This window comes from Castor canadensis, chromosome 1, assembly GCF_047511655.1.
Source record: "Castor canadensis chromosome 1, mCasCan1.hap1v2, whole genome shotgun sequence".
Classification (NCBI taxonomy): Eukaryota; Metazoa; Chordata; class Mammalia; order Rodentia; family Castoridae; genus Castor; species Castor canadensis.
In genome coordinates this window covers 54,413,576-54,549,801 of record NC_133386.1, presented here as the reverse complement: position 1 = coordinate 54,549,801, position 136,226 = coordinate 54,413,576, and the positions used below count along the sequence as shown (strand labels likewise).

The 136,226-nt window shown below is 39.7% G+C and overlaps 1 protein-coding gene, 1 long non-coding RNA gene and 3 other non-coding genes across 15 annotated transcripts; 1 reads left to right on the top strand and 4 right to left on the bottom strand.

Moving 5' to 3' along the window:
• Window positions 1-48,253: 48,253 nt before the first annotated feature.
• Window positions 48,254-85,712, bottom strand: Ostm1 (osteoclastogenesis associated transmembrane protein 1). Of its 2 annotated transcripts, XM_020170102.2 has the most exons (6): window positions 85,223-85,711; window positions 76,250-76,364; window positions 61,100-61,197; window positions 54,051-54,218; window positions 52,725-52,890; window positions 49,936-50,236 (listed from the first exon to the last, which is right to left on the bottom strand). In XM_020170102.2, exons 1-6 carry the CDS (start codon window positions 85,622-85,624, stop codon window positions 50,181-50,183), a joined length of 1,005 nt encoding a protein of 334 aa, XP_020025691.1. In that variant the 5' UTR covers window positions 85,625-85,711; the 3' UTR covers window positions 49,936-50,180. The 2 variants fall into 2 exon arrangements, with proteins under 2 accessions (XP_020025692.1, XP_020025691.1); XM_020170103.2 differs by lacking the exon at window positions 52,725-52,890 and having other exon boundaries at window positions 48,254-50,236; window positions 85,223-85,712.
• LOC141416621 (small Cajal body-specific RNA 24) lies at window positions 72,849-72,973 on the bottom strand. The gene has a single exon (XR_012441252.1).
• On the bottom strand, window positions 79,150-79,348 carry LOC141416405 (small nucleolar RNA SNORA73 family). Its single transcript, XR_012441134.1, has one exon. It is a non-coding gene; the product is annotated as a small nucleolar RNA SNORA73 family (small nucleolar RNA).
• On the bottom strand, window positions 82,631-82,738 carry LOC141416145 (U6 spliceosomal RNA). Its single transcript, XR_012441006.1, has one exon. It is a non-coding gene; the product is annotated as a U6 spliceosomal RNA (small nuclear RNA).
• A 73-nt stretch (window positions 85,713-85,785) lies between the features above and the next one.
• LOC109686967 (uncharacterized) lies at window positions 85,786-133,865 on the top strand. 10 transcript variants are annotated; one of them, XR_012449149.1, is made up of 7 exons: window positions 85,786-86,070; window positions 89,813-89,910; window positions 91,017-91,772; window positions 111,942-112,177; window positions 112,725-112,895; window positions 120,540-120,751; window positions 132,901-133,865. It is a non-coding gene; the product is annotated as an uncharacterized lncRNA (long non-coding RNA). The 10 variants fall into 10 exon arrangements; XR_012449152.1 differs by lacking the exon at window positions 89,813-89,910 and having other exon boundaries at window positions 112,118-112,216; XR_012449146.1 differs by lacking the exon at window positions 89,813-89,910.
• The last annotated feature ends 2,361 nt before the right edge of the window (window positions 133,866-136,226 follow it).

The window sequence follows — 136,226 nt, the reverse complement described above, 5'->3', positions numbered from 1 at the left end:
ACTTAGTATTGTGATGACCCGACAATGAAATGCCCAAAGGAACGATTTGCTCTGCTACAGATACAAATTAGTCACAAATTTGGTTAAAATGAAGCAGGTAGAGCCCTGAAATTTCTTTGTGTTGAATCTGTTACATCTTCCCAGGTTTTAATAATGTTGGGGTTTTTTTATTACTCCAATTATGCTTTACTCAGCATTTGTGTAAAGATAATACATGAATTTTATAATCTTGTGGCAAAATAAATAATTGATCATAAAATACTTCCTCTTCTGACTTTCTTTCTACAGGAGTAATCTAGTGCAGCTTTTGGGTCATGAAATAACAATCTGAACAAATTATATTAATTTGACAAACACAAGACCAATCTAAAATATGAATTTTTAACCAAAGCATATTAAATATTTCAAAATATATCCTCTATTTTCAAAAGTATAAATGTATTTTATCTTAGAACTTAATATCACTGAACATAGATGACCCAAATACTCACTAAAGCAAATTTTAATCATACTTTCAATTAAGTTCATCACAATTTCTGATTCATAGTGATGTTTTTAACCTATACAACTTTTTTTAACAACTGTTTGAGAGATTATTTTAGTGAAATATTTAGTAATAATAAATGAATATAGAAAAAGCAGAGCTACAAACACATCTTGTCCTAGTCCAACAGTGTATATATAAAATATTTTATTATTATCTCTAAATGTAGCTGTAAGGGAATATGTTAATCAATTTTGTTTTAGTTGCTAGGTAGATCATTTCCTCTCAGATATATAAAGCCTATTTTTAGGTTCCTTTTAATAATTTGCTTTTTCCTTAGAGTGAATCTTTTTTTTATTATAAGTCATTCTGGAATCTTGGGTGTTTTTTATCATTGTATTGGGGTACTCTGTGACATTTACAAAAGTTCTTATAATGTATCATAGTCAAACTGACCCCCTTATAATTCTCCCCCCACCCTCCATTCCTGGAATAGTTTCAACTGTTCAATTTTTCCATTTTCTCTTACATCTTGTTGACTTACATTTACACATAGCAAGGTGCATCTGTGAAGCTATAATCAACATTATTCAGTTTTCTGCATATGGAGTTAGCTGCAGAGACAGGAAGGACATTCAATTATTTCTAGTCTTCTTCCTTTTCCCCCACACCTCAATGGAGTAGTCCCCTCTCCTCTGCAACCATATGTTCCAAGCCCCCTAGTGGATGCCTGACACTACAGAGAGTATCAAGCCCTATAGATACTGTTTCTCCTATGCATATATACACAAATGTAATGCCTTTTGCATCTTAGCTGGGGTTTAAATTCAGGGCCTACACTTTGAGGTACTCCACCAACCCTTTTATGTGTTTAGTATTTCTAAGATAGGGGTTTGCGAACTATTTGCCCGGGCTGACTTCGAAGTACCATCCTCCTGATCTCTGCCTCCTGAGCAGCTAGGATTATAGGTGTGAGCCACTGGTGCCTGACTAAGTCCATACATTTCAAACAATGTCTCTCCTCCACTAACCTTCATACCTCTTGAGATATATTCATTGTGTATCACCCTTTCATGTAACAAGGCTGGGTAAGTTTGACTCGGGTAAAGGAACATTCCTGGAAGTGGTTAACTACTAGCCACAGAAATAACTATAAACCACATAAATGTATCTCCCTAACTCCAAAGGGCTCCCAGCTGTCATGGCTAACATCAGATTAGCAAGGACTTCTGTTTGTTAAACAGCCAAGAAGTTTTGGCATAAGCAGTCATTTTCAGTCCACCAAAAGCATATTGGAATGAGCCATCCCTGCCAAAATTAACTAAATGGATAAGTCGAGGAATGTTGACCTACAGACTAACTAAGTTCAGCCCTCGCCTTAATTTCTGATTTATTGAATAACTTGGCAAGAGACCTCACGTGTTAAATAAATGAATAAGCTTACCCTACAAATTAAGTCCTTGCCTTGCTTTGATAGGTAGAGAGACAATGGCCAGACCTATATAATAATAGATCTCTGACCCACAACCCTTCCAGCAAGCAGTCCAGGAAGCCAAACCACAACCTCTGTGGCAATCGACCTGGAACATCAAGACTTGGTCAATGACTAGCAGCTTCCCAGTTTTTTGCTCCCATTTCTAAATCAGGATCAACCAGTCAAATATGCTCCCTAAACTAATTACAAAGCATGTCCCACTTTTAGCTAGCCTGCCTGGAGTTTCTCTTCCCTTTCTTCTCTCTCCACTTTCCTGTTTGGTTTTGAGTTTCTATCAAATACAATACATCTCTTGGCACAGCAAGCTCTGAATCAAAAACATTTGTTTGCTCTTATTTGGGTGGTCATCAGTTATTTCTTGAGTAGGAAGATGATAAAGGAATTACCTTTTTGTTTTTGTTTTTTTGAGACAGGGTCTCACTATGTAGCCCAGGCTGGCCTTGAACTCACAATCCTCCTGTCTCTCAGGCTCCTGAGTGCTGACTGGGATTATAGACATGCACCATCACATCCATCCCTATGAATTACTCTTAACAGTTGCTAAGTACTAGATGGTGTATAGTATATTCATAATGTAGCATAGTCTCTAAGTGTATGCCAAGTGCTACATATCCTCTGAGCAAAACCTAGACACTCAGGGGGACAGAAACTGACAATACCCAACCTGAGACTGGACCACAGAAATAAAAAACGTTTTCAGAATCTAAGGAATGTTCCAATTTGACCCTTATAATTATATTTTCTATATGTCTACTCTTATGGCATTCCCTGTTCACATGGATAAGGGACAACTACCAAATCGAGTAGCTATAGCTGTCTTTTCAAACTTTTTTGATCATAATTCAGAACAAACTTATTTTACATTTGGCTCAGTATGTTACTGAAAATAAGTGTCAAAAGAATACTTAACCCTCACCATGTGTAATACATGATGATATTTTTCCAGTTTATTCTATATATTTATATTAAATATAAATAAATTATACATATCAATATATAAAATATTGAAGAAATGCTCAACTAGAGTCTGGAAGTTTTCTGAAGGTACATGTCATTATAAAATGCAGGTAAGTTCATCCTGATACTGGATTGTTGATCCCGAGTCTGTGTTCTGCAAAGTTGATGGTTGAAGTTGCTGAACCAGGAGTAAAGAGTAAAGCAAGCATAAAGTTTACTGAAAGGACAGCAAAAGCTCCCTGCATGGGAGGGGTTTAGTGAAAAAAGCTAAGTCAAGGAATGGCTGAGGTCTAGGAGATGACATAGGGCTCTGCCTGACTTGGGTCCACCTATTCTACTTTGAAAGTACATTTGTGACTAGATGTCATCTAGTTGACTTTCAGTTGAACCTGACCACCTGGGTACCTCCATCCTTATCTAACTGGACTGAACATTCCAGGAGGATCTGGTCAGCTCGTCCGGGCCTTGAGGCCCACCATTTACATTTTATAGCTAATTTTGCTATCTTGGTGAGCATCTGCTCTTTTACTCTTCTGAGGAGTCTGCTTTTCATGTCTCTTTAGATGTCTACTTTCAAGGATGCCTTCCTGTTTCTGTTACCTAAGACAAAGTCACTTCTGTTATTTACTCTCCTTACAGTCTTAGACAGTAAGGGTGTTCTTGAACATTTTTTGTATTATCAGATAGGGAGCATCTGGCACCATTTCTCAACCACTAGTTACATGAAAATCAGCTGAAGACTTGTCAAAACACAGTTTGCAGCCAGGTGTGGTGGTGCATACCTGTAATCCCAGCACTCAGGAGGTAGAAGCAGGAGGATCATGAGTTCAAGTTCAGTATGGGCTACATAGTGAGAACCTGTCTCAAAAACAAACACAGATTGCCAGACCCCATCCTCAGAGTTTCTGATTCAGACCCACCAGGTCAAATTTTGCATTTCTAACAGGTTTCTGGGTGATACTGCTGCTGCCAATCTGGGAACCAGACTGCCCTAACAAATCATTTTCAGAAATCAAAATAATCTTTTCTTATAGAGAACAGTCACCTCCTAATTTATCTGTTTGTCATATGTCAAGTTCACTGAAACTAAGTATATTGTGCTGGTTGAGTATGTCTGAAGGTAATTTTGTGTGCCCAGGAGGTCAAGAGTAAGGACTTTGGGGAGATAGCATGCTTGTTCATTCCTTCCAGCCACTCTGATGCTCCATTTTTTTTTTCTTTTTTGTGGTACTGAGACTTGAAGTAAGGGCCTACACTTTGAGCCACTCCATCAGCTCTTTTTTGTGATAGGTTTTTTTTTTTTTCAAGATAGGATCTCTCAAACTGTTTGCCCAGGCTGGCTTCAAACCACGATCCTCCTGATTGCTGCATTCTGAGTAGCTACAATTATAGGCATGAGCCACCAGTGCCTGGCTTGGTGCTCCTTTTCAGAGTGACTTAACAATCCTTTCATTTACTAAAATATTGAGTCAATGTACCAAGAGCCATGCTACGCTCTAGACTATAGCCAGCCTGAACATTTGATTAAAAATTTCCTTTCCAAAAGCTATAAAACAATCCTGTGATCATCTGTCCTTTTAAAACCACTTAGCTCCCTATGGATAAGGATCAGGTACCCTTCCAACAATAGAAAGATGACAAAACAGGCCACTGCTGTAGGTTTTAGACCTACTATTCTACTGATCTCTGAAAGCAGTGTTTCACTGACTCACCCATGAAATGGAGCAGAGCACAGGGGTGCTAATGGAAATAGCAGCTCCCAAATCCTTGACAAATGTGAAGTAATGCGTCAAAGGATAGGCCAGGTAGTTGTGTGTTCAGCAAGTATCCCAGAGGTGAGTGCTAAAATCAACTCAAGGGCTGGCAGAGTGGCCCAAAATAGTAACAGTGCCTGCCTACCAAGTAAGAGGCTCTGAGTTGAAACACCAGTACTACCAAAAAAAAAAAAAAAATCAACTCAAGGTATAGGAAATACCATTTAAACTCTTTCATCCCCCAAATTAGCAAGTTTTCTCAACAGTCAGTGCTCCTCAAACTTTGTTGCATGTAAGAATCACATGGGAAACTTAAAATTTTTCCAGTGCCTCAGTTACCACCTATCCAATTATGTCAGAATCTCCCCTAGTTGAGTCCAGTCAATAGCCAAGTTTTAGAACAAGTATAATCATTTATATAAGGTAAGCCCCTCTTTTTTTATTCATTTATTTATATGTGCATACATTGTTTGGGCCATTTCTCCCCCCTACCTCCCTCCGCCTCCATCTGTTCCCCATTCCCCTTGCTTCCAGGCAGAACCTGTTCTGCCCTTATCTCTAATTTTGTTGAAGAGAAAACATAAGCAATAATAAGAAAGACAAAGCATTTTTGCTGGTTGAGATAAGGATAGTTACACAGAGAAATTCCTAGCATTGCTTCCATGCACATGTATATTATAATCCGAACTGATTCATCTCTACCAGACCTCTTCACTACTTCCCAATCGCCTTCCCATAGTGACCTCTGACAATTTAAGATTACTATATTAGCTCCTCTACAGTGGGCACATCAAACACTTTCAAGTTTTGGGTTTCCTACCTTTCCCTATGCCTCCTGTATGCATTCTCCCCTTAGCGTGTGACCCATGTCCAATAATATTCCTGCATTTGTTTCAGGTCTAAAGTCTGCATATGAAGGAAAACATATGATTTTGGCTTTCTGAGCCTGGCTAACTCTGCTTAAGATGATGTTCTCCAGTTCCATTCATTTACTTGCGAATGACAAAATTTCATTCTTCTTCATGGCTGAGTAAAATTCCATTGTGTATAAATATCACATTTTCTTAATCCATTCGTCAGTAGTGGGGCATCTTAGCTGTTTCCATAACTTGGCTACTGTGAATAGTGCTGCAATAAACATGGGTGTGTAGGTGGCTATGGAGTAACCTGAGTCACATTCCTTTGGGTATATTCCTAGGCGTGGGATTGCTGGATCATATGGCAGATCTGTTTAGTTTTTTAAGAAGCCTCCATATTGTTTTCCAGAGTGGTTGCACCAGCTCGCATTCCCACCAGCAGTGTACAAGGGCTCCTTTTTCCCCACATCCTCGTCAACATTTATTGTTGGTGGTGTTTTTGATGATAGCTATTCTAACAGGGGTGAGGTGGAATCTTAGAAAGGTTTGGATTTGCATTTCCCTTATGGCCAGGGATGGCGAACATTTTTTCATGTGTTTTTTGGCCATTTGGATTTCTTCTTTTGAAAAAGTTCTGTTTAGTTCAGTTGCCCTAGTTCTGTTTCTTTATTGGTTCATTGATTTTGGGGTGATTTTAGTTTTTTGAGCTCCCTGTATATTCTGGTTATCAGTCCTTTGTCTGATGTATAGCTAGAAAATATTTTCTCCCATTCTGAGGGTGGTCTTTTCAGTTTAGAGACCATTTCTTTTGTTGTGTAGAAGCTTTTTAATTTTATGAAGTCCCATTTGTGCATCCTTTCTCTTAGTTGCTGAGCTTCTGGGGCTCTATTGAGGAAGTCCTTGCTTATATCTCTTGCTTCCAGAGTATTCCTGGAAGTAATATTTCCTGTAGTAACTTCAGAGTTTCAGGTCTGATATTAAGGTCCTTGATCCATTTTGAGTTGATACTAGTACAGGGTGATAAACATGGATCTAGTTTCAGTTTTCTGCAGGCAGATAACCAGTTTTCCCAGCAACATTTTTTTTTAATTTTTATTTTTTTATTATTCATATGTGCATACAATGCTTGCGTCATTTCTCCCCCCTGCCCCCACCCCCTCCTTTACCACCCACTCCTCCCCCTCCCTCTCCCCTGCAACCCATCAATACCCAGCAGAAAGTATTTTGCCCTTATCTCTAATTTTGTTGAAGGGAGAGTATAAGCAATAATAGGAAGGAACAAGGGTTTTTGCTAGTTGAGATAAGGACAGCTATACAGAGAGTTGACTCACATTAATTTCCTGTGCATGTGTGTTACCTTCTAGGTTAATTCTTTTTGATCTAACCTTTTCTCTAGTTCCTGGTCCTCTTCTCCTATTGGCCTCAGTTGCTTTTAAGTTATCTGCTTTAGTTTCTCTGCGTTGAGGGCAACAAATGCTAGCTAATTTTTTAGGTGTCTTACCTATCCTCATACCTCCCTTGTGTGCACTCACTTTTATCATGTGCTCAAAGTCCAATCCCCTTGTTGTGTTTGCCCTTGATCTAATGTCCGCATATGAGGGAGAACATACGATGTTTGGTCTTTTGGGCCAGGCTAACCTCACTCAGAATGATGTTCTCCAGTTCCATCCATTTACCAGCAAATGATAACATTTCATTCTTCCTCATGGCTGCATAAAATTCCATTGTGTATAGATACCATATTTTCTTAATCCATTCGTCAGTGGTGGGGCATCTTGGCTGTTTCCATAACTTGGCTATTGTGACTAGTGCTGCAATAAACATGGGTGTGCAGGTGCCTCTGGAGTAACCTGTGTCACAGTCTTTTGGCCCAGCAACATTTGTTGAAGAGACTATCTTTTCTCCATCATATGTTTTTGGCGCCTTTGTCAAAAATAAGGTGGGCATAGCTGTGTGGATTCATATCCGGGTCCTCTATTCTGTTCCACTAGTCTTCATATCTGTTTTTGTGCCAGTACCATGCTGTCTTTATTGCTATTGCTTTGTAATATAGTTCAAAGTCAGGTATTGTGATGCCTGCAGCATTGCTCTTTTCGTTGAGTACTGCTTTGGCTATTCGTGGTCTCTTGTGTTTCCAAATGAATTTTAGGGTATATTTTTCAATCTCTGTGATGAATGTCATTGGGATTTTGATGGGAATTGCATTGAACATGTAGATTGCTTTTGGTAATATAGCCATTTTTACTATGTTGACTCTACCAATCCATGAGCGCAGGAGAACTTTCCACCTTCTGTAGTCTTCCTCAATCGCTTTCTTCAGGGGTTTGTAGTTCTCCTTGTAGAGGTCATTCACATCCTCTGTTAAGTTTAGTCCTAGGTATTTGATTTTTTTTTTGAGGCTATTGTAAATGGAATTGTTTTCATATATTCTTTCTCAATTTGTTCATTGTTGGTGTATAGAAAACCTAGTGGTTTTTCTAAGTTGATTTTGTATCCTGCCATATTGCTGAAGTCTAGGAGTTTTTGGATACAGTTTTTTGGGGCTTTGAGGCCCAAAATAGGCCTCAAATAGGGATATTTGCAAATAGGGATATTTTGACAGTTTCTTTACCTCCTTGTGTTCCTTTTATTTCTTCTTCTTGCCTTATTGCTCTGAAGGTAAGCCCCTCTTAATGTTGAAAAACCTTTCAGTTTCTTTCCCTTGGAACTGCCTCCCATTACCAGGGCAACCTGTATCCTGCATAAGTGCTGAGGGCTTACCTGTTGGGAAGGCAGAGGAGGTCCCATCAGGTGATCTCAAGGGCTCTGAATCTACACAGGCCAGTGGCCTATGGGCTTTTGAAAGCTCTGTAAGAGATCAGGAACTATGGGTGATGACTTGAAGTCTATGGCATCAGGCATTCTGCTCAAAGCTGTAGATCACCACCTCTCAAATTTTAATGTGTACACATGAATCCTTGGAGGAACTTACTAAAATGAAGATTTTGATTCACATCTGGAATGGGATCTGTGATTTTTGCATTTCTTACAAGCTCCAAGTGATACTTACGCTGCTGGACCAAGAACTCCACTTTCAGCAGCAAAGTTGTGCCCCCAGTGTCAATAGGTTAAAATGAAAGGAATTGTGACTGTCATATACACTGACTGCTCTAGATACTATTGAACAGCAGGGCCAAGTACAGTGTGTCAGCATGTAATCTCAGCTAATCTGGAGGTGGAAATCAGGAGGACTGTGGTTTAAAAATTAACCCAGGCAAAAACTTAGTGATACTCCATTTCAATCAACATGCTGGGAATGGTGGCACATGCCTGTGATCCCAGCTACAGGGAAAACATAGGTAGGAGAATAGTGATCCTAGGCTGGTCCTGAGCAAAAACACAGGACTCTATTTGAAAAATAAAGCATAAAAGGTCTGGGGGCATGGCTCAAGAGCAAGCATCAGGGCCTGAGTTTAAACCTCACTACTACCAAAAAAAAAAAAAAAAAGACAAAAAGAAAAATTAAAAAAGGAAAGAAAAACTATTGAATAGCATAAAAGTCAGTTTTTAGAAAAACGAATGTGGAAAGAACTATAGATCAAATTGATGGGCTAGGTTTGAAACAAAGTTAAACTACAGAGTGCGTACAACAATAGTGAAAAATACACCTGATGGGTAGAAGGAGGCAAATGGAAGCACAGAGGCAAGAGCAGGGTGTCCAAGCCAGATTAAAATTCAAAACCTGGCTCTACTTATTATCTGTGTGACTTGAGGCAAATGACTTAATTTCATCTGTAAAATGAAAATAACCTTTCTTACTTTATAAAGTGTTGTATCTTGGTAAATGAGTTAACATATCTAAGGTAGCAGGCCAGGATTGGGCAATGATAAGTCCTCAATAAATGATTGCTACTGTAATATAAATGTAGCCCAGAAGTCAGGCACCAGTGGCTCACACCTGTAATCTTAGCTACTCAGGAGACAAAGATCAAGAGGATCTTGGTTTGAAACCAAATCAGACAAATAGTTCATAAGACTCTATCTCGAAGAAACCCACCATAAGAAAGAGTGGCATGGCTCAAGTGTTAGAGTGCCTTCCTAGCAAGCCTGAGCCCCTGAGTTCAAACCCTGCCTCCCCCAAAAAAACAAATTGTAGCCCAGATATCTAGGGTTTCACCAGATGTGAGTTCACCCATTCAATTTTTTTTTCCAGTACTGGGGTTTGAGCTCAGGGCTTTGTGCTTGCTAGGCAGGCACTCTACTGCATGAGCCATACCCACAACCCTCATTCATCCAATCTTTTTTTATTATTATTATTCATCCAATCTTGATGGTTTTCCATCCCTGCTTGACAGAGTGCAGGAAATGCAACCTCATGCAGAAGTTGTATAACTGAGGGAGCTCTCTATGTATCCATATTGGGCTTGCTCATTGCTTTCTGCATGCTGGATCTGTCTTGGGTTGAAGGCTTTGTCTCCAGCAGCACTGTTCAGAGGTGGGGCTTTTTGGAAGTGAATGAATCATGAGGGCGCTGATCTCACCTATGGATTAGTTCATTGATGAGTTCATAATTGAATGGACTATTGGGAGGTGGTGGAGTTTGTCTGGGTGGGACCCAGTTGGAGGCAGTAGAACACTGGGGACATGCCCTTGAAGGAGACATCTTGTCCCCAGCCCTATTCCCTCCCTCCTGTTTGCTCCACCACATGTTCCTCACCATGATGTTCTTCCCTCACCACAGCTCAGAACAATGGGGCCAAGGAATATGGACTTTGAAACTGTGAGCCAAAATAAATCTTTTCTCCTTTAAGTTGTTTTTCTCAGCTATTTTGTCACAGCCATAGAAAGCTACAAACACAGACTTATTCTGTTATAACTCTACAGGGTCAGACTACAAAAGAACCTAGAGGGGCCATTTCCCTTACCCTCACACCACTGTTGCCACTACCTAAATGCTGGGGCCTTTGCATCTTGGGGTGTGTCTGTGTGTATGTGTGGTACTGGGATTTGAACTCAGGGCCTCACACTTGCTAGGCAGTCACTCTACCACTTGAGCCACTCTGCCAGCCCAAGCCTTTGCATCTTGATTATTGAAATCCATGTTCTTGCTCATATGAAAACAATATACCTGGGTAGTATCTATGCTACTAGTCTAGAATTTGGTGATGATGATAGAGTATTCTTAGAAGTTGGGGTGGGACAGAGAGACAATAGAGAGGTCTATAGAAAGGACTCTTGGCTAGGGGTGACTCAGTAGTAGAGTGCTTGTCTAGTATACACAAGGCCCTAGGTTTGATCTCTTGTACTATAGGAAAGAAAGGAAAGGAGGGAGGGAGGGAGAGAAAGAGAAAGAGAGAGAGAGAGAAGAGGAGGAGGAGAAAGGGAGGGGAAGGAAGGAAGGATGTATTCTTGAGCACCATTGGTGGCAGAACCTTCAGCTTACACACACAGTGTATGTGTGCATTTTCTCCCCCAAAGCACACAAAGGAAATAGAAGCTCCAGGGTCAACTTTCTCTCTACCTAGAACTGCTCACCACCTACTTCTGATACTAATAATACAAACACTTGCTGTACTGTAAATACATCAGCCCAACTCATTTCATTCTCAAACGGCCCTATGAGGTATGGACTATAACTACACCGAATTTCCACATGAGGAAAGAAGGCTTAGAGAAATGAAGAAACAGGCCCAGGGATACATAGGCAGATAGCAGAAAAGGCAGGTCTTAAGTCTGGACAATCTGGCTCTAGGACAGAGATACATGCCTTTAGATCTACTCTCCATCCTGCTCCTTCCACAAGATAGATTCCTCTTACTTACCTATGTGCTCACGCAGAAACCTGACTTCCACCAGGAGCCATGGTTAGTCAGACATGTCTATATATGTCTTTATCCCAACTGTGGACAGGGTTTAGGTATTTTGTTCAGACTATGCCTCAGTACTGATGCAAACTAATGAATGCCAGGCCCCATGCTCTAGGAGTATCTGAGTCTCAGCTCCAGCTCAGCAAAGTCACCCACTTAACAGCACTAGGATGGTACTGATGGATAACGATAAGACTGTGAAGAGACACAAGGTGAAGATAGCCATGCAGAAGCCATGGAGAGAGGCCTGGAAGATTCTCCCTCACAGCTCTCAGAAGGAACCAACCCTGCTTGTCACTTGGATCATGGGGTTTTAGCCTCAAGAGCTGTGAGACAATACATTTCTGTGTTTAAGCCATCCAGTCTGTGGTCCCTTGTTACAATGGCTTTAACTAATACGATAATAACCCAGCCCTCAGAGTTGGGGAGAATATGAAGCCCGACATTCAGCTTCTCAGAGGGTTGAAATGCAGCACACGAGACTAGATGTAATAATGTCCCTAGAAAGAACCTAGCTGACGAATTTATAGCCTTAAATCCAAACCAGCCAGTCAAGGAGGTGGCTGATGATTTGAAATTCTACTTTGATACACCAGTGTTCTGAAGGACAAGAATAGGCCTCAGTGAAAAACTTGAATTTGTTTTCAGTTCAATTTGAATTTGAGTTATTCAAAGTTCCTTTCTGTAAAATAAACAATTTCCCTCTACATTTAGAGGAAAAGTTTTATTTAAAAAAAAAAGCCTGGCACCAGTGGCTCACACCTATAATCCTAGCTACTCAGGAAGCAGAGATCTGGAGGATCCCGGTTCAAAGTCAGCCTGGGCAAATAGTTCACAAGAGCCTATCTCAAAAACATCCATCACAAAAAGGCCTAGTGGAGTGGCTCAAGGTGAAGGCCCTGAGTTCAAGCTCCAGTACCAAAAACAATAAAAAGATGATTGAGCCAATTTGTAAAGGGCTTTGAACGCCGGGCTAAGTTATCTGGACTTCATAGGAAATTTTTATGATTATATCATTAACATAATGACAGGGATAAAGAGAAGAAAAAAGGAAGAACAAAATTTTGAATTCAGGTTCCTTTGCTCAGACTGTCAGTATCTGTAGAACCTAAATTACAACACTAGAGGTGAGGGCAGTCCCTGGAGTCCCACCTTCGATAAATGAATGTGACAAGTAAGAACCTTCAAGATTGTACCTTACAGTGCTGAAACTGCTGTGACCCAGCCCTCACCTGTAGGTGTGGCCTGAAGGATCCTAACTGGAATCAGGCAGGAAGAAAGAAGGAAAAGGAGAGGGGACTGGGCTATGCCCACAAATCCTTCATTGTGAACAGGCATGCAAATCTTTAAACTGAGATATAGGATGTGACGTTTCCCAAATTATTTGAGCATTGCCCCCTTTCTCAAAAAAGGAGAATAACCAGGGTCTGGTGTTCTGCCAAAATGCACTTTGGGAAATTCTGGTCTAATAATTTTGGCAAAATGAATGCCACTGATGTGTGACTTTATCAAGAAGAGTAGTTGTAGTGGAGCAGTTGGGATGGGGAAAATGGGGAAAACAGGGAGAAGTGGTAGCAGTCAGCATCTGCACCATTCTGTTGGGGAAGGGAGGAACAGGAAGGAAGGAGAGCTGGAAGAAAGCATGGGAAGGGGACTTTTTCTTTGTAATTATGGATGACTTCACCATGTTTATATAATATGCTCTCATCTCTCAGTTTTCTGGATGATTCTAGTTGCTCTCCTGGATAGAACATTACAGAAATCACCCTTTCTGCTCCATTCTGGGGCTGGGCCCCTTTTGCTCAGTTTTGAGGTTCTCATGCCCATTGCTAAGGGGTTGGGGTCTTTTTTATTTTTAGGTACAATCTTAGCTCCAATCCTCAGAAGACTTAAGCAGTAACGTATTCAAAGGTTCAGGAAAGAAAGTTCAGGGGCTGGAGATGTAGCTCAATGATTACCTAGCATGCTTGAGGCTCTGGGCTCAATCCTTAGGAAGGAAGGAAGGGAAGAGGGAGGGAGGAGGGAGGGAGGAAGGGAGGAAGGGAGGAAGGGAGAAAGGGAGGAAGGGAGAAAGGGAGGAAGGGAGAAAGGGAGGAAGGAAGAAAGGAAGGAAAAAGAGAGAGGAGGGAGGGAAGGAGGGAAGGAAGGAAGGAAAGAGAGAGAGGAGGGAGGGAAGGAGGGAAGGAAGGAAGGAAGGAAAGAGAGAGAGGAGGGAGGGAAGAGGGAAGGAAGGAAGGAAAGAAGGAAGGAAAGAGAGAGGAGGGAGGGAAGGAAGGAAGGAAAGAAGGAAGGAAAGAGAGAGGAGGGAGGGAAGGAGGGAAGGAAGGAAGGAAGGAAGGAAGGAAGGAAGGAAGGAAGGAAGAAAAGATAGAGAAAAGGAGGGAGGGAGGGAGAGAGTTAAAACCAAGCTTTACTGAGGATGAGAGTTGGTAGGATGGAGGTGGCTAGGGGAAGGCTGGGAGGTATTTAGTGTATCTTCAAGCCCTTAGCCAGCCACTTTGCCACAAGGGTGCCATTCACACGAAATGCCCCATGGAGTTTTCTGAAATCTTACAGTCTCACAGCCTCTGGCATTGGCCCTCAATGGCCAGCGAGGGAACAGGCTCCAGTCACATGGATGGAGGGAAGAATAAATGCTACCATTTGTTCTTAATGGGTCTTATATTTGAGACTGTTTCTTGGTCCCCTTACGTGTAGGGTCTAAAATCAATCACATTCAATTCCTGAAGGTTTATTCATAAACATTAAACTGTGTTTAATGATTAATGTTGCTATACACAAGCTTGGCAAAAAAAAATTTAGTATAATTTATCATCTCAAGAGATACAAGTACAAAACTTTTAAAGTAATGGTCCTTAAAAGCTTAGTTCTTGTTCTGAGTATGACATTAACAATCTTTGTAACCTTAAGTTACTTCATTGTGCCCTTCAGCAATGTGTGTTTGGTTTTTTCCTACAGAATAATATAATATTACACACCTTGTTTCTCTTACAAGGATGCCATGAAGGTCAAATCAGATTACATTAAAATAGTTGTCATTTTAATTACTTGCATTTGCATAGTACTTTTATCATCCACAAAGCATTTCTGCATATATTATTCCATTTGCACCAAAGAGCTTTGAAAAGTTCTAGAGTGGTCTGTAAGACAACGCCTCAGTTTGGATACCATCTATTGCTCTCTGCTTCAGTGTGCTCACTAGTAAACTGGGGGTACTAGCAGCTTCTACTGCACAGGTGCTGAAAAGACCACACACTATGCTGCCTGAGAAGCTATTGGCTCAGTGCTTGCATGGAGAAATGCTTTAAAAAATTCGCTTTGTTCAAGCCTATATGCAAATGTCATCCCCAAAAGGTCTGTCCAGGCCTCTCAAAACTAGTGCGCTCCCTCTGCCATTGCTTCCTAGTCCCCTGCCTGCTTTATTTTGCTGGGTATTGCTTAGCACTTCCTGATATATTGACTTATTTGCTTACTGTCTACTGCATTCAAATCAATTCTCTGTGAAGATAGATTTTGGCTGACCTAGTTATCTCTGCATTCCCAGCATCTAGGCTATAGCAGGTCCTCAACAAATACTTGTTGGGGAATTTAGTTACTTGTTATAATATCATTTCTTAAGGTTGCTGCATACTCACACACCTTGCCTCTGACTCTCTCACTTCACTGTGAGATTAAAAATATTCTCAGCCAGGTATAGTAAAACACACCTCTAGTATCAGCTGGTAGGGAGGCTAAGGCAAAAGGATCTCTTGAGCTCAGGAGTTTGAGGCTAGCCTGGGCAACATAGTAAAACCTTACCTCAAAGAAAAAAAGGAAAAAAAAATCTCTAGGACTGAAAAAAAACCAGCACTTTCTTTCTTTTTCTTTTTCTTTTCTTTTCTTTTCAGTACTAGGGCTTGAACTCAGGGCCTACACATTGAGCCACTCCACCAGCTCTTTTTTGTGATAGATTTTTTTCGAGATAGGGTCTTGCAAACTATTTGCCAGAGCTGCTTCAATGTTCCTCCTCATCTCTGCCTCCTGGATTACAGGTGTGAGCCACCAGTGCCCAGCACAAAAAGTACTTATATGAAACAACAACCAGGTGGTTCCAATCTTCAGGGAAATTTCTTGGTTTCTAGTACAGAGGCCTACCAGCAGATGGCAATCAAGGAATACAAAACCGGAGCTGACCCTATTCAAGATTTGATATGTTTACAAATAAAGTGGTAAATTTAAGGTAGGCAGGCCAATGTATTGCACTTCTTGAACACTAGTTCACAATTTCTTAAGCTCCAAACAAACACGTGTTCTTCTACCAGTGGCTGAAATAAATGCCTAACCTCAAAGAAAAAAAGAAAAAAATCGCCTGAGATAAATTCTTAGGTTCTTTAGGTAGTCATGTGGACACTTTGTTTAGTCTCTATGAAAATAAATTAGTACCTGTTTTTATTTAGACATAGTATTTCCTTTACATTTCCTGCTTACATTGTAATCAGAAATGTTCAAAGATACACAAAAATGAACAATTGTATAAATGCTTTTCCAATGGTAGAAAACATAGCTATGGCAAAATACAGCTGCAAAGTCACCAGAAGGGAGGAATTTGCTCAAACCAGTCCAGTTTGTGTGCGCAGAGGAGGGGAAAAAGAGTTCGTACCAAACATAAGATTTTACAACTGGTTTTGCAAAAATAAGAATTTCCTCTTCTTCCTCTTCTTGTGGTATAAGGTTTAAACTCAAGACCTCAAATTTGCTAGGTAGGCACTCTACCACTTGAGACATGCTCCCCCTTCCCCCAGTATCTTTTTTGTTATTTGCTTCTGTAGATATAATAGTGAGAAGATTCTTAATGAAATCAAGTGTTCAATAATGTGACTATCAAGCATATAGGGTATTGGAAGACTTACCCTTCTAAGAACCATTCTGTTACCATTGGAATGGCAATGCTGGTATTTGTGTTTTCCATTTGCTAAAATTGCTGAGTCCACAGAGAAGGGTTGCAGTGTGGTGTGTCAGAGCTTGCAGAATGCTAATATCGCTAATTTTTCTATTAGGTTGAGACAAAGAGAATTTCAGTTTACAGTTTACAGTTCAAATATGCTGGATGGCATAACAAAACCTCTTTATACATGGCTGATGAAAAGTTATTAATCTATTTTTCTGGGGGACTTTTTTCTTTTTTGGACAAAATCTTTATGAAAAAAGCCTCATAAAGCACTTTAAAATAAATATTTGGTTTGGAGAATTAAAAATTCAGTGTTTAAGAGAAGCTATTGTGTATCCACATTGTGAAAAAAGGAAAGAGAAAAGGAAGGAAGGAAGGAAGGAGAGAGAGAGAAAGGAAGGAAGGAAGGAAAGAAGGAGGAAAAAAGAAAGGAGGAAGAAAGAATGGAGGAAGAAAAGAAGGAAAGGGAAGCTATGAACAGTAAACAAAATTTCTTTGACTCCTACCTTGTATTAGGCATTATTATCTGAAGACGGATAAATTATGTGGCTTCGCATTTATAGCTGAGGGAATTTAGCAAGATTCATAATTTACCAAGGTTATATGACTAGGAAGCGGCTGAGCTGGTATTTTTAACTAAGCTCTATTGGGGTAATGTTAGTTTTCCCTACATTGTAATTGCTAATCTTATTCTAACAGATGATGTTAGATGGTAATTGATGTTAGACCCTTCTAGCTAATTCAGGAATTTCACTAAATCACTTGGAGAAGTTATTAAAAATATGGAGTCCTTGGTCACACTCCTCCTAGACATATAACTCAAAAGATCTTATGTGGGGCCCAGGAATCTGAGAGTGAGAGTTTGGGGGCCAGTTCCCCCCACACACACACCTGTAGCCACTTTGAGAAAACATAGGTCCAGCACAGTGGACCTTAATCTTTTACAAGAACCTGATGAAAGGTCTAGATCATTTTCTCAGAAAAAAAAATTACAACCTCAAATTTTGCTTACTTTAGGCAGTTCACAGACATATAAACTATGGATGCTTGGTGTTTTCTGCCCCAATTAAAACTGACCCCTTCCAGCTCTCCACCAAGAGATGTCACTCTTCAGCCTCACACACCCTTCCAAAAGACCAGGTTTTCCTTTCTCCTTAGCCACAAAGAGAATTTCCTGGAAAATGTGTTTGAAAAAGGAGCTTCACCTTTTAAATAACACAGACCTTACTCCGGTGTTTCAAAAAAAAATTAAGCTGGAACAGAATAACAGTCTTATCTACAATCACTGTGAATGCTGATCTGGAAATGAAAGTGTGATTGAAACCAAAAGGAGGGATCAAAGACACAACCAGCAGAAATGACCATTGCATTTACTTGCTCAAAAGTTACTTTTCTAACCTCTCTTTTCAATGCCTAGGTTTTTTCTTAGGTCTCATGTCAGGCTTTGCATCTTCAACTCAAGACTTATCCAGCCCATCATCTGAAACATGCATATAAATAATACTGACATAGAGTTCTCAAAAATTTACTTGTAATAAGTTCTGGATCCTATGAAACAGGAAAGATGTAAGGAGAACATGCTGTCCTCTCTAAGCCAGGGTCTCTAGTCCTGGGGTTTAGAGACACCTGTAATAGAAACAAAGGTCCAAGTGCCTAAAAATCCCAACAATATGTGCAAATTTCGTATTTTATGAACTTTTCTGGGAGAGATTCCAAGGATTTCATCAAATTTTTAAAGAAATCCTCAAATAACAATTTTAAAGTGATCATTTCCAGGAAATATCTTGTCTCACTAAGGCTAGATCAGCAAATTGGGTCAGCGGGGCCAGGTGGCAGGGGCCTGGTGACCATGGCCTTCAGACTTCATAGGGTAGTCACACCACCCTCACAGTGTATGTCCTGGTTTTGGCTTAGATTCAGGCACTCTGCCAGAAGGTCTGCTTATTCAGAAACATCTTCCATGGTGTAAGAACAGAAACATGTTTTTAGAACCAGAAAGACCTGTATCAGTAACGAGGACAAATTACACAACTTCTCTAGGATTGCTAATGTACTTGGAAGTCAGGAATAATTTCTAATTTGTCAGATGGTTTGGAGGCATCACTAAAATACTATATGTGAAGCCCAGTGTCTGGCACAGGATGGGTGCCCAGAAGGGTATTGCTTGTTTATTGTTATTGGGTTTTTTTTTTCTTTTTTGGTTTTGTGGATTATTCCAGGGCATCACACATGCTGAACACACATGGTACCACTGAGCTACACTCCCAGCTCACACATGTTCGTTTTGTCCCTTTTCCTCACCATCACACTGAGGTTACTCCACAATATCTACTGCTCAGCTTGGGGCTGCTCCTGGTCAGCCTAACCCAGGGTCTGGGCTGGGAAACCTGAAGGAAAAGGGGTTTCTTTTAGAAATTCTCCTTTCATTCCCCCTCCATCTTTGTTGCAAACGTAAGGACAGAGCATGCCTGAAAACCAATCATAAGCAATGAAAAGACATCATGACAGGCGCAGGTGGATCAGGCCTGTAATCCTAGCTACTCAGGAGGCAGAGATCAGGAGGATCACAGTTCAAAGCCAACCTGGGCAAGCAGTTCTTGAAACCCTATCTTGAAAAAGCCCATCACAAAAAAGGACTGGTGGAGTGGCTCAAGGTGTAGGCCCTGAGTTTAAACCCCAGTACCACAAAAAAAAAAAAAGACATCATGCCTTTGGAGTTACTGGAACCCATTAGGGAAGATAGTACCAAAAATAAGTTAGCAGAAGCCACAGGTTATGCGACACTAAGAACACAAAAATAAGCACACCTATCTTAGATACTTGAAAGCAGGTTATGGTAGAAAGGACAAAGATAAATGGGGTTGATTTAGGAAGTTTTCACTAAGGAAATGGTTATTGAGTGATATTTTTTAAATAGGAGAAAGGATATGATTTGGGAGAAAGACGTGGGGAGAAGCTGTAAAAGGAGAGTGTAGGCTTAGGAGGGAGGAGGACATGAAGCAAATGTGCAGGACAGCAGGGAAGCCACGCTTGAGGGCCTGTGAAAAGAGGACAGCAGTTAGTTGTGGGGGTAGGGAGGCAGCTAATTGGTAGAGACCCTTGAAGTCCATGATTAGAGTTTTAATTTAATTCAAGAGGCAATTGGAGCTATTGTAGACTTCTAAGAAGGGGAATGATATGATCAAAATGGTGCTTGAGGACAAAGGTTCTTGCTGCTAGGAGCAGGGTGGATTAGATAAAGGAGACCCTCAGGCAGGGAAGCTGAACTGAGAGTGTTTCACAATTCAGGTGTGAGAAGGACACTGCCCAGGACTCGACTCTGATTCGGTTTTAGAAAAATCTCTCTTGTTATGTTTATTAGAAACAGATCAGAAATGGTGTTGGTTAGAATGGGAATCTGGGAGACTGGTTTCCATAGTCTAGGGGAAAGATGGAAGAGAAATGGAGATGGAGCTCTATGTATCCAAGAGCTATTTAGAATATAGTACTTAACAGGATGAGAAAGAGACTGAAGAAGAGAAGAAAATAGCCAGGTACAGTGGTTCGTACCTGTAATCCTAGCTACTTGGGAGGTAGAGATTGGGAAGATTGTGGTTCTAGGCTGGCTAGCCCAAGCAAAAATGTTCACAAGACCCCATCTCAACTAACAAAAGCTGGATGGTGGTGCACACCTGTCATCCCAGTTACACCAGAAACTGGACCAGAAGCATGGCCCAGGGTGGCTTGGGCATAAATACACAATCCTATTCAAAAAAATACCTAAAAGCAAAAAGGGCTGGGGTCTGTCTAGAAAGAATAAGGTCCTGAGTTCAAACTCCAGTACCACAAAAAGAGAAGGGGGGAAGGAAGGAGAGAATCTAAAAGAGGATATCATTAGCCCAGGGAGGGGAGAGGTATTGCCTAGCATCATACACCCAAACCTGTGGAAACATCAATGTAGAATCCAAGTTTCTAGGTCTTTTAAAATTATATCTTTTTAAGCCTTTACTCCCATTTCCTGCATGGGAAGCAGGAAATATTTCTCCCCTTTTCCTCATTTCTCCCCACTTTTATTCTGTTGTATTAAAATTCCCTTCCTAATAAACTTTACTATTACTTTCACTGCATGGCTTTCTGGCTGGTGACATGGTTCAAGTGGTAGATTACTTGTCTAGCAAGCATGAGGCTTGAGTCCAAACCCCAGTATCATCAAAAAAAAAAAAGTATCTCATTTCTTTTTCCATCATGCTCTATTTCCCTTTATATCCACTATAGTTTGGACCTGGAATGTCCCCCAAAGACTCATTTGTTAAAGGCCTGGTCACCAGCCTGTGGCACTGTTGGGAGGTAGAAGAAAACTTTAAGAAGTAGGGGCCTACTTGGAGGAAGTTATTGGGTGATGCCTTTGAAAGGGATATTTGGCCAGGAGTGGTAGAGTACATCTATAATCCCATCATGCAGAAGGTAGAGGCAGGAGGATTGTGAGTTTGAAGCCAGTCTGAGCTATATAGTGAGTTCAAGGTCATCTTGAGCTACTAGTAAAGGGATTAGGGATATTGGGACTCTGGCCTTTCCTCTCTCTCTTTGCATATGGCCGCCATGAGGTAAGCAGGCCTCATTGCTATGTGCTCCATCATGATGTATTATACTGCCACAGGCCCAAAGCAATGGGGTCAAGCAACCATGGACTAAAACCCTGAGTCAAATAAACCTTTCCTTTTTAAAATTTGTTTATCTCGGGTATCTGTCACAATGCAGGCAAGCTGACTAACACAGTATCCTTGAAAATATAAGAGTTATAATTTGTGTTTTAAATTCCTTGCCTACTAATTCCCTCTGCTGTTTCTGGATCTGTTTCTCTTGGTTGATCTTTCTGTTAGGTATGAGTGGTATTTTTGTGCTACTTTGCGTACCTTATAACTCTTAATAGATGCCAGAATTGCAATTTTTATATTGTTGGATGTTAGATTTTGTTGTAATCTTAAAGAGTTTTTTATACTGTTTTGATATGCTGTTATTTGGAGATGAATTTGATCCTTTCAACATTTTCTTTGTCAGGGTAAGTCTACAGGAGGCTTTAGGACATGATGGAGGAACAAGGATTGAATTTGCACTCCCACCTGAAGCAACAACTTGTGCCAGAATAATTGTATGAAACATTTGCTTTCAAGATACCAGCTAGATATCAGTCAATGAAGGACAGTGACCCCTGAGAGATCAATAACAAATAAGGTGAGTCCTGTAATTGCCTCAGCTTACTGCCTTGAGACAGTTCCCAGCCTCAGCAAAGACAGGTTATCAACCAGGTGGACCCTTTGGACTCCCTGAGTTGAGGAGATAGAGTTGAGAGTCTGGGAAGACCAAGGTAGCTAGAGTTTGCATGTCAAAGTGCCAGAGAAGAAAGAATTGCCCGTGGAGAGAAACGCAAGAGAAAGTACTTTTCAGTGACAGCTTATGAAAAAAAAAAAAAAAAAGGCCCAAGGCTGAAGTAGGAGCAGTCTGAAAAGATCAGAGAATAGTACCTTCACTTGACAGGTCTGAGAATGGTGTCTATTCCCACCAGCCAGAGAAATTCTCATAGATTTAGGAGCATAGGGAGTGTCCTCTTGGATTCTTAGAAGAGTCTTTCCCCACTAGTGGGTAATAATTATTACTCCGGACTCAACACTACCCTAATTCATTTTCAAATATCTTTAAAGTGAGAAACAAATAAACCATGAAGTGAAAAAGTTCACCCTACTTAAGGGACACTGATCTTTAGGTGAAACAGGAGAGCACCTGTTAGGGTCAAAGTAGGCTTTGGGTACCAAGGAGATTAAAGTAGCATTTTAACAGCTACCTTTAATGTCTAATCCCCAGGAGAGATGAATCATGGGTGGGTGAGGAGGGCCCAAAAGGATGAAGTAATTTCCAAATATAGATGGAACTGGGATTTGAAATCAGGGCTTCACACTTGAAAAGCAAGAGCTCTACCATTTGAGCCACACCTCCAGCTCATTTTGCTCTGGTTAATTTGGAGATGGGGGAGTCTCATGAACTATTTGCCCAGGCTGGCCTCAAACTTCAATCCTCCTGATCTCAGCCTCCCAAGTAGCTAAGATTATAAGTGTGAGTCACTGGTACCTGGCTAATTTCCAATAATTTAATCACATTTATTTCAAAACAATTCTCAAGAGTATTTACAGAAATTAAAAAACAGCTATCACCCAACAAGTTAAAATTTACAATGTCTACCATCTTATCAAGTATTACAGGTGTGCAAAGAACATATGACTCACCATGAGAAGAAAAATCGGTTAACTGAAATCAGCCCAGCACTGACACAGATGTTAGAATTAGCAGATGTTAAAAACAATTCTTAAAACTATTATTTACTGGGTCCTGGTGGCTCATGCCTGTAATTCTACCTACACGGGAGGCAGATCAGGAGGCTTATGATTCAAGGCCAGCCCAGGCAAATAACTTGCAAGCCCCCATCTCAAAAATACCCAGTAGGGAAGCAACTAAGATGGCGAATAGCTGACGGACCTGGGATCTTGACCTTCATGATTTCAGAAAAATGCTCTACATTATTATGACAGCAAGGATCGGGTAACCCTGCTTTTTCCGCCAACTAAGATACCTCCGCTATAAGATGAATATAATATTCAACTACTACACCTAAAATTAGCTTTTTATAGCATGTAACAGCCGGGTGCTGGAACAGGCAGCCATTGGTCTGTTGGTCTCCTGGCTGGGAATCTGCTTTTTTCCCCTTTCTCTTTTTTCCTTCTTGTCTTGGTTGGTAAAGCAAAAATACAACACAGAGAACTGAAGAAAGATCTATAAGCATCTGGGATGACCTGAACCTGCCATAATACACATGGACACAGAACCTCTGACTCCTGCCTGCCTGCACCACCCTGGAGGTGACCCGTTTCCACCTGGGTGAGTCTGCAACCCTGCCAGGTGCGTGGGAGGGAACTACATAGTCTAGAGCAGCTGGGGGGCAGATTCACCCCCCTCCCAAAAAAAAACTGGTGGCCAAATGCACGGAGGGAACATTTTCCTTTCGCCTGGAGGGGGAGGGGCAGAACCCTGAGCTGAACTAGCCTGTGTGGGGTGGGAGACCCCGCAGTACTCTGGGGAAAACTACACATTGCATTGCCTGAGAGAAACTGCGAGGGAGCTGAAACTGACGGACTCCCAAGACAAAAGCCCAGTTCTAGCTCCCAGCACTGCCCTGTGGGTGGAAGGGACTGACGACTGTTCACATACCAGCTCCTTGTAGGACCATTTCTGAGAACCCGCGTGTACTAGAAGGTCCGTCCCACCAGGGAAAACCTGGGCTCAAACACCCTGAGCCAATCCCCTGCAAAGCTGTTCGGGTATGGAAGGGCAACATCTATTGCCGCACAGTCCAGCATACCAACTTTAAGAAGGACAGTAACACAGTGAAAGCCCCTTTAAAAAGTGTCAGCACCTAGGTTTTTAATCACAGGAAAGAGTTCAGAACATTCACTGAACTGATTTTTCTAATAAATATATTTTTTAAGTTTTTAATTTAAATTTATTTTTGTCCATTTCATTGTTATCTATCTCCCTCTTCCATTATGTCCAAACACCAATTCACTTAACCCTCTATTGCTTCATTTTCGTTTCTCTCCCCTAATTTTTTTCTCTTCTCTTTTCTTCTTCTCTCTCTACCTTTCTTCTGCTTACCTTCCTCTCCTCCCTCTCCTTTTCCCCCACTGCTCCAACCTCCTCACCACTCACCACTCACTGAATAGTCTATTATACCAACTTTACATGTGACCTCCATCCTTCCTATCCCTGTGCAATTCTGGATAATAGCACTCTCCCTCACAATGATTGAGCTACACCTTAACACACATGAGGACCTTACCCTATAGCCCTTACACTTACACCCCTTCCCACCCACCTTATCCCCCTTTACTGCCCCCTCCTCTAGCACCATCTTTTTAATTACCTATGGATCTATCACTATCCAAACAACTGCTATCCCCCCATACCCACTGTTTATAGATAACATATTATGTAAATAACTTCTATAGATTATGTAAATAACTTGTCTGGCATTGAATTTATGAATTTGTTACTGCTAAATTATACATCTGGGTCAGGGAGCAGAAATAGTGCAACAACCTAGCTAACAACTAAGCAAGTCACAGCACAGAAATTAAGTCAAGCCCTGCTGCCAATGCTGCTGCAGCCGGGGATACTCACTTCCCTGAAGTTGCTCTTCAGGCTGAGTGGGGCCATGTCCAGGCTGGTTTGGGCAGACAGGGAGCAACACCAGTGTTTGTGTGCTGGGTGCAGGAGTGGTGAAAAAAAAAAAAGAAATTAAGTAATTAAGTGAAGGGAAAGCTAACAAGTGATTAAAACCCCCAAGTAGCTAATGAGCAACACAGGAGCAAAGCACAAAATAGAAACACGGGGAGAAGAAGAAGGCAGGGAAATACAACTTCTTAAAAGACCAACAATAACTCAATAATGGATTTGGTGAAAAGTGAAGGAAATGAATCTCCAGTTGCTGACCCCAGTAGAGTGATGATAGGAATGTTCAGTTTGTTTAAAGAGGAGTTTAAAGAGAACTTACAAAAACAATTCAAAGGAATATCAGGCACCCATGGCCCATGCCTGTGATCCTAGCTACTTGGGAGGCAGAGATCAGAAGGATCGAGGTTCGAAGCCAGCCTGGGCAAATAGTTCGAGAGACCCTAACTCGAACACACTATATGTGATGAGAAACACAAATTGCAGAGTGTAAATATCTCTCTAGACATGGCACCAGAACACAGACACACGTCACCTGGCATTATAGAATCTCCCTTTTCCAGCCTCTATTGTTTGCTGTGCTAAGATGTAATTGTACTATCGAAGAAAAAATAATATGTGAGATGGATAAAACTCATTGACTTAGCTCAGGATGCTAAAACAAAATACCATGGACTGGAAGCTTAGACATTTATTTCTCACAGTTCTGTAGACTAAGAAGTTGTAGATAAAGTGCTGAAAGATTTGGTTCCTGGTAAGGGCTCTCCCTTTGGCTTGCAGATGGCTGCCTTGTTGTTGTTTCCTTATGGTGGAGAGAGCTATCTGGCCTGTCATCCTCTTCTTATAAGGGCACTAATCCTACCATGGGGACTCACCCTTATGACCTAATCTCACCTAATTACTGCACAAAGGTCCCACCTCCAAATACCATCATTTTGGAGGTTAGGGCTTTACCATGTGAATGGGGTGGGAGTGTCCATAACACTCATAAACAATGATAAACTTGGATAAAAGTGAATGACTGGCTTTTCAGAGATAAAATTCATAGAATATAGTAAGTATAGATATGGACTGAACAAATAGCTTATGAAACACAGAATTCATGGCATATGTTAAATACAGGAAATAAACTGATGACCATGAAACATGTTGTCCTATATGTTAGAAAGAGTGGCAAGAGACTATTACTTGAAGACAGAAAGGGATGGAAAGATCAGGTCATGGGCTATGCTACCTCCAGGCTGACAGTTACATCATCCACTAAGTCAGCCACCTTTCAGTGATCTCAGTATTGACCTATATGGCCTTCCACTCACTCTGCCTCTGAAATGAAGATAAAACCCATGACTGTTCAGCAGACTAATTGGCATGCTTTAGCTCCAGGAAGGCATACTCACTCTGTGTCTTTCCAATAAAGCAAGCATAAGGTGGGTCCATGCCCTTTCTGCTGATCCCTCCCCATGTAGTCTGGTCCTAACCACGCCATAGGCACAGAGAGAGACAATGCTGCTTTCACTCTGCTTGCTCCCTAAGCCAGGGGTTTGCCTAGACTATCTATGTCCCCCTGCTTTCTGTTGTGTGTTTTAAATGGATTCGATAAATCAGGAGATTGAGTCCACGAGCCTTTCGTGTTCCATGACCTCTGAGAAAGGTTTCCTTCTATTCCTCACAACACAGTTTGATTTGAGAAAAAAGCAACTTTAAAATCCATTTGATTTTCTTTTTTTTTGGCCAGGAGTGGTGTGGGGGGGGCGGGGGCAGTACTGGGTCTTGAACTCAGGGCCTCTTGCTTTTGAGGCATGCACTCTACTGTGTGAGCCACTCCACCAGCCCTTTTTTGTGTTGGGTATATTTTGATATAAAGTCTCAAGAACTATTCGCCTGGGCTGGCTTCAAACTGCAATCCTCCTGATCTCTGCCTCCTGAGTAGCTAGGATTACAGGTATGAGCCACTAGCACCCAGCCATTTGATATAGGCTCTATACCCCACAAAATAAAATAAAATTTTAAAAAGAAGGTGAGAGATAGAGGAAAACCGAAGAGTTAGAATAATCTACCACTTGAATAATTTGGTCCAGAACAAATGAACCATGCCAGTAAGACTTTAAGAAAACATAGGTAAAACTCACTTCCTTGCTCAGAAGTGTCACAAAGGGAACAACAACAAAAGTCCTCCAATCAAGTAACTCTCTGACTCCTGGACTATGACCTGTGATCTGTGAGAGCAATTTTCTGCCAGAGCAATATTGTTTTATAGGTGAGTTAAGAGCCTTGATAAGCAGGATTTCTACACAAAGGTTGACAGTCGAGCTGGCTTGCGGAGCTTGCATACATTTTTAATAAAACTGTGAGATTAAGCCATGCTTGACTGCAGAATATTATTAACACAAATTCTTAACTGTCAATTAGTTAACAGGCTAATAAAAAGAACCTGGATTATAAGATTGTTGCTAATGAATACAATGCTTTGTGCTCTGGCAAAACATATGCTTAGGTTATGTAATTAGAAGAATGGCCCCCTCCTTCCCTCCCCATAGGGAGAACATGTGCAGCTGGATAAAGGAGCTTATTATACCTGTGTGGGGTCAAAGTCTGTGAATTTGTGGCTTATGGTATTATGACAGATTACAAAATCACTCTATTATGTTAGTCAATCTATTTCCAAGCACCTAGCAGGGAGCTGGCTGGGCACTAGAAGCTTCGAAACAAGATTCCCATTGGTTTTCTTCCTAAGGTCTCATGATGGATCGGCTGTTGTTGACATCACTGGGCAGCTCATGTGTCAGTCATGGCTTTTCTGTCTGACTTCTTCCTCTCTTACTGCCAAGCTCTGCTCTAAGTCAGCCATGCCTCAGGCTACAACCAGTTCCCAAGAAGAATGCAAATTAATTTGAAATCCATCACTTATGCTAGTGAAAGGGGAACAATGCAGAACACTTAAATCCCTTTGTGTCCCTTGTTCCTTACTCTCCCTCTCTCTTGGCTTTCCTTATCTCCCAGGTTCCTTGTCCCTCTCTATCCCACCATGGGCACATGCCTTCTTCTCAAATGTGAGAAACACACTCACCTGTCCAGATTCAAAGAATGGACTCAGAAGCCAGGCACCGGTGGCTCATACCTGTAATCCTAGCTACTCAGGAGGCAGACATCAGGAGGATCATGATTCGAAGCTAGCCCGAACAAATAGTTCTGCAAGACCCTATCTTGAAAAAACCCTTCACAAAAAAGGGCTAGTGGAGTGGCTCAAGGTATAGGCCCTGAGTTCAAACCCCATTACCACAAAATAAAAACGCAACAGAATAGACTCAGAGCCACGTGGAGTACAGTGAAAGCAAGACTTCAGTGATGGTCTTGCAAGATGGGGTGTCTGTCTGGCAGGCATACCCAAAGCGTTTTACAACAAGCATTATGTTCTCTGGTGTGCAGGTCCCTCCCTTGGCTCCTCATTGGCTGAGTACTATGGGGTATACAATCATTCCCAGACATCATCTAAGTTTTATTATTTCCTATTGGGTTATTTTAAAATATGTCTTTCTTGGGATTGGTCAAATTTTAGAAGCAGGGCTTTTAGTTGTCTTCACCTCTCTTTGTGGTGGGAAGGCTTCCCTGTGATATGTGCTCTCTGTCAGGTACATAGTTTTTACCCATTTCCTCATTTTACCATGGCCCCTCCCCAATACCTTGTTTACGACTTTTCCAGGCGCATGCAAGCAAGTTACCAGTAATTCTCCATTCAGGGTTAAATTCTTTGCCTTGAAAATGGACAACCACTGACTTATCCCCAACATCAAACACCTTTAGAGAGGAGAGCAGGTAGTGGAGGCTGTCTACTCCAAAAGTCTACTTTATTTTGATGTCAATGGTCAGAAGCCGGGATAGAGAGGACCAGGTGACAGGGAAATCAGAAGACATCTAGAAATAAGCCAGAGTCAGTACCTAAGACTAAAAGAAATCACTAAAAGATTTAAATATTTCATATATAAATAAAATGTCCATTATATAACAGTGGCCACTCTGTTGGGATTTGGCAGGGTGACTTTGCTTCCCTCCCTATTATCCAGCATTCTAAAGAAAAGTCATACCTAAGTGATGAAGATGTTGACTGTTAAATAAACTTTCTTTTAGAATGGCAAAAGTCAAATCAATCCTTTTAAGAAAATACATACATCCATCACACCCCTTTCTTCTAGATGTTAAGCATTTATTGGTTCTTTTAAAAAAATTTTATTGGCGGGACTGAGGTTTGAACTCAGGGCTTCAGCCCAAGCATTTCTTTGGATGAGTCCTGGTTCAGCAATACTTTGACCAGCAAGGAGTGCTTAAGATCATAAGAAGCAGACACCAAGTAGCTAGGACTATAGATAGGTGTGTTCTCGTCTGATCTCAGAAGCTAAGCAGGGTTGGCCTGGTTAGTACTTAGATGGGACATAGGTGTAAGCCACCAGTGCTGCCTTCCTACAACTTTTTTGTTAATCCATATAGTCAATGAGTACTTATCAATACTCTCCAACATGCCAGGTGCTATCTAAGATGCTGAGCATACATCTGATGAACAAGACAAGCAAATTCTTATGGAACTTACCTTCTTAAGGGAGAGGCACAAACAGGAAAACATAAACTCGGTGATTTCATTCAGGTGCTATAAGGGAAACACTGAGGTGACAGGCTGGAGACCAAATGGCTTGAGGTGGCATCTCCTTCAAGTAAAAAGCCTCAGAAAGTCTTTCCTTGAGAGAAGGAGCCAGTCCCAAGACAGAAGGATACCCAGTTCAAGGCACAGGTGAGGACAGGGGAAGGGCCCACTAGAAGCAAGGAGCAGCAGGTGGAATTTCAGGAGCAGAATGGAAAACAGCTGAGCTGCAGCTTGGTGCACAGGGGAGAACATTGATGTGGGTGGGGAGAGACATGCCAGTGTGAAGGTCAGTTCACAAGTGACAGCTCAGGCTGACCCTCACAGAATGTTGGTGGATACTTTCATTGGTGTACACTCTGCCCCTCTGCAGGTTGCAAAGGGGCAGTCTAGACCAGGAGAAATTAAACCTATTCCTCACCATCCAAATGATGGAGAACCACCAGAAAACTGCACAAATGAAGTCTTTTGCCCTACAAACCACACTGTAATGTAAGTTACTAGTCTTTGTCCCTGCCAACGAGCCACAAGCCTTATGTTCTCAACTCATATTTAAAGACTAACTTGGATCTCTAGAAATATTTCATTTTTGTTTCAGCTTCAATTTTTATTTTATTTTATTTTTTGCATGCTGGGGATCAAACCCAGGACTTTGTGCATGCTAGGTAAGTGCTCTACCATTGGGGTAAACTCACTAACCCTTCAACTCTAATACTTTTTTTTTTGTGTGGTATGGGTCTTGAACTCAGGGCCTACACCTTGAGCCACTCCACCAATTCAACTTTAATTTTTATTAAACAGATATTTGGATAGATGCCTTTCAAGTATCTGAGAGCACAGAAGAAAAATAGTCAACCAAATCTATGAAAAGAAAAGGAAAAAACTAGCAGAGTACATAAGAGAGTCCAAGCCTCTTGAATTTACCCAGGACTGAGGATCCCTGCCACTCAGGGTAATCTGGTTAGGACACTGTCAGAGATTTATACTTAAGAAACACTGGGAAGCTGACAAGTTAACTGGAGAAACAAATCAGAAATCCAAGGACTAAGCTGATATTGACAGCATTTTTATTTTCTGATTTAATTGGGAATACTTTTTAATTCTATTACATGCATTTAGTTCTTTATCTCTGGAAACATTCTGAAAGCACATTTGCATATATATTTTTCCAATTTTTTAAATATTTTTTGTTTTATTTATTTTTTGCAGTACTGGGGTTTGAACTCAGGGACTCACACTTGCTAGGCAGGCACTCTACCAATTGAGCCACTCCACCAGCCCTGTGATGGCTGTGAGATAGGGTCTCACAAACTATTTGCCTGGGCTGGCTTTGAACCATGATCCTCCTGATCTCTGTCTCCTGAGAGCTAGGATTACAGGCGTGAGCCACTGGTGCCTGGCTTCCAATAAAACTTTTTCTACAATAAGTGGAGTTCTCTTTATTATTATCTTAGAGAAGCAAGGCAGCATTACATAGTGAAAGAATATGGGTCCATGAGCCAACAGACTTGACTTTTTACTGTCAGGGATAATCATTTCACATTTCTGAGCCTTGGTTCCCCCCTCAGGATATATCATTCCAGATATTGGTGTCTCTTGGAGAGTGAGTCTCATTCGAAGAGCGAGTCTAGCAAGCAAGGTGATGTTTTATTTTTTTTTATTTTTTTTTTTTTGTTCTTAACTGGGTCATATCCATTTATTTTGAAGTCAGAGATTGTTTATTTTAAACGTAAAAGTCCCCTACCCCGCCTTTTTTGTGCACTACTAGGGATCAAACCCAGGTCCTGTGCATGCTAGGCAACCACTCTACCACTTGAGTTACACCCCCAGCTCTTTGGTTTTTATTTTGTTTATGTGACAGGGTCACTGCTATGTTTTCTCAGGCTGGCTCCCAAGTAGCTGGGATTACAGGCTTGCACCACATCCCGGGCTAAGCAAGGTGATGTTTTAAAGGAAGGATAAAGGAAATGCGGATGAAAAATGAGGAAGGCAAGAAGAAACAGAATCTAAGAAAAATAAAGGTTCAAATGAGTTCTCAGCATTGTACTATATAGTAACTTGCTCCTTGTTAAACTTTAACTGCAATGATGGACTGATAGTGTGGTTCAAGTGGTGGAGCACCTGCCTAGCAAGTGCAAGGCCCTGAGTTCAAACCTAGTACCATCAAAAAAAATTTTTTTTTAGTAATGATAAATGATTTCTCCTGAGCTTTTTCTCTTTATCCCTGTGCACCTGCTGGCAGAAGTGCAAATGGACTAAGTTGGAGAAAGGCAGATGTATGACTAAGGAGGAGAAATAAAATGGTTGGTCATTAGGCACTGTGTAGTCAGCCAAGTCATCCAGATGTGCAGGTGGCTGTCCTTCAACCCCTGACAGTTTGGCCCTGAAGTCCAAAAAGTTAAAAGAGATCTTTTCTCTGTGTGGGTTGTTCCCAATAATCGTAGTTCTAAACAACCCTTTAGTTTACTTTCTCCCTAATCTCTTCTGGCTGGCCTTGGACCAACTATGCACATTTAAATTTAAATTTATAAATAAAATTGCCTACAAACAATTAAGATCTACTTTCACAAATCATTAATGATTGGTAATCCCTGATTTTTAGCCTGGGTCCTGTCCTAGGTTGGAGAACCACTGCCCGCTTGACACTGGCATTGGATGCCAAGGTCTGTGAGGTCAGGTCTCCTTCCGTCTGGTCACTGCTGCAGCCCCAGGGCCCGGCACACTGGCTGCCTCATCTCGGGACTAGTGACATGTCTTCAATAAATGAATGAGTGGACACAATCCAGCACTGGGGTTCAGGGATAAGCTGAATTTGGTCGGATTATTTCTGGAGTGGCTGAAAGGAGATCGAATTTAAGGGGTAAGTGTGAATCAAAGCAGAGTACAGGGCCAACACCAGAGGAGTATCAAATGTGCTTTTCCCCCTGAGGGATTTTTATGAAGCCAAAATTAGAGATAAGGGGATAGTTTGGGCTGAGGAGGTCACGAACTTCTCAGGAACTTCTTGGGAGCTTGGGGCGTGAGCAGGGCAAGGGAAATGATTCATAGGCTCAGAATGAAGTGAGGGTCCCAGGGCCCCAGGTATCCTTCTCAGTGGCCACGGTCATATGACACACGGGCAGTTCATCTGCCTTAAAGATTAGACTTGGGCCCCATAGGACCTTTCTTAATATTAGATTCAAAACAACATGACCACAAAAAAATCTTTACAATGAATTATGCTGTCATTAAAGGACCTTCCATTCAAAGTCACATTCTCTGTAGCATGCTTTTAATTCCCTCTTCATAATTTACAAGAGGGTTGATAAGGTTTGTGGAAATGGTGAGCATAGCAAATGTTAAGCACATTTATTTACTGTTATAATTCCCAAGGTCTTTAATGTTAACATTCTATGTGCATTTTGACTCGTTAAGAAAATGTGTGTGTTGGCGGTGGGTGTCATCTCTTAAGACTAGAGTTCTACAGAACCCTTTATGGGGTGGCCTTATCTGCATATAAAAACCTCCATTTGGACCACATAGGCTGCTGAGATTTTTTTTTTCAGACTTTTTCACTTTTTCTCATTAACGTAAGATTGAATGCTAAGTCACAGTGTCACTTGTGCTTCCACAGGCTTCAATGATCAGAATTTATCGTTTGTTTTCCTTCCAATAGTGTGGGTTTTTTCCTAGTTAATGAGTCTAAAGCATTCTTTGAGAAGAACCTAAAATTTTGGATTTTCTTCTTAAGATGTCAAAAGACAGCAGATAATTGGTTTGTGTGTTCTTTATCTCACTCAAAACATCTAATAAATTCCCTGCGTCTCTCTTCCTTTAAAAAGATTTGTGAATACTTTGAGACATATACAGTTAATAAGTTTTGTGGGCCTTGGCTCATCTCATTATTTAAGAGGTGTCCAGCAAGTGACCGTAATCACCAGGCTCCACTACCAATGGCTCCCTCATCCCTTCTACTCAAGGGGAAATAATGTCTTCCAGCTGATGCCAGACTCTGAGCATTTCAAAACCCCTTCTTCATTTCCTTAACCCTGCCCATACCTGTGTAGACAGTCCCTATTAATGTCTCTTCACCTGTCTGCAGTGAATTCTGTTTCCTCCGGGGAACCTCAGTGCTACACCAACTAACACGCCTTTTCAGAATGAAGCTATCCAATGAAAGCTTGAGTTGATAGAATGTATTTTCTTTTCAACTTCAATCCAAGAATGGTTTAGGAATGTGGCATGCAGGATTTCTTAATCTTGTTATCCTAGCTGTGTTTAACCTAAGTATCAGTTTTCTCACCCAGAAAAATTGTATTTAAGTCATTTAATGGTTGTTTCGAGATTAAATGAGATATAATGTTGGTGAAGCACTTTGGACAACATAGTGCTTAAAACATAGAAAACTCTAAGTTGGCACTCTTTTTCTTATTAGTCATCTTTAAGTACATTTCCATTTGAAACTGAGAATGCCTGTCTCTATATTAATTGTTCAGTGTCTCTTATTTGTGAAACTAAAAGCCAGATACATACCAATATGTACACTGAGTGCTCAAAAGATTTGTGTCATGCCCACCATTTTGGCCAACAGTGTCCAAAGTGGGTCTGGTGGAAAACTGAAAGAAAAGCACATGGAGCCATAGCACGTAGCACCTTTATTCCAGGCAACAACGCAGCAGACTTCAGGAGGGAAGGAGAGACAGGGGAACCTGCTGTCCCTGCCTCTTAAAGCCTCCAAAAGCCAGTTACACAGCAGCCTGGGCTCATAAACACATACACTGTTACATAAGTGTATTTTGGCATCCAGCCAGGGTATGATGGCCCCAGGTTAGGTTCTCTCAAGGTTGCATTCCTAAGACAGCATTGCCTTTCTAGGCTGTGCTGTTCCCAAGACAGTGTTCCCAAGAGCTGCACCCCACTCCCCAAGGCTGCACCTGCATGACTGAGAATATGGTCTCCACAATTTGCACTTGTGGGTTAATGACCAAAGCAGAGAAAGAGTGTAAAGGTTTAGGTTGGCTTGGGTTACTTATAGGAAATACCACTGTCTCAACCAGCCCCCTATAAAATAATGTCTAGTTTTCTACCATTCTCATAGCAGGCTATCATACACTCACCCATCCCGGGCCATACAACACATTTACTTGTCCCTTACATGAAACAAATTCCTTCACTTATCACTCACCTGAGTTGTATTGAATCTGTTGGTATTAGGTTTCATTGTGAATGACCAAAACCCCAAAACAATAGTAGCATAAGACAACTTCATCCATTTTTATCACATAAAATCTGGGTGACCAGTCCAGGCTTGGTAGGGAGCTCAGTGGTGTCTTGGGCCCAGGCTCCTTCTGTCTTGTTGCTCTGTGCCACAGCCCTCATCATTTCTTTTGGGGCGGGGCTGGGGCTGGGGGGCTCCAGCCATTAACACCTAATTCTCAGCAGCAGAATAGACAGAAGAAAGGCAAAGGATCTACACTAGTTCTCTCTTAAAACAAGGATCCTGGAAGTTGCCATTCAATACTTCTGCTCATGAGCCCTCAAGTCATAATCAACCAAATGCCATCATAGATGTGCAGGTTGCAATTTTTTTCTTTTTGCTGTACTGGGGTTTGAACTCAGGGGCTACACCTTGAGCCACTCCACCAGCCCTTTTTTGTGATGAGTTTTATCGAGATGAGTCTTGTGAACTGTTTGCCTGAGCTGGCTTTGAACCATAATCCTCCTGAGTAGCTAGGACTACAGGCAAAAGCCACCAATGCCTGGCTGCTCTGGTTATTTTGGAGATGAAGTCTAGCAAACTATGTGCACTGGCTGGCCTCAAACCATGATCCATCCTCCTGATCTCAGCCTCCTAAGTAGCTAGGATTACAGGTGTGAGCCACCAGGGCCTAGTTTAAAAAAGGACATTTTAAACTGATTTTTAGCCTTTCAGAAGTAGTTTGGTGTCAAATTAAAAAAAAAAAAACAAAACTGGAAATCTGTGCTGTCTTATTCTGTCCCACCACAAACACTGCTCAGAGCACAATGTCCAAACATGAGCAATCAGCAGCCCTTGTCTTAGAAGGTTGTCACACCCTCAGCCTACCAAGCAGTCAAAGCACAAATCTGGTAAATATAACAGCCATACTGGAATTGCAAAATACATTTTACACCTGAGAGAGAGGAACAGCTTGGTTTAATAGTCTGACATTTATCTTACACCACTGGGACATGGATTCACTAGTAGTCATGGCAGTTAGTTGCCTGGCAAGTCCATTCTGTTGCTTTGTGACCACCTCCACAATCCTTTGGACTGGAACATTATTAAAGAGTTTTGAGTAGATGTGCAAATAAGATCAGAGTTGTGAGCCCAGCACTGGTGACTCGTGCCTGTAATCCTAGTTACTCAGGATGCAGAGATCAGGAGGATCGCCGTTCAAAGCCAGCCTGGGCAAATAGTTCACAAGACCCTACCTCAAATACCCAACACAAAAACAGGGTTGGTGGAGTGGCTCAAGTGGTAGAGCACCTGTCTAGCAAGTGTGAGGCCCACTTAAAAAAAAAAAAAAGATCAGAGTTGTGGTCTAACAATATTATCCTAAGAGGGTGAATGGGAAAAGGAGAGGATGGAGATGCACGTGGAGCAGATACGCCACGGTCCCTGTCAGTGGTAATGACAGTGAGGCACACAACTGGAATGCAAGGTTTACAGGTAGAGGCCCACTCCAGGCAGTTTAAGTCAAGAGGTAACGAATGAGTAGGTAGTGGGATCTCTCTGTGTGAGGAGCTAGCCTTTTCTCTGCCTTGTTAGAACTTCAGCAAAATTTGAAATGGCCAGTGGTAAGGCTGGGAAGGACTCCAGAAAGGCCAAGACAAAGGCAGTTTCCCACTTGCACAGAACTGGCTTGTGGTTCCCAGTGGGCCATATTCATCAACACCCGAAGTCTAAGACAATCAGCCCTAGATGTGTAGGTGACACTGCCATGCTGGAAAACCTCACCACACAGATATTTGAACTGGCAGGAAGCCCATGGAAAGACGTAAAGGAAAAGCATATTACTCCTTGCAGCTTACTATTGGAGGTGGTAAAGAATTTTACTCTCTCACCAAGGCTATAATTGATGATGCTGGTGCAACCCACACATCCTCAAATCTCTGATTGGGAAGAAAGGACAACAGAAGACTGTGTAAAGGATGCCTAGGTTCCTTATTGTCCCAAGAGTCAAAACAGTCTTAACAGCTGTCCAGTGTTGGTGATTCCAGTGGATCATATCTCTGTGGGAAAATACAGTGTGCCTTTTCGTAGCTCTATTTGTGCAGGCTGGAAGTTTAATTAGCTTTCCAACCAATCAAATTTCTGCATTCAAATCTTAACCACATTGAAATGCTACTGTGACTTCAAAGAAACTATTGATTCTGAAGTAGTGGTTTTGATTAAATTGGCCATTTTTAAAAAAACTGTGCGAGCCAGGCACTGGTGGCTCACGCCTATAATTTTAGCTACTTAGGAGGCTGAGATCATCGTTTGCGGCCTGCCTGGACAAATAGTTCACAAGACCACATCTTCAAAATAATCAGAGCAAAATGGACTGAAGTGTGGTTCAAGCATAACACCTGCTTTACGAGCATGAAGTCCTGAGTTCAAATCTCAGTCCCACCAAAAACAAAACAAAAAAAGCTGTTTGGGTTTTAATTGTGATGCAGAAACTATAGTAACAAACATTTGGTTTTTGTGCAGACATTTCCACTCTGGTGCTTAAGCTCAAAAAGGTCATATTCCTCCCCATCTCCAAAAAAAAAAAAAAAAAGAGATCTATTCCAAAGGATACAGAAGTAGATTGTTTTCAGGCGGAGACAGAATACTTTTCAGAATTTCTTTGTTTCTTCTTGGAGAACTGGGGTTTGAATTCAGGACTTCATGCTTGCTAAACAGATGTTCTACTGCTTGAGCCACACCTCCAGCCCAGATTTCAGGCATTTTTTTTGTGAGGAACTGCTCCTATGCCACTCTGTGATTTTGATGAGGCTACCAACTGCAGGACTCTTTCTTCTGACCACAAGAGGTATGTATGTATTGCATACATAGGGTTGGAGCAGCCAGTCACAGTTCCTCATTCTCTTGGGCACAGTAATTGATCCAGGGAGGAGGATGTGCCCAGATTTAGGCCAATCAGTGCCCCTTTCTGGATTGTTCCATTCAGAGCTGGAAGATGAGAGGCCTTGCTTTTGGAATTATGTGAATGAGGACTACCAGCAGCCATTTTTCTTACATCATCTGCCTGCAGTAGGAAATAATGAAGCCAACATGGTCAGGTGGGTGGAAGGTACAGATGGTGAGCTCCTTTGAGTTCCTGAGTCTGGTCAAACTGGAAGCTAGATCAATTCCTGGACTTCCCAGTGATGTGATCTCCTTTTACATTTAAGGTAATTTGAGTTGAGCGTCTGTCATTTGTAATCAAAATGAGTCTGAATTTTAAGAAGAAAAAGAGCAATATACTCTTCCTATTTGAAACAGGCATAATGAACTACAAGCCCATAAGTCAGTTCAATGGAATGAATGCTTTAGCAGATTGGTATCTAAGAAGTATTTGTTAGCAAGAACTATGGACAAATCAAAGGTGTTTAGGAGGTGAATTTGGAGTAACTAGTTTTGCTCATTTTGTACTTTGTTTTCCTTCTTTTACTGGTAGGTTTTGCTTTTGAATTTTTAAGAGGATGATAAACAGTAAGGTAAGTCAGTCAATAGATCAACAGAGACTGAGACAGATATATCTCAATCAATAGATTGATAGGCAGTGAAAGATTTGGGAACGGAGTAATGAAGAAGGGAATAGTGAGCGAGATCATGGTGAATTAGAGAGGCCCAGCCTGGGAGTCCTAGTCCTGGCTCTGCCATTAACACTTCACAAGCTTAGGTAAGCCATATTGACTAAGTCAAAACTTCTTTCCCTGAGAAATAAGGTCTGGAAACAGGGTGCTTAACGTCTCTGTTGACTTTGACAGTCTGTTATTCTGTATGTCCCCTGACCCCAGCAGCAACAAGGGAGGAGGGAGCATCACTACTGGATTCACAGCTATCAAGAGCAGGACTTAGGTTTCCAAGAGGTCAAGGTCAGAGGGCAGCTGCTCCAACCCCCAAACCAGCCTCAGATCATCTCATGGGCAATGAAGGTTCTGGCTTTTCCCAGAAATCAAGACATAGTCAAGAACTAGAAGCCCGTATTGCAGTAGAGAGAGAGTTGGGTAGGAAGCTAGGGCAGTTCTCCTTATTTTGCTAATAATTCAATTCCCTAGGCAGAAAGGACAGAACCAACCTCCCTCCTCCCCTCTTCACTCTACCCCAACCCCCACTGAAGGAATCCTGACTCACACTAAATCCCATCCAGATGAGTATACCTGGCACCCATCCAGCGTGGCAAGTGCAGCTTGCTTACAGAGACCTGAACAGAACTCAATGGCCTGCTATTGTCACAGCCAGGAAGAAGAGAAAGCAAGCACTACAAAGTTTGCTCCTGCTCCACAGAGGGGCTCCAAGGGTAGTGTGTGAGGAGTTTTCCTCTGGTCCTTTTAAACTTCCCGTGTCTCTGCCAAAATGATCAGCAAGGAGTTCGTTGGTTCTGAGTCTTGAGAAGTAAGACTTAGCACACAGCAGGTGCTTAATAAATTCATATTAGATAAATCAATGAATAAGCCAGGTGCTGGTGGTTCACACTTGTAATCCTAGCTATTTAGAAGGCAGACATCAGGATTGTGGTTCGAAGTCAGCCTGGGCAAATAGTTGGAGATGGTTTTCTATCTCGAAAAAACCCATCACAAATAAGGGCTGGTGTGGTGACTCTCTCTCAGCCTGTGCAAGCTGGTCCTAGGAACATGACTGAGAGCAATGGGAGATTGAGAAAGGACAAAAGACAAACATTCAAAAAAGCTGGGATCAGGTGGGCTGGGTGCTCTGGTGGAAACAAACAACGGCCATGGCCACTTCCAGCAAATTTATTCTATACAGCGGCAAACAAGGAAGTTGAATATCGAAGTCGGCAGAGCAACAGTTCCCAGGGTGGTGCAATCTTGCAGTTTTTGGAATGGGGAAACTGGGTCGCTACTTTCTGCATGTACTGTTCTTGTCTGAAGGTCATGGTGTAATCATCCTTGTTCTCACGCTAAGCAGCTGTGCTGCATTTTGCTCTCACTCCCTTCTGCAGCTGGGGGCTGTGCCCATCCCGGCCTGCAGATTATTTGACATGGCTGTGCACATGTTCAGTTCTCACAGGCTTCTCATACTCTGCTCCCCACATGGCTCAAGGTGCAGGCCCTGAGTTCAAACCCCAGTACTGCCAAATAAGTGAATGAATAAGTAAATAGATGGATGAACAAATCTGTTAGTCATGTTGATGCTCACTGCTCCACATGACGTCATGAACCACAAAAACGGAATGTGCTTCCAGATGACAAGGACAGAGGCTCTGCTGCATACTCAGTTCGAGCTGCTCCACCCACTCCAGGCCATTCCGGCCAGAGTCATAACAGGTCACAGTACACAGGCTAGTTCCTTCAGTTGGGGAGCACAGGACCTTGAAGTTACTTGTCCCTGACTTCTGAGAGCTTGTGGTTTAACTGAAGAAGCAGTGTTAGCTAATGTGGAACAATGAGATAAATCATATAAATCAATAAATAATCAGCCTGAGGGATGGAGGGGGAGAAGTATGGTTATAATTACAGTTCAAAGAAAAGAGATGAGTGCGAATGCAGCAATCCAGATGGCACCACTGAAGAAGTGGGATTTGACCTTGAGAGAGAACAGAATGTTCATTCACGTGAGGGAACTTGGGTTAATTTTCTGGTCCCTGCTCCCATCTGGGAATGCATGCTCAAGTCCCCTTTCAATTTTCCTTCTATGTCTGCATGGCAGGCAAGATTCTATCAGCATTAGAGTGGGGGTGGGGAGGGTGTCACAAAGAGCAGTGCAATCCTAGTGCTGATGAGGCCAACAGGTTTGATTCCGAGGTTGTTAGTGCTGCCAGGCTGTAACCTAGGCATAGAAATTTGCTGCTTCAAATGATCCATCAGGAGAATCGGCTGGGGAGCTCTAATCCTAAGTGAAACCGTCTTGATTACAAAAGAAGAAAAGACAACACCGTATCATTTAACTGCTGAACCTTCCAATGAAACACAAAGCGGCGTTGAGGTTCTGCGCCTGTAATGCCATGGTATAAGCAGTTAATCTTATTTTAGCTGAATGGCATGTTCATTACAGCAAATAAGGAGGTAATGTGTGGGATTACCGAAGAGGAAAGATAAATTAAGCCAGTTATGGGCACCACGTCCATGTTTTTAACTGACCGCTTTTCACTTGGTATTTTTCAACAGTCAGATCTAATAAACACTCATTTAGCAGACATTAAGGAGATGGGACTCTTGCCCAGAAAAGGTATTAATGCGTGACTTAAGATGCTCGTTTTAATGCAGTCTTCCGTGACATCCAACACCCACTCCAGCTTGGACTCTGTAAGGGAAGGGTCCTGAAAGCAAGGTAGCACCCCACTCCCATTAAATAGGATGCTCTACCATCTACACCTTCCATGGGCAGCTGAGAAACTTTTCTTTAAGGACTCAAGCATCCCTTTACATGGTCCTGCTACAAAGACACCTCATGACATAACACAAGTGTTCTACCACTTGAGCTGCACCCCCAGCCCTTGTTGCTTTAGTTTGTTTTTCAGATACACTCTCATGGTTTTGCCTGGAGCCAACCTTGAGATCCTCCAATCTCCATCTCTCCAGTAACTAGGATTACAGGTGTGAGCCCAGCCTGAGCCTGGTCCTCAGCAATGTATTCTGTCATCCTCCTTCAAACAAGTTTACTCTGATTCCAAAACCATCCATGTAAAAGACAAAGGAGACAAAGTCCTTGCACTGGAAAAGAGTACGATACAGTAAGGAGGAAAGACAATGACCACAAACTTAGAGAACGCAGGAAACAATGTGATGGAGTAAACATCAAATGCAAGATTGCACAGTGCAGTTTGCACAGTGTGGTCTCCAAGAGAAAAGATGGGCTAGTGTTTTTGAGCAGTTATCTCCGGTTTCACTTGTGTAGAAACTGGGCTCAACAGAATTAAGCTGCTTGTCCAAGTAAGAGGGAGAGCAGGAGTCTACACCCAGTTTGATTTCAAAGTTCTTACTTTTTCCTTTATGGCAAGTTACTTCTTTAAGAAATACAAAGGAGGGCTAGAGCTGAGGTTCAGCAGTAGAGTGCTCACCTAGCATTTGGCAGGACCTAAGTTTGATCCCGAGGAAGGGAAGGAGAAAAGGAGGGAAGGAAGGAGAAAAAGAAGGAAGGAAGGAAGGACAGAAGGACAAAAAGGGATGGGGAAGGGAATATGATTTTATCTTGTAGCTGTAATTTGTGGAGTTTTGTGTTTTCTTTTGTTTTGTTTTTTTCTCACAATGCTGGGAAACCAATCCCAAGCCCTCCCACATTCTAGACACTCTAACCACTGAGCTACAACCTGAGGTCAATTTGTGGGTTTTTGTTTTGTTTTTTTTTTATGGTACTGGGTTAGAACTTAGTTCCTTGTGCTTGTTGAGCAAGCACTCTAACACTTGAGCCACATCCCCAGTCTTTTTTTTTCCTGTACTGGGATTTGAACTCAGGGCTTACACTTTGAGCCACTCCACCAGCCCTTTTTTGTGATGGGTTTTTTCCAAGATAGGGTCTAGCAAACTATTTGCCCAGGCTGCCTTCAAATCCTCCTGAGTAGCTGGGATTACAGGTGTGAGTCACGGGTACCCAGCTACCCCTAGCCCTTTTTGCATTAGTTTACTTTTCAAGTGGGGTCTTGAGATTTTGCTCAGGGTCAGCCTCAGACCTCAATCCTCCTTACCTCTTCCTCCTGTTTTGCCAGGATTACAAGCGTGGACTGCCATGACTGGCAACCTTTGCCTAGGCTGGCCTCAAAACATGATCTTTCCATCTCCACCTCTCACATAGCTGCAATTACAGCTACAGTTCCTTTAACGCTGAAACTGAACACCAATTCACATCTCCACTGACTAACTTTATATATATAAATATATATATTATATATTTTATATTATTATATATAATATATTATATATATTATATTATATACATATATAATTCTCTAGCTTTTCCTTTGCTGTCTTCCTGAGATATTTACCTCCAATTTTTACTCTAAATTTTATAAATTAAAATTACCTCATTAATTCATAAGAATACTTTATATATTAAGGTAACTAACTCATTGTTATGTATGTCGTATATTACCTCTTCCATTTTTTAAAATGATGAAAGTATTTTGTTTTTATACAGACAGATCTATGAGTTTTTTCTTTATGACTTCTGTAGCATCATCCTGGAAATATGGCTATAATGAAAAGTAACCTTCAGTAAACAGCTTTCTAGAAATGATAGCTCGGGTGACAAAGGACAGCCAGGGCAGATCTGTACAACTTCCAAGTACCCTTAAGGCCCAAACAATCCTGCAGTTGTGCAGGGTCAGGCCTCCAAAGAGGGACAGGTAACACTTGATAGCTATATAACTAAAGAATACCTCAGGTACATGGGTTTTTTTTCTTTTTTGAGAAACAGGGTCTAGTAGCTCAAGAACTCTCTATGTAGCCCCAGCTGGCCTCAAACTTAGTATCCTCCTGCTTACCCTTCCATGTGCTGGGATTACAGACATGTAGCACCATTCGTGCACACACTGATTTCTTGGTCCCTTGAACTCCTAGAATAAACTAACTTGTTCAAGGTGTACTATTCTTTTAGCACTCTCATTAAATGAATCCATAAATGCTGTTTTGTTTGTTTGTTTGTTTTTGTCTTTTTGGCAGAACTGGGATTTGATATATCGGAATTTCTACCTTTGTGTTTTTTTAGTTAGATACATTCAGTTTCCTTTTTGTGCTATGTTCATTGAGCAGATGCTGACTTCGACGCCCTCCTTCTCTCTCCCCTTCCTTTCCTGTTATGTTTAATCTACTTACTGATATTTGGTTTAAATCTTCTGGCTCACTATTTATCCTCTAGGTTCTAGGTTCTCATTTCCTTCTTTTCTTGATTTTGTTATATTGATATTTCCGTCTTCTATTAATTTGGTAATGACAACCTTTTACTTTTCTTTTACAAGTGACCTTAAAGATTTCACCATTGCTCTTAATCCCCTGTGTTATTTGGAATCCTTTCCTTCTTTACAAATAACCCAACAACCTTAAAACATTTTAACTCCAAGAATTCTGTGGTGTTTAATTTTGTGCCAACCTGACTGAGACAACCATTTCATGCTGCTGCTAACTGAGATACTGAGTGGGAACAGAGTAGTCATGAACGGATGGTGGGTGAGATGTGCTAGGCAGCGCAAAATCAAACAAAGCTTTGACCTTTTCAGAACCTCTATCGCTTCCCAGAAGCTTTCCCAGTGTAAACACAGTCTAAGTACAACACAGTGTACTTGTTACACACTCAGCTTCAAGACAAAGACCTCCCACTCCCCTTTTCCCATAGTTGCCACTCCTAGGTCCTTCCTATCTATGTTCAGGAGTCTCAAGAATGGGGGATGTGATTGAGGAAGCAGATACTCAATATGGAGTTCTACTTGCTAATCTACCCTTTAGATGTTATCTGCTATTTTGCTTACAGTGGCTATTAATTTTCTGACCGCACAGGAGAAAAGCAGTGAGAGAATGCATGTGTATGGTACGAGATTTTGATTGGTAGGGCCACTGGGTTGTACAAATAAACACTGTGCCTTATTTAGGGGAGAATAACCAAACTATAAAGAGGATTTAAAAAAAAAAACCCAATGTCAAGTCCTTTGCATCTTAGATCCTATTACATAAAATTATCAAAGAAATTACTATTGAAATTTTTACTTCCAATGCTATTGGGCAAATCTTTTGGATATAATTCTGAGTATTTAAGTAGGACAATGAAGAAATTACTACAATTCCTAGTTAAAATGGCCTAGCATTCCTTTTAAAGTTTGAAATTTGTTTTATTGTATTTGGGTAATGAGATGGATTTTTTTTTTTTTTTGGTGGTGGTACTGGGATTTGAATGAAGGACTTGACACTTACAAAGCAGGTGCTCTACTGTCTGAACCACACCTCCAGTCCATTTTGCTCTGGTTAATTTTTGGAGATGAGGTCTCTTGAATTATTTGTCTGGGTTGACCTCAAACTGTGATCCTCCTGATCTCAGCCTCCCAAGTAGCTAGGATTATAGGCATAAGCCACCAGTGCCTGGCTTGGGCTGGATTTTTTAATACCTCTGTTTAACATTAAAAAAAGAAAAGAAAGAAAACCAGATTTTAGGGCTGGGAGCATGGCTAAAGTGGTAGAGCCCCTCCTACCAAGTTTGAGGCCTGAGTTCAAAACCCCAGTACTTCAGGTTGGGGGAGGAAGGGGGAGTCCTCTTTAATTCAAGGAGACAAAGTTACCAGTCATTAAAGGTATATATTAATCATACTCAATGTAATAGTTTAGAATAAGTAATCTTGGTAGAGTTGTAACTTTTTAAAATGCTATATGTATAATTCAGTAGAGCCAAAGCCTTTTTTAAAATAATTAATATGATCATTTTATGGAATTTTTTGGCAGTACTGGGTTTTTTTAAATTTTTATTTTTTTATTATTCATATGTGCATATAATACTTGGGTAATTTCTCCCCCCACCCCCACCCCCTCCCTTACCACCCACTCTGCCCCCTCCCTCTCCCATCCACCCCCTCAATACCCAGCAGAAACTATTTTGCCCTTATCTCTAATTTTGTTGAAGAGAGAGTATAAGCAATAATAGGAAGGAACAAGGGTTTTTGCTAGTTGAGATAAGGATAGCTATAGAGGGAGTTGACTCACATTAACTTCCTGTGCGTGTGTTACCTTCTAGGTTAATTCTTTTTGATCTAACCTTTTCTCTAGTTCCTGGTCCCCTTCTCCTATTGGCCTCAGTTGCTTTTAAGGTATCTGCTTTAGTTTCTCTGCGTTGAGGGCAACAAAAAGCTAGCTAATTTTTTAGGTGTCTTACCTATCCTCACCCCTCCCTTGTGTGCTCTCGCTTTTATCTTGTGATCAAAGTTCAGTCCCCTTGTTGTGTTTGCCCTCCATCTAATATCCGCATATGAGGGAGAACATACAATTTTTGGTCTTTTGGGCTAGGCTAACCTCACTCAGAATGATGTTCTCCAATTCCATCCATTTACCAGCTAATGATAACATTTCGTTCTTCTTCATGGCTGCATAAAATTCCATTGTTATAGATACCACATTTTCTTGACCCATTCGTTGGTAGTGGGGCATCTTGGCTGTTTCCATAACTTGGCTATTGTGAATAGTGCCGCAATAAACATGGGTGTGCAGGTGCCTCTGGAGTAACCTGTGTCACAGTCTTTTGGGTATATCCCCAAGAGTGGTATTGCTGGATCATATGGTAGATCAATGTATAGCTATTTAAGTAGCCTCCAAATTTTTTTCCAGAGTGGTTGTACTAGTTTATATTCCCACCAACAGTGTAAGAGGGTTCCTTTTTCCCCACAACCTCGCCAACACCTGTTGGTGGTAGTGTTGCTAATGACTGCTTTTCTAACAGGGGTGAGGTGGAATCTTAGTGTGGTTTTAATTTGCATTTCCTTTATTGCTAGAGATGGTGAGCATTTTTTCATGTGTTTTTTGGCCATTTGAATTTCTTCTTTTGAGAAAGTTCTGTTTAGTTCACTTGCCCATTTCTTTATTCGTTCATTAGTTTTGGGAGCATTTAGTTTTTTAAGTTCCCTATATATTCTGGTTATCAGTCCTTTGTCTGATGTGTAGCTGGCAAATATTTTCTCCCACTCTGTGGGTGTTCTCTTCAGTTTAGAGACCATTTCCTTTGATGAACAGAAGCTTTTCAGTTTTATGAGGTCCCATTTATCTATGCTATCTCTTAGTTGCTGAGCTGCTGGAGTCCCATTGAGAAAGTTCTTACCTATACCTACTAACAACAGAGTATTTCCTACGCTTTCCTGTATCAACTTTAGAGGTTGAGGTCTGATATTAAGATCCTTGATCCATTTTGAGTTAATATTGGTATAGGGTAATACACATGGATCTAGTTTCAGTTTTTTGAAGACTGCTAACAGTTTTCCCAGCAGTTTTTGTTGAAGAGGCTGTTTTTTCTCCATCGTATATTTTTAGCACCTTTGTCAAAGACAAGTTGGGTATAGTTGTGTGGCTTCATATCTGGGTCCTCTATTCTGTTCCACTGGTCTTCATGTCTGTTTTTGTGACAGTACCATGCTGCTTTTATTGTTATTGCTTTGTAATATAGTTTGAAGTCAGGTATCGTGATATCTCCAGCATTGTTCTTTTGACTGAGTATTACCTTGGCTATTTGTGGCCTCTTGTGTTTCCATATAAATTTAACGGTAGATTTTTCAATCTCTTTGATGAATGTCATTGGGATTTGATGGGAATTGCATTAAACATGTAGATTACTTTTGGGAGTATAGACACTTTTACTATGTTGATTCTACCAATCCATGAGCATGGGAGATCGCTCCACTTTCTATATTCTTCCTCAATCTCTTTCTTCAGAAGTGTATAGTTTTCCTTGTAGAGGTCGTTCACATCTTTTGTTAGGTTTATACCTAGGTATTTGATTTTTTTTTAGGCTATTGTAAATGGAATTGTTTTCATATATTCTTTTCCAGTTTGTTCATTATTAGTGTATAGAAATGCTAATGATTTTTCTATGTTGATTTTACATCCTGCTACCTTGCTGTAGCTATTGATGGTGTCTAGGAGCTTCTGAGTAGAGTTTTTTGGGTCTTTAAGGTATAGGATCATGTCATCTGCAAATAGGGATATTTTGACAGTTTCTTTACCTCTTTGTGTTCCTTTTATTCCTTTTTCTTGGCTAGGAATTCCAAGTACTGGGGTTTTGAACTCAGGACTTTGCACTTGCTAGACAGGCACTCTACCACTTGAGCTACACCCCAGCGCTTTTTTGCTTTAGCTACTATTCAAGTAGAGTTTTAAGATTTTGCTCAGGTTAGCTTGGACCATGATCCTCCTATCTGCAGGCCTTCCATGTAGCTGAGATCACAGGTGAGCCACCACACACAGCTTATTGATTGAGATGGAGGTCTTCAAACTTTACTTCCTTCAATCTTTACTTCTCAAGTAGTTGGAATTACATGTGTGAGCTACCACACACACTCATTTGAAGGGATTTTTTTTTAAAGAGAAGCAGAGTGGTATAGTGGAAAAAATATTTAATTAGGCATTTCAAGTCTCAATTTTAGATCTCACTATCAAGGAATAGCCATTATAAATAAAAAGTTCTATGATGTTCTGCTTCCCTAGTTAAGAAGACTGGGAAATAATGACACATTTTTTTAAATGCATGCATGCAGTGACTAGAAAGTTGAATTATGTGGTCTTTAGGGTTCCAATCAGTTCTGGGATTCTATGACCAGATGACCTCTAAGGTTTCTTCTAGCTCAGAAAAATATAGGTAGTTGGAACACAGCTTTTCTTACTTAGAATTGTTACATAGGTTAACAGTATATTTTTGTTTCAAAATCCATTTCTAGTGATGTCTACTTTTTATTTCAGGTCATGTCTTTGGACAGAATAGAATTCTAACTACAATGTTGCTCTGGGAAAATATTTCGCCTTGTAAGGAGTAGAAAGCAAAGCCATCCATGAAACATTAAAAACACTGACGCCAAAAGAAGTAACATTTACCACCACCTAAACTCTGGTGTTATTCAGTGATTGAGAGTTATACTTTCAGGCTGGGGGTATAACTCGACCACTAAGCTGAACTTCCGGCATGCACAAGCCCCCAGGTTAAACCCATAGCACCGAAAAAAACAAAAGAAACATATATACATAGAGGATATGTTATACTTTGAAATATGTGATGTTATTTTTACCTTTTATATCCAACAAAAATAATCTAAAAGTACATTTTTATTTGCAGTGAAATTATAAGAGACGAACATTTAATACTAGAAAAACTGAGATGTGGTGTTAAAGTACATCTGAAGTTTTCAAAATGTATTTAAAAATCCAATTAGAGCACTACAATTTCCTTAAGTTACTTCCTTTATTTTAAAATGTCAGAAAAGAAGTTGTTGTGCATATGCATAATACTATGTGTCTCAGAATTCAGAGATATGTAAAGAATTTTTCCATATGACTACAAAATGAAATACTTACACACTTTAGTGTAGTACTTCACACTTATTTTTGAAATCTACTGCTGATGCAACCTCTAAAGAGCAATGACCCTACCAAAAAATTAGTAAAGGCTGTCTCTTCTTACGTAAAGTGCTTTTTAGCTTCATGTCAAAAGCAATGGGTTTTACAAACACATAAAGGTGCTCAGAAAGTCACTACTTAGACTCAAATATGTCATTTTTTCTACCTTTGCGCAAGTAAACTAGCTTTATCTGCATTAATAGAGATTGCCTTCAATGGCCCTCAACCACTTGCTTCAAATCAAGACAGCCCCATTACTGTTAGTACCAGCAGAGCAAACAGAAATAGCAGAACAAGCTGCAAAACATTTAAGGGGATCACAGTAGACCAGAACAAATAGTAACAGCTTTAGATACATTACATATCCAAGGATGAGCCTTCTCTTTCACCCTGGCACATATGGTAAACCTTTAAAAAATTTTCAAAACACTCTCTTGGCTCTCTATAGAGTATTTTACAGCCCATGAAGGGATTTGAATTCTCTTACTACTGAGCTAAACTGTTACTTCTACATCGAGGAGCCTTCATATTCTCAATATAACATCTACCAAGAAAGCAAGAAGAATTAATAAATGAAATCCTCAATTCTAAAACCCTAAGAAATAAAATTGCAAACAATTCTGAAACAAAGCATTGTCTTAAAGGGTGATACAAATGTTCTAAAATAGAATTTGTTTTCTGAGCTAGAAATGTGACTTCATTTCAGTAGTATCTACATCATTAAAAAAAATAAGCATCATCGTAATTTAACTGCTTCTTATGTGAGACTTTCATTTGAGTCATGCTTCTAACATGAACCAACCATCTTACAGTGAGCAACCCCTCAGTCCCTCTGTATTGTCTGAACCTTAGGCTCTTTTGTTCCTCCTTTCTCTCCCCTCCCAAAAGTTCTCTGAATCCCAAGAAAAAAATTCCATTAAAAAAAAAATCACAATTACAATACAGTGAGAGAATGCTACATTTGATTTAAAGTAGTAATAAATTATAAATTGCCAAATAACTTAATATAACAGTGCAAATCCCTGATATAAAAAAGAATCCATCTTGCCATGAATATAATAAAGCAGCCCAGTGATTTCAAATTACTTATGAAATAAAGGCAAAAACAAGATGTAAAATACTGTTTATAAAAGTCAAGTAAGAAATCAGTTACCATAAATCTTTTTACAAAGATAAATGTAATGTGGCTTACCACCTCTAAAAATTGTTAAGGAGGTTTATAATTAGTGGTTGCAAAAATGACTCTAGGGAAGTTAGGGAGTGAATTATACATTATTGTCATTAATGACATATTAAATATATTTGTAACAATAATACTGCAATGGGGAGTCATTTAAATTAATCTTTGGACCTGCTACTGTTTGGCAAGGATATTTCTTTTTCAAAGTCTTTACTATAATTGCTGAATTTGTAAATGTTAGTCTTCAAAAACTAATGCTTTGGGTCCTTACATTAATAGGAGATACCAAAATTCTCAAATAGTACTAATATACCTACAAAGTAAAACATAGGTTGTTCTTGTATCTTTTTTATTTTAACACAAATATTTGAAAACAGACAATATTGCTATGCCTGGAACTTAAAAAATACCCAACTCATTGAAAAGAGGGTAGAAAGCAGAAGAAAATTGAAAATTCTTATTTAAAAATAAATCTGAAGTCCCTGCATTTCTTATGAACATGACTTGTCAGGTCACAGTTGATCTTCCACCACTCATCTGTGTGATACGATGGCAAGTCTCCACTTTGTAGCTTCAGTTTGAATTTTCTTGAATGTTTGCAAAACTGGTACTGGACCTGAGACGTTTGGCTAGATAAGACAAAAGTATTATATTTTAACTTGAATTTAAATCTCTAGACATGACTATTCATTGTTTCTATGTATATTGCATTATTTGTCTGTTAATTGTTTGAATATGAATAGACCTAATCTTCTAAGAATTAAAACCTAAGTTGATTTTTTTATGAAGCTCACAAAACATAACTTAATTAGAAATTATATATGACTTTGTTAGTAGTACAAAATAAAACAGGCATCATTCATACTATCACGACCATCACAATCTTAAATATGTAATGTAGGTAAAAGAAATCTACTTAGAAAATAAAAGTGCTATAAAGTATAATAATAAAATTATATATTTAAAAGTCTAAGCTAGGGCTGAGAGTGTGACACAAGTGGTGGAGCGCCTGCTTGGAAGGTCAAGGCACTGAGTTCAAACCCCAGTAAAAAAAAAAGTCTAAGCTAGAAATCGAATCTAAATTCCTTTTAAAAGCGTTCAGTAAAAATTTCTTCAATTAATAAAGGATATCTACAAAGACTACAGCAATCATGCTGCCTAATTATGAAAGTCAGTGATTTTTCCTTAAAATCTGGAACAAAACAAGGTTACGTGGTCTTATTTCACATGATGCCCCAATTTAATGAGTGCAACATGGTAAGACAAAGAAAAAGTAGACATATGGAAAGAAAGGAATTGTTTCTTTTTCAGATGAAAAAAATTTCAGGGCCTAAGAGTGTAGCTTAGTGGTAGAGTGTGCTTAGCATTTGTGAAGCCCTGTGTTCAATCCCTAGCACCAAAAATAAAATAAAAAATTTAAATCCAGTGAAAGAATGCTATAATGTAAAAATTAAATAATTTACAAAGAAAAAATGAGTTGTATATTAGATACATTTGCACAAACATACATAAATGCATACAGCTGCTAACAAAATATGTAACCATTGTCTTTGACTATGCTAATGAATTGAGCCATTAGGGTTACTACAAAGAATCATGGCTGTTTGGCTTGGTAATGTGTTCTGAGCTTAGAGTTAAATGTGAATGCTTCTCATGTTCTAGAAATGGAAAGCAGTATTGCTGTAGCGAGAATATTGAACACTGGATAACCAGAAATCTTCCAACTTCAGAAGTTCGAGACACTAGGGCAGAGATTATGATTCGCAAGATCAGCAGTAGGAGCCAGCACCTGTATTTCTTTTCTTTTTGTTTTTTAAGCTCTGCAGATAAGTCTGATAGCAAAGGACAAGAGCCACTAGTTTCTATCAGGATCTCCTTGACAACCTCTGTATATACAAAATGATCACATGACTTCATGAAGCAGTGTGTTTCTTTAGCCTAAACTAAAGGGCAAACTTAACCTAAAACAATGACCCAAACTAAAAGTCTACATTTGATTTTGGAGGCAAATTCAAGACTGTTAGTGGATTTGGGAGGCAAACAAAATCAATAATTGTTCCTTTTGTTTGTTTTTTTACTTTATTTACAATTACTAGAAGTGATCTAGCTTCTTGCTAATTATCAAATAATTTAATAAACTGACCAATTAGGATAGCAGCAACAAGTACATATACTTAAACCTTCCTTGTCTCTTTACTCTCTATCTGATACACTCCTATAACCTTTAGAATTTTACCCCAACGATCAAATAACAGTGAAATCCAACACCCTGAATGCAGAGTTAGTCTTACTTTGTGGCCCACAAATTCTCCACTTCTACGTGTGTTGTAATAATTGGGCAAGGGTAAGTGTACTCTTTGAGGACACAGATTGTGCCTTGTTCCCTTCTAATCACTAATTCCTACTATAGTGCTACCATTTAGGTAGACGTTCAGTAAACATCTCACCACTGGGCGGAGTGGCTTGTATGTACAATCGTAGCTGCTCAGGAGGCAGAGATTGAAAGCACTGAGGTCCAGGCTAGCCTGGGCATAAAAACAAGGCCCAATTCAAAAAATACTTCAAGTCAGAGGGTTGGGGTGTTTTTGTTTATTTGGGCAGTACTGAGACTTGAACTCTCAGAGCCTTTATTTTACATTCACATATATTATGTAGCTCATGCAGTGTTTCCCAGGCTTATTTGACACATAATTTTTCTTTTTTTTTCAGTGCTGGGGTTTGAGTTCAGGACCTCACACTTGCTAGGCAGGCGCTCTACCACTTGAGCCACTCCGCCAGCCTCTGACAAAAAAATTTTTTACATGGAGAATTTCACACTGCTAGAGCACCTGCCTAGTAAGTGTGAGGCCCTGAGTTCAAGTCTGATTACTGCCAAAATAAACAAAAACAAGAAGTTTACAGGATTAATATACTTTGGATTCTGAATTTTCAGAGTATATATTGTTTCTAAAATAGGCCTGAATCTCTTTCTTTCTTTTTTTGTGGTGCTGAGGATTGAATCTAAGGCTTTATGCATCCTAAGAAGTACTCTACCACTGAGCTACACTCTTACTCCCCTAAATCTTTTAAATACAGGCTGTTATCTAAATAAATGAATAACTATAAAAATAAACTTACGCAAAATGAGTTTGCGTTTCTTTTGCTCTGAATGAAGAAAGCTACTAAGGTAGAAGACAACAGGTAGAAAGAGGATGAACACAGAAACAGCAATTACAGGCACTGTGTCACTGCAAGGGACTGAACAGTTGAAAGTTCGGCTCCAAAGTTTTCGAGTGATGTTCATCTGGAACAACAGGTAATATTACTCTATTTTGTATGTAACTTGTCTTCAATTTCTTAAAAGTTGGTTAGTATCTAAACAGGCACGCAGAATCTAGACGAAATACACAACACTAAAACTCTGTTGATGGCTAAGAACAATTTCTTCTGCCAGGGAAATAAGTTAGCTAACAATTAATCACTGTATACATTTATATCCATACAGAAATGTCATATTCGAGACCCATAGAACTGCCAAAATGTACCACAATGTCAACCATTCATAGCTTTCCAGCAGAGAAAGTATACTAATAGGAATATAGTTAGACTCTGTTTCGTTCTTTAGAAATTTGTTTTTGAGAGCCTGGTACAGGTCTAGTACTACTGCAGGCAATAGGGATAGAAGTAAAAATAAACAAAAGTCTTCATGTAGAGCTGTTTTAAGTGCTTTTGACCATCCTGAATATTATTGGTTCACTAAAGTTCCCTATGAGCTGCTATCATAATTTATATTTCATTATTCTCAACCATAAATTGATGTCAATTTTGACCTCAAGGTCTCTAGTTGGAGCAAATAATTTCTCTTGCCTAAGAAAGCATGACCGCCATCTAGTGGTGCCCCATGTAAAGATAAACTATACAAAGAAGGAAAAAGCTTCGTGTTGGCCATTCAGTCCACACATATGTACTTAGAGCACACACACAATATGCCAGGCATTAACCTACATACTGAATGATAAACAAAAAAAACTATGTCCTTGTCCTCATGTGCTTATATTTTAGTGAGAGGAGACAGGCTATAAGTGTATTGTAATAGGTGTAAAGAAATAGAGTAAGAAGTGACTGAAGACTGGCTTCTGAAAAACATTGTAGTAAAACCTAGAAACTTTTTTAGTTGAAATGTAAGCACACAACAACATCTACACCTTTAAAAATAGCACACATTTTCAAATTTTTTTTAAAAAATGTAGCAAATTGTCAACTCATTTATGAAGAGTCTGATTAATTTCCATTTAAGTTTGACAGAGCAGGGTATTCTAAAGCCTTACTATTTTATAACTACTATAGTTATTTCCGGTTGAACATAGCATATGCACATTCCACTATGCCTCCAAAAGACATAATACTGAAGATACATTCGACAACCCTGCAAAATATGCATTATATCAGAAGTAAAGTACTTACTGCATCTTCCACATCAATGCATAAATGTGTTCCAGGTTCAGCCTTATTCTTAAGTTCATTCATTTTTTGCATTTCACTATACAGACCACTCAGGTTTTTATATGCTTCCTGACAGTTTTTGCATACTTCTGAGTAATTTTTTGGTGGTAGAAGACTGTGTGTGCTCCCCTAAAATGACAAAGGCAGATGTAATATACACAATAACATTATACACAATATCTTTGCAATGTAAAGTATTTGCTTACCTTCCCTCCCACACACACCCTGCAGAGGACAGGAAACAATAGTTAAAGTGTTAATGCACACAGAAATAAACCCACATAGCTACAGTCATGTGATTCTTGAGAAAGGTGCCAAAAACATGCATTTGAGAAAAGATAGTCTTTTTAGCAAATGGTACTGGGAAAACTGGATATACACATGTAGAAAACTGAAACTAGATCCCTACTTCTCATCCTCTACAATATCAACTTAATATGGATCAAAGACCTTAATGTCAGACCTAAAACTCTGAAACTACAAGAAGAAACAGTTGAAGATAGGCATAGATAACAACTTTCTGAATAGGACTCCAACTGCTCAGGAAATAATAGCAAGAATTGACAAATGGTATTGCGTCAAATTAAAAAGCTTCTGCATAGCAAAGAAACAATTACTGGAATAAAGAGGCAGTTTACAGAATGGAAGAAAATCTTTGCCAACCATTTGTATGATAGGGGATTAATATCCAGACTATATAAAAAAGTTAAGAACAAATAATCCAATTGATAAATGGGAAAGTAGATTGAATAGACAGTTGTCAAAAAAAGTACAAATAGCCAACAAAAACATGAAAAAATGTTAACCATAAAGGAAATATAAATCAAAGCTGCACTGAGATGCCATCTCACCCCAGTCAGAATGGTAAAGAAGACAACAACAAATGTTGGTGAAGATGGCGGGGTGGGTGGGGGATAGCAAACCTTATACATCGTTGGTGGGAATGGGAATGAAAATTAGTCCACTCACTGTGGAAATCAGTATGGAGGTTCCTCAAAACACTAAAAATAGAACTGCCACATGATCCAGTTATCGCACTCCTGGGCATACACCTGAAGGAACCTAAGTCAGCATAAAATAGAAATACTTGCACACCTATGTTCACAGTAGCACTATCCTCAGTAACCAAGTTATGAGATCAAACTAGGTGCCTATCAACCAATGAATGAATAAAGAAAATATGGTATACATTTACACAGAGAGTTTTATTCAACTGTAAAGAAGAATGATATTTTACAATTTGCAAGAAAATGTATGGAACTGGTTATCATAATATTAAATGAAATAAGCCAGACCCAAAAAGACAAATATTACATGTTTTTTCTCATATGTGAAATCTAGATTGGAAAAAAAAAGATACAAACATAGAATGGAGACTATTTGGGAAGAAGGGACCAGCAGGAAGGTAGAGGGACAAGAATGGATAATAGGGGAATGAATACAAACTAAGTATATTATATATGCATGAAAATGTCATAATGAAATACATTATTGTGTAAAATTTATATATACTAATAAAAAACAAAGAAAAAGGAAAATGAAAAACACAAAAATTCATCTAAGTCCAAGGGGAAAAAATTGCTGGGCTATGATGTTGGGAAGGTGTGAAATCACCTGAGGAGTCCCAAGAATTAGGCGTGAACACATGGCCAAATATTTGGTACTTTCTAGGTGTGCCTAAATTTTAAAAAAGACAACTCAGCTAATATGCCAAATTACTGCTACCTAAATACCAAATTTCCTAAATTATCTCATCACATACCTGCATTTAACTACTCTATTCTCATCCAATGAATGCCTGTGCTGACTTCATCAAAGTTCACTGGATTGAGATAGGACTTTTTATAATGGGAAAGGAAAGGGCACCAAAACTGTCCTCACCCAATTCTCTTATTACAAGGCTCAGAATCCAGACCTTTCTAGTCAACAAAAAGGGGCCGAGTAAAATAAGATACCCTACAGTAAAGGTATAAAGATAACATAAAATATTATGCCAGCAAATCTCAATCTTTTACTCTGAGATTGACAGGTTTTTCAAGAATAAGTTTACACCTTTGCTTTACAGTCTTTTTATTCTTTACCATGTAGTATGGAGAAAGGACATTAAGTGGACATAAGGATGAAAGAGAAAAGGACAAATCAAAGTAATTAAATTGATGTAGTCCCTACAATGTTACCCTCACCATCTATTTAACAGAAAAACTAAGTCTCCCCTTAAACTGCCACAGAAACAGCCCATTATTCACTTTTCGCAATCAGTTGTGCATTTAGCTAAACCTTATTGGGGGGGGCGTAATTTAGTCACTTTTACTAAAATTCAAAACGCATGTGACCTTTGGACAGAGCAATTCCACTTTTAGGATTGTCCTGAACAAAGTCCTACAAGTACTCCAAGTTACATGAAAAAAATATCTATGGCAGCAGTTTGTGACAGCAATACACTGAACCAAACAAAATCTCCCCAGTATAAGAAGGGACTAACATGGGAATGTATTCATACAAAGAAAAGTTACCTGGCTTTTAAAAATGAATGAGAGAAGATGATGACAGAAGCACTGGCCTTCTCTCCTGGTTTCTTCACAAAAGGGATTCGGCAAAAGGAGGCTAAACCCAGACACACCATCCCAGGGAAAGTGCTAAAACCTCTATTGCCCACAACCATGCACTGTCTAGAGATGCAGGAGGCTGCCATAAAAGCCTCTGGGGAATACTCTTTCACTCCTAAAAAGCTGCCTCTCCCGTCACCAGGGACAGGTCAGGTTTCCAGAGAAGCCACCTACAAACACTTCATACCCACAGTGACCTGGCAGGCACTTAAACTTACCTCCCTGTTCATTCACCCGGAATGGCCAGCACCACCATAATACCGCATGTCTATTTTGCCATCTTCCCTCCCGCACATAGCACTCTATGCCCCTCCACAACCTATAAAAGACTGGAGTGCCCCAGAACTCAGTCCCTGAGGGCCTCTTTACCATCTATTTACATTCACTTGCATCTTTAAGTACCATCTATGCCTGGTGACTCCCAAATGTCTAGCTCTAGGTGACACCTCTCCCTTGAGTTCCAACATCATTTCTAACACCATTTGAACTTGGATGTCTAATAAGTACATCATACCTAACATGTTCAAAACAGAATTCTTAATCCCTACTCCCTTACAACTGGTTCAGCCTTGTCTTCCCCATGACCTATCATCCTCTCAGCTATTCAGGTCCAAAGCCAATCTTCCAGATTCTTCTTTTTCCTTTACTATCAGCCAAAACCATGCTCCCTAACTTACTTATCTATCAATAAGTTCTGCTAGACAAACTTCAAAAATACATCGCCAGATGATCTGCTTTTCTCTAACACCTGATCCACATCACTGCCATCTCTCTCCTGTGATAGCCCCCTGACTGGATTGTCACTTCCACTGTTGCCTACCTTGAACTGAGTTTCTCCACGGTGCAGCATGACTGATCTTTCAGCATGTAATGACATCATGCTGCAACTCTGCTTGAAGCAGCCTCCCACTGTGATTATACTTTATGATATTAGATATGGTATTTCTAATTTAATAAAAATTTGGATTTAAGATTTCAGATTGTCTCAATTAACTATGGACTCTTGATCTAGGGAAGAATAAATAACTATTGTCTAATCTTGGAAACTAATAGAAAACTATAGACTTGAATATACCTCTTAAATTTTTGAGATTAAAAAAAGTTTAAATATAGAAAATTAAAACATAAAAGTACAAAGACAATTTTTAAAAATAATCTCAATGGAGAAAAAGTCTTTCTACTGTCACACAAATACCACAAGCCATTAAAAAAATAGATAAATCTAACAAAATTACAAGAAGATGTTTTCTTCGTGAAAAGAAAACACAATAAAAAGACCTTAAGATAAGGCCTGAAATTTTGAAACAACTGCAGGAAGTAGTAGGAAACACACTAGATCAGATAGGTACAGGAAATGACTTCCTAAATAGAATTCAAAAGGCTCAGCATCTAAGAGAAAAAAATTAAACAAATGGGACTGCATCAAACTAAAGAGGTTCTGCACAGCAAAGGAAACAGTCACTAGACTCAAGAGACAGCCCAGAGAATGGGAGAAAATCTTTGCCAGCTACTCATCTGATAAGGGACTAATATCCAGAATATACAGGGAACTCAAAAAACTCAGCCCCCAAAGAATCAAGACCCCAATGAAGAAATGGGCACACGAATTAAACAGGGAATTCTCAAAGGAAGAAGTACAAATGGCCAGTAACTACATGAAGAAGTGTTCAACTTCCCTGATGATAAAAAGAGATGCAAATCAAAACAACACTTAGATTTCATCTCACCCTAGTTAGAATGGCCATAATCAAAGGTAACAGCAACAACAAATGCTGGTGATGATGCAGTGAAACAGGAATCTTTATACACTGCTGGTGGGAATGAAAATTAGTACAACCATTATGGAAAGCAGAATGGAGATTTCTCAAAAAACTAAAGATAGAACTGCCATATAATCCAGGGATACTGCTCCTGGGTATCTACCGAAAGGAACTAAGACAGGGTACAGTAGAGATATCTGTACACTGTTGTTCATCACAGCACTATTCACAATAGCCAAGCTTTGGAAACAACCCAGGTGCCCTACAACTGATGAATGGATCAAAAAAAATATGGTATATATACACAATAGAGTATTACTCAGCCATAAGGAATAATGACATGTGGTTTGAAGGTAAATGGATGCAATTGGAGGACATGATGTTAAGTAAAGTAAGCCAGGCTCAGAAACACAAAAGCCTCATGTTTTCTTTCATACATGGAAGATAGATCCAAAAGATAAACATATACAAGAAAACAAGCATGATCATATACAAACCCAGATAGAACATGTTTGTAATAGTGGAACTACTCTATGAAACTCGAGGAAAGAGGGAAAGGAAAAGAGAATGATAGAGCATCAGTAATATCACATAATACAAGATGTGAAATTAGAGGATGTGTATTGAGGGGTAGAAGGTAAAGGTAAGGGAGAGTAATGGAAGGGGTTGAACAGACCAAAGCAAAGTACACCCACAGTGGGCATACATTGAGAAACCCCTTTGAACATCAACTTAAATATTAATAACAAAAAACAGGACTATAAAATAGGTACAGTATGTGGGGGAGTACTAGTGGGACAGGGGAGGATGAATGAAGGAGATTAAGGTAACAGTACATGGTTGATGGACTTCATACACCTATACAAAAGAAAACTCTTGCAATTGCTTTAAGTGGGGTGGGGAGGGAGCTGAGGGGGAGAGACGATGGGGCAATGTAACTAATGTACAATAAAATCTAATCAGAATTGTCACTATGAATCCCCCTCACATAATGAATATATCCTAACAAGAAATTCATTAGAGGACTGGGAAGTTACCAAGAAAAAAAATAATAATCTCAATGTGGAAAAAGCCTTTCTACTGTCACACAAATACAACAAGCCATTAAAAAATAGATAAATCTAACAAAATTAAAATAAAACATTTTCTTCATGACAAAAGAAAAGCATAATAAAAAGACAGCACACCGGGGGGGGGGAAAAAAAACACTGCAACTAACATAACAGGAAAAGTACTAATTTCCTTCAAATACATTCATTAGAATGGAGAGTTCCCTAATCAAATAGATCTGGCAAATCCAGTACACAAAAATTACCATCTGGAGTTTTACAAATACATTAGTCCACCGAAGGCCCTGAAGTTCTGCAGTAAAGCATTTTCAATCTTAGTAGAATACTAAACCCTATTTCTATAGGCCATATATTAACATCTTGCAGAACATATTTTCTGAACTGTTCACCTAAAAATTTTATTATTATCAGGGCAATTCAACTATGTTATCATTTATTAAGAAGGAAATCTTTATCTCCCCTCCCCCATTCCTGGAATAGTTTCAACAGGTCTCATTTTTTCCATTTACATACATGTGTACAGAATATTTACACCATATTCACCCTCCGACCCCCTTTCCTTATTCCTCTTGGAGGGGGTGAAGTCAACTATGATATACTTAAGACATTCAGTAAATGTCACAATGTACCCCCAGTATAACAATAATAATAACAAAGTATAAAAAACAAAAAAGAAGGAAATCTTACATTCTAATATCTCAAACATGTTTACATCTACTTGTGGGGATTACTTATTTGTTATAAAAGTTTTTAAAACTAGATTTTTTTTTTTTAACTGCTGGTCCAATATCGGTCTTCACCATCATTACCACCAGGTAAGTTCCTATGCCATAATTCAAGGGTCAGAGATGGAGATGGAGACAACAACTGTCTACAAAGTAAGATTCTTAAAGGCTACTTTTCATATCATAATTCAATACACAAAGTTACCTTATTAAATGGTGCCTCTTAAAGTGGACAAAATATATTTAAGCAAATATTGAGGCAAAGAGTAAGCTTCCTGTAGACAGAATCACACATTATTGTAAAATACCTTATTACTACATAAGTGAAGTCAAGGTAAATTACTGTCGGACCCAACATCACCATGTTTCAATTAGACAACTGTAGTTAATATTTTCACAGGTTTTCACGTGTGGACACTTATTATGACGCCCACTTTATAAGTGAGAGAACTAACATCTTGATATTTGCAAGTAGGACTTCAGAGTAGAAATCAAGATCCACTAATTCCTCTACATCATGACTATAAATAAATAGCAAAATCTAAAGCTATAAAAACTTGGAATTACATATTAATTTGCACAAAACAGCATTCTAAAACTTCAAATATACAGCTGGGCACCAGTGGCTCATACCTTTAACCCTAGCTACTTTGGAGGCTGAGGATTGGGATCATGGTTGGAAGCCAGCCCAGAGAAACAGCTGGAGAGACTCCATCTCCAAAGTAACCAGACCAAAATGGACTGAAGGTATGGATCAAGCAGCAGACCACCTGCAAGCATGATGGTTTGAGTTCAAACCCCAGTCCCACAAAAAAAAGTAAAATAAAAATTCAAATATACATAAAATACCTGAAGATTATGCTCAAAGCAGGTCAAGGTTTGGTTAAATAGACTGAGGAAATGTTCTGTGCTGTTTGATAAATCTTCACTGTTGTTAGTTAAACAATCTGTTAAAAAAAAGTACATTAATATATCACAAGCAACAATCACATGTCATTTATCTCTCAAACTATCACCTGTTTTGCATTACACTAATTCTTTATTTCAATAAGCATGAAGTATTCCAATACAAGAATTTTCCAAATACATGAAGCTTACCCCTTTTAATTTCCAAAGGTTCTTTTTAAAAAAAAGTCTTTTTAAAAAAAAAATCATTATAACCATTTTCATGAAAAAGTTAAAATAACTGCATACTCTTTATTTAAAAAATGCAGTACCAAATAAACCTTAAATTGACCTTTCCTTTAATGGTGAAAGGTCATAATCATGAAAATCAGCTATAATGTTGTCTTGATAGTGCTATTTAGAGCTGGGTGCTATTTAGAGTGGTTCACACTTTTAAACCTAGCTATTTGGGAGGCTGAGATCTGGAGGATCCCCGTTCATGGCCAGCCCCGACAAACAGTTCAAGTGAACCCATCTCCAAAATAACCAGAGCAAAATGGACTGGAGGTATGGCTCAAGCCACAGAGTACCTGCTTTGCAAGCACAAGCCCTGAGTTCAAACTCTAGTCCATTAAAAAAAAAAGTGCTATTTAGGCATAAAACTTTTACCCTGAATTAATTTTGCCTAAATTCTTATGTCTTTTTATTTTTGTGTCAAATTAGTAGTTCTGTGTCTCTTCTATCTTCACTAAGAGGGTCACTGGTGCCTAATTGGGTAGCCTTTTAAATTTGTTCTAATCTATCACGAGTTCTGAGCCCAGAGAAACAAACTGGTGAGAATTTTGCCTAAAATACTGACAAAGAGACTTCAAGTAAAGTCTGGAAATAAACAGAACTGTTTTATATGTTTTTGAAAATCTTTACATAAATGGTATTCCTCTGCAACTTGCTAGTCTTGCTTAGCATTAGCATAAGTTCATTCATTCTTTTTGTGACTACAACACAATTTGTGTCCTTTCTCCCCTCTTTGCTGAACCTATTCTTCATCCTCCCTTTTTGTTTTCCCCTCCCTGGCTCAATCACCTGACTTCATATTCCAGAACTGGTGGTCAGACATTTTCATCTCACCCCCTCCAATCCCCACCCTCTTTACCTTCCAAATATCTATAAACATTTCTGTCTGCTTTCTCTACTCCCAATTCTGCTTACAGAACACTATTGAAGAAAATTCTAAAATTACAACTAAGGGACTCCATTCAAATTCACATTTTCTGGTCTCAGAGCCACAAAACAATCCTTGTAGATGCCCCCTACTCATTGCTCCACAAGGGATGGTCTTTTCTACTTTCTAGTCCCAGCCTACTCCTGCCCCTTTAATTTTAACATATAGCTTTCTACTGCATCCTTCTTACTTAGAAAGCCAGGGTCATCTCATAGGATCTCTCTCAACTGGGAGTGGAGACCCAGAAGGAAGCTATTGCCATAATCCAGGAAAAAGTGGCAATGCAAAGAGAATTTGATGGGTGAGAATGGCTAGGTAGATACTAGGACATGTCACTGAATCATATCCCATGTACTATGAGAAACAACAACACTACAATGAAGCTGACATTTGCTGGATACTTGTTATGTTCCCAAGCACTAGGTTTATACTTTAAACACATTTATTCATTTAATTCTGGTAAGGATCTATGAGGCAGGATCTATCATATCTTCATTTAAAAAATAGAGGCTTAGAGAAATTACAGAGGCTGCCCAAGAATACAAAACTGAAAAGCAAAACGTAGAATTTGTACTCAGTCTGATTCTCGAGCCAGTACTCTTAAACATTACAAAATAAATAACACATTCACACCTGCATGCTAAATTTCTTTTAAAAAATCAACAAATACATACCATAGCTCCTCCCTCCAGCACTCAAACATACAGGCCATCACTGCCAACTGATCAGTGATGAACCCTAAACCTGGTTAATGGGGCAAGGGGCAACTAGCACTTTAAGGCTCTGTTTCCCAACTGGTTGAATCTTCCTATTCTTCGTGATTCTTTTGCCGCATTTTGGGCAGTGTCCTAATCTTTGACATTATATCACCAAACTGAGGACCATCTGGAACATCTCAACTACTAGTAACATTCTCGTGCCATGACCTAGATCAGCCAAAGAGGCTAACGAACACCTTTTGACTTTGGATGTGGAGGCTGCTTCATTTCATGACAACTATACTCCTGCTGTTCCAACCACAGCAAGGCCACATTCTCAGCCATCTCTGCCTGAGCCTAATTAACTTTCCTGTGTTCTGACAGAGGGCAGGACTCTAATACCTGAGTATGTCCATGGTTCTTCTTGCTTCCTGTCAGCAAGAAGTAGCCAGATCGATCTCACCATTATCCGCAGCTAATGTCCTAATCTTAGATGTTTTACTCAAGAACTGAGGAACAAGTCATTCGTTCTCGATTTAGAGATGACCACTTTTGGTCTACTGAAAGTATATTCCTTTCCTAATAAACTTCACTATCACTTCCACTTTTTTTTTCTGGCAGCACTTGGGTGAACTCAGGGCCTCACATGTGCAAGGCAGGAGCTCTTACCGCTTGAGCCACTCCACCAGCCCTTTTTTATGATGGACTTTTTAGGAGATAGGGTCTTGAGAACTATTTGCCTGGGGCTGGCTTTGAACCGTGATCATCCTGATCTCTTCCTCCTAAGTAACTAGGATTACAGGCATGTGTAATGAGCTGGTTGCTCTCTTCCATTACTAAAAAAAAAAAAAATGAAGGCTGTCTGGAACAGCCCAGCCCCACCGGTGTGAGGGATCATATGAGGATTGCTTACATTTGAATTCTGATTTGGATGGAGATCTAGGGAAAGAAGCCACAATGAGTTGCAGTAGCCATGCCAACAGAATCCTGCACAGCCTTCCCTGTCTGCCCCTCCCCTGCTCCATCCACCACTCACAGATCTCAGCATGAATGGACCAAGGATCCACCTAGCAACCGCTTGAGGCTGGCTGGTTCTCATTCTGATGAGTCACTCATCCCCCAGCCTGGATCCTGTCTGTAAAACGAGGAGACAGAGTTCCTGCTCTCATATTCTCACATCTCCGGGAATTATGGGAAAATGGAATTGGATAGTGAATGTGGAACCCACTGAGCCCCACCAACAAATACAGAGGGTCACTGCTCCCAGTACATGTGGAGGGAATATAGGCTCCACATCAGACGGAGCACTGCAGGAAGCCCACTTTCTCCTCATGTCCTCCACCAGCTGTATTCAAGAACTCTCTGGTTTATATGCTGCATACTAACATGTCCTTGAAGGAGAACATATGAAATATAACCGTGCTTTCATTTAAAATGATTTTTTTTAGTCAAAGTACAGTCTCTGGTCCATCCAGCCTGGTCCCCACAGCAACTTCTGGGGGAAGTTTAGCTGTTTCTTTTGTTATCTGCTGATGTCTAAGTAAATACCACTATTCTTTATTTTACATCTTAAATACATACTCATTGACTTTCTGCTACACTAGAAAAAGACTTTCACCACTCCTCTAACTACATTCCTCTCACTCTCCCAACACATATCATTATTTTGTCTATAGCTGCCATTTTTAGAAATCTGCTCATGCCTCTTCTTGTTTGTCCCCTATCATCTTCCAACATTGCTCATCTAGTGCTTCCCTCTTGTTCCCTCCTTCCTTCTCTAAGTTTCTGTGGTATACAGTCAGTCTTTGCATTCATCAGTTCAGCATCTGTACATCCAACCAACTGTGAATAGAAAATATTTAGGAAAACTTGTGTCTATATTGAGTTTATACAGACTTTTGTCATTATTCCCTAAACAATAGCTGTTCACTATAAAAACTATTTACATAGCACTTACATTGTATTAGATGTTATATATAATCTAGAGAAAAAGTACAGAGAGAATGTGTATAGGTTACATGAAAATACTATGCCATTGTACTTAATGGACTTGAGCATCCTCAGATTTTGGTATCTGTGGAAGGTCCTGGAACCGATGCCCTAAAGATACTGAGGGATGACTGGACACTTTTACTTTTACATCATCTTAACACTTGAGCCACTCCACCAGCCTATACTTTTACATCATCTTGACTGATAGCATTCCCATTTTGTTTTATAACTCTAGTTAAGTCTTCCATGCTTTTAAAAAAGAAGATTACATTGCCAAATTAGAAATAGATACCCCCATGAGTAGATGAGTTACAAAAGGGCACTCCTGCCTACACACACACACACACACACACACACACACACACACACATATCCCTCCTTTGTGCAGGGCCTCTTCCACCCCAGTGAACACAGAGCCCTCTTCCAGGAACAAGTATAGATAGATGCTTTGCTTCTCTGAACTCATGTATTCTATGTTCTCATAGCTTTAATCTCTCATAACAACCAGTCCTGTTTTTAATTTTTTTTTGGTAGTACTGGAATTTGAACTCAGGGCCCCATGCTTGCTAGGCAGGTGCTCTACCACTTGATCCACTCCTCCAGCCCTTTTCTATGTTGGGTATTTTCAAGATAGGGTCTTGCAAACTATTTGCCTGGGCTGGCCTTGAACCAGTCTTCCTGATCTTTGCCACCTGAGTAGCTAGTATTACAAGGATTATAGGTATGAGCTGCCAGCACCCAGCTAAAGCTTTGTTTTTTGTGGGGGCAGTGGTACTGGGGTTTGAACTGAGGGTGTACACCTTGACCCACTCCACCAGCCCTTCTTTTTTTTTTTTTTTTTTTTTGCTGTACTGATGTTGAACTCAGGGCCTACACTTTGAGCCACTCCGCCAGCCCTTTTTTTTTGTGGTGGGTTTTTTCATGAACTATTTGCCAGGACTGACTTCAAACCACAATCCCCCTGATCTCTGCCTCCTGATATTTTCTTGATTATACCATTTTCATTACTATTTAAATGTTACTCTATCTGCCAGCTTCTACAAGGTTCAAATACTAAATTTTTCTCTTTTTTTGTGGGACCAGGGTTTGAACTCAGGCTTAGCACTTGCAAAGCAGATGCTCTACCCCTTGAACCATTACCTCCAGTTCATTTTCCTCTGGTTATTTTGGAGATGGGGGTCTTGCGAACTATTTGCCTGAGTTGGCCTCAAACTGTAATTGTCTTGATCTCAGCTTCCCAAGTAGCTGGATTACAGGTGTGAGCCACCAGTGCCTGGCTAAATTCTTCTCAAAGCTAATAATTGCATAAGCCCCCTTTTAAATGCTGGTTTAACATTATCATGAAGTAGCCTTGGATTCTTTTAGGTTTGAGGCAGAATAGATAAAAATAAGCACAATTACACATACACTGAATATTGGCATATTAGGTTTCATAATTGATGTCTTTCAGGAAGTCCAGGAAGCAAAATTTCATCCACAGCAACTGCATACCTGTGTTATAATGAGCATGTCATAACAAATGACATTCACACCCTAAGGATGAAAGGAGAGTGTCCCTGCATTGCCTGCAACAGTATGAAGCACATTACTATGAGGGAGCAACTACAATTTCTTCTATGCATGATACATAATTGAAATAAATAACTTCTATATAAAAAAGTAATTCATAAAGAAAGCCTCTTGAAGAACAAAAGATCCTAATCTCTTCTACTCTACTGGCAGTCATTTACTTTTTGCATAAAATAATTTGAAAATTAATCTAAAAGCTAATATAGACTGGTCATCTGGTTAAGTGCCACATTAATGCAGTACCATTAGTGTTTTTTTCAGTAATTGTTAGGCAGTGGTATCATAAGGCACAAAGGAGTTCATTTATAAAATGGGCTTTAAAATGTCTTCATTATTAAAAGAGCCCTGACTTTCTGATTCAAAACAAAGGCATGCTAGTGAATTCCTCTTTTCTCCTTTTGCAGAATTGGGAGCATAAGGTTGTAAACAGTAAGAAGCTATATGTTTTAGAAATTAGTAAGTTAAAGAACATGAGCAATAATAAAGCTTCCTCTAAGCACTAGGTGAAGTGGTCATTATAAATTTTCTCATCTCAGACAATCAATGGAGCTTCATCAAAGACAGATTAGCACAGCTTCTGTCTCAGTGAGAGCTCCGGAACCACTCAAGAGGCATTCTTTAAAGGCGTTAAGGATTCAAGTTAAGACCAGACACAGAAATCTACTGAATTACTGTAACAGGAATTATGCAGCTTTAAACAAAGTATTTGCACCTATTAGGAGTTTGTATGAAGATCTCAGCTGTTTTTAAAACAATTACCATAGAGAAAAACAATCACCAACTTCTGAAAAAATAAGGCAAAATTCAGAATTACAGAATAAACAGGAATTTTATAATTGTTTAATAAATTTAAAAAAAAAAACTAAGATGTTTTGAATTATAAGCTACAAATAAATCAGCCTGAGGCTTAGTACATTTCCATCTAGATAAAATTTGGGAAAGAAGGTCCTGGTTAATTGATCCTTGGTTAACCAGTAAATTTTATTGTTGGTTTTTAAAGCATCAAGTCTTGTTATACGTACTAATTGAAAGTTAATTTTCCTTTTTTCATGTGTGTGGGACTGGGTTCGAACTCAGGGCTTCATACTTTCAAAGCAGGCAAGCTTGAGCCACACCTCCAGTCCTTAAATTCCCTTTGATGAATAAGAATGTTACATCAGGATTACACAATAGTTCATAGCATCATTATGCTTATAAATTATCACCCAGATCACTATAGATACAGGTTTCTCATAAAGAAAGAGTAGGTTTTCAATAGGTAAGAACAAATACCTGAACTGATTAATTTGGGGGCTCTTCTTATTACTTCATATTGAATACTATTTGCCAAAAAAACCAAGAAAAAACTTTATATATAATAAAACAATCCATAGTCTCATCAAATGTGAGCACTCTGTTACTTATTCAACTGTGGTATGCACAAGATAACAAAAAAGGATCTCCATATCAAGGTTATTCCTATGTCAACAATACACTCCTTAAAACAGCTTTAAAGCCTAGTACTAGTGGTTCATGCCTGTAATCCTAGCTACTTGGGAAGACTGAAAGCAGGAGGATCGAGGTTCAATGCTAGCCCTGGGAAGTAGTTCACTAGATCCATCTCCAAAAACCAGAGCAAAATAGACAAAAGGTTTAGCTCAAATGGTAGAGCACCTGCTTTGTGAGTTCAAACCCCAGTCCTACAAAAAAAAAAAAAAAAAAGCAGCTTTAAATGTCTGTACAGGAGAAATATTTAATATACTTTCCCTACTTTTTAACAATCATTCTGCACAAGAAAAAAAACTAGTTTCCATGTTATTTATACTATGACTAGGAAGAATTGCGCTCTTAATACTTTTTTGACTTTCTATCAATGTCTAACAATTTGATTCCTATCAAGACTAGTATCATTCAAAGATAACAGAAATTCTAAAGAGAAAAAACACCTGCATGGCCCCCTCTCCTCCACTGGGTTCCTAGCCTTCTTTTCATCAACCAATAACTACAGAAACTAAATGCCAACCTATTTCAAGTTAAATTGGACTGGAGGTGTGGCTTAGTGGTAGAGTGCTTGCGTGGCATGTTTAAGTCCCTAGGTTCAATCTAGTATCACAAAACCCAAAAAATGTTAAATCAGTGCAGGTTTTGGCCAGTGTACTAAATATTAATAATATTCCTTGTAATAACATTTTATATTTTTAAGTAATATTTTACAAAAATTCCAATAACCTCCTCTGTGTTCTGAATACAGTCATATATCACTTAAAGACAGCAATATGTTCTGAAAAATACATCACAAGGTGATCTCTTCATTGTGTGAACATGTGTAGGAATAGAGGTAATAAGTATAGCGATTGTTCCTTGGCTACAAACCTATACAGCTGCATGTTACTGCACTGAGTTTTACAACTACTTATAGTGGTAAGTAGTTGTGTGGATCTAAATATAGAAAAGGCACAGTATAAAAAGTTAAAAATGGAACTGGAGGTGTGGTTCAAGAAGCAGAGCACCCGCTTTACAAGTAGGACACTCTTGAGTTCAAACCCCAATGCCACCAAAGAAAAAAAAAAACAATTAAAAATGGCCAGTCCCAGTGGTGCACACCTGTGATCCCAGCTATTCAGGAAGATGAGGCAGGAGGATCAGGAATTTGAGCCCAGCCTGGGCAACATAGCATAAATCCATAAATAAATGTATACTTGTATAAAGACTTATCATGAATGGAGCTTGCAGGATTAGAAGTTGCTCTGAGTGAGTCAGTGAGTGAATGATGAGTAAGTGTGAAGGCTATTGTAGAGTTTATAAACATTGTACACTTAGGTACACTAAATTTAAAGTTTTTTCTTTCTTCAATAATAAATGAACTTTAGCTTACTACTTTAACTTTTTTTTTACTTCATAAACTTTTTATTAACTGTTTGGCTATGTTTGTAATAATTTTACCTTCAAACACACACATTGTACTGCTATACAAAAATATTTTCTTTCTTTATATCCTTAGTCTATAAGGTTTTTCTTTTTCTTTTTTTTGGTTGGTACCAGGGTTTGAACTCAGGGCTTTATGATTCCCAGGCAGGCACTCTACAACTTGAGCCATTCTGCCAGTGCCAAGTTTTTATTTTTAATTTTTCTTACTTTTTAAACGTTTTTGTCAAAAATTAAGACACAAATATACACATTAGTCTAGACCTACCACAGGGTCAGGATCATTGACATCAGTGTCTCCCACCTCCACCTTGTCCCACTGGAAGATCTTCAGGGACAATACTATGCATGGAGCTATCATTCTCTAACAATGCTACTTCCTTCCTAAGCCTGTTTATAATTAACTTTTTTTTATAAGGAGTATACTCTAAAATAATAGTAAATATACAATATGGTAAATACACAAACCAGGAACAGTCATTTATTCTCATGACCAACTATTACGTAGTATACATAACTGTATGTGCTATACTTTTTACGACTGGCAGTGCAGTAGGTATATTTACACCAGCATCACCACAGACATGAGTAATGATGTTACGACTGACTTCAATGTCACTTGGTGAAAGGAATTTTTCAGCTCCATGATAATCTTAGGGACCACCATTGTACATAGAGTCTATTACTGAATGAAACATCAATATGCAGCATGTGACTTTTGGTCCCCAAATTTCCTGTGTTGAAATGTAGTAGCCAATTTGATAGTTAAGAGTTGGAGCCTTTAAGAGGTGATTAGGTTATAAGGGCCTCTCCATCCTGAATGGGATTAAGCCCTTACAAAAGAAGCTTCACACAAAATTTAGATTTTTTGGCTCTTCCACTCCTGCCATGTGAGATATAGCCTTCATACCATTTTGCTAACTTCCATCCTTTCTACCACACGAAGAAACCTAGATGGCGCCATCTGTGAGGAACTGCTCTTCACCGGGCCTGGAACAGACTTGATCTTAGACTTTCTATCCTCCAGAATGGTGAGAAATAAATTTCTGTTGTTTATGAGTTATGCAGCCTGTGGTATTTTATTATAACAGGCAGAGAGGCAGGGTGTTACGATAACAAACACTAAAACTGTGGAAGGTGCTTTGGAACTGGGTAATGGGTAGAGGCTGAAACAGTTTTGAGGTGAATGCTGGGAAACCCTGCATTGCTGTAAATGGACCTTTAACGGTGATTCTAGTGAGGGCTCAGAAGAGTATGGCTGTAGAGAGAGCCTCAGTCTCAGAGATTATCTAAGTGGCTGTGAACAGTATGTACAGAAATATAGACAATATAGGCTGTTCTGATGAGGTCTTAGACAGAAATGAGGAATAAACTGGAGACTGAAGGAAAGGCCATCATTGTCATAGAGTGGCAAAGAATTGTGCCCATGCCCTATTGCTTTGTGGAAGGCAGAATTTAAGAGCAATGAGAATTTAAGAGGATGTTTAGCAGAAAAAGAAAGTCTCTTAGCAAAGGGTTCAGGATGCAGTTTGATTTTTTTTTTTTTAACTACTTACAGTAAAATGAGAGAAGGGAAAAATTGTCAGTGTAGGCAGCTAGAGCATGTCATGAGCAGTGACAAGGAAATGCCCAGGCTACAAGATGAGCTGGGTATATGGCTTAAGTGGTAGAGCACTTTCCATTTAGGTGCCTCTCCCCACCATTGTACTTTAAGACGCATGTAACTTGATTCACAAGTTCACAGCTGGAAAGCAATCTGCCTTAGGATGAAACACACCTTTGAGTTTGACCCATATCTGATTTTAGAAGATATTTATTTTTTTGTGTTTTTTTCTTTTTTTTTTTTAATTCTTAAAAAACTTTTTTTAATTGTCCTTATTGTTCTTTTTATTGATTTTAGAAGATACTCAGATGAAATTCTGAACTCAGGACTTCCAAGTTGATGGTAGAATGAGTTGACATTTTGGGGACTACTGGGATTGAATGCGTACATTTTGCATGTGAGAAAGACATAAATTTGGGGGGTCCAGGGCAGAATGCTATAGAATAAATGTTCCCTAAAATTCATGTGTTGAAACTTAATGGCCAAATATACTGTCAAGATGTAGGTGAGTCCTTTAGGAGGGGGTAAGATCACGAGAGCTCTTTCCTCATGAATGGGATTAAGGCCCTTATAAAAGCAGCTTCACACAGGGTTTGGTCTTTCCTGTCTCTTCTACTTTTCTGCTATGTGCAGATACAGCATTTGTCTCCCTTTTGCCCTTTCTGCCCCTTCTGCCAACTGAGGCCAGAACAAGTGCTGCCATCCTTGAGGAACAAGCCTTCTACCAGACACTGAACCTGCCAGCACCAAGACCTTGGAATTCCCAGCCTCCAAAACTGTGAGAAATAAATTAACCAGTCTGTGGCATTTTGTTATAGCAGTATAAACATGTTAAATTCACTTAATGAGAGTTTTACCAGGCTGGAGGTGTGGCTCATGCCATATAGCACTTGCCTAGTATGTGTGAGGCCTGGGAAGAAGAAAGGAATAGACAATTTATATCAAAAGACATATTCCTAAAAAATGAATCACATTGATTTAAAGCTCATTTAAAAATAAATTTTTAAAAGAAATCAGTGATCTTTGTTCTTTTGTCATTTTCCCCTCCCCCTCTCAGTTTTCCTTTTAAGTGCTGTACTGAATGGACTCTATATTTCCTATTAAGATCCCTATTTGCTAGCCAGGTGCCAGTGACTCACACCTGTAATCCTAGCTACTTGGAAGGCTGAAACAGGGAGGATTGTGGTTTGAGGCAAGCCCAGGCAAAGAGTTCATGAGACCCTCTCCAAAGAATAACCAGAGCAGCCAAGCACCACTGACTCACAACTATATCCTAGCGACTTTGGAGGCAGAGATCAGGAGGATCATGAGTCGAGGTTAGCCCAAGCAAACAGTTTTTGAGATCTTATCTCAAAAATACACAAAACAAAAAAGGGCTGCTGGAGTGGCTCAAGTGATAAGAGTGCCTGCCTAGCAAGTGTGAGGCCCTAAGTTCAAACCTCAGCACTGCCAAAAAAAAAAAAAAAATCCATATTGAGGGCATCATTTAGCAGCTATGTATCTACAAATTTAATAATTAGATCATTGGAAAAAGATAATTGAGCTAAATGAGTTAGTGGCTCACACTTAACAATTTCACATAGATTCTGAGAAAACTGGTCATTCTTTCTTGGTGTTTAAATAAAAAGGCAAATAATCCAGAATTTTGCTTTTGAATATATTGTGATTTTTGTGTATTAAAAAAGGATAGCATCCATAGCAAACTTTGTTGTTTTTTTTTAAAATAAATGTCAATAGTGGAATGATCTACCCTTTTTACTTACAAAGGGTAAACAGCTACTATATTTCTCTAGGACATCACAAAAAGTTGTCTTCACCTTGAGAAGAAACTGAATAAAAATAAATGTCCATCTAGGCAAACTTCTTATCAGGCAGAACTTGTTTAAAATTTTAGACATGATTTTCTTCCACCATTTTATTAAAAGAGTAATTTAAAGTGAGTAAATACACTTTACATCCTTTTACTTTTCTTTTCCTTTTTTTTTTTGTTTTGTTTTGGTTTGGTTTGGTTTTTGCAGTGATGGGGATGGAATTCACCTTGACTCCTGGGTGTTAGGCAAGTGCCCTACTGCTGAGCTATCCCCAGCCCCTCTTACACATTTTTAAAGGCCAGTGATTTAAAAAAAAAAAAGACTGAATGAGTAGGAACTTGATCTTAAGTGCAAAGGTAAAAAGAAGCATTTTACATTATTTATTAAAAAAAAAAAGACATCAAAAATCCAGTGAAATTGATGTCTTAATAGACCTGCGGTTGCTAACAATGATGTTGATACCTGGTCATTGCTGAGGCTGACATTTAAAAATGCATAATTCTTTATACTCTCTCTTCAACAAAATTAGAGATAAGGGCAAAACAGTTCCTGCCTGGAAGCGAGGGGGTAAGGGGGGGAGAGGGAGGGGGCGGGGGGAAGGGAAGGAGGGGTAGGAGGGAGAAATGACCCAAACATTGTATACACATATGAATAAACGAAAAAAAAATGCACAATTCTACTTTTTATAAACATTTTTCTCACATTATCTAGTTTTAGTTTATGTAGTACTAATTGATCTTTGGGGAAAAAAGTGTTTAATATTCTTAGTAAAAGACTAGCTTTTCTACAATATGAAATCTATATATTCTTTTATATATGGGATAAAAGTTAAACTTAGTGGGGCTAATTACAGTGTCTTTGTATTTCTTAAAATGAAGACTACACGGAGTTTGTCAAATGGCACTTTAAAACACAAAGTTGGGGATGGGGTCATAGCTCATGGGTAACGCATGTGTTTAGCATTCTTGAAGTCCTGGTTTTAATTCCCCTCCAAGAACTGTATTAGGCATAAACTTATTAAAAAAAAAAAAAGTGTTTGCTCGGATGAACAATCACAAAGCTACCTGAATTTAGTTCTAGACTCTATCTGCAGTTCATTTCTACTCTCACACCCTCATTCTCATAGGGCTTACTGTGCAGCTCAAATGAGACAAGGTGTATGAGAGTAATGTAATGGGAACTTTTACTTAATTCCTGATGTTACACAATATACAATATTACACACCTTAAACAATGAGTGGGAGATAACTTTTTAATATATAATCCTGGAAAAGAAAATAGACAATCTCTGACTACATTTTACATATAAATACTCACAGATTTAAACATTCTTCTAAGTGTTTTTAAATTGCATATATTTTTGAGCAGGTATTAAATGCACATGGCATCAAATCCAAAAAGTAAATGTAAATACAATGAAAAACTAAGTCTTTTTTCTTGCTCACACATGTATCCAATTCCCCTCTGAAAATATATATGTACTTTTAGGACAAAAGATATCATACTTCTCCACATCTTACTTCTTTCACCTGGCCATATGTCTTGGACAAATTAATTTGAATTAGAAAAATAAGAATCTCTTAAATAACTAATATCTAGCTACTTAGCATTTTACTTGGCCTCAGAAGTTCATCTAAGGAATATTTTCAAGATAGGATGCTTCACAGAAGAACAAAAACCACTCTAAGAATTTATTTGAAAAAGTTTATAGTTACCATATTAAGTAAATGCGCACTAAAATGTTTTAACATTTTGTTTGGCTAGATGGTACTTCTGTACCACTATCACCCCTTTTTCTCATTCCAGATAAATACAGAACTCCAAAATAGCTTTGTTTAAGGATTTTTGGTGAATTAATCATTTTCTTTAAAATCACTGTGAAACAGATTTGCATAGACACCTTGTGAGTAATTGGTACTGGAGGAAGTCAAGAAACTGTTCAAAAAAGAAAAACCACTTCCCTCATTATTTTCCCCTCATTTTTTGATGGAGGAAAATTTGAAACATTTTTGTTGTTGGTATAGCATAATGACAGGGGGTGGAGGGCAACAGGGAGATAAAAATGACATGATTTTTTTTCCAGTCAGCCATATTTGTTCTGCCATAGTTACTCTGTTGCCTAAATTTCATAGTTAGATCATATTCAATCTACTTATTAAACAAACTTTTCTTTTTTATCCAATCCAGAAAAAAGTTACTTTGAATTAGTTAAATCTTCATTACAAAATACCTTTTAATGAAAAGATGCTTTATCCCTCTTAAGTATATAAATTAAATCAGCCAAAAAAAAAAAAAAAAAGAGCTCAAGTTGGACACTGGTAGCTCACAGCTGTAATCCTAACTACTTGAGATTGGGAGGATCAAAAGTCAACAGCAGCCCAGGCAAACAGTTTGAGAGACCCCATCTCCAAAAATAACCAGAGCAAAATGGACTGAAGGTGTGGCTCAAACAGTAGAGCATCTGATTTGCAAGCATGAAAATCTATCTGAGTTCAAACCCCAGTCCCCCCCCAAAAAAAAATGGTAATTTAAGCTAGTGGTAAATGCCTATAATCCCAGCTACTCAGGAGATGGAAGCAGGAGGATCTTGAGTTCGAGGCTAGCCAGAGCAAAGTTAGTGAGAACCTTTCTGTCCTTTTCTGTGTTAGATATTTTCAAGATAGCGTCTTGTCCCAGCTGGCTTCAAACTATGATACTCCTAATAGCTTCCTCCTGGGTAGCCAGGACTACAAGCGTGAGCCACTGGCACCCAGCCATACATATATACTTGGAAATGTCATAATGAAACTCCCTATATACTTATCTTAAACAAACAAAAATGTCTTTTTTCAAAAAATGAAGGACAGGAAGGCAAAATAGTTCCTATCTGGGGATTGGTACCAGTGGGAGGTGAAAGGACATAAGGAAAGGGTGAAGGAGGGCAAATATTATGTATTTGTGCATGAAAATGGAACAATGAGACCTGCTGAAACTGTTCTAAAGAAGGAGGAAGGGAAACTAAAGGAGAATGGTGGAGGGGGTTAATCTAACTAAGATTTATTGTAAGCACTTTTGTAAATGTCACAATGTACCCCCAGAATGATAATATGCTACAATAAAAAAAAAAAAACTCATACTGTTAACTGCAACACTTTCCTGACTTTCAGTATTTTTGCATTTAGTTACCATCAATTCACCATGATGCTAAGGACAGTTCATTCAAACTTAGTTACAAAAATTTTAGCTAGCTTCAGAGACTCTAAAATTCACTACAATAAAACCTGCCATCTATACTACCAAACCACAACCCCAACAAGAAAGTAAGGAATTACTTACTTGCACAATTTGCTTCTTGCCATGTGTTATTAAAAAACTCTGACAGAACCACAACTATTTGCATTCTATCTGCCATTAGGAGACTTCTGGCACAGTTCTGACTCTCTGAGGTATTCTGCAACAACAACAAAAAAAGGTAGAAAAATACAGTCAATATCTTTGGACTTTCACAACAACTTAAGGCAAACACCTTAGAAAAACATTTAAAATACTTACTATAAATCTTTTAAGATTTTGCTTGGTACGATCAGATAATGGTGGCATCAGCAGTAACAATGGTGATAAAAACCTTTATTGGTTCACTTAAAAGAAAAGAGTCTTTGCTTAAGTATTTGTTACTATAGTACCATTTCAACTACTTAGGTCCAAGTTGTTTATGTGTTATCTCTCTTTTAAACATAGGAAAAATTTCTGGAACTCTATTCATCAAAATGTAGCAGTGGGTATCTCTGGATAATGAAAATATGGCAATTTTCATTTCCACTTATGCTGTCTAAATTTTTCTACAGTGAACATATGTGATTTATATAATTTTTTTTAATCTGTGGGTAAATGATCACAAATCATTTGGTTTCATCTCAGGCAACTTTTGGTTCAAAGTCTTATAATCCACAAGTAAAATCCATTTAAACACACCCAAATAATTTGTGCTCAAAAGAATGAGTTCCACAGATCACATCTAGACTATGCAAATAATAAATCCAAGTTCTGAAATTGCTTCATCCTTTTCTATTTCCTTTTACTTCTGCCTCAGGCAAGGAACAAAGTCTCACTGACCATTCTTTCAAAGCTATTCAACTATTTGCCAGATAATAAAAAAAATCCTAGAGGTTTTGTTTTTGTTTTGGTGGGACTGGAGTTTGAATTCAGGGCTTCTCACTTGGATAGCAGGCACTCTATCACTTGAGTTACAACTCCAGTCCATTTTGCTAAGGTTATTTTGGAGATGGGGGGGGTCTCGAAAACTATGTACCCAAGCTGGCCTTGAACCATGATCCTCCAATCTCGGCCTTGCAAGTAGCTAGGATTACAGGTATGAACTACCAGTGCCCAATTAGAGTCCTGGAGTTTTGAGGATATTAAAAGTGTAGGAGAATGCAAGAACCCTCCCAAAGGCACATAGGTATGAAATTATATAGTGTGATGAGTAATAGAAGAGACAGAGTGGTAACTCCTGGAAAAGAAACAATCAGCTGTGTGCAATGAGAATGAAGGGAAGGCAGACTTAAAGGAAGAAGACTTGCTTTAAAGTATCACTGGCATTTATTTGAAGAAGCTAATACTCTTTGTGGCTTTGTTTTCTCACTAAAAATTTAATATGGCTGGGTGTGGTGGCACACATCTGTAATCCCAGCTACCCAGGAGATGGAAATAGGAGGACTGTGGTCTTAAGGCTAGTCCTGGTAAAAGTGTGAGACTCTATCTAAGAACACCAAACTAAAACCAAAAGGACTGAAGTATGGCTCAAGTGGTAAACCACTGAGTTCAATCCCCAGTACCACCAAAAAAAAAAAAAAAGAATCCACAAGAGCACTGTTTTCATCTAAAATAATGAATTGAACAAAATTTTTTGGGGGAGTACTGGAGTTTGAACTTAGGGCTTCATGCTTGCAAAGCAGGCGGTCTACCACTTGAGCAACACCTCCAGTCCATTTTGCTTTGGTTATTTTTGGAGACAGGGCCTTGTGAACTACTTGTCTGGGCTGGCCTCAAACTGTAATCTTCCCCATCTCAGCCTCTCAAGTAGATAGGATTATAGATGTGAACCACCAGTGCCCAGCTTGAATACTTTAAAAGTGTTTTGTAATACTTTTAAAGTTTCTTTTTTAGAATTGCTTTCAGAGCAATATCAGTAGTAGAAGAGAATTTCTTTATTTTTGGGGGGGAGTGCATGCTGGGGATTAAACATGCTAGGCAAGTGCTCTACCACTGACCTACATCTCCAGTTTTTATTAATTCTTAAATAGAGTTTGGCCACGGAATCAGACAAGCCTTGGTCTGTAATTGATGATCTTGGGCAGCTGATCTAAATTCCCTGGACTCAGTTTCATAATCATGGGTCCTACATTTATATTAGATGAAATAACATATTAATCACTTAGCACAATGTTTGGCATATAGTAACTGAAAAATGCTAGTTCACCTAGTTACTTTGCTGCCAACCTGAAATGCTCTAAGTGGTGTAATCAGCTAAGTATAGTTGGTTGGCTTGCCTAAGTCATATCTTCATTAGTAGATGACTGGCTACTTAGAAAATCAATCCAGTACAGCCATGTGAGTGTTCAATGTGTGGCAGAGTTCAGTTGAGGGGACATCAATGTAACTGGAAAAAATGGAACGAGCTCATGGAGAAAGGAGGATTTGAAATGAACCCTATATTGAGAAAGGAAAGAAAATTCTAACACAGGAGAATCAAATGATCACAGGGTGAAAGTGTGATGTTCGCAGAGCAGTCAGGACTACTAGAGTACAGGGCACCCTTAGGAAAGCAGGGGCCTTAGAAGAATAAGTTAGGACAAGATTGTGAAAGGCCTTCAAGCTCAGGAGGGTCAGATAGGAAATGATGATTTTTGAGGAAGGTGACATGAAAAGCAGAGCTTTGGAATATGTCTAGGTCATGATATGTTTAGGGTGAGGAGGCAGGAAGACTAATTCCAAAGTTCAGGTTAGGGAAAAGAGGAAGGTCACCGTGAGGAAGAAATGCAGTGATGAATAATCTCAATGAGACAACATGGACTTATTGAGTATTTAGTTCTAAATGGTTCAAGAGTTCTAACCCACTTAATCCTCATAACAAGGAGTGTTATCCTCCTGAATTCAAGGCCCACCTATTTCATTGCACGGCTTTTTGAGTAAGTTACTTAACCACTCTGAGACTTAGTTTCTTTTATTTTATTTTACATTGTTTCCTGCATGATTTGTCTCCTCAGTCATTGTCCACAGGAATTGAGAGGTCATAGGAATATGCAGGTACAGACTCAAGGCCCACCTTCTTCTCCAACATTGTGGAAAGGGACAAATATGGGGCAAAGCCCTATGCTCCTGTACACCACTTGGACAGAGCCTAGGGAGAGTGACCTCCCAGGGTATCCATGGGGAATGAGGCTCAGTTTCTCAAAGCATGATATACCCCTGTATATGTCTAGGTTTTTCATCTGGACATAAGTTCCTATAAACTAGAAATTTTGCGTATTCACAACACCTAAGGCCCAAAAAATTCTGGTCCTTGATTTAAACTTAGAAATACTAATACCCCAAACTATCATAACCACTTGGCAGACCTCTTACCATCAACAACGCAACCATCCACTTTCATTATGCCTGAACCTAGGAAGGTGGAAGTAGCTGGCAAAAAAATAAACAAACAAGCAGACTGTTTGCATAATAACTCCTTAACTCCAAACAATAACCCTCATGGTCTTACTGCTCATTCTCTACCCTTTACAACCACTATTTCAAATCTCCACATGCCCTGAAACTATTTGAAAATCCCACTGACAGTGTGGCTCGAGCAGTAAAAATGCCTGCCTAACAAGCATGAGGCCCTGAGTTCAAACCCCAGTGCCGTAATTTAAAAAAAAAAAAAAAATTCCACTCCTTATTCTCAAGAGAAGACCCAGACTCCTTGTCAGCAGAGAAGACAGAAGTCATCAAGCTGAACTGACTTGCCTACCTCTATACCCAACCTCTCCTTCCACCTCTGGTTATAGGGAAGAAAGTGCCTGCCCCTGTCATAATGCCCATCTGAATAAAAATGAAGGAAAAACAAATAACTAATGTAAAAGAAAAAAAAAGTTCATCTGTCTCTGGATGCCCTAGATCCTACCCTGGAGACTGACCTTGTTGACTTTCCCTACTCCCTCCTCCAGGACCTTCCACTTCTCTAAGGTCTTTGCCTTCTCTACAGAATCCTTTCCATTGATACTGTAGTATGTTGCCAACACAGTGGTGCACGCCTGCAGTCCCAGCTACTCAGGAGGCTGAGGCAGGACTGCTTGAGCCCAGGAGTTAAAGACCAGAGCAGGCAACAACATGAGACATTGTCTCAAAAAACAAACAAACAAGGAGATGTAGCTCAGTGTAAAACACTTGCCTAGCATGTGCAAAGCCCTGGGTTCACATCCCAGCACCAAAAAAAAAAAAAAAAAAAACAAGAACACAGCAAAATATTTAAATATGTTTAACTCTCTTCTACTTGAGGAAAGGAAAGAGGGACAAAAGGATAAAGATATACAAAGAAAAGAAATGAAAGAAAATCACTACATTCCTTATTCCTCTTCAGTGACATCTCTTCTTATCTCTCTCCCTAATTTTTCTTCATCTCCAATTCTTTCAGTTTCCTTTCGTAGCTTATCCTCTATGGCAATCTTCAACTCTTATCGCTCTTACTCGTTCTTCAGGTATCCTCATCCATGCCCATGATTTCAAATGCTGTTTTTACACTGACCATTTCCAAAAATATTATCTCTAGTCCAGACTGCTAGACATGTACTCCCAACCCCACATATGCAGTATCTCTACTTAGATGGCTAAAAACATCTCAAAATTAAGTTTCAAAATCAAGTTAATTATTTCCCACCAAACAGGCTCCTCCCTCCATCTCAGCAAATGGCAACTCTATTCACTAAGTTGCTCTTATTAAAATGCTGGTGCCACCCGTGCCTCACACCTGTAATCCTAGCTACTTGGGAGGCTGAGATCAGGAGGATCACAGTTAGAGGCCAGACTGGGCAAATTAATCAGAGCAAAATGGACTAGAGATGTGGCTCAAGTGGTAAGGCACGCTTTGCAAATGCTGAAGCCCTGTGTTCAAACCCTAGTCCCACCAAAATAACAAAAACAAAAAAAAAAAACTAAACCGAAAATTATCGTTTCTTTTCCCTCACTCCTCACATTCAATTAACACCAAGTCTTGACATTTCTACTTTTTAAATATCTCTGAAACCTACCCATTTCTCCCCATGACAATAGCCCCATGTGGCCTTGCCACCACTGTTTCTATCACTACAATAGTCTAATTCATCTCCCTTCATATCCTCTTCTCATTCCCTCCCCAGTCCTCACCCCTCCATTTTCTGTCATTTTGCCAAAATTGTCTTTTAAAGTATAAATGTGATGTCATCCCACAGAATTAAACTTTCCAATAACATCAAACTGCTTTAAAATCAGTCCAAGCCAGACATCAGTGGCTCACACCAGTAATCCTGGCTACTTAGGAGGCTGAGATGAGGAAGATCATGGTTCCAGGACAGCATGAGCAAGTAAGTTCACCAGACCCCATCTCAATGGAAAAAGCTGGACACGGTGGTACATGCCTGTTATCCCAGCTACAGTGGAAAGCATAATACAGGATTATGGTTCAGGCAGGCCCTGGCAAAAAGCAAGACCAGAGCAAAACAGCTGAAGGTATGGTTCAAGCAATAGAGTACCTGCCTAGCAAGCACAAAGCTCCAAGTTCAAACCCCAGTAACACCACCAAAAAAAATCAATCTAAAATCCTGAACATTCCCTACAAGACCCACACAACCTAGCACCTGTCCACTTCTTCAGGCTCAGATCACTAAACTCCTCGCTCACTGTGCTGAATTCTTCCTAGTCCTCAGACACACCAAGCCCTTTCCCAGCTAGGAGTCATCACATCTGCTATTTCTTTACCCATATATCTTCTCTCCCACTCCATACCCTTTCACGGTTTAGGTGTCAGCTTTAATCATTGATCACTCTACCTACCGCCAACCATACTGAACCCTGGTTAATGCTTGGGTAGCATCTGGGTTTCTTCTTTGCAACACTTATTCACACCCGACTTAAATAATTACCTGTATAATGATTATGCTTAATGTCTGTTTCCAGACTACAAATTCTGTTCATTCAAATATGTATCTCTAGTAACTACCATAGCCTACATACAACAGGCACTCAATAATATTTTTAAATGAATGCATAAGCTTTACATTTTCTCATCTCTAGTGAAAGACACTGATTGTGTTATGCTAGGTTCCCATTTTTATGGTATATCCCAAAGAATATTTATTCGTTTACACTGAGTATGTTAAATACTCATCAGATACATAGCCCAAATGATCAACATCTTCACAAATATGTGTGTACCTATACGTATTTAGATACATCTATCTCAATTTTAAACCAAGTAGACTAGGATAGAGCTTACTAATTCAGGATTTGAGGGGGTTAAGAGCATCATCAAAACCACTCTGATAATGCTGAACAACTCAATTAAACCAGGTTTAAACGAAAAGAAAATATGACTCTAAGGAACAGAAAACTCATCAGTTCTGCCATTCAGGTTTCACAAGTCCCTACCATGAGTTTATAAAACTATATGTGGTCCTTGTCCTAGTATTTCCAAGAGGAAATGGCAAGAACACAGTATTCTCAAAATTCTATCGGAGTTATCCTTGCGCAGGGGCCATGCTAATCTTCTCTGTATCGTTCCAATTTTAGTATATGTGCTGCCGAAGCGAGCACTTCTATCGGAGTTAAACTAACTAGTTTGCTATACCACATAAACAACTTGTTAGTTTCTACCTTTAATTTTTTCCTCTCAATCAAAACTAAATAGAAAGTGAGAAAGGATGCCTTGTTCAAAAATTAGCTCTCTGCTTAACCAACCTCCCCTCTTCTGTTCCCTCCTTTAATTCAGCTTCTCTTTCATTTTTTTGTTCCATGTTGCTATGGTACAATTTATAACACACTGGTGATATTTTCCTTTCTGTTTCGCTCAATATAGGTTTATCTTATTTCCACAACTATACTCATAGTTTGAGAAAAGAAGCTCATAGTTTCTTTTCCTTCTATATCCTTTTACCAACCCAATATTCAAGAATACAAGGCACTTGCTCATTAAAATGACTGGGAGATAATGTAGTGAGTCCAAAAAAATACATTATTCTGAAGAAATAAACCTCGCCAAGAGACAACTAATTCCTTCAAGCTCACTCATAAGAAACTCAAAGGTCCATAGGTTCATTATTATACATAATGTGTCAATTCCCAACTCAGGCAATTCATAAAGTACCTGAGAACTGTAGAAATGCTTTTCAATTAATGAACCACATCCAGCTCTATTGAGGAAAAAAGGGAAACAGAGACCAAGGTCTAGGATGAATTGGAGAAGAAATAGATTGAAGAAAGGGTTTTCCTACATCTTTCTACTTCTTTGTCTTCTTTCTTCATGCTAGGACAAGGTGAGCTGGATGCCCATGTTATTGGCAGAATCTGAGAGGCAGGAGGGAGAGTAAGGAAGCTTCTGCAATCCCATATTAGGAAGACTTACCTGGGCAGTTGGGGAGGTCATGTGGAAATTCAATTTACATAAAAGGGAGATTTGTATTTTGTATTGAGTGATGCCCCTACTAACTTGCTAGAGTTTGAGATAACTTTTTTTTTTGGTGGTACTGGGGTTTGAACTCAGGGCCTCATACTTGCTAGGTAGGTGCTCTACCTCTAGTTATTCCTCCAGCCCATAGTTTTGGATAATATTTTAAACTCTTCTTAATTCCTCAGTACCTACACAAACAAGGAGGGCATTCACTGCCTCAGAAGATTCAAGTTTTGCATCATGATTCATGGTCATTCTGCCCACAGTAGCACTTGTTATTTAGAATAAAAGGCACCCTAAAAACAACTTAACTAACAGCCCAAAACTAAATATGATGCCACATCATACCCTGCATAGTGGACAGAGACAAATTGTGGGTACTTTAAAGTCATAGAGGGAGACAGAAGTGAGCTTAGAAAATATTGCATGCAAGCTTAAATTTATTTAAACTATCTTAAATACTCTTTGCAGAAAGACTGGCCATATAGTTTATCCAATGCAAATAAATCCTTTATGTAAAATAATAACACTTCTGTGAAGTAATGTTGGGCTGACTTAAAACAAAATGCAACTATATACAAGTTTATATTTGGTCAAATCAATTATGATTTATGAAATAACTCCTGACCACATTTTCAATATGAAAGGAACTTTTCCACTCCCAATCCCAATGTTATTCTTTGTTCCTTTACCAGGCACCCTTGTGATTCTCACCAGCTCTGACTCACTAATTCTTTCCTAATCTCTACCCTCTCCAGTTTAGGGGCAGGAACAATGTCTTCCTCTTTTTTTTTTCTTTTTCTTAATTAAATTCCTCATAGCACCTACTACATGGCCAGAAAACCCATCAGGGTGCCAAGAATGGAGGGCAGACTTACCGTTTCCTGAAAATTTAGCTCTTGTTGACTAAAAGCTATGACTATGTGCCAGTTTTCTATGACCTCCTTTTATGCCCACTTTACAGATGAGGAAACAGGCATAGAGAATGTACTCATTAGAGTACAGCACTAATGAGCAAAGTGGAACTGGACTCCTGGAGGACTAGCTCCAGACTGTCTTAATCACTATATATAAGTAATATATATGTATATGTATATATGAATTTATATATATATATAAAATATATATATATATATATATAAATTCATAGCCACATGAAGCAATTTGTTTTTCATTTTATACAGGAGGAAATTTAGGCTCTGAAAAGATAATCCAAGGCCACACTGCTAGAAACTGGTGGGTCTGAGCATTTTCTGGCTGCAAAGCTCAAGCTCCTAACCACTAACAGTTTGCAAAGGGTCCTTCCAGTAATTTACAGATCAAGATGGGAAGAAGTTGGGGCAGGCTGGGAGAGATGTTGGAAAAGATAAGGTTAGGAAAGCAGAAACCCCAAGGAAATCAGACATACCTATCTGCAAATATGTGCCAAGAGGATGCCCTACAGCATCCAAGGAAGCAAAAACCTAACCCAAGTCCCTAAATGCCACCCCCTTTTTCTGAAGCTTCAGACTCCACACAACCCAACCCTTTTCTTACTGCTGGAAACACCGAGGCCCCCAGAGTTGACCTTCATTACATCCTGGCTTCCCAGCCCTCCACGCCATAGGTCCCGGGTGTGCTCCTGTACCCACCCCCACAGCTCGGCTGATGTTGTCCATCTTGCTGGCGACCTGTTGGAAGAGGGGGTAGCAGGTCTGGCAGAGGCGCACCGGCCGAGCGCTGCGCACTAGACACCCGGTCAGCTCCGCGCTGCTGTTAGCGAAGTCCAACAGCAGGTCCCGGCACTCGGGATCCAGATCCGGTAGGTCCGGGGGTAGCGACAGTGGCCCCACACCTCTACCCTGCAGCAGGGACAGGGTCAAGTCCTCCACCTCCAGCAACTGCTGCTCTGACAGAAGGTCGGGAAAGACCCTATGAGGACGGCTGCTAAAATAGAGGGCGCCAAGGGCCAACCTGGACCACAGCAGCAGCATCGGTGGCAGCCACCGCAGCAGCGATGGCCTCCGCCGCGCCACTATCGGGTCGGAATCCATCACCTAGTTCACAAGACCCGAGTCTCACGGTGCTGCTGCTCCGCCCACAGCCCGCAGCAGCAGACAGCCGCCGCTTCCGGCTTCCGCGGGCGCATGCCCGGAAAGGTCACAAGGCGAAGGCGTCATGGCCCGCCCACGGCCCCGCCCACAGCGAGCGGCGCCCCGCCCACTGGCCGCCGACCGCAGAGCGCCGCGCATCAGGAGCGCGCGGCCATGGCGGCCCCGCGCTTGGACACGCGCCAGGCGTGGGTCTGAGGGCGCGTCACCCGGTGTGGCGTGCGGCAGTGAGCCCCAAATCTGGGCTCGCCCTCCGCAGGAAGGCAGGCGCCCCACACACACGATGAACAGCTACATCTCCCGGGTCTTGGTCGGTGAATGCCAGCGGCTTTGGGAGTTCCCCACCTTTTAGAAGTCGCCGGACCCTTGGAGAGAAAATTCGCAGACAGGTGGGTTTGGGCAGGGTTTTGATATTGATTGGTATGTTTTTCCTCATCCTATTTGAGGAGAGTAATGATGTCTGTTGGCTATTTTCATTTCATTTAAATGGAAGTAGCCACATCTGCGGGGGGGGGGGGGTGGCAGCTTGTATTGGACGCAGGTCCGGGCCGAAACCAGCAAGTTCATTTGGAAGAGGTTCAGTGCTAAACCGAGAAATGCTGGGCCCACGGCAATCGCAAGGGAGGCTGCAGCCTGATACCACTACTGGACTATAAAAGGAATTCAAACTCATGACCTGGAAAACGCTTTAGGTTGGTAGAAAAAGTATTTCTCGGATGTTTTGTATTATCCTGCTTTCCAGGTTATCATTTTTTGCCTCATAAATTGCAGAGCTATTGCACTAACTGGTTTTTAACTTAGTTGTCCTATTTATGTTTCCAAGGGGTTTTTGTTTTTGTTTTGCCGTACCGGGGCTTGAACTAAGGGCCTACACCTTGAGCCACTCCACCAGTTCTTTTTGTGGTAAGTTTTTTCGAGATAGGGTCTCGCGAATTTTATTTCCCCGGGCTGGCTCGGAACCACAATCCTCTTGATTTCTGCCTCCTGAGTAGCTAGGATTACAGGCGTGCACCTGCCTTCCAAGGGTTCTTATACTTCCTTTTTACCCCATCTGTTCGGTTATTGTTTTGTATCTTTAAATTTGCTTGTGATTGCTACAGTTTGTTTCATTTTTATTACAGTAAACCAAATAGTAAGAAGTTTGATTTGTGTAACAATAAATGTTATTTCCAAAAAAAAACCTAAGTTGTTAATTTTCTCAAATGTTGTTATTTAACTTTTAGGTCTTTCTAATGTACTGGAATTACCATCTACTTACCATCTTGTGTAGCTGGTGGATGTGTACATTGGTAAAGTTCTGTAGAAAGCAAAAATGCACATACTAGCTGGTGGAATGACTCAGGTGGTAGAGGGCCTGCTTTGCAAGCATGAGGCTCTGGGTTCAAACTCCAGAACTGCCAAAAATATTTTTTTTAATTAATGAATATAAAGATCCAGTCCTTCAGGGTTCTGTGTCTGTGATTTTCATATTCTAAAAGACTGGTTGTCTAAAGGTTTTTGCTGGTGGAGTGGCTCAAATGGTAAAGAGCGCCTGCCTAGCAAGTGTGAGGCCCTGAGTTCAAACCCCAGTGCAGCCAAAGGAAAAAAATGCACATATTCTTTGATCCAGTAAGTTCACTTCTAGGAATTTATCTTCAACATACACTAACCTTTATAGACATGATTACTTGTGGCAATTTTGTTTGTAATCGTAAAAGGATAGCTTAAAAGGCATGCTCATTAAATTTATGGATCCTTTTCCCTGTCCCTTCCCTTTCTGGAACCATTTGGTCCTAAAGATCAAGTTGAGCAAGGTAGGCATCTGTGCTTGGTGAACTTGACATGTCAGAGGCCTGAAGAGTGATGACATAACACAAGTAAGATGAGGAGGACATTCCCAAGAAGGAAGGAGGCAGAATCAGCCTGGTGCAGGTATGGGATTCTGAATAGGATAAGAAGTGTTTCCATTCAGGGGAGTGGCAGCAGTGACTGGAAGGTTGCTTACATTCAGAGGGACTGATCAAATAAGAAGTTTGTTATAGATAATGAGAATCTAGTTTCTCACCCTCTGAAAAAGGAGTTACAAGTATGAAGAGAGGAATATACTCTGTAGTGTTGGATTAAACTCAGAAAATTCCAAACTCATGAATTAAAATATATAGAGATATAAAAATAAATATGGACATAAGTGTATAAATTTTCGTATGTGTGTTTCTCTTGGGTCTGTCCATTGAGAAAGCCTATTAGCAAAGGCACTTCAATAATAATGAGCATAAATAGCACCCACATATTGGCTTCCAAGTATCATTCTCTACTGGAAGGAACCAAGCAAGGATCCATGGAGAAATGGCTGATTCTACCAGTAATGCAGGAAAGCTATAAGTTGATCCTGGATCCTCTTTGCCAGAAAGAAAGGAAGTTCTCCAAAGCTTGAATAGGTTCCCACTGCCCAGTCTGAGACAATTTGAGCATCTAAATAAATAATAATGGTTAACAGATTATAAGTCATTGAAAAAAACAGGAAACTATAAGCAGAAAGTGACATATTTAAATAAACGAGTATGATGATAAAGAATAACATGTTTACATACTTTCAGAGTCCTGCCACCAAAGAAATAGAGTAGATTTATAATACAGAAGTCTTCAGACTCCATGTTAATTAAATGACTGATTTGAATATCATTATAATAGGGTGTATAGAAATTGCCACCTAACAGGATGCAACTAGACCAAAGCATCAGTTCTGGTACATTTTTGCCAAAGATGTGTCATCTGTAGTTAGATGAAAGCATCAAACTCAATTAGGTTCATACTACAAAATATCTAGCTGGTAATCTTGAAAAATGTTATGGCTACAAAAGTAAAGACTTCTGGGGTAAAATGGTGGACTAGAAGTTTCCTCTGTACAACTCTGTGAATAAGAAGAGACAGGGTAACAAAAGGGAGACAATATTCTAAGGAGAAAAAACATTGGGAATCAAGAAAGAAGTGTTAAGACCCAAAAAAAGCACAGAGAAAAGTAGGAAATAGTCTGTAGCTGCAGCCCTGGCTCTCCAGAGGGAAGGTACCAGAAGGAAAACCAGGCAGCTTTGGTGACAACAGACTGGTCGTCCTAGCCATAGGAAAAACACGAAGTTGTCAGAAGTCTTAAATCCAGTGTAGGGATTTGGCATGACAGTGACTCTTCCTGCATAGCAGGAGAAAAAAATCAGTTGCATGGCTTCCCATATTTCAGAGGCTATAGCTAGGCACCATATTGAAAGGGGACCTATTGTGTGAAACTGAGCTACTCTGGGACCTGAAAACAAGGAACAATCATAAGTCAGAGGACCTGGGGATATCCTGCCACAGTATCTGGGTACTGATACCACAAGAGTCATCTGTGGAGAGGAGGAGTTTCATACATAGACCTGCTGAAAAATGTAAATAGCAGTGAGCCCAGGCTGTGGAGGCTTCAATGGTTGATCCCCTGATTGTCTGTAGCCAACAATGAGCCCCACTCCCTGTGGATTACTGCAGAGTCTGAGAGTTCCAAGCAAGTGGCTACCAGATTGCACAAACTCTAGAGTTGCCTCTCTGCTATGAGGGGTTTGCTGCCTGGCAGGACTGAGAGTTCTGAGCCTTGGCCCAGTGGATCACTTGATTTCCCCAGCCTTCCTCCTCTTGCAGGGTTGCTGACTGAGACTGCTAGGCAGAGTGCCCAGTTCCTTCAGTTCTCCCCCTCAAGTACAGAATTCAGTGTATTGTTTGTTTTCTCCACTCTCTGACACAATCAGGAAGGACAACCCTCAGCTTAGATGTTTGCTGCCCCTGATTGAATAAACTAGGGGTCTCTGGAAGAAGTGAGAACATGCCTGCCCCACCAGCCACAAAGCTCATTGGGACCAGCAGCAGTTCCTGGCATACAAAGAAGGAAAGCTTCTAAAGTGAATGTGGCCCTGACACTGACAGTGTACTCCTGATTGGCCATCATTCCACATACAGCACTAACCTGTACAGTGGGAACAGAGGAAATCAATAGACTGAAGAGATGGCCCATTACTGCTCCCCATCCCCACCCACTCACACACCTATCAGATTCCAAGATTATAAAACCAGAAAAGAAGCTTCTCTGATTCTTTGTCCTTTTTTTATTTTTTTTTTTTTGTATAGGCATACATACACAGAAAGAGAAGATCTTGCTATATAACCCACCTTGGCTGCCAACTCACGATCTTCCTGCCTCCACCTCCCAAGTGCTAACATTACAGGTGCATGTTACCACGTCTTGCTCTTTTTACTATATTTTTAGTATTGTTTTTACTTTAGTTTTTTTTTATCTTCTATTTTTTTATTCCTATTCTTACCTTTATGTCATTGTCTTTACATAGAAGATATCGCTTCCTCACATTCTTTTCCTTTTTTTCTTTTCTTTAACCTTGTTTTTTTCCTTCTTCTCTTTCCAACCATCAATGTTTATTTCATTTTTAAATTATTAATAATAATTTGAGGTGGGAAGCCTCAAACAAGAGGACCATGGTCCAGACTAGCCTGGGAAAAAAGCAAGACCCTATCTCTAAAATAACAAGAACAAAAAAGAGAAGTGTGGCTCAAGTGGTAGAGCACCTGCCTAGCAAGCATGAAACCCTTTATTAATAACTTCACAGTTTGTTTTCTACATTATTTTTGACAATTTATTTTCTGTGGTTATTGGTGGTGTACTAGTTGTCTTTAATTGATTTTTATTGTATTTCTGTATCTGGTTCATTTTGTTATTGCTAGTATGGCAGTTTGTTTTCTCCTCTCTAAGCAGTATTAGAGATTGAGCCCTCAAGAGATGACTGCTCACTAAAAAGACCAACCCCCCCTATGTAAAACCAGAAGAGAGACTATCCCAACAGAGGTGCAAATCACAACATAAAAACATAAGAAATATGAAAAAGCAAGACAACATGGCTCCTGGAAGTTCATATTTCTTTAGTGGCTGATTCAAAGATATTGAAATTGTTGAAATACCAAGAATTAAAAGTCTAGTTTGTAAAATGATCAGTGAGAGAGAGATCCAAGATGGTGACTAGGGAACAGAAGCAAAAAGCCTAAGCTCCATGACTCCAAAAACCTCCCTGAGATGTTGGAGCCACACTTGGGTAATTCTGACTGCTTCTAGCCAAAATGAAAACTGCCATATTAGGTGCAGAAAAAAAAAATCAAAGACTGACCCTCATATCAGCCTTTAATTGCACCTAACAGCTGCAACTAGCAACACAGCCAGCAAGGCTGGTCCAGCCCTGGGGAAACCCTCCTCCCCCATGCTGATTTCTCTCTCCTTTTTTTCTTTTTTCCCTTCTCTTCTCCTTCCTCAATAACATGGAAATAGAGCATCAACCAGAATCAAATTCTGCAACATCCTGAACCCCTAGACCATGGAAAGCCTCCCCACATGATGCTGCACTGAGAAAAGTTAGCACCATTTCTTCCCACTGCCACCACCAACTCCAAACCTACATGTGTGTCAATTGGCAAAACAAGTGAATTACCATGCACCATGCGGGACTCCCCTACCCACCCCCAGGGAACATAAAACAATGTAGGCCCTGAGCAGACTGATCCCTCCCAACAAAATTGAAAACAAACAGCAAACTGTAATCAAGCACAGACAGCAGAGGGGGTGGGTGGAACCTTGAACCTGCCCTGGAGAAAGGGGGCAAAGCAAAGAACTAAACTCTGAGTGCCAAACTCTCAGTGAACAAACACAGCAACAAGCCACATCCCAAAGCAAGGCAGGTAGTGGATCTCCTGAACCAGAGAGCAGCACCCAAAACCAAACTGCCCCATCTTGCTGGGAGAGGAGCTGACCAAACAGCTGCAGCTGAATGGTAACAGCTGTCAGCTGGGGAAAACAACAGCTGACATCACCTGCATCCATCACCCTGCATGATATGATCTGGCAAACCTACCTCACCTCACAATTTCAATTAAACTGGTGGACAGAAGAACAAAACACTACTCACAAGCCAATCACCTGGTGAGATCACATCAGAGCTTCTGCTTATATGCCAATACCAGGACTGGATGCCAGAGGAATAACTCCAGAAATTAAAGGAAGACTGAAATTCTATTGTTCTTGAACCTGGTGGGTGCGTTCGCTCTTTCTTTCTTTCTTTCTTTTGGTTGGCTTGTCATATTACTGTGGGGTTTTTTTTTTAATTTCTACTTTCTGTTTTTCTTTCTTACTATCAACTTCACCATCACTATCTTCTCATCCCTATCCCTTCACTCTCCTTATCCTGTGCTATAATTCATTTTTCTCCTTCCCAACTATTCTTTCTGCCCCTTCTCATCCACTCTCTCCCCCACCTTCACCTCTCCCTCCCATCCTCCCCCAACCTCACCTCACCTCACTACCCCTCCCTCCTATACACTCACCACCTACTGACCACCTACTGTACCAACTTTACACAACCCCAGCCCCCTGCAATTCCTGATACAAGCACCCTGCACTACAACAACAAATACACCCAAACACAAGGGCCACAAAACTCAGAAGCCCCCACATCTCTTCCCCCACTCACCCACCCCACTTCATGCCTCCCCTTTTAGTGCCACCCTAACCAATTTCCCAAATTTCTACAGCTAGCCTAAAAAGCATTAACCCCCTAACTCCCAGTGTTTATAGATAATACCACCAAGGGATCTTCTATATAATATATTAACAACTGGTTGGGCATTGAACTTATGAATTAGTTTTTGCTTAATTACACTTCCAGGCCAGGGACAGAAATAGCACATCAACCTAGCTAATAACCAACACAGTCACAACACGAGGGAAAGAAAACAGGCAACTAAAACCACCAACTAGCCTATCAAGAACATAGTTGCACAGTACCAAGTGGATCAATGATAAGAAGAAGGTATGGAAACCACTCTCCTCAAAAAAATAATTCAATACAGGTTCAGAGGGAAATGAAAATGGATTCCCAGTTCCTGACCCCAACAAAACGATAAATGACACTCAGGAACCCAGCAATGCCCTCAAAAAACACTCAAAAAAAAATCTTGCAAGAAATCACTGAGAATATCATGGAGAAGATACTAGATATGGTTAACCAAGGCATACAGATACACTCCAGAAATTTTGAGACACCAAAAATAAAGAACATAAGACACAAACAAATAAATGAACTCAAAGGCAACCTAAACAAACACCAAAGTAAAACAGAGGACACTATAAAAAGAGAGATAAGTGAATTAAAGATGAAAATAAAAAAATATTAAAGAGGAGGTGATCAAAGGTATGGAAAACCTCAGAACAAAGAATCAAACACAAAACACAGTGGAAGGCCACTCCAGCAGACTAGAACAAGTAGAAGATAGAATCTCAGAACTCAAAGATAAAATAGAAATTAATGAAAAAACTGAAGAAATGTTAGTCAAACAACTCAAGAGTTGTGAAAGCAATATGCAGGAACTCACCTACTCCATCAAAAGACCAAACCTGAGAATCAGGGATATTGAAGAAAGAGAAGAGGTCCAAGCAAAAGGGATTTGTAATATAGTCAATAAAATAATAGAAAATTTCCCAAATTTTGAGAAAGTTTTGCCTGTTCAGGTACAGGAAGCCTCCAGGTCACCAAACAGACTTAACCAAAATAGAATCTCCCCGTGGCATATTATCATTAAAACAATAACCACAGAGAATAGAGAAATACTGAAGCTGTAAGAGAAAAAACAAATAACATATAAAGGTAAACCCATCAAAATCACAACAGATTTCTCAATGGAAACCTTCAGAGCAAGAAGGGCATGGAGTGAGGTATTTCTGGCAGTGAATGAAAATAACTTCAACCCTAGGATGTTCCACCCAGCAAAACTATCATTCAAAATAGATGGAGCAATAAAAATCTTGCACAATAAACAGAAACTAAAACAACATATGACCCATAAGCCACCACTTCAACAGATTCTCCAAGGCATCCTGGCACACAGAAAAGGAAAGCAAACAAAACCATCAGAGAACAGGAAGTATTAAACCACAGAAGAAAAGACAAGGAATCAGAGAGTAGCATTGATTCAGCTGCACACAATCAAACCCCTAAACAATAAAAACAACTAAATGACAAGTGTCACCACATACCTATCAGTATTAACACTGAATGTCAACATACTCGACTTCCCCATCAAAAGACACCATTTGGCAAACTGGATTAAAAAGGAAGATCCAACAATCTGTTGTTTACAAGAGACCCATCTCATTGACAGAAACAAACACTGGCTTAGGGTGAAAGGCTGGAAGATTTACCAAGCCAATGGCCCTGAAAACAAGCAGGAGTAGCAATGCTTATATAAGACAAAGTAGATTTCAAATTTACATTAATTAAACGAGATAAATAAGGACACTTCATACTAATAAAAGGGGAAATACACCAAAAGAAAATAACAATTATCAATCTATATGTACCCAATGTCAGTGCACCAGTTTCATCAAACATACTCTAAAGGACTTAAAAGCATATATAGACTCCAACACAGTGGTAGTGGGAGAGTTTAATACCCCCCTATCACCAATAGATAGTTCATCCAAACAAAAAATCAATAAAAAAAATTCTAGAAGTAAATCACACCATAGATCAAATGGACCTAACTGATGTCTACAGAATATTTCATCCAACATCCACACAATATACATTCTTCTCAGCAGCCCATGGAACTTTCTCCAAAACTGATCATATCTTAGCACACAAAGCAAGCCTTGGCAACTATAAGAAAATAGAAATAATCCCCTGCATTCTATCTGATCACAATGCATTAAAACTAGAACTCAACAACAAAAACAACAGCAGAAAATACACAGACAATTGGAGGTGCATAACACATTGCTCAATGATCAGTGGGTCATAGATGAAATAAAAGAGGAAATTAAAAGGGTCCTGGAAGTTAATGAAAATGGAAACATGACCTACCAGAACCTGTGGGACCCAGCAAAGGCCGCCCCTAAGAGGTAGGTTTATAGCCATGAGTGCATATATTAAAAGGATAGAAAAGTCTCAAATAAATGACCTAATGCTACATCTCAAACACCTAGAAAAACAATACCAAGCAAAACCCAAAACAAGCAGGAAAGATAATAATAAAAAATGGCCAAAATTAATGAAATAGAGACCAAAAAAACAAAGAATCAATGAAACAAAAAAGCTGGTTCTTTGAAAAAATAAAGAAGATTGACAAACCCCTGGCAAATCTGCCTAAAATGAGAAGGGAAAAGACCCAAATCAGTAAAATTAGAATCAAAAAAGGGGAGATAACAACAACACCAAGGAAATTCAGGGGATCATCAGAGACTACTTTGAGAACCCATATTCCAATAAATTTGAAAATCTTGAAGAAATGGACAAATTTCTAGATACTTATAACCATCCAAAACTGAACTAAGAGGATATTAACCACCTATACAGATCTATAACATGAAATGAAATTGAAGCAATAGTCTCCCAAAAAGGAAAAGTCCAGGACCTGACGGATTCTCTGCTGAATTCTATCAGACTTTTAAAGAACTAATACCAACTCACCTTAAACTTTTCCATGAAATAGAAAGGGAAGGAATATTGCGTAACTCATTCTATGAAACCAGTATTACACTCATCCCAAAACTGGACAAAGACATATCCTAAAAGAACTATAGGCCAATCTCCTTAATGAACATCGATGCAGAAATCCTCAATAAAATAATGGCAAACCAAATTCAACAACATATAAGAAAAATTATTCACCATGAACAAGTTGGCTTCATCCAGGGATGAAGGGGTGGTTCGACATACGCAAATCTATAAGTGTAATACACCAAATTAATAGAAGCAAAGACAAAAACCAATTGATCATCTCAATACATGCAGAAAAAGCCTTTGATAAGATTCAACATCACTTCATGATAAAAGCTTTAAGAAAACTAGGAATAGAAAGAATGTACCTAATATTATAAAGGCTGTCTATGACAAACCTATGACCAACATCATACTTAACAGAGAAAAACTGAAACCATTTCCCTTAAAATCAGGAATGAGAAAAGGGGTGCCCACTCTCTCCACTCATATTCAACATAGTCCTGGAATTCCTAGCCAGAGCAATAAGACAAGAAGAAGTAATAAAAGGAATACAAATAGGTAAAGAAATTGTCAAAGTATCTCTATTTGAAGATGACTTGATCCTATACTTCAAAGACCCAAAAAAACTCTACCCAAAAACTCCTATACAACATAAACAGCTTCAGCAATACAGCAGGATACAAAATCAAATTATAAAAATCAGTAGCCTTTCTAGACACCAAAAATGAACAAATTGAGAAAGAATATATGAAAACAATTCCATTTACAATAGCCTCAAAAAAAAATCAAATACCTAGGAATAAACTTAGCAAAGGATGGGAATGACCTCTAGAAGAACTACAAATCTCTGAAGAAAGAGATAGAGGAAGACTACAGAAGGTGGAAAGATCTCCAATGCTCATGGATTAGTAGAATCAACATAGTAAAAATGGCTATACTACCAAAAGTAATCTACATGTTCAATGCAATTCCCATCAAAATCCCAATGACATTCATCACAGAGATTGAAAAATCTACCCTAAAGCTCATTTGGAAACACAAGAGACCACGAATAGCAAAGGCACTGCTCAGCAAAAAGACCAATGCTGGAGGTATCACAATACCTGACTTCAAACTATATTACAGAGCCATAGCAATAAAAACAGCATGTTACTGGCACAAAAACAGATATGAAGACTAGTGGAACAGAATAGAGGACCCAGATATGAATCCACACAGCTATGCCCACCTTATTTTTGACAAAGGCACCAAAAACATATGATGGAGAATAGACAGCCTCTTCAACAAATGTTGCTAGGAAAAGTGGTTATCTGCCTACAGAAAACTGAAACTAGATCCATGTGTGTCACCTTGTACTAGTATCAACTAAAAGTGGGTTAAAGGACCTTAATATCAGACCCGAAACTTTGAAGTTAGTACAGGAAAGAGCAGGGAATACTCTGGAAGCAATAGGTATAGGCAAAGAATTCCACAGTAGAACTCCAGCAACCCAGCAACTAAGAGAAAGAATGGCCAAATGGGACTACATGAAATTAAAAAGCTTTTGCACAACAAAAGAAATGCTCTCTAGACTGAAGGGACCTCCCACAAAGTGGGAGAAAATATTTGCTGGCTACACATCAGACAATGGACTGATAACCAGAATATACACAGAGCTCAAAAAACAAAACTCCCCCAAAATCAATGAGCCAGTAAAGAAGTGGTCAACTGAACTAAACAGAACTTTTTCAAAGGAAGAAATCCAAATGGCCAAAAAACATAGGGAAAAATGCTCACCATCCCTAGCCATAAAGGAAATGCAAATCAAAACCACCCTAAGATTCCACCTCAGTCCTGTTAGAATAGCTATCATCAAAAACACCACTAACAACAAATGTTTGAGGATGTGGGGGAAAAAGGAACCCTCATACATTGCTGATGTGAATGTAAGCTAGTAAAACCACTTTGGAAAACAATATGGAGGATTCTTTAAAGAAAAAAAACTAAACATAGATCTGCCATATGACCCAGCAATACCACTCTTAGGGCTACACCCAAAGGAATGTACCTCAGGTTATTCCAACGGCACCTGGACATCCATGTTTACTGAAGCACTATTCACAATAGCCAAGTTATGGAAACAATCAAGATCCCCCACTACAAATGAATGGATTAAGAAAATGTGGTATTTATACACAATGGAATTTTACTCAGCCACAAAGAATGAAATTTTGTCATTCACAAGTAAATGGATGGAACTGGAGAATGTCATCTTAAGCGAAGTTAGCCAGGCTCAGAAGGCCAAAATCATATGTTCTCCCTCATATGCAGACTTTAGACCTGAAACAAATGTAGTAATATTATTGGACATGGGTCACATGCTACAAGGAGGACATATACAGGAGGAATAGGGTACAGGAAAACTATTCAGTGAAATTATAGAAGAAAATGTTTGAAATCTAAGAAAAGAAATGGATACCAACATATAGGAGGCTTTTACAATCCCAAATAAACATCACTAGAAAAGAACTTCTCTGTCATATTATAGTTAAAATGCCAAGACTACAGAACAAAGAAAGAATACTGAAAATTGCAAGAGAATTGCCAAGTTACTTACAAAGACAAAACTATCATAATAGACACTCAAGAAATTCCAAGAAAACAAAAATAGAGAACTTGAAAAAGCAAAAGAAGAAATAAAGGAAACCATAGAAGCACTGTATAAACACCAAAGTGAAACAGAGAACACGATTAATAAACAGATAAATGAACTCAGGACAAAAATAGACAACATTAAAGAGGAAACCACCCAGGATATGGAAAACCTCAGAAAAAAGAATGAAACAGAACTGCAAAACAAAACGGAAGGCCAATCCAGCAGAATAGAACAAACAGAAGACAGAATCTCAGAACTTGAAGATGTAATGGTAATTAAAGGAAAAACCAAAGAACTATTAATTAAACAACTCAAGACCTGTGAAAAGAAAATGCAAGAACTCACTGACTCCATCAAAAGACCAAACTTGAGAATCATGGGCATGGAAAAAGGAGAAGAGGTGCAAGGAAAGGGAATGTGTAATATATTCAACAAAATGATAACAGAAAATTTCCCAAATCTAGAGAAAGATATTCCCATACAGATGCAAGAGGCCTCCAGGACACCAGACAGATCAGATCAAAATAGAACTACCCCACGGCATATCATCATTAAAACAACAAGTACAGAAACTAGGGAAAGAATATTGAACACTGTAAGAGAGAAAAAACAAATAACATACAAAGGTAAACCCATCAAAATCACAGCAGACTTCTCAACAGAAACATTAAAAGCAAGAAGAGCTTGGGGTGAGATCTTCCGGGCACTGAATGAAAATAACTTCAACCCCAGGATACTCTACCCAGCAAAACTATCATTCAAAATAGGTGGAGCAATAAAAGTCTTCCATGATAAGCAGAAACTAAAACAATATGTGACACAAAGCCACCACTACAAAAGATTCTTCAAGGGATTCTGCACACAGAAAAGTGAAACCCAACATAACCACGAAAGGACAGGCAGTACCAAACTACAGGAAAAGAAAAAGCAAGAAAATAGAGAGTAACCTCAACTTAGGTACACACAATCAAACCTTCAAACAACTAAGACAACTAAATGACAGGATCACCACATACCTATCAGTACTAACACTTAATGTTAATGGACTTAATTCACCCATCAAAAGGCACCACTTGACGAAATGGATTAAAAAGGAAAACCCAACAATTTGTAGCTTGCAGGAGACCCATCTCACTGATAGAAATAAGCATAGGCTTAGGATGAAAGGCTGGAAGAAGATTTACCAAGCCAATGGTCCCCAAAAACAGGCAGGAATAGCAATACTTATCTCTGACAAAGTAGACTTCAAACCTACATTGATCAAATGAGATAAAGAAGGACATTCCATACTAATAAAAGGGGAAATAGACCAAAAGGAAATAATAATTATCAACTTCTATGCACCCAATGTCAACGCACCCAATTTCATTAAACATACCCTGAAAGACCTAAAAGCATATATTAACTCCAACACAGTGGTTGTGGGAGACTTTAACACCCCATTATCATCACTAGATAGGTCATCCAAACAAAAAAATCAATAAAAAAAATCCAAGATCTAAAATATAAAATAGATCAAATGGACTACTTGATGTCTACAGAACATTTCATCCAACTTCTACACAATATATATTCTTCTCAGCAGCCCATGGAACCTTCTCCAAAATAGATCATATCCTAGGACACAAAGCAAGCCTCAGCAAATTTAAGAAAACAGAAATTATACCATGCATACTATCTGATCACAATGCAATAAAACTAGAACTCAACAACAAAAGTAAAGACAAAAAACATGCAAACAGCTGGAAACTAAATAACTCATTACTTAATCAACAATGGGTCATTGATGAAATAAAAGAGGAAATTAAAAAGTTCCTGGAAGTCAATGAAAATGAAAACACAACCTACAGAACCTATGGGACACAGCAAAGGCAGTCCTGAGAGGAAAGTTTATAGCCATGAGTGCATATATTAAAAAGACTGAAAGATCCCAAATCAATGACCTAATGATACATCTCAAACTCCTAGAAAAACAAGAACAAGCAAATCCCAAAACAAATAGGAGAGAAATAATAAAAATAAGAGCTGAAATCAATGAAATAGAAACCAAAAAAAAAAAACATACAAAGAATTAATGAAACAAAAAGTTGGTCTTTGAAAAAATAAACAAGATCGACAGACCCCCTGGCAAACCTGACTAAAATGAGGAGAGAAAAAACCCAAATTAGTAGAATCAGGAATGCAAAAACACCATGGAAGTCCAGGAAATCATCAGAGACTATTTCGAGAACCTATATTCAAATAAATTCAAAAATCTTAAAGAAATGGACAGATTTCTGGATACATATGATCATCCAAACTGAACCAAGAGGAAATTAATCACCTGAATAGATCTGTAACACAAAATGAAATTGAAGCAGCAATCAAGAGTCTCCCCAAAAAAAAAAGTCCAAGACCTGATGGATTCTCTGCTGAATTCTATCAGACCTTTAAAGAAGAACTGATATCAATCCTCCTTAAACTGTTCCACAAAATAGAAAGGGAAGGAAAACTGCCAAACACATTTTATGAAGCCAGTATTACACTTATCCCAAAACCAGGCAAAGACACCTACAAAAAGGAGATCTACAGGCCAATCTCCTTGATGCAAAAATCCTCAACAAAATAATGGCAAACCAAATTCAACAACACATCAAAAAGATTATTCACCACAACCAAGTAGGCTTCATCCCAGGAATGCAGGGGTGGTTCAACATACAAAAGTCAATAAACATAATAAACCACATTAACAGAAGCAAAGACAAAAACCACTTGATCATCTCAATAGTTGCAGAAAAAGCCTTTGATAAGATCCAACATGATAAAAGCTCTAAGAAAACGAGGAATAGAAGGAAAGTACCTCAACATTATAAAAGCTATATATGACAAACCTACAGCCAACATTATACTTAATGGAGAAAAACTGAAACCATTCCCTCTAAAATCAGGAACTAGACAAGGATGCCCACTATCTCCACTCCTATTCAACATAGTACTGGAATTCCTAGCCAGAGCAATTAGGCAAGAAGAAGGAATAAAAGGAATACAAATAGGTAAAGAAACTGTCAAAATATCCCTATTTGCAGACGACATGATCCTATACCTTAACGACCCAAAAAACTCTACTCAGAAGCTTCTAGACATCATCAATAGCTACAGCAAGGTAGCAGGATATAAAATCAACATAGAAAAATCATTAGCATTTCTGTACACTAATAATGTACAAAGAAAAAGAATATATGAAAACAATTCCATTTACAATAGCCTAAAAAAAAAATCAAATACCTAGGTGTAAACCTAACAAAAGATGTGAATGACCTCTACAAGGAAAACTATAAACTTCTGAAAGAAGAGATTGAGGAAGACTATAGAAAGTGGAGAGATCTCCCGTGCTCATGGATTGGTAGAATCAACATAGTAAAAATGTCTATACTTCTGAAAGTAATCTACATGTTTAATGCAATTCCCATCAAAATTCCAATGACATTCATTAAACAGATTGAAAAATCTACCATGAAATTTATATGGAAATACAAGAGGCCATGAATAGCCAAGGCAATATTCAGTCAAAAGAACAATGCTGGAGGTATTACGATACCTGACTTCAAACTATATTACAAAGCAATAACAATAAAAACAGCATGGTACTGGCACAAAAACAGACATGAGGACCAGTGGAACAGAATAGAGGACCCAGATATGAAGCCACACAACTATACCCAACCTGTCTTTGACAAAGGAGCTAAAAATATACGATGGAGACAAAGCAGCCTCTTCAACAAAAACTGCTGGGAAAACTGGTTAGCAGTCTGCAAAAGCTGAAACTAGATCCATGTATATCATCCTATACCAATATTAACTCAAAATGGATCAATGATCTTAATATCAGGCCACAAACTCTAAAGTTGATACAGGAAAGAATAGGAAATACTCTGGAGTTAGTAGGTATAGGTAAGAACTTTCTCAATGGAACCCCAGCAGCACAGCAACTAAGAGATAGCATAGATAAATGGGACCTCATAAAACTAAAAAGCTTCTGTTCATCAAAAGAAATGGTCTCTAAACTGAAGAGAACACCACAGAGTGGGAGAAAATATTTGCCAGCTACACATTAGACAAAGGACTGATAACCAGAATATATAGGGAACTTAAAAAATTAAATTATCCTAAAACTAATGAACCAATAAAGAAATGGGCAAGTGAAAGTTCTTTTGAGAACTTTCTCAAAAAAAGAAATTTTAATGGCCAAAAAACACATGAAAAATTGCTCACCATCTCTAGCAATAAAGGAAATGCAAATTAAAACCATACTAAGATTCCACCTCACCCCTATTAGAATAGCCATCATTAGCAACACCACCAACAACAGGTGTTGACAAGGATGCAGGGAAAAAGGAACCCTCTTACACTGTTGGTGGGAATGTAAACTAGTACAACCACTCTGGGAAAAAATTTGGAGGCTACTTAAAAAGCTAAGCATTGATCTACCATTTGATCCAGCAATACCACTCTTGGGGATATACCCAAAAGACTGTGACACAGGTTACTCCAGAGGCACCCGCATACCCATGTTTATTGCAGCACTAGTCACAATAGCCAAGTTATGGAAACAGCCAAGATGCCCCACTACTGATGAATGGATCAAGAAAATGTGATATCTATACACAATGGAATTTTATGCAGCCATGAAGAAGAACGAAATGTTATCATTCGTTGGTAAATGGATGGAATTGGAGAACATCATTCTGAGTGAGGTTAGCCTAGCCCAAAAGACCAAAAATTGTATGTTCTCCCTCATATGTGGATAGTAGATCAAGAGCAAACACAACAAGGGGATTGGACTTTGAGCACATGATAAAAGCGAGTGCACACAAGGGAGGTATGAGGATAGGTAAGACACCTAAAAAATTAGCTAGCATTTGTTGCCCTCAATGCAGAGAAACTAAAGCAGATACCTTAAAAGGAACTGAAGCCAACAGGAGAAGGGGACCAGGAGCTAGAGAATAGGTTAGATCAAGAAGAATTAACCTAGAAGGTAACACACATGCACAGGAAATTAATGTGAGTCAACTCCCTGTATAGCTGTCCTTATCTCAACTAGCAAAAACCCTTGTTCCTTCCTATTATTGCTTATACTCTCTCTTCAACCAAATTAGAGATAAGGGCAAAATAGTTTCTGCCTGGAAGCGAGGGGTCAGGGGGAGAGGGAAGGGATGGGGGGAATAAGGAAGGGGGTGGAGAGGAAGGGGGATTGAAATGACCCAAGCATTGTATGCACATATGAATAATAAAATAGTAAAAAAAATAGAACTACAGACTTTCCATAATAAGCATAAGAGCAATTCATTACCATTAAGCCAGCATTGCATAAGATACTTAAAGTAACACACAAAACAGGAAGAACAATGCTCATAATTATGAAAGCCCAGGAAAGAATAAATCTCTGTTAAGAATTAATACACTAATGAGAATTAGAAGAGAATTATTAATTAGTAAAAATAATTATAATGATTATTTCAGAAAGCAGAAAACTGCTAAGACAAAGGGAGAAATATTATTACATACCACCCTACATGTACATGGTCTGAATTTTCTAATTTAACGATTAGGACTGACTGAATGGATTAGAAAAAAAACAAGACCCAGCCTGCAATCCTAACGACTTGGGAGGTCCAGATTAAAAAGATTGTGGTTCAAGGACAGCCTGGACAAGAAGTTAGCAAGACCCCATTGCAACCAGTAACGGGGTGCAGTGGCATGTGCCTGTCATCCCAAGTTATATGGGAGGCTGAATTTGGGAGGATCATGGTTCAAGGCCAGCCTGGGCAAATAGTTCTCAAGACCCCATTTCCAAAATAACCAGAGCAAAATGGACTAGAGGTGTGGCTCAAGTGGTAGAGTGCTTGCTTTGAATACCTGCTTCACAAGTATGAAGCACTGAGTTCAAACACCAGTCCCACCTAAAAAAAAAAAAAAACAAAAACTTGAAGCCAGGCACCAGTGGCTAATGTCTGTAATCCTAGCTACTCAGGAGGCAGAGATCAGGAGGATCGCAGTTTGAAGCCAGCCTGGGCAGATGGTTCGCAAGACCCTGTCTCGAAAAAACCCTTCACAAAATAAAGGCTGGTGGAGTGGATCAAGGTGTAGGCTCTGAGTTCAAACCCCAGCATGGCAAAAGAAAGAAAAAAAAAGTTTTTAAGAACTCCCATCTCAATGGGAAAAATTGGACATGTTGGAATGCACCTGTCATTTCAGCAACAGCAGGAAGTCTCAAATAGGAGGATCATGGTCCAGGTCAGCCTGGACAAAAAGTGAGACCCTATTACAAAATAACCAGAGCAAAAAAGGCTAGAGGTATGGCTCAAATAGTACGGCTCCTGCTTAGCAAGCAGGAAGCCCTGAGATCAAACCCCAGTACCAGAAAAAAAAAAAAAAAAACAACTGTTTAGTTTCTGCAAGAAACTCACATCAGGAACAGGGGCATAGCTCAAGTGGTAGAGCACTTACCTGATGTGCTTGAAGCCCTGGGTTCAATCCCTTGTACTGCAACTTTACCTCACTGTAAAGACACACAAATATCAAAAGTGAAAGGAAAGAAAATGATATTCACAACTTAAAGGGAAACGAAAGCAAGCAGGTATAGCTGTCCTCACATATAATAAATCATATATTAAGCCAAAATTAGTCATAAGGGATAAAGAAGGTCACTAACAATAAATGGAACAATCCATCAAGAAGATATACCAATTGTAAATATATCCTCCAAATACTGGTGCAGCAACTTTATAAAACAAACACTTCTGGATGTAAAGGGACAGGTAGGCACAGATTCAGTAATACCCAACTCTCATCAACAAATAGATCATCCAGACCTCCAAAAAACATCAACAAAGAAGCTGGGCACCATTGTCTCACACCTGTAATCCTAGCTACTCAAGAGGCAGAGTAGGAGGATTGAAGTTCAAAGCCACCCAGGCAAATAGTTTGCATAAAAGGGGCTAGTAGAGTGGCTTGAGGCATAAGCCCTGAGTTCAAGCCCCATACTACACAAAAAACCAAAAAAAAAAAAAAAAACCAAAGAAACTTCAGCATTAAAGTGCTTCATAGATCAAATGGACTTAACAGATTATCAGCCATCTAAAGAATATTCCATCCTATAGCTATACAATACACATTCTTCTCAGTATCCCATGGAACTTTCCCCAAAAGGGATGACATTTTTGGCCACAAACAAGTCTTTCTTCCCCCCTGTGGTACGAGGGCTTGAACTCAGGGCCTAAACCTTGAGCCACTCCACCAGCCCTTTTCTTGTGATGGCTTTTTTTGAGATAGGGTCTCACAAACTATTTGCCTGGGCTCCTTAAAACCATGATCCTCCTGATCTCTGCACCCTGAGTAACCAGGATTACAGGCATGAGCCACGAGTGTCCAGCCAAACAAGTCTTAAATTTAAAAAATTAAGTAATTTCTTGTGTCTTATCAGATCATTGTGATATAAATAAAATTAGAAGTCAAAACTAAAAACTACAAACATGAAGATTGCACAATATTCTTTTTGTGAGACTAGAATTTGAACTCAGAGCTTTATACTTACAAAGCAGGCACTCTACTACTTCAGCCACACTCCAGTCCATTTTGCTCTAGTTATTTTGGAGATGGAGCCTATGAGCTATTTGCCCAGGCTTCCTTGAACCATAATTCTCTTCTCAGCCTCCCAAGTAGCTAGGATTACAGGTGTGAGCCACCAATGTCCAGTGAACAATATACTTTTGAATGACCAGTGGATCACTGAAGAAAATGGGGTAAATTTAAAATTTTCTAGAGTCAAATGAAAATGAAAACACAACTTAACAGAACCTTTGGGACACAACAAAGGATATTCTAAGAAGGAAGTTTATACCTATTAATGCCTTCATTGAAAATCAGAAAGATCTCAAATAAATAATCTAATTATGTACCTCACGCTCATAGAAAGAAAGAACAAGATAAACCCAAATTAGTAGACAGAAGGAAATAAAAAATATCAGCGCAGAAGTTAATTAAATGGAGACTAAAACAATACAAAGAATCAATTAAATGTCTTGCTTCTTTGAAAAGATAAGATAGACAAACCCTTATAAAAACTAACAAAAAAGAAGATCCAAATTAATAAATTTAGAAATTATAAAGGGAGTATTACAACAGATACCATGGAACCCAGAGGATCAGTAGGGAATATTTTGAGAACTTATATTACAATAAATTGGAAAATCTAGAAGAAATGGATAAACTTCTAGACACATACGACCTACCAAAATTGAACCAAGAGGCTATAAATAATCTAAACAGATCTATAAACAGGCAATGAGGTTGAAATAGTAATAAAGAGCCTCCCGAAAAAGAAAAGCCCAGGACCAGACAGATTCACTGTTGAATTCTACCAGAACTTTATAGAACTAACACAATGTTCCTCAAGCTATTCCATGAAATAGAAATAGAAGGAACACTACCAAACTCACTCTGTGAAGCCTGTATTACCCTTATAAAGTCAGATAAAGACACAACTAAAAAAAGAAAACTATAGACCAATTTCCTTGATGAACATAAATGTAGAAATTCTTAATAAAATACATGCAAACAGAATTCAACAACACATTTAAAAGATCATGCACTGTGATCAAGTTGGTTTCATTCCAAGAATGCAAATGGTTTAATACACACAAATCAATAAACATAATATAGTACATAAATAGAATAAAGAAGAAAAATCATAATGACTGGAATAGATACAGAAAAGACCTCTGACAAAATTTAACATCCTTTCATGATAAAATTCCTGAAGGAACTAGGAATAGACAGCTCATACTTCAACATGATAATGGCCATATACAACAAATCAATAACCACCATTATACTGAATGGAAGAAAACTGAAAGCAAGGAATAAATCAGGAATAAAAAAATTATTCTTAAATCAGGAATAAAAAAAGTGCCCCTCTTTCCACTCTTATTCAGTATAGTGCTTGAATTCCTAGCCAGGGCAATAAAGTGGGAAAGAGAAATAAAAAGGATACAAGTAAGAAATGAAGAAGTCAAATTATCCCTATTTTCAGACAATATGACCCTTTACTTAAAAGGCCATAAAGACTCCATGAGCCAGACGCCAGTGGCTCATGCCTGTAATCCCACAGAGATCAGGAGGATTGCAGTTTGAAGCCAGCCTAAGCAAATAGTTCCACATGACCCTATCTTGAAAAAAGCTTTTCACAAAAAAGTTCTGGTGGAGTGGCTTAAGGTATAGCTCTGAGTTCAAACCCCAGTACCACAAAAAAAAAAAAAAAAAAAACTCCATGAGAAAACTCTTAGATCTGATTAACACTTTTAGCAAAGTAGCAGGATTCAAAATTAACATACAAAAATGAGGAGCTTTTCTATATGCCAATAACAAACATGACAAGAAAGGAATCAGGAAGATTATCCACTTACAATGCCCAAAAATAAAAAAGAAAACCTAGGTATAAACCTAACCAGGAAGATGAAAGACCTTTGATGCAAACTATTAGATGCTAAAATAAAGAAATTGAGAAAGATACTAGCGCATGGGAAAGACATCCCATGTGCATGAATTGACGGAATTAATATTGTGGATACATGGGCTGGTGGAGTAGCTCAAGTGATAGAGTGCTTGCTTGCGAATATGAGGCCCTGGGTTCAAACTCCAGTACCACCCAAAAAAAAAAAAAAAACTCAGTATTGTGAATATGACTACTATGAAAATTAATCTACACGTTCAATGCTATTCCTACCAAAATTCCAATGACATTCTTCACAGAAACAGAAAAAAAATCCTAAAATTCATATGGAAGCAATGGATTAGCAAAAGCAATCCTAGCAAAAAAAGTAATGCTATCACAATATCTGATTTCAGATTATACTACAGCATCATAATAAACAAACAGCATGGTACTAGCACAAAAACAGACATGTATATCAACTGAATAGAACAGAAGACCCAGAATTAGCTACCTGATTCTAAACAAAGAAACTTCAGCGCTAAAGTGCTCCTTAGACATGCCCAAAACATACCTTGGAGACAAGACAGTCTCTTTAGTAAAAGGTGCTGGGAAACCTGGATATTCTCTTGTAGGAGACTGAAACTAGATCCCTGTTTCTCACATTGTTCAAAAATCAATTCAAATGAATCAAAGACCTTAATGTAAAAACACAAAGTTTGAACTACATGAAGCAAATATTTGAAGAAACAGGCAAAGGTAACTACTTTCTGAATAAGACTCCAGTAGCTCGGAAAATAATAGCAAGAATTAACCAATGGGATTGGGTCAAGTTAAAAAGAACTGCACAGTAAAGGAAGCAATTACGAGAGTAAAGAGATAGCCTACAGAATGCGAGAAAAAAATCTCTGTCAGCTATTCTTCTGACTAGGGATTAATATCCAGAATCTATAAAGTAATCAAAAACTAGGGCTGGGGGCATGGCTGAAGCAATAGAGTGCTCACCTGGCAAGCTCAAAGCCCTGAGTTCAAACTCCAGTACTGCTAAAAACAAAAAGAAAAGAGAAAAGGATTTAAACAGAACATATAATTCAATTAATAGAAATGGGGGTGTGTTGCTCAAGTGGTAGAACACTTGCCTAGCCAGTGTAGGGCCCTATATTCAATCCCTAGTATCACCTATGAACAAATAAATAAACAATAAGAAATGGGCAAATGAACAGGCACTTCTGAAAAGAATTAAAAATGACCAATTAAAAATGTTCAACATTTTTAGCCATCAGGGAAGTGTACATCAAAACTGCATTGATGTTCCATCTCGTCCTAGTCAGAATGGCATCATTAAGAAAGCAAACAACAAATGCTAATAAAGATGCTGGGAGGAGGAGAGAAGAGTCCTTGGCACTGTTGGTGGAAATGTTAATTAGCCAGCCACTGTGGAAATCAGCATGGGGGTTCCTCAAAACAATAAAAATAGAACTGCAATATGATGCAGCTAGACCATTCCTGGGTATATACCTGAAGGAATCGGGATCAAAATACAGCAGAGATACCTGCACACCAGGTTTATTTATCACAGCCCCATTCACAATAACTAAGTTATGGAAAGAGCCTAGGTGTCCATCAGTGGATGGATGGATGGATGGATGGATGGGTGGATAGAGAAAATGTGGTATATATACACAGTGAGGTATTATTTAGCCATAAAGAAGAACAAAATCCTGTCATTAGCAAGAAATGGAACTGGATATCATCATGTCAAGCAAAATCAACCAAATTGAGAAAGAGAAACATCATCTCATGTGGAATCTTGATTTAAGGGGCAAAAAAGATATGCAAATAGAAAAAAAACTTGGTACTAAAAAATACATGGAAAAAAAGAGCAGAAATAGACAAGAATTCTATGCATTTGAAACCTTATGCATCATGTGGAACAATGGCCAAAGTAAATGAAAAATATTAGAATAAAGAATGTTACATGCTTGTTCATGCATATGTATACACAGTAGTGAGATACAGAAAAACTGGTCACTTTGGTAGAAAAGGAATTGGGTAGTGTGGGAACAGAGATAGGACAGAGAATATTGTAAACTTCAATATATATATATACATTTTTGGCAGTACTAGGGTTTGAACTCAAGGTTTCATGCTTGTGAGGCAGGTACTCTACCGCTTGAGCCACACCTCCAGCCCTTTTTGCTCTGGTTATTTTGGAGATAGGATCTCACTGTTTGCCCAGGCTAGCCTGGACCACAGTCCTCCTATTTCAGGCTTCCTGCCATAGCTGGGATGACAGGCTCGTACTACCATGTCCGCCTTTTTTCCATTGAGATAAGGTCTCATAAACCTTTGCCTGGACTGGCCTGGAAGCATCAGCCTCCCAAGGAGCTAGGACTATAGGCATGAGTCATGAGCACCCAGCATAAATGTTAGTACTTTTAAAGTTTTGCTCCATGTAAACATACTTCATGTTCAATAAATTAATAGAGTTTCTTATCAGCTGTTAGTGGATTCAGGACATTTGTGAATCCCACAAAACTTGACAGAATTTAGGTATATTTATTTTTCTAAGAAGAAAGTCTTAACTTGCATCAGTTTTTCATAGGCATGTGTGATCCAAACAAGATTATGAACCACAAATTTAAAATAAATTCAAATAAAATCCTGTAACCCCCTGTAGATCATTTGGGGCATGAGGTGTTTGGACGTAGGCTCCACAGGGCTCAGGCAGTCCTGCCGCTGTAGTCTGACTGGCTGCAGCCCGCATGGCCACTCTCTGGAGCTGGCCCTGCTCACTGCCTATGGCTGCCCTCAGCAGCGATTCCACGTTCTGGGCATCTCTAACTTCCTGAAGTCTCCATTGCTGCCTGCAGCTTCCCCCTCACAGCTCCTGACCACTCAGGGGCTGCGAGAAGGAATTCTGACTGCCACATGTTGCCTGGCCTCAAGGTTTTCCTTTGAATCTCAGTGGAAGCCTCAATGACCCCATAATTCTTTCATTCTGTATAACTACAAACCCAGCATGGAGTGGGCAATGCCAAGGTCTGACACCAGCACAAGCTGTACCTGGGCCTGCTTGAGTTACACTGATACCAAATGAGTGCTTGGAGTTGTGGGCCAGCTGCCTGGTTCTAGGTGAGCAAGGACTCTCCTTTCAAAGGACTCTGCCCTGGAAAGTCTTTGAAACAAATTTGCATTTCTCTGTCTCTGAACTTGCCATCTCCTTCAAGTTCAACCTCCCACAAAGACACAGGGCATGGACAAAAAGTATGGGAATTACTTGCTATCATGTAACACAGGTAGCTAATAGAGTCCTCATTTCTATCAGAAACAGCTTAGTACACCTTTCCTGTCTGCATTCTTATCAGCATTTGGTCTTCTGAGCCCCTACAAGAACCATTCCTAAAGCTCCACTTACAGCATTCTAGATATTCTCTACCTCACTCCTCTTTCTGCAGACCAATTCCAGGGGGGTCTACATCATTAGGTATAGTTACAGCAACAACCATACTTTTTGGTACCAAGTTTCCATCATTCAGTTTGCTGTTACTATAACAAATACCTGAGATAAATCAACTTATATCAAGACAAGGTTTATTTTGGCTCACAGTTTTGGAGATTTCAACACATGGTGACCTGGTCCGATTGCTTTTGGGCCTGTGGCAGGGTTCACATGGTAGAGTTTCTTTTTTTCAGTGCCTGCACTGAATTTGGGAGACATTAATGAATTAACAAACATTTAACACACTTATGTTTTATATCTGTATGAGAGTTATATATTTTTTGGTGGGACTATTAGATTTTAACTGTTTGAAAAATTATACTTTGTGATTTCCATTAAAATATGTGAAATGGGGGGAAAGCAGAATGTAGGCCAAGAAGGTAGCTGATGATGATGAGAAGAATTTAGATACCAAGACCAATAACCTGACTTCTTGCACAAAGAACGCACTCAATACACTCGTCACATTGAATATTTGCTACAAATCCACAATCTGCTTTATATTGTTTGCATTTAAATACATTTTACACTGGCCAGTGAAACAGGTTTTTATTTTCCTAGTTCTTTAAATGTGGGGAAAAAAACCCTGTAAATTAATTCCTAATGCCCATAAACTTTGTGAGCCTGAGTAGGATGATCTAACAACATGTAACATGTAAGTCACATTACTCACTTATGACACTTAGAAGAGTCTCATGTATTCACTCTGATGGCCAATCTCATTTCCAAATCTCCCACCCAAGATAGATTATTTTATAGCTTCAGCATTAGAAGATAGTTTTTAAAACAATGAGGTTTAATTACATTTATCTGCCAGACTATCTTGTTGTAAATGTAGATTTCCAATAGATGAATCATATTAAAACTTCAGGCTTGTATCAACATATTTTAGTATATTTTCTAAATAAAGAAGTAAATGCTGACCTCCTGCGTCCACCAACGTTGGGAGATCAAGACGTCCAATCCCCAGCCGTGGCGCTGCCCATTGGAGTCTTGTACTGCAGCACTTGAGGCTACAAGCCCTAGGATCTCCAGCTCAAGAAGAAAGTAGATGAGTTTCCCAGCACCTGGACATCTGTGGTGAATTGCCTCTCCAGGTCACTGGGTTGTTTGAAGTGATGATAGCTGGGAAGTTGGATCACTGCAAGAAGAGAGGTGATGGCTACGTTCCTGATGCAGGTGGCTCCATTGAGGCCACCTTGGCCACGGCTGGAGAGCCCTGAAGGCCGGGTCCAGTGACCTTGACCCCACTCCTCTCCTTCCTTCAAGACAGGAAGAACTGAAAGATCTCCCAAGATTCCTGGTCTTTCCTTCATGTTCTCGTGGCCACCAGGTGGGGACAGAGATCAACGCCCCTGGTCCTTGGCTCTGGGTCAGAGTGTGGTATCCCTGGGATCCACCTTTGCATGCTGTTCCCTTCAGCTCCCACATTTCCCCCACCTCCTCCTGCGCCCTCATGTCTCTCCTGCCACCCTCCAGAAGGAGTGGGGCTTCCTTCAGCAGGGGAAGATGTGAGGGCTCAGAATGGGGAGGCTGTTTGCTGCAATACTGGCAACAGTTCACAGTTCAATAAACATTGGATGTGTATTTTTTTAATAAGAAGTAAGTGGAAATATACATGAATATGTGTTGTGCTTCAACAGATGTGTATTATCAGTGACCAAAAGTCTGATCACTGAATCCATTTCCTAATGGATTCAGCAGCAGGAAGCTGCTTTTAATTGGATGCCCAATAAATTGTACTTTCTCCCATAGCCACAATTCACAGGTCCAGAAATTAAATGGTAGAAATAAGAGTAGATGACTCACTATAACCCCTACTGACCAACTAGCAAAAAATTTTCTTCTTTTTCCCATGGCTTTATGTTCTGCTGGCCTAGAGGTCTTCATTCCAAAGGAAAGAATACTTCCACCGAGAAACAGCACTGCTACCTGGCTGGCTGCCTTGGGCCTCTTATGCCTCTTGGTAAATAGGCAAGAAGGGAGTTAGTGTGCTGGTGGAGCAATTGATCCTGAACCAAGGATAATTGGACTACTACTCCATAATGAAGGTAAGAAAAAGTATGTCTGAAATACAGGAAATCTCTTAGACCATGCCCTTTGATTAAGGTCAATGGAAACTACAACCCAACCCAGTCAGGACTTTGAGTGAACTAAACTCGTCTGGAATGAAGATTTGGCTCACCTTAGCAAGTAAAGAATTAGACTAAGGTGCTTGCTGAAGACAAAGGGAATACAGAATGTGTAGTGGAAGAAGCTAGGTATAAATACTAGCTATGACCATGTGACCAGTTACAGAACTGTGAACTGGAATTATTATGAGTATTTCTCTTTATTTTGTTATAAATGTGTATATGATACCATTGTTTTCTTCCCTCTCTTATTCTCTTATCACATAAGATAGACTTAATATTATATTTAATATTTAAAATTTATTCCTTTTACATTGTAGTATTAAATTATGGGTATCCAAAAGAGTTAACATTACTCAAGTACTTTATCTCCTTTTCTGGGGTAGATCTAAGTACATTTTCAATTGTATGAAGGTACTTAGATCAGGTAGAATTACGAGTTTGCTATTGTCTTCATTTGAAGTTACATACAAATGCCAAGTTAAGAGTGGACTTCTAAAGGTTAATTTATTTTGGTCAAACGTTACTCTGAGTGTGTCTGTGAAGGTGTTTCTGGATAAGATTAACATTTGAATTGTAGACTAAGTAAAGTAAACTGCCTTCCCTAATGTGGGGAGGCCTTAGCTGATGTATTGAAAATATGAAGAGAACAAAAAAGGCTAAAAGGAAATTCCTCCTGCTTGACTGTTTGACTGCAACATCGGTTTTCTTCCATCTTAGGACTCCTAAAACACTGGCTTTTCTTGGATGTTGGGCCTGCTGGCCTTTTGACTGGAACTTACATCACCACCGGCTTTCCTGGTTCTCAGACTGGAATTAAACATAGGCTCTCCTGGGCCTCTAGTTTGCTGGCTGCAGATATTGGAACTTCTGAGTGTCTGTAATCATATGAGACAATAATGTATAAATTTTATCTATCTAACTACAAATCTCTTATTGGTTTTATTTCTCTGTAGAACCCTGACTCATAAAAATAACCTAATAATAAATGGAAAAAAATGAGCTGGGTGCCCGTGGCTTATGCCTATAATCCTAGCTACTCAGGAAGCAGAGATCAGGAGGATCGTGATTCGAAGCCAGCCTGGACAAATAGTTCATGAGACCCTATCTCAAAAAAACCCTTTACAAAAAAAAGGGCTGTGGAGTGGCTCAAGGTGTAGGCCCTGAGCTCAAACACCAGTATCGCAAAAAAAAGGAAGAAAAATTATTTTACTATTTAAAATTATATTAATTATTAAGTACAATTCAATGTGATTATTAATAACCACATTTGGTTTCAAAGTATTTTTTTACTATTAACTTTAGTTTAATTTCCTGGGACATATATACTGCTCTATAAATCAACAAGATGCTATTTCTCTACAGTATGCCTCTTTTTTAAAACTTAAATTTTAAATATTCTTTGTTAATAATCATATTCACTGCAATCATAACAACAGAAACAGTAGAAAGCAAATGTTACAGAGAAAACAGAGTCTATGAATGTCCATGTCTCAGAGAAAATGTTCTCAAATTTACCTATGGCAACAATTTGGAACAAGTACCTCTTAGTATCATCCTTTTACTATGCTTACTTGAACACAGGGCTAATGTTAAAATATTTTCTACTTTTACAAGCTATTTTATTTTCGTTCCAATTCTAACTCTGCCCAATTGCTCTATTCAAGTCAAGTCATTAAATCTCCACTTCTTTGATTGATATTTTAATTATCCAGTTCTTTCCAGCTGCGTCCACCCTAGCTTTTTATGAAGAATGGAGAATTAGGCTTTCTGTATTTGAATGATAGAACTATTGTTGGGATCATTCTTCCAAAAAATGAAGGACAACCCTCCCCGCCAGGTCTGCTGTTGTGAATACCTTGGGAGAGATGGTTGCCTATCATTTCCCTATTATTAATTTAACATTTTAAAGATCATAACAACTATTTGAACCAATTACTGGTTTTTAAAGCAAAGAAATGTGTATACATTTCTATATTGATATAAATCTTGGGCTAGTCAGATGTGAAGATTGCATTTAACTCCCCTAGGGCACTTGTTTGTCACCCTTGGTCTTCAGGAATTCTCTGTGCATTTGAGAGAAACTACTGGCTGATCTGAGCAAGGCAATAATGTGACTGTGGAACTAACCAATAGACTTCCATCAAGGCAGCCTATCTATTGAGTCAATTTTTGGTTTTAAAAAACAGAAACCAGCTGGGTACTAGTGGCTCAATGCCTGTAATCCTAGCTACTCAGGAGGAAGAGATAAGGAGGATCACGGTTTGAAGCCAGCCCAGGCAAATAAGTTCAAGAGATTCTATCTCAGAAAACAAACCAACAAACAAACATTACAAACTGGGGCAGGAGGAATGGCTCAAGTGCCTAATAAACATAAGGCCCTGAGTTCAAACCTCAGTGCCACAAAAAAGGGGGGGAATAGAAACCAGCTGTATTTTAACTTCAACAAAAAGTAGGAAATACACGATAAAATTGAGGTATGTCTCAGGTTGGGACTAGAGCTATGCACCATACTCTCCCTCTTTGTTTCTGTCCATGTATCTTTTTCATTTTCCCCAGTCTTCACGGTAGAAAATATGTTGCACAATCTCGATTTTTTATATTTTCTGCATTAAAGATTTCAACCCTGACTAAGACCAGATCTCTTATCCCTAATTCCAAATTTTCCAAGGTCTCAATTCAATCCAAGTTGTAGCCAGGATGAAGGTTAGGGGTCATAATATGTAACCATGGCTGCTTGGAAAGTCAACGTGTGAGCATGTGGGTGAGGGGAAAAAGGAAAAGTTTGCAGAGAAAGAGAACTGGTAGCAAATAGGTATCCCCTGCAAGGCCTTCTCTTCCCTCTAGTGGAAGATTCATCTTAAACAGTGACTCTTTGGCAACACACTGGGGAAAAGGAGGCAGATGGCATTAATGTAGACTTGGTAAAGAGAGCAATTTTAAGGCAGTTGGACCTTTTTGGGCCCCTTCAATTTATACCATGTGTATGTTTTTTTTAAATATAGATTATTATTAGGACCTGTCGTACAAAAAGAGATTTCATTGAAAATTCATTCTTGGATTTTGATCCAACTTCAAAAGCAAGTATATGTTGATTATTCAGATCAGTTTTGCATGCAGAGACCCACTTAGTTTATCACAGTGCCTGAAATAACATAAAGTGCAAGCTGTGACTCAGTTGTTTCCATCCTGCAAACCAATGGGTTCCAGGACATCTAGGGATCCACAAGAGAAGAACTGAAGACCTATAAGCTATTTCCAGTATTTCATAGAGTCCAAAGGAAATAATAAATTTACCTGGCACAAAGCCATGATAGGCTATCTAAAACAAATTTACCTGCTTTAAAATGGAATTATATCAACTCAGAGCAGCAAGTCTTGATTACTTGCTGATCTCAACTCCAATTTATGCTTACAAAGCTGGGATCAGGAGGATTCCCTGATTCAAGGCCAGCTTGAGCAAATGGTTCATGAGACCCTGTCTTCAAAATAAACAAAGTAAAAGGACTGGAGGTGTGGCTCAAGAGATAGAGACCCTGCTTTGCAAGCAGGGAACCCTGAGTTCAAACCCCAGTCCCACCAAAAAAAAAAGTCTGTTTTAATATATACATATACCTTGGTTAAATTCTGGGTAAATAAATGCCACCTGTCTTAGTCCATTTTCTATTACTAAAACAAAATACATGATACTGTGTAGTTTATAAAGGAAAGAGACTTATTTTGGCTTATGGTTCTAGAAGTCCAAGAGCATTGTGCCAATAACTGCTCAGCTTCTGCCATGGGCCTTGCACTGTAACAATTCATGGCAGGAAGTGGAATAGCAAGCCACATGTCCTGCAGAGAAGCCCGTGTGTGAGGAGGGAAGGAAGCTGCCAGGCTCGCTTTATAACAACCCACTCCCACGATGAATAACCTATTCTTGAGGGGAGTTCCTTAATCCATCATGAGGGTGAACCCCCCTCCCATGACCTTGTAGCTCTTAAAGGTGCTACTGCCTCTCGACACCATTACATTGAAAGAATTGTGTCACTGCATGAGTTTTGGTGAAGACGAGCTATAGCACCATTATGTGAAATTTATATTTTAATAAAGTTACATGTGGCCACTATGATTCAGGTTATATTCTAAAGACTACAGAAAGAAATTTGAGGCTTAATATTTCTACAGTCATCTTTCCTAAAGGTCTTTAAACATGAGACAATCAGCCATCTCTCTAAAATGACTTCTGGAAGATTCTTCTGCTTTCCTCTTAAAATACATTAAAAATACCATCCACCCCCATTATTACAAGTTGTACTGATTAGGGAAATACACTGCAAGAATGACAGAGACCCATGGATAATGAGTTATTTCTAGGAAAGCTCTCCTTTAGAATATGAATCTGCTCATCCTCTGAACATTAAGATTCGAATGTGCAGGATTTCCTGCAATTCCTCATTTTCATAATGGACCCAAACACTTGGTCATTTCTCCGCTTCATTCTAAGAGTAGGTTCTCTTGAATGAGTCGTAGTGAACAAGATGGACAGGAAAGTTTTCTAACATTCTAATTCTCTGCTTACAGCCCAGGCTGTCAGAAATCTTTCAATCCCTGAAATCCACTCGGGAGCAAAGCCACTCCTCTTCCTATAGCCAAGGGAGTCAATAGGTCATTTTCAGCAGCCTTGAACTCTTGTCTTTCACCTTACAAGGCTTATAGCTCTGTACTAAATTACTACCCAGCCTACCTTTCAGATAAGTAATTAATCCCACTCTAAATGAGAAGGCCCATAATTGCAAATCACCTGTAAATATTCCCTCTATTTCAGTCTTGGAAATGGCATACCTACATTTGAAAAAAAAAATTAGAAGCAATAATGAAGACCAATGAAGACATATTTATCCAAAATCAACTCATGCATAATGGACAAGTCACTCCCCAAATGTTCTTTGTCAGGCTGTGCAAAGAAGGGAGAAGCAGATAGGACACCCATCAATAAGAGTAAGGGCTTTTCCTGGTCCCTAAACGCATATACACAGTTTTCTTTGTAAAGTCAATGTACAGGACATTTGCCTTTTCTTCCTGAAAGCATCTGTGAGTCTTTAGATGAAATAGGCTTAAAATGGGCACATGATAAGGAAGAAGTTTAATGTAACATGCAATCGTGCTATTTTAAAAAGCTCCATGTCAAATTCAGTTTACATATAATAGCTTTTTTAAGGAAGGAGGGTTGTAACATGTAAGCAATTTGAAAATGGAACATTTCATTTGCAGGTTCAGGACAGTATTCAATTCCCTTACTAGTGTGCTTCTAATTAAATCTTAATTGTACTACTCATTTTGAAATGAAAGAAAAACTGTTATGCTGGATTTCCCCTAAGAGGAAATCAAAATGGACTCCATAAAATGGTCAATCCACAAAAAAGGGGGAAAAAAAAATCCTATGTGGAAACAAGACTTAAAATTAAAGCCTAGGGCTGAAGGTGTGGCTCAAGTGGTAGAGTGGAGCATGTCTGCTTCGCAAACATGAAGCTCTGAGTTCAAACCCCAGTCCCATCAAAAAAAAACACAAATTAAAGTCTAACACTTGAGTATGCAAAACTATAAAATTATCACAAAGAATATCTTTTTTGATGTTATTAAATATATGTAATTAATTATAGTAAATAACCTGAATGTATGAGGAACATTGAGTAGGTGGTAATATGTAATAAAAATGATATATTCAATAATTTAAGTTGCTACTTTATCATATGCTAATTTTAAAATATAATCTTCTAAAATAAATATTTAAATTATTTTGCCTTTAAAAAAGGGGAAAGCTGCCTAGTGGAGGCTAAGGCAGGAGGGTCTTGAGTTTGAGGCCAGCCTGGTGGGGTGGGGGAAGTAGACAGGACCAAAAATGTAAGTAGCCCCAGTGCTGCTTTCTCATGGGAAAGGGGTTTTGTCTGAATCATAGGATAATTATTATATTTGTTTCCTTTATTTTACTTTATCTTTTGGTGGTGCTGGGGTTTTGAACTCAGGTCCTCACTGCCAATTGAGCCGTGCCCCCAGTTACACTTGTCTTATTACACTTTCTTTTTTTTGGCTGTACTGGGGTTTGAACTTAGGGCCTCACACATGCTAGGCAGATGCTCATTCTGCCAGCCCTTTTTTATGTTGGATATTTTTGAGATAGGGTCTTAAGAACTCACCCCAGGGCTAGCTTCAAACAATGATCTTCCTGATCTCTGCCTCCTGGATAGCTAGGTTTACAGGAGTGAACCACCAGTGCAAGGATGACACACAAATCTATGAAACATTCCATCTTAAAAAAAATAGTAGGGTTTTGAGGGAATCATAAGAAGGAATGCACACAGTAGCAAAAGAATCCAGCTGTATAACACATATATGAAGCATTTTGAAGTAGGGGGAAAGTTCTGACCTAACTTTGAAAATTAGTCTGTAAGACTAAATGCAAAAAGAATGTATTAGCACTGTACTAGTCAGTGCCGCACAGGGGTATTAGTTAACAGTTCTGATACTGCTATACATGCACACTAGGACTGAAAAATTAAATAAATGCCTGGCAAGAGCCAGGTTTCTCACTGTTGGAGTAGGAGTTTTGAGAAAAGCGAGAGACTAGAATACATTAGAGTTAGAGACATCACTATGAACTATATACATTACGCTTTCATTGATATTGATACAAATAATTGTATGTAGAAATGGGTGTAGATTCCTATGTTCACATGTGGGTTAGTATACTCACACCTTCGCTCTGTAGGCTGAGTGATACTAGAAGTGCGATACTCCAATAGCAATAAACACACCTAACACCCAGATTTTTGTTTCTAATACCAATTTCCATTAAAAGGGCTGGAACAAGGGTACCCAGGGGAAAATTAAGGTTTCTAGGACTTAGGCAGGGAATATGCAAGTTGACCTTGGAGCTTCTTGTAGCATCAGAAAGTAAAGAAAGAAAAAACACCTCTATTGATGGGGATATGTCAAAGGAACACAAGAGCCAGCTGAAAGAGCTCTCAGTAGTGAAAAACAGAACAATTTAACCCCCAAAATAAAGTTGTATTGGATTATTCTTAAAGTATAAATATTCGTGAGTCCATACTGATATAACTGATTGAATAAATAAATAAATGGGGAGGAGAGACAAAACCCTTACAGAATTCCAAATGGTTTGTGTCAGTGTTGCCTTCAAGGAGGCAGAGTATTCAGGAGGCAAAGATCAGGAGGATTGTGGTTCAAAGCCAGCCTGGGCAAAGAGCTGACGAGACCCTATCTCAAAAAAACACATTACAAAAAAAGAGCTGGTTGAATAATTCAAGGTATCGGCCCTGAGTTCAAACACCAGCACTGCCAAAAAAAAAAAAAAAAAAGGCAGAATTGTGCATAGTGACTGCCTTCCAACACTGCAGAATGGAAAAGAGGGTAACAAGGGTAAATTTATGGTAGGAGAATTTGACAAATACTACTTCATCTAGGTGATCAAGGTCAACATCAACAATGAATCATGTTAATAGCATGTACTTTTAATATAATGAGCTTAAAATGGCATTTTACTTCTGTGTCTTCCTCTCAAAGCCATCTCTCCAATCTAATCGTGAGAAACATCAGACAAATCCTATGAATATTTCACAAATAGTCCTCAAAATTATCAAGCTCATCAAAACCAAGAGAAATCTGAGAAACTGTTACAGCTAAGAAGAACCTAAGGAGACAAACCAACTACATGTAATGGGGAATCCTGGATGGGGTCTGGAGCAGAGAAAGATGTTCGACAGAACTGAGGAAAGGTAAGCTAACAGTCAACTTCAGTTCATAAGGATGTGTGACAGTGGTTCATTAATTATAAGTGTGCCATCTTGTGTAAGATGTTAGTATCAGGGAAACCGAGTGTATGGTGTATAGGAACTCTACTGTCTTCCTAGTTTTTATTTACTCTAAAACTATTCTAAAAGAGATCTATTATTTAAAAATAGTAATAACCACTCAAATTTCTTTCCTCCTTTGCTTTCTATTTTTTGCTTATTTTTGTTGTTGTTGTTGTTTGTTTGATTGATTTTGTTTTGAGACAGGGTCTCACTGTGTAGCCCAGGCTGGTCTCAAACTCAAGATCCTCCTGCCTCAGCCTCCCAAGTTCTGGAATTACAGGCATATGTCACCATGAGCAGCTTCTCTTTCACTCTTTTACTTGAGAGTAACCTGTAATATTCCATTGAATTTTTCTTCCTCATAAAATTTTGTTTCCTCAAGTTCCAAACTAGCAAGGTTGGAATTTACTACGCATATAACAAACCTTTACAGTAACTTTAGGGTTGGGAGAATTCAGGTCTTTTATACTACCGGTAGGGAGACACAACTGTTCCAGCACGAGGCACAGTGGGAACGATATGACTTTGTAAGGCACTGTAGGCTTGGCCAAAACTTTCCCCAAGAAAAGATTGGTGCCACAAGACACCCCTGGATTGTGAAGTCAGGAGTTTTCACATGAACCACTCCAATATAAAAAGAGGAAGATTGCAGTTTGAAGCCAGAATTCTGAGAGACCCTATCTTGAGAAAACCCTTCACAAAAAAGGGCTGGTGGAGTGGCTCAAGGTATAGGCCCTGAGTTCAAACCCCAGTACCCCTCCAAAAGCAAGACTCTTCATAATGTATTCCTATTTAATAAAAATGTTAATCCAATGGATAGGATTGTTTAAAATTATCCAGTTGAATATTGAGAATAGTGATTTTCAGACTTTGATCTGAAAACCTTTATTTTTTTTTGGCAGCACTGGGGTTTGAACTCAGGGCCTCATGTTTGCTAGGCAGGCACTCTACCACTTGAGCCACTCTGCCAGCCCTGTATGTTGGATTTCTGTGTGCAATTTTTTTGGAGGAAGAGTTCAAAACTAGTGTCTGAAAATATTATTGTCCAAAAGTGATTCTGGTATAACTGATTTTTAATTCTTCCTAATCACAGGTTCAGTTGCTTCTTGAGACCATTCCTTGACAGTAAATTTCTGTTATTGCCTTAGCCCAGATGCCTCCAAAAAAGCAGAGCGGTAGCTAAAGACATGTACTCATGTAGCACATTCAGGAGGAAATTCCAGAGTGTGTTAGATCTTCTCCAAAGCTATGCACTATTCTCTGCTCAGATAAGCCACTGCCACTTATAATCTGTAGTTTTTGCTTGTAGGTGTTAAAAGGTTAGACTTCAAAGTAACATCTGTCTAAATAATAAAAACTCTGCACTAATAAAATTCCAAATCAGAGGAAGTCAAATTAATTTGCAACATACACCATTTATAACTTCCAAAGTATGGTGGTCTAGGGGCTGGGGATGTACCTCAATGGTAGAGTTGTGGGCTTAGCATTCACCAGACTCTTGGTTCAAACACTAACACCAAAAAACAAACAAACAAAAAATTGTGTTCTAAAAAGCAGGTTGTATCAGTCAAGGTTCTCTGAAGAAACAGAACCAACAGGATTTATATTAAAATATTTATCAATGGAATAAAGATGTTGACTCATGATTGTGGCTGCTGGCAAGTCTGAATTTACAGGACAAGTGTTGATGTTGCACTCTTAAGGAAGAATTTCTTCTTGAGATTCTTGCTCTTTCATTCTTCACTGATTAGATGAGGCCTGTTTGCACTATTGAGCATAATCTCCCAAACTTGAAGCCAACATAGATGTTAACCACATCTAGGAAATACCTTTCCAGCAATGCCTAGATTTCTGATAACTGTGTGCTGTGGTCTAGCAATGATGGCACATAAAACTAGCCATCACACAGGTTGAGAAGTGAAAATCTAGGGACATGATTTCCTTCCTCTGACACACTGGAAAGGTCAGAAAATCCTTTGTTCAGTTTCTTTTAAGGACTAGCACAGTGACACCATCACTTTAATCCTTAGGTAACATCATGGAAAAAGGAACGAGGAGATTAGTGAAACAAGTATATTTTTGCAGGGAAAGAATGCTACCATACATAGAAATAATGTGTGTGACTATGATAGAACTTCATCTCATAACCCTCTGCAAATGCAGCCAAATGATCTAGACCTATATTATCAGCTCCTTAAATCAACCCCAGTGAAAGTCATCTAGTCTGTCCTCTTGTTTATAAGCAAGGAATTTAGACAAGTAGGAATTAAGCAACTTGTCTGCAGTCTTACCACATATCAACACAGACCCAAAAACAGAACCAGGTGTCCTCAGCCCATACCATTAAAAACTGGGTTTTTTCCCATTTGATGGCATAATTTCACTTGCCTATGAAATAATAATGTGAGTAACTATTAGAGAATAATTGCTAATTTGACAAGTGTTATAAAGGTATCAGGGTTATATAGAAAAACTGTTTTTTGGCTACATTGGGGTTTGAACTCAGGTCCTCACATTTGCTAGCTCTAACACTTGTGCCATGTCCCCGGCCCCCAAAAAACTGTTTTTTAGGGATGTATACTGCATGTACCATTTTCAAAATACTTCAGAGAAGAAAGAGAAGGAGAAAAGGAAAATATTGATAATTGTTGATATAAGTGATGGTTATATGGCAGTCCATTGTATTATTAAGACCTAATTTTTTATTTGGTTTGGGGGTTTTTTTGGTGCTGGGATTGAGTCCAGGGCCTCGTGCACACTAAGCACAGACTCTACCACTCAGTTACAGCCCCAACCTCTCTCCCTATTCTCTCTATGTTAAGTTTTTCATAATAAAAAGGGAAAAGAAAAGAAAGTTCGCTTTCTTTCTGTTCCTAAGTTTGTAGGTCAGCATTGATTTTTTCATCTATCCCACGTTCTTTGTCTATGCATTGTCAGTAAACCTCCCTGTGTCTCCAGGCATGTGTACATTCACTGATCTAAACTGGGATGCAGAGCATCTCACATGCACCCTATGTGAGCATTTCCATTCCCTCCTCATACTTGTTCTAAGACTTTAAGATTTGCAGGAAGAAAAACTATCACGATATACTTATATCTCTCAAAAAAGACCCAAAACCTAGGGCTGGGAGCATGACTCAAATGGTAGTACCTATCTACCAAGTGCAAGGCCCTGAGTTCAAATTCCAGCACTGCCAAAAAAAAAAAACCAAAAAAATACCCCAAACCTTTTGATCCATCCCTCCATGGGTCATCAAATAAGACACCAAAAATAATTTGGCTGAGATAGAGATGTTAACGCTTACAGTGTCCTCCCAGCATTTTTCATTCAGATTGAGAACATGACATACAGCAAAACTTTCATAATTGTTAGTACTTTGTGTGCAAGATATTTCAATAGGCCATGCTATTCATATGGCATATGCACCGCACCCTCATCATTAAGAATTAATTAAGCACCCACTGTGTACCTGTGCTAAGGACTAGAGTGATTAACATGTAAAAATCCAGGTCTTGGATTCTGAGTTATCCAAATAACTACCTAGGGGTTCAAATAAACCAAGTAATTACAAATCTCAGCTGCTTTGATTGTTAATTGGATGTAGCCATCTCTGTGTTCCAGCGTCACACACTCAGCACTCATATTCCAGGGACATCTGATAACGATACATTAAAGATAATGATTAAAGATGCATCTGATAAAGATAAGCTGCAGTACCTCTGACACACTGAGCTGATGACCAGAAAGTGCACCGTCTCCTGCAGCAAAGCTGGAAGCTCTTCATTTCTCTGTGATTATCATTTGTTTGACCTTTGAAGAATTGTTTGGGTTTTTGACCCAACTGAGAACATTGTGATAATCTGTTTAAGGTAGAGGTGGGGAGGACATGTCCAAACTCCAATTCAGTCTTTTTCCCATTGATAGTTAACAACTAAGGGTCACGATGACTAACAAGAAAGCATTCTTCACCCCTTCAGAATAGAGTATGTTAACTTAGCGTATAAATATAGATATGCAAATTCCCATCACTTAACTTAGCCCTTTCATTCATCAACTGTGTGATTCTAGACTAGTCATTTAATCTCTCTCTCAGTTTATCTATCCAAATAAGAGAGTCAAATGATTTTAAAGCAATTCAAAATATACTGTTCAGATGTTTCTACAATTTTTAAATTCAGTGATGTTAATAAACATTTTAAACGAATGCTATTGCTTACACACAATTTTGGGTTTTTTATTTGTTTTGTTGGTGGTACTGGGATTTGAACCCAGGACCTTGCTCTTGCTAGGCACATGCTCTACCACTTGAACCATGCTCCCAGCTGGCTTAAACACACTTTCTTTCTCCCTTAGCCCCCAGGACTGGGGTCTTAACTCAGGGCCTCATGTTTGCTAAGCAGGCATTCTGACCACAGAGCCACTTCACCAGCTCCTTATACACACTTTCCATGAATGTTTCAATACTATTTTACCCATTGCTGTTTTCCTTATTTTTACATGTATTTTAACATATGTGGCACTATGTCTTTTAGGCTTAGTATTAACTTTTTCTGAGGATCCACATGGTAGGAAAAAAAACAGAAAAGCAGATAGATCACAAAGCGTACATAGCAATGGGCCCAGCATATGCCTGTCAGGAGTGGCTCTAGGATTTGCACATCTAGGCATGTTGGAGGTAGAGGAAGGAGATACCTAGGAGAGGCCTAGAGGCTGAGAAGGCCAGGGCTTGCTGGGAAATAATGGATTCCCTGGGAAGGGTCTTGACATGTGGTTCAAAGACAAAGGGTTGTGTAGAGGACAGATGATTTGGGGCCTACTGAGAAGTCTGGCATAGGGAGCTGGGGATGTAACTCAGTAGTTTAGTGCTTGCCTAGCATGCACGAGTCCCTGAGTTTAAAAAAAAAAAGAAGTCTTGTTTGAACTCACTTCCCAAAGCCCACTTCTTTATCCTTCTCCTCTTCTAAGCATAAGTGTTACAACACTACAATAGAACCAGCAAGCACCAAAATATGTCATTTTTCAGATGTAGTGACATATACCTACAATCCCAGCTACTTGGGAGGCAGGGATAGGGGGATAGCAGTTGGAGGCCAATCTGGGCAAAACAAAAAAAGTTAGCAAGACCCTATCTCAAAAAACAAGTTGTGCATGGTGGTGCACATCTGTAATCCCAGCTACATGGGAGGCAGAGGTTGAAGGATCACAATCTGAGGCTGGCCCTGGGCAAAAACGAGACCCTGCCTGAAAAATAAAGTAAAGCAAAAGGAACTGGAGGTATGGCTCAAGTGGTAGAGCTCTTGCCTAGCAAGCACAAACACAGGATGTTTCATTTTTAAATTATGCTGTCTGTGAGAAGGTAACAGCCTGAATTCCTGGATGCATCAGTATGCAGTATCTCTGCAGGCATTATCATAGACTTGTTAATGATGGAGAAAGACCATGGCTTCGTGGTCATGAGGGGACTGACATGGCAGGCTGCTGCAGAGGCCACATGCCAAACTCAGTCCCCACAAAGAAATGCTAGCCGTGACTCTTGCTGTGATGCATGTTTTACTTCCCATGTGGAAAACAAGCACTGCTTTTCTGCCATTAGCCTTACCCTGCTCACCTTCACACTCTGTAGTCCACCCCACTTCTCCTCCTCAGACCAGCCTTTCCCACCCAGCGAGGCTGACACTGACCCTTTCTACTGTGCCCCAACCCTGAGCCTTAGTTTCTCAGTTGTGTGTGAATGGCAGAGTTGTGGAGCTGGTGTCTTTTTATTCCCATGTGAATATCCTAGAAGGGTCAGGGTGAGCCCCGGTCTTGTGACTCTACCTCTTGCCTGAAAAGAGAGGTCATTTGGGTGAGTTGTGATGTTCAGATAGGAAGCTAGAACTCTGTTCAGCCCTAAAGAGGCAGGAAGGAGACACAGCCTCACCCCCACCCCTTTCTCAATTTAGTGGCCAAGGCTTTAAATAGTATGAGCACTGGGTGCCTGCTCAGGTCATGGAGGTCAAAGTGGCACCCATATGTGGAGGGAAGATAGCCTTCAAAAGATTCCTCACCAGATATGGTGGTGTACAGCCGTAATCCCAGCACTTGGGAGGCAGAAGAAGGAAGATAGTGAGATCAAGGCCAGCCTGCCTTGATCTCACAAAAACAAAACAACACAAAATTCCTTCTCCTTGGTTCCCTGAATAATAATATAGATCTCTAATTATAGGGGTGCAAACTGTATTTCAGGCACTGGATTATCATACTGCTGATTTCCCTTTTATCTTGCCTTTTGCTGTTTGGTCTTGAGGGTCTTGAGTAAAGTCTTCATTTAGTGCTCTAAGTAGCGCTCCACCGTGCAGCAGGGAAACAGGACTCATTTCCTACTGGTGAGCCTCTGGAGGCAAACACTTTGAACTTTATTTAAATTATAACATTATTTTTCCTCTCAGGCCTTTACATTTTGAAAAGATATAACTTACGGTTACATTTTCAGAACATTATTGCTAAGTGCAATATAGATTTTGTCTACTGTAAGAGGAAGTTGCAAAAGTCACATGTGGGAACCATTTTTGGGCAGAAGTAACTAGAAATCCTGCAGTGGAAATCTTCTCAACTCAGGGTTGCTTTCTGACTCGGCACCCTGGCTCCTGTTTTGCCTTGTGCAGATCTGCCACCGCCTCTCACTCTAACACCCAGGCTAATACTCTTTCCAATAATCTTAATATCCTCTTTATCCTTAAACTAACATGGAATCAACAGGCTAGTAAAACTCCACTTTATCCAGCTTAGTGTTTCAGGCCATGTGTGCTGCTATCTCAACATACTTGAGACTGGGCAATTTCTAAACAGTAGGCATTGATTTTCTCACAGTGCTGGAGGCTAAGTCCCAGACCAGACACTGGTAGTCTCAGTATTGGAGAAAGGCCTGCTGTCTGTAGGTCACATATAAGTGTCCTCATGGAGCAGAAGTGACCGAGGGTAAAAAGGGTAGAAACACCGTGTCCTCACATGGCAGAAGAGTGGACTACAGCAAACCCACTCTCTCAAGCCCTTTTAAAGGGATCCTAGCCAGGTGCCAGGTGTCTATAATTCTAGCTACTTAGGAGGCAAAGATCAGAAGTTTCACAGTTCAAGGCCAGCCCAGATGAATAGTTCGAAAGACCCTATCTTGAAAAGCCCTTCACAAAAAAAGAGTGCTGGGGAGTGGCTCAAGATATAGGCCCTGAGTTCAAACCCCAGTATTGCAAAAATAAATAAATAAATAAATAAATAAATAAAATATCCAACACACAAAAAAGGCTGGAGGAGTGGCTCAAGTGGTAGAGCTCCTGCCTACCAAGCATGAGGTCCAGAGTTCAAACCCCAGTACCACAAAAAAAAAAAAGAAAAAAAACAAACAAACAAACCAAAAATAAACTAGACATTGTGGTCTCCTGAATCTGTGCTATATGGGTTTTTTTTGTTGTTGTTGTTTGAGACAGGGCCTAAGTAGCTGAGCTGGTCTCCAACTCCCAATTCTCCTGCTTCAGCCTCCTGAGTCCTGGGATTATAGCCTTGCCCCAGCACACCCAGCTTAAAATTCATTTTGATGCATTCTTCCCCAAAACATAGGGGAAAAAACGAAGTGATTCAAGTCTTTGGATTTCACATAAAATGTTCAGGAAATGCAGGCTAAAGAGAGAGAAGTTAAATTTCTGTCTCTACTAAATGACAAAATGAGGAGGCAAACAGACAAACCTTGACTGTGGAACATCTCTCAGGACAGCTGGCCTGGTTTCTGAAAAAAAGTCACTATCATGTGGAAAGAAAGGGTCCGTGTGGGAGGAAGGAGAGATATAGTAGCGTATGTTAAGACTTAAAGGCTGTAACACCAGCAACAACAAAACAGTTTTCAAAGAACCATCCTTGCCTAGCGCCAGTGGCTCACTACTGTAATCCTAGCCACTCGGGAGGCAGAGATCAGGAAGACTGTGGTTCAAAGCCAGCCCAGGCAAATAGTTTGTGAAACCTTAGCTTGAAAAAAAAAAAAATCACAAAAAAGCGCTGGCAGAGTGGCTCAAGTGGTAAGAGCACCTGCCTAGCAAGCATGAAGCCCTGAGTTCAAATCCCAGTGCTGCCAAAAAAATAAATAGGAATCATCCTTTTTGGGGAGTGGCCAATAACCATATGTTTTTTAAAAGCATTTTTTTAAGAGCCATACAACCACATACAATGAGTGTACCTTGTTTGGATCCAGATTTAGACAAATTAGCTGGAGTTTTGTTGTTGCTTGGTGTGTTTGTTTATGACAGGATCTTGCCATGTAGCCTAGGTTGACCTTGAACTGTCAATCCTCTTATCTCAACCTCCTGAGTGCTAGGATTTTTTTTTTTTTTTGGTACTGGGGCTTGAACTCAGGGCCTCATGCTTACTAGGTTGGTGCTCTACACTTGAGCCACTCCACCAGTCCTATTTTTGTATTTTTTTTTCAAGATAGGTTCTCCCTTGGGTTGGCTTTAAACCTTGATCCTCCTGATCTCTGCCTCTGGAGTAGCAAGGATTACAGGTGTGAGCCACTGGCACCCAGCATTTTTTAAAAAAGACTTTCTTTTAGACAATCAGAAATTTTAACATGAACTGAATATTATGTAATACTTATTCGGGGGTTAGGTATTATATTGCCATTGTAATTATGTAAGAAGTTATCATTTTTAAAAGCATAATGAAGTATTCAGAGTAAACAGACAGTAATGTCTAGGAGTCATTCCCAGTACTCAAGGGTAAGGCAAGAGGAGCTTGAGTTCCAGACCAGACTGGGCTACATAACAAGTTCAAGGTCAGCCTGAGCTATATAGTAAGACCTTGTCTTTTTTTAATTTTACCTTTTTATTATTATTGGTGCACTGGGGGTACATTGTAACATTTACCAATGTTCTTACAGTGAGCCCTTTCTTTAAAAAAGAAAGAAAAAAGTTGAGCTCTTTGTGACTCATACCTGTAATCCTAGCTCCTTGAGTCTTTTTTTTTTTTTTTTTTTATGGCTCTGGGGTTTGAACTCAGGACTTCATGCTTGCTGGGCAGGCATTCTTACCACCTGAGCCACTCTGCTAGCTAATCCTAGCTGCTTGGGCTGCAATTGGGAGAATCATGGTTCGAGGCTAGCCTGGACAAATAGTTCCAGATTCCCTTCTCCAAAAATAACCAGAGCAAAATGGACTGGAGGTGTAAGGTGTGACTCAAGTAGTAAAGTGCCTGCTTTGCAAGCACGACTCCTTGAGTTCAAACCCCAGTCCCACAAAAAAAAAAAAAGAAAAAGAAAAAAAGAGTAAGAAAAAATGTAAGGGTGACTGAAGCTTAGGTAATGGACCTGTGAGGGACTATTTTGTACCCTACTTTTGTATATGGTGGGAAATTTACGCTGAAAGTAATAAGAATGAAAAGGGATGATGTGCTATATAATGTGATATATTAAGATTTAATATTTTCTCTTTTTTTTTTGGTGGGACTGAAATTATGGAGTCAGGGTAGAATGCTCAGGCATTCTACCATTTGAGTCACTGAGTCACACCTCAAGCCCTAATATTTTCAACTGAATACTCATTTGTTTTCATTTTTTTTTTTTTTTTTTTTTGGTGGTTGTTGTTGCTGTTGTTTGTTTTCGTTTTTGTTCTTTTGAGATAATCTTACTATGTAAGCCCAGGCTGGCTTCGAAAGCATGACCCTCCTGCTGCTGCCTCCCAAGTGCTGGCCTATATACATGTGCCACCACAGCCAGCTCATTTTTCTTTTTATCTACATTTCCAGTTTGTCACCAAAGGGATGATGAGATCCTGGCAAACCATTCAATGTACTAAGCTTTCTCACACACTCTGAGAATGCCCAAGAAACTCTCCCTGAAGAGCAAGCTGTGTCATAGAGCATTAAGCAAGGAGCGATTAGGTAGGCATTCAGTGACAGAGAGAGTGGGGAACATCACTTAGATAATTTCATCTGTAAGTGCACATTCTGACCTGAATTGTGTAGTTTGGCTGTCTCAAAACTTTAAATGCTTTGATAGTTGTACATTTTTCTCTTTGCTTTGTACTGTTTAGACTCAGTTCAAACTGGAAAAGAAAAAAGAAGATTGCCTTTGAAATTGCTGGCACAGTGATGGGACATTCAGGCTGTTTTCAGGACAGTAGTCAAAATTCCAAGAAGAGCTGAGTGTGTCATGATGCTCTCTTGAACAAGAAAGACTAAAAAGGAGTCTGGCTTATAAGGGTTCAAAAGCCTTAAACATGAGATGGGGTGACTAGGAGAGAGCCCTGTGCCAAATGGGGTCACCACAGCTCTGGCTCTGGCTCTGAGGGTGGCCACAGGAATTGTGATTCATTTTCTGACTTGGTAGCTCTTATCTGAAGCTGTGTCATGTACTCTGCGTGACTTGCCTCCTGCCCTCCCCCATGTTGTCACTTACACTGCAGTCATAAGCATAAGCACAGCCTGTGGGTTTTCCTCCCTATCTCACACTCAAACACAACCTCATCTGCTCCTCAGCAATGGTTGTTCTCAGTTGCCGACTGTAGTTCACATCAGATTCAAGAAAGACCAGCCCCAAACCACTTGGTCCTAGGCTTCGTTTAAAAGTCCAAACTCTGAATCTCAGAGAATGGTCAACCCTTCAGCAAACATTTTCTGGGAACTGACCCAGGGCAAAGTCCCGGATCCAGTGCTGTGGGCAATACCAGCTGCAGGTACTTACAAACTAGTAGAAAAAGAAAAGGCACATATAACTACCTACCTTGTGGAGGTAGTTATGATAGGAGAGGAAAACTAAAGGAAAAGCTAGTTATTACATGAGAAGAGTTGAAAAGGTGGGGAAATAACAAGCTCATCTCTGTAGAAAGTGGCATTTGAGCTTTATCTTAAAGAAAGGGTAAGCTTCCAATAAATAGATGGCTGGGGGAGGTTTCCAAGAAAATAAAATGCTTGTGGCTTGTCATGACAGGATGTGAGAAAGAAGTCCCTGCAGAATATCCTATACACAGGAGATTGTGGGAGATGGGGAGATGAGAAGGGAGGAGCGCTGAGACATAGCTCCACAGAGGACTCAAGAGAGGCTTTAAAAAGAGCTCAAGGACACAAATGCCTCCCTTTGCACTTCCTTGATTAACCTGAAGTGCTCACTCCAGGTAAACAGTGACATGCTAATCAGTGAAATCTTATTTTTGATGTTACCTTTTCTTCTTTTATTTTTAACTGTTTGGCCCTGGACATCAGCAGAGGCTTAAAGTAGTTCCCATGGCTTTGCTCTAGTGCCTGAAATACCTCCTCTACCTGGACTCAAGCCTGTGCCCCAGATGGTCCATATTAAAAATGAGTAACAGACGGGCACTGGTGGCTCACGCCTGTATATATATAGCTACACAGGAGGCAGAGATCGGGAGGATCGAAGTTCAAAGCCAGCCAGGGCAAATAGTTGGAGAGACCCTATCTCAAAACAAAACAAAATCACAAAAAAAATTAAAAAAAGGCTGGCAGGGTAGCTCTAAGTGTAGGCCCTGAGTTCAAGTTGCACTACAGCAAAAAATAATAATAATAATAATTACCAGAGGAATGGGCTTGCATTCTAACCCCCTTAGTGGGCTGGACTTGGACCTTAGTTACCATCACCTAGTGAAGACTGAGTCAAGATGGTGGAGGCAAAGGTTTGTCCAGAAGAAAAGACAAGGAGGATTCTGAAACTCCAGTGCTCTCTGGAACACAGAGGTAGTTGGTGCAAGTGTCCATGTGTCCTCCTTAATCACAGAGCTTCCAGACCTCCCCGGGAAGAAGAGAAAATCAGATGTCCTTGCCTGACCCCACACTGACCGACCACAGGACTGAGGAGGCATTCTTGACCAAGGGCTAACAGGACAGAGTCAGAGCCTGAGTCTTATTCTCCCAGCTCTCTCTGCCTGAATTCCACCTGCTACTGACATCTCCTCTGTCTCTTCCAATTGTCCCTGTCCTTTCCTTATTTACCCCTCCCTCCCTCTACCCCTTTCTTCTCTTCCTCCTCTCCCATGTGCTGACATTGCTCCATGAAGTTCTCCAAACCTTAAATCCTTAAACTTTCATTTTCTTCCACCAGGGGTCGGCTTTGTTTCTTTTTTCCCCGAGGCTGATGAGGCTCCCAGACTGCCAGCGATCCTAGTCCACAATCATCCCTTTTTGGAGGTATAGGATGGCCTGGTCAGGCCACAGGCCAGATGGGTCGGAGTTATGCCAATGGAGAAGGGCAGGGAGTCGTCAAGGATGAAGATGCCACCAAAAATGTCCGTTCTCCGCCTCATATGAGATATTTGAATTGAATCAAGTCAAGCGGGTTGGGGATCTCAGGAAATGTTGGGGGACGGGAGAGATCCCGGCACTGAGACTGCCAGGCAAATGCTTGGGAGACACCGCACAGTGGCTGAGGCGGTGGTCCAGGATAGCACACAGAAGACAGGCTTCAGGTTGCGCCCATTTCCGGGCAGACTGAGGCGCAGAGACCCATCACCCTGTGGGTCGCAGGCCAGGAGTGGGCGGAGAAAGGGCCTGAACTCCTTAGCCTTGATAGTTTAGGCCAGATACTCAGAGGCCAAGGTCTGTGCCTCACACCTGCCCTCCCATGTACAAGGAGCAAGCAGCAACAGCCTACTTTCCTGTGAAGCCAGGAGCGGGCATTCATCTCTAAAGGCCCTGTTTTCTTGTCTTTCTTCCTGTTTGTTTCTTCCAATTTGTATCCCTCTGGCTGCAAACCAAGAGAGGCGCCCAAATATAAAAGTCAAGTCAAATTAAAAGCGTATTATTGCTTGTGCGCTCCCAACGCCCCCCCCCCCTCTTTTAAATTGTGTTTCAAAACAACATGGTGACTTTTGGACAAGATTTTTCTATTTCGCCCACACCACAATAGAGATGCAATGAATGCGGCTGGTGAAATGTTTGGCTGTGTCAAATTCAGTCCCGAAGGCTGGCTTGGGCCAGCACTGGGGCTCCGATTTGTGTTATGTTCACGGAGAAGATATTAATTAAAAGAAATACATGATTAAAAAGTAATGAGTTGAATAAAAATTATCTCAGCTCATTTTCTGATTATGTTAATTGTTAAAAACCCTTCAATCACGCCGTTGCAGTCAATGGGCTTTAATGTGAAATTAGTGGGCTCTTGATAACTTACAGTCCAGAATAATCCTGGCGGTTTAGTCATCATTCCTAATAACAAGGATGTTGCTAAGAACAGAAATTTTACATGATTTTGATACATTTCAGCCCTTCCCCCCATGTGTCATTAAAAAAAAAAAAAAAAAACCCTTAGCTTGCTGGCGATTTCCAACTCTTCCATGCACAGATCCACCGCGGCCTGGGCAGGTCTTGCGTTTGCGTTGCGTTTCCTCACCCGTGCGTCCTCAAGGTGATGGCTGCAGGGTCCCTGGTCCAGCGGCCCGAGCCTTTGGGATAACGAGCGCTCAACTCCCCTCCCGGCGACGCCATAGTGCCAATCTGCATCCTAGGCTGTGCCCCGGAGTTGATGAGGGGAGAGAACAGAATTCGCAGCAACCAGGCTGGAGCGGCCGCTCGGGAACTGGTCGCCAAGCGCCGGGCGAATCTGGCTGGGCGTTCACGCACCTAGACGGTCACTGTGCGCCCCGAGGGGCGCAGCGCTTGGGCAGGTCTAAGTGGGCACATGGGTGGTGGTGGTGCGCGTACGCCTGCCGTTTGCCTTGGATCTCGAAAACCCATCAGAGGCGCTGGAAGACAGAGGGTCAAGCGAGTCAGGGAAAATGTCCCCAAGCGTGGCCTGTGCCTCTGAAACAGTGCCTCGTGCAGAGTTGGTTGAAAATCGAACATGATTCTGATGCGTGTGGACGGTCGGGTGTTCTCAGCAGTCCCTGGCCCTCGTGGGGGAGCCCTGAAAGGTCCCACCCTACCTGGGACCAAACTCAGAGCCGAGGTGCGGGGAAAGGGGACAAGTGGTAATACTCTGGTAGAAGGTGAAGAGGATGCTTCCTATCCCCTTTGGACTGTTCACTCTTAGCGAGCAAAAGCCTCGCTGTCCTTTTGGCTTCTAGAGAAGAAGTGTCCTTCAAGTTGGGCCTGAGAGGCTAATGTGAGGAGGAGGGTTGTGGAGTCCCCAATCTTGGATGTGTGTGGGCAATGGACTGTGGCCAGAGGGATGGGCTCCGGTCTCAGTGCACCTGGTGCTGAAAGTCTATGAGCCCCAAAACTTCCCATTAGAGGGCTTTTGACATCTTGGCCAACCACCACCCACAGACCAAGTAGAGTTGAAGACTCAAGTCCTATTTTTCTCCCAGGAGAAGTAGGTAGGGAAATTCCACTTACCAGAGTCTAATTGCCTGAAATTATACATACGTACATACCGATGTACATACATACATACACAGACATCTAGAGACCCTGGTGTGTGGCAGTCCATAAGTGATGGTGAGCTGGAGGACGTCCATGTGTGTGCTATAGACTTAATCCTAGGGCATGAGATGTCTCACAGTACCTTTTTCAAAGCGTTTACCTTTAAGGCTGTCTGGATTGGGTGGAGGAGCCAGGTTCTGGTGGTTCTTAATTTGTTTTTCTGACGACTTCAAAAGGGCAATTTTCTAAGGCTTTTTCAAAAATATGTTTTCACCTTCTCAAGCCCAAACAGTGAGCACTCTTCCCTGGGGATTGAGGGTGAGGGAGAAGGGCACAAGTCCCAAGGCTAATTCTCCTTGTTCAACTCTATTTGCATCCGCTGTTAGGCTGAGGATCATTTTAATAAATAACAATGCGCAGGAATGGCATCTGAGGGCTTGTCGGCAACATTTAAAGCCAATAGAGTTCATAATTCTACTCTATCATTTCTTATTGATTAGAGTAATCAAGATAAAAAGCTAGCCGGGCTCAGAGAACTTCAGCAGCATATCATTAAAGATAAGAGTCAGTTAATTCTGGAGCTGGGGTAATGTGGCTGAAATGAAGAGTTCATTTGCATGAGATGCTGAGCCCAGTAACAAGGGGACAAAAATCACTAATTAGGATTGCAGAGTATCGCCCTCTCTGCAAGCACCCTTTGCAGACCGCGGACCAAGTGTAGATTCCGTTTATGTAAATCTGGGGCAGGATTGAAAGCTCCCACTGGCTTTGTAGACGGCGATTATCACCGCACCCTTTACACCATCCCCCTTGCCCCGGTTACCCAACCTGGGCAAGGATGGGGTTACGGGGGCGGGGGGCGAGGGGTCGTCGGATCTCCTTTCCCTGCGCATCCCAGCCCCCACTCCTACAGCCCGGGAGGGCGTCCTGCTCCCCGCTTAAGGGGGGGGGGTATGTGGGCGAGTACTTGGTGATACCTTCGTAAGTCCCACCGCATAGTCCCTGCCACGGACTCTGGTCGGGTCCTTTAGGCCCCTGGACAGACCCAACTCAGGGCAGCGTCCTGGG

What these genes read in the sequence shown, in the direction of transcription:
- Ostm1 (XM_020170102.2), bottom strand. Translation starts at nt 85,624, where the DNA reads ATGGATTCCGACCCGATAGTGGCGCGGCGGAGGCCATCGCTGCTGCGG. An exon ending in GCAAGAAGCAAATTGTGCAA is followed by an intron (nt 61,198 to 76,249) that starts GTAAGTAATTCC and finishes TTTTTTTAACAG; the next exon opens with ATTGTTTAACTAACAACAGT. An exon ending in GCTTTGAGCATAATCTTCAG is followed by an intron (nt 54,219 to 61,099) that starts GTATTTTATGTA and finishes TTGTCATTTTAG; the next exon opens with GGGAGCACACACAGTCTTCT.